We start from the raw sequence: 144,179 nt of genomic DNA on the forward strand, positions 1-144,179 counted from the left end.
TCCACAATGGGGGACGGTCGGGTAGCCTAGTCCTTAAAGCGTTCGCTCGTCACGCCGAAGACCCGGGTTCGATTCCCGACATGGGTACAATGTGTGAAGCCCATTTCTGGTGTCCCACCGCCGTTATATTGCTGAAATATTGCTAAAAGCGGCGTAAAAACATACTCACTCACTCACTCTTCCACAATGGATACATTATGACCCTATTTGGAGCTAATTGACAAGTTAAAAATTGGCATGTATATTCGTTGTTCATGTGTTGGATATCATGTGGGGCGCACGTCAGTTACACGGATGACTGAGGCATTGAATGTTGTAGCCTTGATATAACAACTTCTGAGCAAGAGATGGTGGCGGAGAATTGATGGATGGGTAACCGCGTCGGCAAGCTTGACAAAAGCTTGTTCTGTCTACACATTAGTACGAAGTAGGATGAGATTATGTAACCGTAAACCTCCTCGCGCCTCGTAAACACCTTTGGTTGTATAATCCCCAGGGAGCTGAGAATAAGTGTACACTTATTCATTATTCGGGATGATACATTGAGAGTGATATGACCTCATACTAATGTCAAACTGTAGTACAGTCATGTATCATTTGCTTAAATGTCATCGATCTTTACCTCCAAATGCATCCTACAGTGACAAGATGTAGAGCCAAACATCTGACATATTGCTCGCTTAGGTGTGACATAACATTCATTCTGCAATTGAGTGAGTGAGGGAGTGAGTGGATGGGCGTCTGTATTTTATCCATCAAGATGACAGGCCATCATATTACTACAGACGCGTCCCTATTGACAATAACAAATGAATTATCTCGACCACATGTACCGACTTCTCTCTTTATCAAACTATCAAGACAAAAGCTTCTTCGAAATAAGCCCCTGTCCCCACATTAATACTAGGTAGTATGAGGTTATGTGACTGTAAACCTCCTCGCGCCTCGTAGCCACCTTGGGTCGTATACTCCCCAGGGAGCTGAGAATGAGTACACACTTAATCCTTGTCTGGGATGATAGTATAGCGTTGGGAGCATGCGTCAGTGGGTATAATCTGCGCATTTCACATATCATTATTCATATTATTTCAGAAAATATTATTGTTAAGGTTTCATCGCTATATATGTGCATGCACACGGCCATGGTTACAATGACGATATTTAATCAATACATGTTTGTAATTATTTCCTCAAAAATATCCTTTGTGTAATACGAGAACATTCTAGTTTCTGTTAGGATATTCACAATATACTAATCTGAGATTGATCACGCCTTTCTGTGGAATAACAATATGTATAGTCAATCCGTTCACTTCCTTTCGATACCATAATGACGCATTAGAGTGTGTGACCCAAAATACTTTTCGAACCAGGATCTCCAGTTCTATAATACGGAAAAGGTGTCCACCGTGAGCCTTAGCAAACGCTCATAAAACATCTGAATCCTAAACCAGTATATCAAGTTATGTTCGCTCACAACAACATAAATGTAGTTTGTAAAAGAAAAGCCACTTTTTCAAACTACGCATTACGAACGTCGTGGCGCAGAACAGGTCGATATGTTGAGAAGGGCATCACACTTCAGGTATGTGGTTACATGCATCTTCCTCGTTATGTGTAAGACCCGACGATCCAAAGACACAAGGTGATGTAAATTTCAGCTACATTGTTGTGTACAAGTTGTATCTTACTTCTTGTAAGTAATCTTATATCTTCCTTCAACCGAGGAGAGATCGAATGATTCATCTGTGAATGGAGGCGAGATATACTGTTACAGGAAGTAAACTCTGGATGGATTAAGTTGTGGATTCATCACATCATTGTTACACATTTACATACAAATAAAATATATCTTAATATGATTCACATAATGTTATAACATTGTACTGACCGTTGCAATTGTCCAGAATGCTGTGGGTAGCCTCAGACAGAATTGTTCACAGTATTCCATGCTTTTTATGAGGAGACTACTAATTTGGTTCTGTTTGTTACGACTTGGGATCTGACTGATTTTGTGTCTTCGTGCCCTAAAGGAGAGGATCGTCTCTCGCGCTTTCAACAATTCATATACCTCACCAAAACACAGTAACAGGCCAGTGTGTTGATTGTGCGATAAGATGCCAAGAGGCAGATGACTTTTACAGTTAATAGTAACCGACGCCATGTGTACAATATGTCTACTGTGCATGACGTTAGCCAACCATCACTTCATGTTCAGTATGTGTGAGTGAGTGAGTTTGATTTTACGCCGCTTTTAGCAATATACAACCAATATCACGGCGGGGGGACACTAGAAATGGGTTTCACGCATTATACCCATGTCGGGAATCGGGTCTTCGGCGTGACGAGCGAACGCATTAACCACTACCCGACTACCCGACCGCCCCTCAATATTTGTGCGATAACGATAGATTGAGAGTCATGACCTCATACTTATGTCCAACTGAGGGCAAGCACACTCAGCCATCATTTGCTTATATTAAATGTTATCCATCTTTACCTCCAAATACAGTGCCAGTTGTAGAATCGCCGCCATACAGCTGAATTATTGTTCACTGTGGCGTTAGATAACATTCATTCTTCCTCAAGTGAGTGAGTGAGTGAATGAGGACGTGGGTAGGTGGTGTTTGGGTGTCTGTATCTTAATGAGCAGGACTACATGCCAACAGACGCGCTCCTATTGACAATGACAAATATATGATATCGACCCCATGCATTGCTCTTTTTATCAAACACGTGCATTAATATGAGTTATTAGTATTCCTATCGTTTTTGTTGTGACAGCCATACAAATAGAAAAAAACATCTTAATGGTGGATTTTTCCAATTATCTGTGACACAAAGGAAGTGCACACTTTGTAATGTCTTGAATTTTAAATGAATAATGAAAAGGGAACGCTTTGTTGTGAGACCCATTTGATTCAACTGAATATGTTGGCTTGAAGTCAATAGCAACAAGGTGTTATACAACAAGACGTATTGCTATCATCTTGGGAACCTTCCGGTAACACGCACCAGTAACATTTCAGCTTTGCCGAACACTGCAATAATTATGTACTTCCTGGTTGTTAATGAGATTTTCATACTATATGACGCCTTATATAATTATGAATGACATTAACGTATATACATATATATAACGTCTATATATATACGTTAATGTCATTCATGATTATATAAGGCGTCATATAGTATGAAAATCTCATTATATATATATATATATATATATATATATATATATATATATATATATATATATATATATATATATATATATATACGATAATGTCATACATATATAAGGCGTTAGATAATGTCATTCATATATAAGGCGTCATACAATATGAAAATCTCATTATACATACATACATACATACATACATACATACATACATACATACATACATACATACATACATACATACATACATACATACATACATACATACATACATACATACATACATACATGGCTTCGGGCGAAGTTTGTTATGACTTGGCGATATTATTGCCCATTTGTTTTTTCACGAGACGTTAGCCGACCAATCAGACAGCTGTGTGAAAATATAGTAACATGCTCCTCGGCTATGGGTACGTATAAGAATGTTTGCTTTCATGTCCATGAAACTAGATATTATGCTTCCTTTATGTGTACACACTGCATTTCGCCAGTACGTACAAGCAAGTGTGTTTATATTCACTCCTGGCAAACATACAACGTGGGATACAGTAGGATATCAACTGCTTTACTTGTTCGCCAAAATCACTCGGTAAGAATGACTAATGAGCTAGGACAGGGTGATAATGCTAGCCACTAAATGCTAATGCTGGAGTAAAGAGGTGTGTCTTCTTTATGGTAAAATACATGCCCCCTCTTGTGTGCGAACAGGGCGCGCAGGCGTATGTCTCTGTCAATGACGGTGTAAACAGAGCAGTTAGTGTCACTGTTACCTCACAGTAATTCTGCCTTCTTCCAACCTCGTTTGATTGCGTCAGTGTCCTTTGCAATTTTGTCCACACATGACATGACACTGAGTTGAGTCAATTATCGTATTTGATAATTGGTCGCAATCTCTTCCGGTCAACTTTCCGGCCAACTCAGAAAAACTAGCTTCGGAGAGAAGCTGTCTATTGTTTGGTACGCGAGGGGTCATCTCAACACGGCAACTCGCAAAAAATATCTCGTCGCAGTATTGTCTTTGGCGTGGTATTCAAATATTTTAACGGCGCAGAAATAAAGCTGTTTACAGTACAATGTCGATATGTAAGCTACAAAACGATAGGACAATTTCTGTTTAACCATACTGACTAGGATTATCGATACATGCTCTAATGTAAAGAAGTGTCATGGTTTGAAGAAATGAGGCATCTTATTAAGTGGTATGCGTGAACCCGATTCGTTTGTGTTTTATCAATTAATGAATGAACCTTTTACTGATCAGGTAGTTTATTCTTCATTTGATGCATGTCAATATCTCCCAATTGCGTGGAACGATGCTCATGATATCACTCACTGGATCGTCTGGTTCAGACTCAGCTATTTACAGATCGTGTCATATAGCTAGAATATTGCTGAGTGCGGCGTTAAACAACAAACAAATACAAACATTGAACCAGTAGATGATGTGTTTTATTCTTGGTACTGAGTGAACCAGCGGATGGGGTGTTTTATTCTGGGTAATGAGTGAACCAGTAGCTGAGGTGTTTTATTCTGGGTAATGAGTGAACCAGTAGCTGAGGTGTTATATTCTGGGTAATGAGTGAACCAGTAGCTGAGGTGTTTTATTGTTGGTAATGAGTGAACCAGTAGCTGAGGTGTTATATTCTGGGTAATGAGTGAACCAGTAGCTGAGGTGTTTTATTCTGGGTAATGAGTGAACCAGTAGCTGAGGTGTTTTATTTTGGGTAATGAGTTAACCAGTGGATGAGGTGTTTTATTCTAAGTAATTAGTGAACCAGTGGCTGATGTGTTTTATTCTTGGTAATGAGTGAACCAGTGGCTGATGTGTTTTATTCTGGGTATTGAGTGAACCAGCGGATGAGGTGTTTTTTTCTGGGTAATGAGTGAACCAGCGGATGAGGTGTGTTATTGTGGGTAATGAGTGAGAGCAGTGGCTGAGGTGTTTTATTCTGGATAATGAGTGAACCAGCGGATGAGCTGTTTTATTCTGAGTCATAAGTGAACCAGTAGCTGATTTGTTTTATTCCGGGTATTAAGTGAATCAGTAGCTGAGGTGTTAAATTCTGGGTAATGAGTGAACCAGTGAATGATGTGTTTTATTCTGGGTATTGAGTGAACCAGTGGATGAGGTGATATATTCTGAGCAATGAGTGAACCAGTAGTTGATATGTTTTATTCTGGGTAATGAGTGAACCAGTGGCTGAGGTGTTTTATTCTGAGTAATGAGTGAACCGGTAGTTGATGTGTTTTATTCTGGGTATTGAGTGAACCAGTGGATGAGGTGTTTTATTCTGAGTAATGAGTGAACCAGTAGTTGATGTTTTTATTATGGGTATTGAGCGAACCAGTGGCTGAGGTGTTTTATTCTGGGTAATGAGTGAATCAGTGGCTGAGGTGTTTAATTCTGGGTATTGAGTGAACCAGTAGTTTATGTGTTTTACTCTGGGTAATGAGTGGACCAGTAGCTGAGGTTTATTTATTCTAAGTAATGAGTGAACCAGTAGTTGATGAGTTTTATTCTAAGTAATGAGTGAACCAGTAGTTGATGAGTTTTATTCTTGGTAATGAGTGAACCAGTGGATGAGGTGTTTTATTCTGAGTAATGAGTGAACCAGTAGTTGATGTGTTTTATTATGGGTATTGAGCGAACCAGTGGCTGAGGTGTTTTATTCTGGGTATTGAGTGAATCAGTGGCTGAGGTGTTTTATTCTGGGTATTGAGTGAACCAGCCAATGTGGTGTTTTATTGTTGGTAATGAGTGAACCAGTAGCTGAGGTGTTTTATTCTGATTAATGAGTGAACCAGTACTTGATGTGTTTTATTCTGGGTATTGAGTGAACCAGCGGATGAGGTGATATATTCTGGGTTGTTAGTGAACCAGTGGCTGAGGTAGCTTATTCTGGGCAATCAGTCAACCACTAACTGATGTGTTCTATTCTGTTTATTCTGGATAACGAGTTAACCGATAGATCGGGTGTTTTATTCTTGGAAATGAGGCAACTTGCATACACGACTGGGGCGTCTTGCAGCCTTGTCTGATGTGTTCTCGTCTGGGTAAAAAGTGAACCGTGATATTTTGTTATTATGGGAATGAGAACCATAAGCTCAGGTGTGTTTCATTCTTGTTCCGATGTTTCATTCTGAGTGATGAATGAACTTACATATATAGCCGGGGCTCTTTCACTTGCAAACGGATTGTGACATAGTAGCCACACATTCTTCTACCCGACGTTATACAGTTCGTGAATGTCCTTTCTAATCCTTGACATGCTCTATGAACAGAGCACTCCGCAGGTGGGGGATACATGGGTCAGATATATTTTTAACCGGTGTAGTCACTGCCGTGTGTGCAATATACCCGCTGGATCTACACGCTCCTTATATTCCCCAAGGTAAATGATTGTTAAAAAGCAAATCTAGCCCAAGACCTTGAACTTACAAACAGTTAAGGGGATGTTGGGTGTGCATCGAATAAACTGAACATCCTTTCCAAGGTAATATACGCGAGGTATTCTAAAAATATGCTATTATTGCATCGACGTTCGCGTCAACTAATCCCTAAGAGCTGCAGACCGGAACCCTGAACTTGATGCAGCGACGTCTCCAGTTTGAAGGCTCAATGACTACAAGGAGATATTCAATTGACGTGTGACCCTAAACAGAGTGTGTTACATTTTGCAGATGGCAGACAAGAAGGATATGTTTCAGCTACTACCTGGATTATCTGCTAAAGGTAAATGCATATTGAACTGTGTTATATTAGTAACTATTGTATTGCCCGCTATAAGTAAGTGCATATTGAACAGTTTTATACTAGTTACCATTGTATTGCCCGTTACAAGTAAATGCATATTGAACTGCTCTATACTAGGTACTATTGTATTGCCCGTTATAAGTAAGGGCATATTGAACTGTTTTATACTAGTGACTATTGTATTGACCGTTATAAGTAAGTGCATATTGAACAGTGTTATATAAGTTACTATTGTATTGCCCGTTATAAACAGGTGCATATTGAACAGTGTTATATAAGTTACTATTGTATTGCCCGTTATAAGTGAATGCATCTTGAACAGTGTTATATAAGTTACTATTGTATTGCCCGTTATAAACAGGTGCATATTGAACAGTGTTATATAAGTTACTATTGTATTGCCCGTTATAAGTAAGTGCATCTTGAACAGTGTTATATAAGTTACTATTGTATTGCCCGTTATAAGTGAATGCATCTTGAACAGTGTTATATAAGTTACTATTGTATTGCCCGTTATAAGTGAATGCATATTGAACTGTTATGGGTATCTGTTGGACTCTATATGTTTCTACTGAACTCTTCACCATAGGCATATTATGTGCTGCTCCGAGTGATGCGTGAACTGTCCGCTTGAAGGCTTATTGAACTGTACGTAATATTTTAGGGTCTCTATTTCGTTATATACGTTATATATAGTACTTGGTGATATGTTGTAATCATCGCATTTTCTACTTTATTTGCTTACGTAAGGATGAACTAGCGCTATATCAATTTAAAAGAACAACTGTAAATGTGCAATAAGCACTAACACCATCCTATTCTGTTTTGCAGATATAGACAACCGGACGGTCATCGTCGCACCCGAGTCGTCGGAGACGCTGCCAGACAGAGAGGCGTTGTGGAGGTACTTCGAGAGCCGGGATGAGTCAGGGGGAGGGGCACTCAAGTTCCTGGATGTTCTGTCTGACGACAGCGCCCGGCTGACGTTTGGAGATGCATCTGGTAGGTATAGAGAGCGTAAACGTCCACTTTATTCAGTCGATATTCGTGCACAGTAGTGAGTGAATATGGTTTTACGACGCTTTTAGCAATATTCCAGCAATGTCACGGCGGGGGACACCAGGAATGGGCTTCACGCATTGTACCCATGTCGGGAATCGAACCCGGGTCTTCGGCGTGACGAGCGAACGCTTCAACCACTAGGCTACCCGACCGCCCCCGTGCACAGTAGAATGGATCACCTGATACTTAGTCAGTGAGTGAGTTTGCTCTGATGACGCTTTGCCAATAGTATTTCAGTTATATTACGGCGTGGCGTGGGAGGAAAGCCAAATGAGATTTAAGTTTAGACGTTCACCACTTTGGTGAAACCACGGGCATCCGTGTCCTCCAGATGTTTAGAGAACGGCTGTATTACCATCAGGAACGAAAGCTAAACTTCACCGTTTGAACTAAGTCGTTGAAATGCACTTAGCACTGTTACACATAGGGAAAAGAATTTAAGGATGTCAACTACTTAATCATGAGGGACACAATGTTTTCGGAGTATGTACTTCCTCCTTCATTAGGTGAATGGTGAAAGAGTAAGTATATACTTGTCCCTCATATACTACGTTGTTTAATATCGAACAACCAGTAAATGTATCCTCATTTACACATCGTTATGCGTGAAAACGTACTTAATATATAGAATTTGACGTTTTTCTTCCATAATGCCATTGCGTGGCTTCCTATCATTATGTTAAAAACTGAGATCAATGCGAGCTGAAAATAAAATGAAATGCCTTCATGTACATTTTACATTCGCACCGAAATATGAAAAATGATATATGAAATAATAAATCTTATGATGGGATGTAGGGTTCCTATGTACATTTGGTGTCGTCGGAAATATTCGTGCCAAGCGAAATTAAGTGTGCAACGATCCTCCAAAATTATACATGTTATATAATGGTACACGGATAATAGTAATTACCAAATAAACAGAGTCCACACGAGTATCTTTTGAAATTATATTGTTTCCCTTAAGATGCGTCGAATGTCGAGATCCGAGATCACAAAGTCAGCGGTATTCGCCTCATCGTGTACCCATACTACAGATCACAGCAGCCCGACGTCGACTTATACGACAATAGACTGGCAATGTCTCCCCTCTCAGAAGACACTCCCACAGACTCGCAACAACCAGAAGACACTCGCACAGACTCGCAACAATCAGAAGACACTCCTAAAGACCCGCAAAAACCAGAAGACTCTCCCACAGACTCACAAAAACCAGAAGACGCCCCCACAGACACCCAACAACTTGGAGACACTTCAGAACCGCAACACGAAGAAGAACAACCAATAATAGCGTCCCCGCCTCTCAATAGTGAAGAGCTGAACATATCACGCGGCAAGGTACGCTACCTGGAAACATTTCCCTCACAATCGCTTCAAAATCTGGTCAAGGATTTCGTTGAAGTAGAGTATGCTACTGATGCTTTCATTGTAAAAGGGAGTGGGTTGGACTTTAAGAAGAAGGTGAATAGTCTAAAGATAGCAATTTTGGACATTAAAGAGGATACGTTTGAAATGCACAAACGCCATGTGTATGGGTTCTTGACGTCACCCCGTGGCAGACTGGAATTGAAAAAGATTGAGGACAGGTTCCGGTGTGCTGTAAGTGTCGACCCGAGCGTGTACTCCGATGTCAAAGAAGATGGTGGTGGGTATAATACTTCTGAAATTGTTTACGTTACATTACCCAATTAGTCAGAATGACTTCTTTGACACTGTATTTGTGGGTATCGGAAGTAAAGGTCCAGTTCATGCACCACACAGATATTATAGAATACGTACACTGTACTGTTGTATAAGTTAATCAAGTGAAACTGATGTATTCCTAAAGGCAATAAAAATACAGCTTATAACAAACGACAATTCAGCCTGAACTCAATTCAGTTGGAATTTAATGACTTCAGTTGCAAGTGGTTGTGAGTGATCTGAACTAAAAACAAACCATGTCACCTCAATGACACGAGTCTCACCTTAATGACACGAGTCTCAGCTTAATGACACGAGTCTCAGCTTAATGACACTAGTCTCACCTTAATGACACCAGTCTCACCTTAATGACACCAGTCTCAACTTAATGACAACTCGTACACTGGTGCCGGTCCGCTGATCACCGAGCACAGTGTAAGATATTAAAGCTAACACACTTCCACCTTCCTCCTTTCAGAACCAGCCTCGAGCATTATCGACACTGATCTTAACTTTACCCAAGGAGAAATAGCCCATCAACGGGTAGGCAGTCACTTTGCTGACATTTCAAACATGTCATATGATGTCAGGTCATGTCATTAGATGTATAGGAGATAAATACAGATATATGACACATTAAATATAAGAAAAAAGAATTACAACATAGTCCATTAGATAGATAAAAGATAAATGTAGATATACTCTCAAATGTGCACCTGGAAAGAGGCTAAGCGCCATGTCTTCTTTATTGTCATCCCATACTTCCATGTGACTTTTGGAATCATACAAACATGGCATTGAGCACATTCGTATACATGTCTAAGATATCACCTTTATCTGAGGACAAGTCGGTAACACTTTTTATTCTTCTAGATGGACACAAGTACTGGTTCACGTTGTTTGATTGCAAAGAATACAATTCAAAAGTTTGTGAAATAACCATTGCCAAGGATGAGTTACATGTCATTTGGTAATCGATTTCGGTTTCTGTAATTCAATATGAATGCCTCACTTCGTATTAATACTGGACAAACAGTATCAATAAAGTATACAATTTATTTCAATTTTTTTTAAAACATATAGTAGGCGGTGCTTAACTTATTTCCAGGTAAAAGATTTCGTTGATTTATGTTAACATGAAAGTGATTACACCACATCAATATTTATGTGATTTAGTGAAACATCAAACAAACCACTGTTGATTTGTTGGAATCTGTATATGTCACCAGGCCGATGTGCTGGTCAGCACAGTAGACAGGGACTTGGATCTGTCAGAGGGTTCTGCCAGCATCGCGGCAGCAGGCGGAGACGAGATGCAGGTGGAGTTTAGAAGCAGGTACCCCCAGGGTATCAAATACGGCAAGGTCGCGAAGACCAAGGGAGGGAATCTCAACTGTCAGGAGGTGTTCCACTGTTGTTTGCCAGAATACTCCAGCGACCCCACACTCAAGGTGAGTGAGTGAGTGAGTGCGTGAGTGAGTGGGTGGGTGGGTGGGTGAGTGAGTGAGTGAGTGAGTGAGTGAGTGAGTGAGTGAGTGAGTGATATTTAAGCTCAAGACATGTAAATAATCAAGTCACGGAAAGACCTAACGATGATATTCAGCACAAACCAAAATGACACGCTGTAAACAACTTCACCTTCACCACCACCCACACCCCCACCCCCACCCAACCCCATCCCCATCCCCCACCACCCCAAAAAGGAGGGATGTGAGATCGACTTTTTAAGCGAGTGAATTTGGGATCGAGCCCACAGCGGGAGACACCCTCAAGTGGGTCGTAACGAGCAAACCCTTTAACCACTCCACAGTCACTTTCTTTATAAACTGGCGTCAAGGATTAATGATGTTCGTGAATATACTTCGTCCATGATGTATGTTATTTCTATGGTTTTTTTCTTTGTGTCGATCAGTAACTAGACATTAACAATATACCAATGACTATGCACAAATGTGATCACGTCAATGTAAGTCTAATATTCCTGGTTGATAAAAATATGTGGTCAACAAGCACATTAAGAAGGAAGAAATATTTCAGGTATTACCGAACCAGTACGACAGTGACTAACAACCCCCGTGTCATGAGTGCCTTTCCCAAGCATGAGCTGTTAGCATTCACACACGCTGTGATAATATCAGTGCTATATGACACATATCATTCCGTATAGAACAGGGGCCCTTTCCACAAAGCAGCCTTTGTACTATGACTGCCGTAATTCCATGATAAAGTATGGACGTTAGGGTCGCCCTAGCGCACAGATCGGTTTATGGAACGAGGACCCAACTTCCTGGTCCACATGACCTTACCTATCTACAGCAATGACGTCCTGAAGCGGCTTTAAATAAATTAGTCGACTTTTTTTATTGCCTTTGTAGAGAGTCTAGAGCGTACAATAGAAGCGGCAGACTAAAGGACGAATAACATAGAGGCCTATATTCATACATTCAACAACCTGTGTATAAAATGCTGATAACTATCACTATCACAGTGCAAATATATTCTTGATAATAGCGTGACTGCGGGACTAAATGTTTCACGGACGCTTACGAGTCGACATATGGACGCCAGATTGTGCAATGATATACATACGGCAATTGTCAATCGTGGGTGGGTTATATCATACATGACGGGTAAGGCTGTTGTCGGCACATCATTAAAGTCGCAACAAGGCTAGAGGAGTTATGTCCCTGGAATGGATGACATGAATTAGTGAAGATGCATATGTCATTATTCTGGATGAGTATGGTTTATGCTTTATTCTTGTCATATCATGGCGGAGGACGACAGATCTAGACTTCACATTTTGTATCATATGGGGAAGCGAACACGAGTTTTCGGCGTGACGAGTGAACGCTTTAACCTCCAGACTACCCAACCGCCCTTTATTGCTCCGGGTGTCGTTGTACAAAGCGATCTTAGCGCTCAGGTGATCGTAACTCCCATAACGTAACACAGACTTACGACAGTCGTAGCGCTAAAGTTGTTTTGAACAACGCCACCCTGGTCAGAGCCATGCCCGTGCTCGTGGATTTCACCGATGTGGTAAACGCCTGACACCTGCATCATTGCCTCTCCTCACACTCAAGCTGACACGCCGTGATATAACTGGAATACTGTGCTAAACCAAACTCACTCACGCACTTTATTGCTCTGACAAGTGAACATGTAGATTAGTGGATGCATGCTGATATTATATACTGATGGGAACGAATTAGGGAACGATGAAAGATAGAGAAATAAGCTTCGCTGTCAGTACTTTTTTAACAGCGCGCATACTAATTCAACACATGTAGGAATCAAATGTTGAGTTGTGTTTGTGTGCATTGATTCCAACGCGTATTTGGTAGACAAGTCTGGGAACCCATGTATTATCATTTTACTTTATCTAAAACTAAGTTCCTCCCGTATTCATTTCTATCAGTTTAAATCATTACATTGTTCGCCAAAGCATCAATATGTAAAAGATAACAAATTAATGGTAGAAATTATACTAATAAATGACATATGACACACATCGTAACAATATCGGGAATCGAACCCGGGTAGTAGATTTAACAGGGGAACACTTTAACCACTAGACTACACCCACAATATTAAGATATATCGTAATCTCGTTTTTGTTTGTTACTGGACAGGGTTTGGAGAAAGTTGTATACAAGTGTCTGTACGATGCTTCTGAGAGCGACTACCGCAGTATCGCGCTGCCAGCCCTGGGAACAGAGAAGCTAGGCTATCCCCCGGACAAAGTAGCAAAGAAAATGCTGACCATAATATTCTACTTCATGACCTACACTTCCTCCCTGACTGATATCGCCATCGTTATTGGCCCTGGCAACAGCGAAGTCGTCACGGTAAGGCATAAAAATATGTTTCAATTGCCAAATATGCCGAAAAGTCACTAGGTGTAATAGTTTGTGACTGAATTGTCTGCAACGCCGCTTTGAACAATAAATCAGTTGTATCAGTTTTATAATGGAGGATAACCCAATGTGGTGGGTCATAGACGTTTAACACTGAGAACAACCAGGGCTTCAGGTCGAGGGAATTAATGACAATTGTTCCTTATTTTGACCATTTGTCTGTCAGTGTGATTCCCTTGCTCGTTGGTGTCGCCAATATCGAAAACGTCACTGCTGACTTCATACCAGGTTCTAGGAGATTACTAAGTATTGTTTCAGTTGTCCATGTTTCGCTAAGCAGTGACCAACGTCGAAATGTTTTATGTTTCTTTCAAGATGTGTTAGAATTGGATCATGGCGAAAAGTAAGTGAACTGACTTAACGCCGCTCTAAACATGAATGCGTTTTAAATTTGTATTTCTGATCCCCAGGCATTTAAGCAAGAGAAGATCAAGCAAATTCGTAACTCCAAGCTAAACGCAGGTACTGCAGTATTTTACTTTAAAGTGACTGAGTGATATTAGCAATATTCTCGAAATTAATTTCACGCAATGTACCCAGAACAGATATTCATCGATTCGATGCTAAAATCGTGCTACAATGTACTCATACCTGTCATATACCATTTACCTCGTTAACTCATTGTTTGAAAATGCCCCTAGCTTCTGACGTCAAACAACGTGTGGTGCCAAACAACAAATAAAACCAAATCGGGTACTTAGAATAGGTTTTTTTCCACACACACACACACACACACACACACACACACACACACACACACACACACACACACACACACACACACACACACACACACACACACACAAACAGAGAAATTGGCTTCACACATAGTACCCATGTAGGGAATCGAACCCTGGTCTTCGGCTTTAACCATAAGGCTACCTCTCCGCCAAGGCGTGAAAGTATAACAAAAATGTGCATGATGTGTTGTACACGTCACCTTTTCAGTAATAACTGTACTAAAAAATGTTCCCACTTATATATATTGCTATGTTTTTATTGTGGAATTAGTAGCCGATGTCCCCGCTGGCTCTGTGGCGGATGTTGGGTTCCAGGTGGGGAAGTTCACTATTCACGCCGGACACGGCGACATCAGCAAGGAGAGTGCCGCATGCATAGCCCACTTCACTAACTCAACAACGCCCTTGAACATAGGTGATTCTTCCTGTTTCACATCCAACCAAGTGGAGGAATGAGAAATTTATTATATTCATAATTTTGAAACTTTGAACAATCTGAAAATCCGGTCATAGGTCTTTAATTCATGAAAATGGCGCGTGTGTATAATAAAAGATGATGATATGTTTCAAAGTTGTAACTTCATAAGAAGTAATAGTCGAAAGATCATTTTTAATTGCAGTTCCGTCATAGGATATTTCTTTTGGCAGTATTTGCGTTTATTCTCAAATTAACATGTGTAATCTGACCTTTTGTCCTGTGAATAATTGTCTGTATAGATAGTTATGATTGTTTGGTCTACTAGGATATTACTATAGGTTCACATATCAGTGTAGCTCCTGTGAGTTTTCCACTGGAAGATAAATACTGGAATACAAATTGAAGACGTTCCGCTCGTATCGGTTGAAACCTAAAATGGCTCTGTATTGTACGCGTATGTGCGTGGCAATGTAGCATTATCGGAAGTACTCCCGTTTAGGGTACTCATTTGGAAATCACTTGTATCTAATCCATAACAGAAATTTGAGACATAATGTACTGAATGTATAATTGAAAACTACGAATGAAATGAAAGGCAAACGAGAAGATTTTGCTGACAACTTTATTTTCTGGCGAATTTGCAGGTATACTGTCCAGCCCACTGAGTGTGGCGTGCGGCAAGGACCTGGAGCTACAGTGTCAGCTAGCAGGTGAGGGAGTTTGTGGGTGCGTCCGGGTGTCAATGAGAAGGCGAGGATGGTTGGTAATCAGAAATGCTAACCAGCCCACTGAGTGTGGCGAGTGGCAAGGGCCTGAACTGCAGTGTTGGTGAGTGAATGAGATAGTGGCGTGTGGCAAGGAGCTGATTTCAGCTGGCTTGGTGAGTGAGGTGTCAGCAGGATGAAGTTGGTGAGTGGAAAAGGGGTTGATTAGTCGATGAGAGAGGGCAGTGGGTCAACGAGGGATGCATGAGTGGATGAGGTCATGATGAGCGAGTGGATAAGTAATGCAGTGATTTGAAGACATAAGGCGTGAGACAATAGGTGGGTAAATACTGAGTTGAGAAATTCGTGAGTGAGTGGGTCCTTGGGTGAGTAAGCAATATATGTCCTTGCATATTAGAGGTGTATACCAATAGCTGGTACAGTGAGGGTGTTGTAATTGTGTGTCTCCATCATTGCAGCTGGTCAAATGAGGGAAAAAGGACTTGCTATGACCACGGCGCCAAACATCTCGGCAGACATCATCATACACATTGGTGTTGACCGTTTCAAGGGCAACTGGAAAGACGTCATAAAAGCATGCTTGAAAGTTGCGACTGAAAATAGCGTTACATCGATGGCATTTCCAGAGTTTGGAACAGGTGAGAAAAACTTCAAAGTGATTAATGAAGGGGAGAGTCATTTGCATATTATTATATCTCTGTGTTATGTATGATTCATTGTCTTAAGTTTGTTACAGCACTCCGTTTCTTAAGTGTTTTCGTCGTACAAGCTACATTGCTTGGGAGGGATATGGTTTATTATTTAGCTGTGATGTATTCTAGTCTCATTACACAATACATCAAAACTTGTATGTACATGTTCGTGACAATAATGACAGGTACAGTCTCCCTGAACTCTTATAAATTTAGTTGTACCACATCCACATTCTGCATTCTGTGGCAGAAGTTTTAATGGAGAATGATTAAACAACACCCATTCATAAGTAATTACCGGTGAACAAGCAGCTGAGTGCTTATATTTATGCGCGCATATACACAAATATATCAAAGATGGTGATCACGTCACATATAAAGCATCATCATTTCAGACACTCTGCACATCAAAATATCGACGATAATATTTTGGCTGATTTAAACTATAAATTTAAATGACATCGGTCATCGTCGTTGACATGGGTAATGTTGACACTGTGTTGTGTACATTATTTCAAAGCGAGTGACCATTTGATATGCTTACTTGCATTGAAATCAATAGCACTCATTCTACATTTATTTCATCATCCTGCATTCTGATTGGTCAAATCTACGTCATAACTAAACCATGGTTTTGTTGTTGTCTACATCACCATGAATTTATTCATTTTAAGTACTTCTGTCATAAAAGTTGTTTATATAATCTTTAAAGCCTGGACCATTTCCATATTCATAAGAAATCTGTACGAAGGAGTTGGCGTTATTTTCTTACTGTGTCATATATTCGAATGATATTTTCAGGTATTGGACCTATGTTAGCAGTCTCTAACTTGAAAACACATGATTATACTTCAATAGGATGGAATTATCTTACAATGGCTGTATTTTATAAGAAATCTGTGGCCTACTGTAACTTGATAGCAGACGCATTTCCCTAACGACGGGCCGCTATCTATTGTGTTATTTGACGTCACTGGCGTCACGTTTCCTGTTTGTGATTTCATCCTTTATGTTCTATGGTGTTGCTATTTGTAAACCAATGGCCTCCCTCTGTTCAACTATCCTCCTTCGTCGGGCAGTTAACTGCAGGCCTCGACCTTCTGCAAATGATAGTGCCCTGACAAATAACGCTACCCTTATACAAACACCGAACATTTGGAAACTCATAATGGTCAACTTCTTCTGTTCTTGACAGGTGATGGGAAGCTCCCTCTAGAAAAAATGCCGAAGCTGCTTGTGAAATGCTTGAGGGACATTGAGAAGAAGGACTGTTCTCTCACCGACATCAGTTTTATCAGCAGCGACGCAACTTCACATGCCCTGTTTTGTTCCCACTTGGAGACAATCATTGGTCACAAGGATACTAAAGGTGAATCTGTCTATCCTCGATTATCCGGTGTGTCATGTCTCCATCCTGTTATGACATATCTTGTATCCATTTTCTACCTTGTTTTGAGTCTGGTAGAACTTACACTGTTCTCTCATGGTTGAGTGAGTTGTGTTTAACGCCGCTTTTAATAGTAATCCAGTAAAATCACGGCTTGTCAGCTTAAAGTGAGAAAGGGAAGCCCTGAGTGATGTCATAAGGACCTTCTTTTCTCGCTGATGGCAATATATTTGTTATGATTGTGACCACAGAGCGAATAGTGTGTCGCAATCTGATTTGATAAATAGGGTCCGAACCTGGAAATGTATTTTGAGAATGAATACCTTTCTTTCTTAGAGGACTTATTTTTGAATACACACTGCCATTTCGAAAGTGGTCAAATGTAACTAATGTGATATTTGGGATAACACTTTCTAAGTAAAGTACAGGTTCTCCTAATCTTATGGGTTGAGTCCCATGGGGGTTGTTCATGAGGATAGACCGTAGCGAGGATATTCGTGAACAATCATGCAGTCAAACTCTCTGACGTTTCTCAATGTATATTGTAACGCTGAGACCAAGATTAGAGATTCTAAATGATCAGAAAGAACGACTTTTGTTTGTTTTCGTGCTAGGGAATTCCCAGCGGTTTCCCTGGAATGTGGAAGTAGTCCGTCAGTATTTACGTCATTTCAAGAACACGGTCTGGTGCAAAACGTATGAACGTCAAAATGTGTCGTTCATACACTTATGAATTTCGGGGTCATGTGACCGACCTCTCGACCAATGGAAAAGCCGTATATCGTGTAAACGTCAAATTAAAACAAATATTGCCATGTTACGTCAGCCTGGCTTCTCTCAGTGATCTATCATCTCCACATGCAATGTCGTTGAATAAGCCAAAGGATGTTGAGAGCTTTCAATATGTGTTCGTGAAACGTGTTCCGATAGTACATAAGCACGGTATTTGGTATTACACACTGTGTAATACAGCTGTATGTTTATCAATTGGGTGATCTCTTTACAGGCAAGTAATAAATTTTGATATTTACAACGTCAATAATAGTATGTGTTTTCAGAATTGCGGGTGTCATTGAGTATTTGATACCCCCTTGGGTTTTGAATAAAATAATATCTGGCCACTGACTACTCACAAACCTGAAAACACATTATGTTTAACATTACATTATACTTCATGTGTTGCCTGTCCCTGTAGGCCACTTGCCTGGCGGTGCATCAGGACAGATCTCTGCAACAGACACTCTACCGAGACAAACAGGAGAAGGACAACAGGTATGTTCGAAGTTCGAACCTTGACATGGTTACTGTTTTTCCGTGCCAAAATAGGTCCTCAGGACCCATTGCTCTGCGTAAGATTCAACGTGTATGGGAAATCGGGGGTCTCAAATTTAAAGGGGTATCCAGCTGATAGCATGTCATCGTACCTGATGACATTACACGTTGCTCATGCTACCAACCACCGTTTTACCTGGCGCGGATCTATCATTTACAGCAGGCACACGTGACAGTTTGAATACTGCTGACTGTGGTGTAAAAGAATACTCACTCAATCATGCATTACTTTACAAAATGGCTGTTGAATTACATTATCATAAATATGAAATTGTCGTAAAATAATATTTAGCAACAGTTTAAGAAATATCTTGGTCAATGTTATTTTTTGTTATATTTGTATTGAATTATACATTTTGAGAAGATGTTAAGCTACTGACTGTAACATGCATATATCCACTCTGTCGTCAGTCGGGGAGTATTGAGCAGGTGTTCGTGAAGACCACCAAGGACACAGAGGCCGACATCACAGTGTACTCAGAAAAAGAAGATGTTCTACGTCGGGCGTTTAAAGCTGTAGAAGATCTCTGCGACATTCGCATTGTGACGAGAACGTTTGAAGAAAAGAGACTGAAGCACATGGTAACCTCTCAGGTATGAATTCCGTGATCAGGTACTGTATTCCGTGATCAGGTACGATATTCCGTGATCAGGTACGATATTCCGTGATCAGGTACGATATTCTGTGATCAGGTACTATATTCCGTGATCAGGTACGATATTCTGTGATCAGGTACTATATTCCGTGATCAGGTACGATATTCTGTGATCAGCTGCTGCATTCCGTGATCAGGTACGCTATTCTGTTATCAGATACTGCATTCCGCGATTAGGTACTACATTCCGTCATCAGGTACTGTATTCTGTGATCAGGTACTTCATTCCGTGATCATGATCAGGTGCTGTATTCCGTGATCAGTAACGATATTCTGTGATCGGTACGATAATCCGTGATCTGATACGATATTCTGTGATCAGGGACTGTATTCTGTGATCAGGTACTGTATTCTGTGATCAGGTACTGCATTCCGTGATCAGGTGCTGCATTCCGTGATCAGTTACGATATTCTGTGATCGGTACGATATTCCGTGATCTGATACAATATTCTGTGATCAGAGACTGTATTCTGTGATCAGGTACTGTATTCTGTGATCAGGTACTGTATTCTGTGATCAGGTACGATATTCCATGATCAGATACGATATTCTGTGATCAGGTACGATAATCCGTGATCAGATACGATATTCTGTGATCAGGTACTGTATTCTGTGATCAGATACGATATTCTGTGATCAGGTACTGCATTCCGTGATCAAATACGATATTCTGTGATCAGGTACGATTTTCCGTGATCAGGTACTGCATTCCGTGATCATGTACTGCATTCCGTGATCAGGTACGATATTCTGTGATTAGATACTGCATTCCGTGATCAGGTACGATATTCTGTGATCAGGTACGATATTCTGTGATCAGGTACTGTATATTAGTGATCAGGTACGATATTCTGTGATCAGGTACTGCATTCTGTGATCAGGTACTGCATTCCGTGATCAGATACTGCATTCCGTGATCAGGTACGATATTATGTGATCAGATACTGCATTCCGTGATCAGGTACGATATTCTGTGATCAGGTACGATATTCTTTGATCAGGTACGATATTCTGTGATCAGGTACTGTATTCCGTGATCAGTTTCTGCATTCCGTGATCAGGTACTGTATTATGTGATCAGGTACTGCATTCCGTGATCTCTCACCTGGAGCAGAAGGTAGGTGCAGGAAAGTGTCACATGAGCACAACAATCTTACAGGGGGGGCATGCTCCATGGACTTGTGTTCATTTCCAGTGTTCTTTGTCCAAACGATCAATGAAAGCTTGTTGAACAATGCATCATAAAACGAATCATTTGACAAATAAAGTTTATTTCAATGATGCAAAGTTTCTGGGACTGACAACTTACACGAGTGTAGTCTCCATTTGAAGCTTTTGACACCGCGTATTGGTCAAAGGGATGGATTGAGCAAATTGATAGTCCAATAGTTCAATAGCTGGAATTAGCCAAGTCTTTGGAGGGAATTTAGACTACAGTCTGAGCTTTGATGACCAAGCTTTCAAGCTCGTGAAGATCCGGGGTAGAATAGGTCTTCAGGATAATGAATATAAGACACGATGAAACTAAACTAATACGCATCATCAGAATCCAAGTAAGTGTCATGTACATTGTAAATAGTAATGGTATACCCAATTATGTTAAATAAAGGCATTGGTTGTGATTGTTGGTAGTATGTTTAAACTACAAGATCAACTGCTTTCATCTGACACTACAGATGCAGAGCCTTAAAAGATCACTTGAGAGCATGGCGGTGGACATGACCATCAACTGGGCGACGGGGATGGTTGAACTGGAAGGTGTTGATGACGACGTACATGAGGTGGAGTCAGTGCTGTCCCGGATAACGCTTCAAGCTGATTGATGTAGATTCACGTTTATATTAAGTATCACGTGTCACGCTCAGACATTTAAACAGACCTGTATCGAGTACATATTTCTGTTATGTACTTTCATTTCTGACGGTTAGGGTATCGTATGGTATTCTTAAATAGATCAATGCTCCAAAATATCTAGGGCCAAGATTACCCGCTCATTAATTTCCATCATATGTGTACACATGTGAACAAACATGCCTTAGATGCTCCTCTTGTTACAGCCATTATGAAGAGATGTTAATGATAAATGTATCAGCTTTATTTGTGAACGACAATGTCAATACTATTGTTTGACGATTACATTATTGTTCGTTTAATGGATGTCATGTGTTGAGTGATGGATTTGTATGGATAAATGTATTTGCGCGTGTGTAATGAATATGTATTCCACTGTTGTGTGTCGTGAAACTGGCCTCTAACTGTAAGTAGTCTGAAGTGAAATTCAATGTTCTTTTGAATTGGTATTTTTCTTACTAGACTTAGCCATTTTAATAATATACATAGAGCTCGAGCAACAGCTAGAATTCGTATGAATATACATAGAGCTCGGGGAACAGCTAGAATTCGTATTCATATACATAGAGCTCGAGGAACAGCTAGAATTCGTATTCATATACATAGAGCTCGGGGAACAGCTAGAATTCGTATTCATATACATATAGCTCGGGGAACAGCTAGAATTCGTATTCATATACATAGAGCTCGAGGAACAGCTAGAATTCGTATTCATATACATAGAGCTCGGGGAACAGCTAGAATTCGTATTCATATACATAGAGCTCGGGGAACAGCTAGAATTCGTATTCATATACATAGAGCTCGGGGAACAGCTAGAATTCGTATTCATATACATAGAGCTCGGGGAACAGCTAGAATTCGTATTCATATACATAGAGCTCGGGGAACAACTAGAATTCGTATTCATATACATAGAGCTCGGGGAACAGCTAGAATTCGTATGCACAAGTTGTTCCAGTCATGACTGCAATTTCCTGAAGAATATTTTTTTATGAGAAACCCCCTTAAATGTCACCCAAGTGCGTCAGTTTTAATTACACCACTGACTCTATAGAAACGCAGTGTCAACTGCATGATATTAAACCTTTGTATTAATTTGCTTTTTGCTTTTTATTTCATTCAATTCCTTCTATGACAATCTGTGATTTAGATTTGAGGGCTTTTGAGTAAAAATACCAGAGTATATGTCAGGCAATGGTCTTAGGAGAGAGAAAGTGACAAGTTCCCTAGTACCCTTGACCAGTGAGGATCGTAATGTGTGACCTGGCAGATTGAATGTATACAAGATGTGGATCGTATTTTAGGCCTTCTTCTCCTGGCGTGATGCAGCTTATATTAGGGTTCACTGTGGCATGAAGCAACTTTTGACTCGCTAATCCTAGGTGTACATAAAAGGGTTAAAACTTATATTATACTTTTCACATTCAAACACAGAAATTTGTTTTTAGTATATATTGATTACGTTTAACTTTTTATGGCACTTTCCTGCAATATCTCGGTTGGGGACACCAGAAATAGGCTACACATGGAGAACTCATGTATGGCCCTTTTATATACTAGTCAAGATACGTTAGATTTAGATTACTTTAGCAATATCTTTACAAACGTGGACGAAATTATGAAATCAGTGAAAGAAGTCAATACATGAAATGTATTAATATTCATTTCTCAGACAAAAGAAAGAAACACAATTCAAAAGCAAATTATCAAGATTCTTATTAACGCAAAGGTACAGTTATGACAGAAGGTAAAATATTCGTCAAAATATTTAAAAAAAAAAACGTTTTTCTTTTGCGAATCCTGACAGTTATCTTACAATACTCTTGAAGATCTTAAAATGTATTGTTGTATCAACAGGAAATCTTCCCTTGGTATCGTGTATCAATCGCTGTATGTGTAGTTTTAAACAAGCAAACATATATTTCTGCCTAACAAGGATGTGATTTTACAAGGCCAAAATGTTCTACAACTTTCACGTCATAGCATAGTAAGGTTACAGCGCGAACGTCACAATTCTTTGGACTGATAGATATTTCTCGTTCAACGAATGAAGGCATTTCGTGCAACTGAATATGATTATGAATACATATACAATATAAAATAATCCTTAGGTAGTGAATGCTCACATATATTTTACAGCTACAGAAGTTATCTCGGCCGGGGAAAATATCAGCTGCCTGAAGGCGTATTTTGATATTTATTTACGATATTTCTTTTGTGATTGTCTCAAATGTCAACGGGGTATACATTTTTTGTAGCCAATTCTTGAAAATGATACTGGATAAAAAATCGAAACCCTCGTGTGTTTTGATATGAAATATAAATATCGTTGATTGAAATCTCTTCGGCAAGCCTCGGAGCTTGAATAACTTATTTGACTCAACAGAACAGAAAGGGGGTAAACGTAGCGAAAGGAAAGCTTAATTGATATCGGCAGTAATCGCTAGTCACCTTGGTGAAACCAACGAACATGCTGGTCACAGGAAGACGGAGTTGCCTTAGAGAGAGAAAGAGAGATTGTGTTGTATGTGTCTGTTTACCTGTACGAAGGCCGGACTAATGCCGCTTTTATAGTGCTAGCCCACTTAATACCATGCCGATGAGATAATATGAATAACTCACTCACATACAGTATACAAACACCGAGTCCTCGACCAGGGTCTTATTTTATCACCCTATTGCTGGGGGATATAAATTGGGCGACACCTGATCATGACACGGCTTGCACTATCTAAGACAACATCCACAGACACGTCTGATACGCTGTACATCCACATACACTCCTGATACGCTGTACGCTGCAAACATCATTGCTTGAAATTATAAGGTAGTTATAACCAATAAGCTACAGAAACAGAAATATCATTTTATTTACAAGTAGAAACATATTTCACAATACAACAGGTACGCTTGCACAAATTCTCAGGCAAGCATGACGCAAAAACGGAGCAGTCAGAACCATATTGCAAAGGTGTTTTGTCTATTTGCGGATACAAGTAGTTAATACCTAAACTGTAATATATATTGAACATTAGATACCTTTAGTTTTGTAAAGGTGAACCATGATGGAATCTTGTTACTCCAGATGTATGAAATCAGATGGACAATTACTTTTATGATGTCTATCTTATCCTATGATTAAAAAATCTGGTGGTTTCCATATTGACCCGATTCATTGACAGCTGAAACATGATTCTTCCAGCACAGCTGCCTTGCAGAGTACAAAAAAAAACATCATAGAAAAATATATATAAAATATAGACGTGAGTTTAAAACCACGTGAACAGTCATATATAGAAAGTCTGTGACCGGCAGAGACTCTCAGAGGATGGAAGTCCCCGTATCTATGTTGAGACAAGCGGAATGTCTAATTTGGAATAGTTTGTTTGAAGCACATCGTATTGATAAGTATATTTCCACGAGAGCAGCAACGTCTCTCGACATTTTAGAAGACATGAGTGCATGACGTTCCGTGAACTAAGTGTTGTTTTCTGCCACACCTGAGATAAAAGTAGGATTTTCGGTAGTTTAGGGAACAAATGCGTATTGATAAAGCCCACCCCATCCCCGAAATAGCCCCCAGTTCCTGCCCAGAATAAAAATTGGTCATTCACTAAGAGTCTTGATTAATTACATGTGTATAGATTCTCCCGTACCGCCAAATCCAGCTGGTGAAGTAGTTTGTTCATTTCCGGGAACATTCGTTGCACCTTCATTCATGAATTCACTGTAACTAGGTTGTGGAGCAAATGCGTTCATGTCGTCAAGCTGAAGCCAATTCTCCGAACAGATGGGGGAAGAGGGGTTTGAATAGCTGGGAGGACAGAGGTTCAAATAGCTGGGGGGAAAGGAGTAAACCTGTAAACCTTCATCAGTACTTGCTGTTCCTGTTGAATTACCGCAACGTCTTTTGGATAAACAGGCTATGACGACGATGATGACGGCACCGAGGAGGCATCCCGCGGCAATAAGTGGTGTCTTGTAAGGTTGTGAGGTTTCTGCATTATCTGCAAAAACATTATCAGTCATGAATTAGAAACTACGAACTGCTAAGTACAAACGTGGACGTTTCCCAATCGTTTTGTATTTACATGTATTTTGATTTACCAATTCTTCTGTTTTAAATTTAGCTAAATGTGCTTTATACGCGGACCCAGAAGATCCCATTTTGAAGCATACTAAACTTCAATACATTCTGGAATTTTAAAGTCCGAAACAGCATGCGCGCTTTAGATTCATGTACCCCAATGGTACCAATTTTGTTTTCTGCGTGACAAACGAACGCATTAGCCACAAGGCTAACCCACAGCCCTGAAGGTGTTCTTAAGGTCATATGTATGAGACTTTTCTGGTGACAATCAAACACAAACTAGAAACTGAAACTAAGCATGTCTATCATATCATTACAATTTGTGAGTCAAACGTCAAAGGACAGTAGCTTCAGCAGTCCACGCTGTTCAATAATGGTCGCATTGTAGGACCCAGCTACTGTTGTCATTGCAACATGAGGGGTTTGAGGGGTTCAAACTTGAAAAATGTCTTCAAGTACTTGCATGCATAGAAGCAGACACTTCTCCATCATATCCATAATGCTTCAGAATCAGAAATAATTTCTGCCATTATAAATGCCCAGCCTGATGTCATTACCTTCGGTTTGTAGAAGTATATATCAGCTTCATCATTAAGGGAATTGTCTCATAGCGTAATGGTCCAATGACAAAACGTGTGGACCGAAAAATCAAATGATTTAAAACACGAGAGTCCCACTGATTTTCAATTCGCTACTTAAAATTCACTCTCGTGAAATGATTTGCCGAATAATGACATCATTTCTACTTTATATGCACGGCAAACTTTAACCAGAAATCCCCAAGCTATCTTTATAAGAAGTTATTTGAAGTTCCTAACTGTGTGTGCACTTCAGATTCTCGGCATCATGTACAGTTTGGTTCACTGTATATCCCATTAAGTGCGATATTTCAACAGAGGCGTCCAATGCATCTCGCGATCCTTATAAGATAGTTACAACACCTTTCTTCCTTAATGACCTAACTTTCGGTTTCAGAAAACACATGTCCAATGCAAGTTGACTTTAAAACAGGAAGTCGCATGATTTAGCAAAAAGCAATGTGTACTTCCTGTTTAGTGTCAATTCTAATACATGCCTGATGCAAACCGACTTAAAGGAAGAAAGTTGCATAGCTATTGCTACCTTGATAAGACAGTTTTATCATTATGATTCATTATACTTCGATTAGTTTAACAGAAAGTCCAATGCCTCTTGCTACGCTAATATCGACCTTGGCCCTCAATTTCAACAACCAAACGCTTGATATATCAAGATGAAACCAAGAGAGCCAGCTCTTAATTAAAACAGGCCATACCAAACAAAGGGGTTCAGTACACAGCGGAACAGGACAACCTGACAAATTACAAATCGAGTCCATCGATGAAGGTCACGCAAACCCTTGTTTATCCCCCACCCAATGCAACAGACAATGTGTATATACTAGGTTTCCTTTATGTTACAATGATCTGAATGCACGTCTGACTGTATGACCTCGAAAGTCATATCGACCGTCAATATTAGTTACAATAACGTCAAGACCATTCCCCACTTCTATACAGCTAATAAGCAAATATGATGTCCCAAGGCTGAGTTTAATGGAACAATAAATAAATAATATATCATGCTTCTCATTATGTCACCGTGACCTACTACAGTAAGTAATTCATAAGTATTCAAAACATATAACCACTACATGCAAAAGACACACAGATCTCTGCAGGAAAAGGCACTTCAGTGAAAATGGCAAACCATCACTGTAACGGTTATTTTATTCAGATACGTACAGCGCACATGGCAGTTTCACTTCGCAGTTCCTCTCGAAGACATCCTGTATATGCTTGAGGGAGAAATACAATGTCAGACTATTTCCTTGCAGGTGATCTCAACGCTCGATATGAACGGTCAATATTTAAAAAGATATCCGTTGGCTCTGTGAAAAAGATACACCTAATATCCCTTAGATATCCAAGCACACTGTGGTTTAAAAAATAAAGTGCGACGGCGGTCCAACTCTAACAAAACGTAATACCATGATCCCTATTCGCATGTTTTCTTCATTACGTTTATGCCACAATCATTCCTTACTAAACGTACACGACACATATATATATATATTTAAAAAACTGACCGCCTGCACGTGCTTTAAAAGATATTGTTAGAGTGAATTGTGTTTAGCTCCGTTTAATTTCAGTTATGCTACGGCGTGTCACATGTGAGAAGAAGGTGATCCTCTTTGGTGGAACAAATCGCCATGAGAATGGTGCTAACAAAGTAATCATATGCATAATCATAAACGTGCCGAATATTGGATGCGAGCCCACGATCAGAGTTTCTTGGCACAGTGTAGAAGAATAGAACACGTTGCACAAGTTCGCATCTTCATCAGGTGGATGCTGCTTGTGTTCTCGATGTACCTACTCTGGACGTACAAACTGGAGCACTGCATAACGAATCCAGACCCAACATTGACACTGTCTGTGACGAACTCCACATAGAGAGACCGGCCCGTACTTTTCAAGGAAAACCAACGTGAACTGCACCCCTCCTCTAGACGACGTGCAGTGGAATTGGAGCCTGCAATTGAAATATTTTAACTGATATAAATAAAGTTATAAAGTTCCTACGACTAGCCGTGACATATCGCAACGAGTCCTGCTTTCGATCATGCGTTGAAATGTGGTGCCCAGATTTGCATAAGTAAACAGTCGAAAATTCATGACAAGCACACTCTTGATATGCCTGATTCTTAACTTAATTGTATATAATCTAAATTGAGACATGTGTTTTCATGGGATTTACCCTCTCCAATTCGTTGACAGTGGAGAAGAAAACATGTTCTGTATATTAATTTTCAAATTATATCTCTTCTTTTATATACTTTCAGAAGACACATCAATGCTAAAGGGAGACTTTGGAAGTTAAGAAGAAGTACTTCAATTTGAAACAAAGAGGTACACTTTTATATTAGAAAAATACTAAGAAGCATATTGTGTCAACATCGTTACTCCATCATAATGTATTTAATGGTTATTATATAATTGATGAAACACATGTTTATCCCTCCATAACACATGAACACGTGTCAAAGAAAACCCAAATTTAATATTTCAATATATATGTTATTGTTACTGAAATTAAACTGCAAGTTTGTATTGTAGCTAAAAGCAAGATCGATGGCCTCAAAAGGTCAATGTCCTTTCCCAGTCGTTGGAGGGGAGGCCAGGTATTCATGGCCTAGAACATGGCATTGACACTGATGGTATGGTCAGTTTAATATGTAAAAGATTGATGTAAATTTTCAGCTGCATTACTGTATTTTAATATTCTGTTCATTTCAGTCATTCATGAAACTGGCGATGTAGCTGCCGCTGCACCAGAAGGTAATACATATCATCATATGTCTGAATACTATTAACATGTATCATTATACATAATCACATCTATAACATGTGACATATATCTTATTACTCAGTGGGTTGCCTCCCTTATATAGATCATGTCTTGAACATAATCCCCAAATTTTCAACATGTATTGTAGAACATAGTTTGCTATTCCTGTCATAACATTATTGTCTGAGTTGACACATTGTATACTATCAATGTTATTATTCTCAATTAATAACATTAAAGTATAACATTATTTTGTGACTTTATTGAATGCTTAAATATAAAAATGTCTGAAAATGATACAATAATTGTTTGCATTTTTTCAATGTTAAAAATTGTATCGATCCCCTTATTTACAGGTCTGCAAGGAGAAGAACAACACATTGACGCTCACATTGATCAGCAAGACAACACAGCAGAAGGTACATCAGAAGGATCTGAATAATATCTGTAGAACATATTACTAAAATATGACCTCTGTATGGATTATTAAAATCATAGAAATAAAAAAACATAATAGCAAGATGCTAAAACATTAACTCAAATTATACATTCACTGTCTTCTCATAAGCTGAAAATACTTAGAGACAGGAAATATATTAGAATTATATTTCAGTCACACTAACACTAACACTAACATAATGCTGTCAACAATGCTCTACTCCCAAAGATGAAGCAGTGTACACAAATCATGTTTCTAAAATGTGACAAGTCAGTCTCATTATATTTACAGACAAAAAGACCAGCCGCAAGAGTAAAAAGAACGCAAGCTGAGGCAACATATGAAAATACAGTACAGGATCAAACTCGAACAAAGGAAGCTGAAACTGGAAATTGAATTGATAGAAAAAAATCAAAAGAAATTAGACATTGAAATTCAAATGTTGCAGTGTAAATCCGTCTACTACCAACTAAAAATGAATGCAGAATTTGGTGTTTCTCTTGTCGATTCATATCCAAGTGAAGAATAATTATCATCAAAATTACTAAAGACAGTTATGTAGAAATGCAACTTTTTTGTAAGATATATCTAAATTGATGCTTTTCGCCAAAATAACTTTTTAATTCAAATAGTATTCCTATAAGATGAAGAGATTTTAAAACTAAATAAAAAATTACTAATTGTGTCCATGTCATGACAAAGGTCAAAGGCACGACCCCCAAAATAGCAGGTGTTTGGTTTTGACAACAATATTTTGGTTCTATAATAGTATCATATTAGATATGAAAATACACCAGCTGTATTATGAATGACACCATTTACTGATTTGCTTGGACATGATCTGCTGAATTCGACAGATACAACAGTTTATGATAATTGAAATAAATATTGTTACACAATATCAACTCTATCTGTATTGTTTTATCACTATTCATTACATATGCAGTTGCTCCAACAATCCTGATTTTTTGTTATGTGCTCGTAAGTAAGATCATTTTAAAGCATGTAACTCTAACATTGTGATGATAATTCAGCATTTATGCAAGTATGAATTGCCAATAGATAGACATTAATATAGAACGTGTAGTGATCATGAATTTACTTATAGTTTATGCAATTTGTAGAGACTTAGATGATGAATACCATGCACTTTTCATTTGTCCAGCTGATACTAACATTAGGTCAAGATATTTATCCTTCATAGAGCAGACCCGTGAAGATTCCGGGGTAGAATAGGTCTTCAGCAACCCATGCTTGCCGTAAAAGGTGACTATGCTTGTCGTAAAAGGCGACTAACAGGATCGGGTGGACAGGCTCGCTGACTTTGTTAATGCATGTCATCGACCCCAATTGCGTGGATGGATGCTCATGATGTTAATCTCTGGATTGTCTGGTCCAGACTCGATTATTTACAGACCGCTCGTCATATAGATGGAATATTGGTGAGTGCGGCGTTAAACAACCAACCAACCAATCAACACTTCGAATTTCTAGCGGCAGGTTAAAGAACCTTTTGTCTAAACACAACTGCAGTTCATACCATCGTAGACCCGTATTGCATCCGTACAGGTTGAAACGTCTGTATTGATGTGAAGAATGGTGAAATTAATTTTAATTCTGTCACCGCCATGTCTTGCCTTGAAAAGCCACCTGCAGTGAGGATCACTGGAAGAAAAAGAGCATTTTGCAGTGTTAGAAATATCAGAGAATACAATTAACACACATGTTTATATGACAATCACACTAATTTCAATCCCATGCGCTGTCAATACCAATTTAAATAGAATACACATTTAAAAACCTCTTGTAGTGACCAGAAGATGTAGTACACTCACATGCCAAGGATCATAATCATGAGCATTTCAATGAATTCGTATAGCCACATCCAGCGGTTCCTGACTCTAATTAACAGACCGTACCCCGAGAGTGGTGCTCATGCCTTCAACCATTGGTTTGCCGATTTGATTGTTTATACGCACAAAACTAGGCCGCGACTGACTCAACGCGACAATTGTTGCTGTAAAAGAACATTAGCTCACTCAGGGGAAACAAGGAAATGTACTCACTCGAAATAGCCAGTTGGATATCCAACACTTTGTATGGTGTGTTTGTCTAAAGTCACTGTTACTTGTCTGACGTCGCCAGCACATCCCGTCAGTGCACCTGTAACACATTGTTAAGGTTTTCATTTATATTCAAAGACAAAAGTAATTCAGATCATGATCCAGTCTTATTGATGACAACACACGAGATCCGGTATGATGCTGACAAATCAGAGCGAATTTGTCATTCATACAACAATCTTAGGTTTCTTGCATGACTTAATAAAGTAACTCTGCACAGCGAATGTCAACGTCTTATACGACGGGTCCACGCTCCCTTAATAGTCATGACGGTGTGGCAGTGTCGTCATAACTTACCTGTATGAAGTCTTTCGTAGGTGAGTTTAAATCCCGCTCCTCTTCCTGTCGTCGTTACAAAGTTGATAGACATGGAGTTTCCTATTGTGATGTAGTTGTGTGCTTTGTTTCCACAAATCTCCCACTTCCTTTTTAATTCCGTAGAACCCCCTAAAACAGAGACAGAAGTATGAATCCTCATCATCGCTTACATGAGTGCTGTTCTCCTAATATCATGTTTTGAGACATATATAAAACCAGTTTACACGGAAATGAAAAATTACCCGTGTACCTATCGTGGTCATAGATGCAGAGCAGTTTCAGCACAGACCACCATACATGCATGCACACCTGGAAAATCGTTAGACACCAATTCTTCTATGATATCACACATACCAAACTACTACGTATCTTTATTAAATATCTACAAATGACGTTTACCTCATTTTGGCAAATGTCTAAGATATCTTCTGCTGTTTAGTTTGTATGAAGACACCGTATGATCCTTTAGATGGCCGTTAGGAGTTGGTCGTATCGTTTGATACAAAGAAGTAGAGGAAGAAATAGCCACAAGAATGTTTCTGTATTTTAATACGAGTAAACAAAATCAAACATATTTCATCAGGCTATAAATAGAGTATACATTTTTTAAAAGCCATTGATTTTTTAAATTTTCTAGATGTATATATTGCAAGGTACATGTATCTATATTTAACACAGCTTACCTCAGTCCCCTAAGTCACATTGGGAAGATCCATATTGGAAAAATAGTTTCGTTAGTTCACCTGACCATCAGGTTACACAACGTTATTTGTCTGTCTGGAATACTAAACACTAAATACTAAATACTAAACAAGCGAGTTTAGTATTTTATTTATTACTTGACATTTATAACGTTTTTAGAATTATACTGTTGAGTATGAAAAGGGTGACACCTACACGATCCACGGCATAGTCCAATTGAATTTAACAGAATAATACTTCAAACACGTCAAAAGTTGAAACGTATGAATTTAATACCATACAACGGTCCACCTTTAGAATTCACAAAATTATCGTAGGGCTAAGACTATTGCAACTCACATACTTTAACTTAGACTAACGACTGTCGTTGCGCTACAATACGATCGCCTTGTGGAATGGGCCTTGCACCGCAAAGTTTACAATAACGTCACAATACCCGATGACGTAATTTGTGGAATTTTGTTGCAAGATCCATCGGCGAAACAATGCCATATGACGTCAGCCTAACAACGAGGTTCCTGGGGTCATCGAGTGTGCATAAGCTCTCCTCAGTGATCTATCAACTCCACGCGAAATGTCGTTGAATAAGCCAAGGGATGTAGAGAGCTTTCAATATTTGTTCGTGAAACGTGTTCCGAGAGTACATTAGGAACCAACAAATAGCAATGTGCGTATGAGCAGCTTGTTGTATGGGCTGACTGTTCCGAACGGGTGCAAGTCCCACATGGGTATGTGTGATGTCCAATTTTGGCGTGATATGGATGTAATATTGCTAAACCCGCCGTAATTCAATATTAACTACTTCGCTACTGACGTTGAATACATTAGTTTACCCGCTGACAATATTGAGTGTTTCAATACGCAGAGATGTGAGGTAAATGGAATTGTCACGAACACAACTGAAGGTAATGACAACATAACATATACATATCTTTACCATTCTATCCATGCGGTTTCGTGTCAAATAGTTGTCAGTTACTCTTGATTTCTAATAAAATCGACTAATATGTGGATGGGTGTTATATTTGCTCATGCTATCGACCACATTCATTTGACTGACCCAAATCAGACACAGTGATAGATGGCATATAGTTGACGGTGTAAAACAACACTCACTCACCCATATAACTATCATTTTAATACTTTACCGGGTATTGCTGTGTATTCAATCTCGAAGCCTGCAGAGGGGAGTTGTTCACCGACGACGAGAATGTGTAATAAGCTCCAGTGGCTGAAGTATATTTTGTCAGGACCCCCACACCAAGGTCCTGATTCGAGTGCGTCTAGATACCTTCAGATACCTTCAAATGTTGAGGCGCATATAGTTATCTCTGAATCATTTTAGTGAGTGGCCATGGTTTTACGCCGCGTTCTGCAACATTTGAAGGAAAATCAGGACGCCAGACAACGGCCTCAAACAGTGTACCAATGTGAAGAATCGAACCAGGGCCTTCGGCGTGACGAGGTGGGGTGAGGTGAAATAGTGTTTAACATCGCGTTCAAGATTACTGAACGTATACAGCGACGTGCATGCGTGCGCGTGCGTGCGACGTCTCTGTCTGTGACTAGTCCATACTATTGCCAATTGTATAGTGTTAGCCCACTGAGATACTATGTCGCAGTTTGAATACCCCTCTCAGACACAGTATACTGACTCCGAGCCAACCAGTCCTTGTTTTGTGCCCCTAATGTTGAGCGCCAGGCAGGGGAACAACAAGTACCACCTCAAGTCTTCAAGTCTTTAACACATGCTCATAAGGTCGGTATCGTGCAATCGACTCTGCTGTCTGCATAGATTTCTGTTGGAAATGGAATGGGGTTCGTCGCTTTATTATTAGTGGTACGCGGCCGTTAATCGAATCCCCGACCTTCCGCTCTCCGGTTAGACGCTCTACCACTAGACCACGGTGGCGGTCTCGGCGTAAGAGCGAACTCCTTCACCACTTGGCTTCCCGACAGCCCCCTCTATCATGTGTGTCTACTCCATCTATGTTGAACACTTGTTCTTGTGAGAATGGCTTTTAATTCAGAATACAAACTTTGTTTTAAAAGGGTTTGTGGGTAGCTTAGTGGTTAAAGCGTTCGCTGGTCATGATCACAGCATTGCCCTGGTTCGAGTATTCATGTGGATACCCTGCAGTGATATATACTCACACACTCATGTATTAATTATCGGAATGGGCTACAGTTGGGCAGTGTATACGAAAGGACTCTGGGCGAGGTAGAACAATGCGTTAGCCTGCTTGGAATTCCGAGGACGCTATCTTACTGATTCACCTTATAGAATATATACATGTATATCCACAGTTTCTTGTGCAGCGTACGGTCTTATAGTCGTACCAGGATCCGCTTAGCGTGAGTTCGAATCCCAGAATTTCTCCTTTGGGATCCTTGATTTTGTCGGCACCATTTTTATATATATATACACTGCTGGATGAAGCACGCTCAATGTGAGCGTTAACGTATTGTCTGTGGACATTCTTCTAATACCTACCATATACGTCGAATATGGTGAGTTTGAAGGTACTGCAGTCGATTGTTGAAAAATTTGCCGATTTCACAGTGATGCTCACACGTTCATTGTTCAATCCTGCTATCGACCAAAGACATTTCTGATCCCTGTTGAATCATAGAAGGGAATGTAACATTATCTCGATAGTCTGCCATCTCTAATCACGAGATCACATATCTCTCCTATTGCTTCTAAAAGGCGTAGGAGAGGTCGGGTGGCCTAATGGTTAAACCCGGGTTCGATTCCCGACATGGGTACAATGTGTGAAGCCCATTTCTGGTGTCCCCTGCCGTGATATTGCTGGAATATTGCTAAAAACGTTGTAAAACCATACTCACCCACTCACTCACTTCCAAAAGGCGTCAAATAAGTGACAGGTAGACAAATGCGCCAAATCAATACTTTAGAGCGTGCTCAAAGCTCTACATTTTTGCCCGGTCAATGCATCGTGCCGGTAGTGCACTCAAATTTGAAAAAAAAATTCTCATCTCCCTGGGGAGTATACAACCCAATTTACGACCAGTGCACACAGGACCACATGCCACCCTTAATCTTTAGTTGAAGTCTATATATGGATCAATCGCGATGTCAACAATATATGTGAAATTGAAGTTTAATATTGTCTGATTCAAAGAACTGTACACTCACCTGAATGGTAGTGGGTACTGGGGGGACCTGATATACCGGGGATGATGATATGCAAACATCTCTCCGCTACATATAAGCCCTGAAACATATTTCCATATCCTTCTTCTTATACAGTCTTTGTACTATTGATCTAATAACATCCTCCGTCATCGGCAAAATAACGGGGTGCCGGTAGCTCCACACCCAAGGTCGCCGCAGTTCGATTTCAGAGTTACGTACATTAGCCGTGTATGTAAGCTCTACAACCACGCTCGTTTGTTTCACAACAGTACTAGGTTATGTACAAATTATTGTCTATAACCTAGGTCCGGGGTTGTCCAGTCGCCAAATGCGCTGCAATTCTCTGTGGAGAGTTGCCTCCCTTAGGCGTGCCAGAAAACTATGGTCGTAGGGTCGAATCCCATATTCACCCTGATAACGGTTCAAGGTTTGTCAGCACCATACCGATGTTCCTTGATTTCACCGGCAAGTTTTACCGGCATCACTTCGGATTTACGTCCCATCTCAACGGCAAATCAGCCAAATAACTCACTCACTCACTTCAACCCGGGCCACTATAGGCTTAGCTACCACATAACGCCCACATATTGTAATTAAAGATGAAACGGCACCACGTCAAAACGATACCAAACTTAAACAGCACCAGGCTGAAGAAAACGTTCTATTGTTATTTCTATTTTGAATGACTACAAAGTAAGCAATAAGTATGTTTGTCTCATCTAGAGTCATAGTCAAGTGTGCATTTCTAAATTACCTTAATGTATTTCTATTATATATAATAAAATATCTATACTGCACACCCAAATTGAATATTAACTTATTTAGGTGTCAGGTATATTTTCGACAACACAGCCAACGACACATACATTCTTGAATCTAAACCATCCATTAAATCTTTAGCCTGCTTTTAACTATAACCGATGTCCTAAAATGTGTAAGGAACGGTATGCTCTGAAGTTCTGGGGTGGTAGGGTAGCCTAGTGGTTAAGGCGTTAGCTCGTCATGTCGAACGCCCGGGTTCGATTCCCCACGTGGGTACACTGTGTGAATCCCATTTCTTATGTCCACCCAACACCGTGATATTGCTGGAATATTGCTAACAGAGGCGTTAAACCATACTCACTCACTCATTCTCAAGTTCTGTGGTTAGGTCTTTTCGAAAAAAAGATGAGACATTGCATTAACGTACAATTGTGTATGCCGTAAGTGACGTTGATTCTCCCGAGACCTGCAGCAACCTTTGATGATCTGAACACGATGGTCTCAGTGTTGTGTGAAGCGTAAAACCAGTCTTGAGTCTGTTTGCCACAGTAGGAACCCACATACAGGCCGGCCTCTGAGACAAAGAAACGGTCAAACATCTAGATATCCATAGCATGCAGGTCGTTACTTAACACAAATTACCAACCAATCAAAACAATTCGTTTCAAACAACAGAACATTCATCACTATATCTTTCCTTAACCTCTAACATATAGAGCATCATTCTACATGGCCCAGAATGGAGACGATAGAATGGGACTTTCGTCTTTCATCTTTTGTTTGCTCTTCTGATGTGTAAGTGTTCATGTTTCAAACGTTATAACATAGTGTGATTCCACCAATAATACCTCGAACCTATATACCGTATTCGACGTAATAAGCGCCCACGGCTATATATTTGCTAATATATTGGCAAGTGAACAATCCCAATTAGCCCCCCTTCCGATTTATCAATGTACACAAGACTTATTTATTCGTGTATAATACGCACTCGTGTGTTATATGCACCCTTAATTATGGGCAATTAAATTCTGGAAAAATGTATCTGTCGTAAATAAACAGTTCAGACTGTCAGCATAAACCACGAAATTTATCTTTCAACTCCACCAAGGTAATATTCTGATAAGAGCCCCCTATTTCTAATTTTGAGAGCGCCCTGGGCGCTTATTACGTCGAATAGGGTACATCATTAAAGCATTTATTCGTTCATCTGTCAATCCCGTATTCGTTCATATTTTTATTCCGTCAATGCTTTAACAGCTTACTTCCTGATGTGACCTTAACGGCACTGGTTGCACAATCCTCCTCACTCAGGTTATACGTAGATTTTATTCTCAATCTGACAAGGACCTCTTTCATTGCGGCTGTGATGATGATCCTGTCAATATAAAAACATAAATGCTGAAACATACAAAACATACCAATCCTATAGCTAATAGGCATGAATTCGACCCAGTACCATGTTCTCCAAGGTGAAACCAGTTGAAGGCGAAACCCTCGAGCACGGCCCGACCATATGTAGTGGCGTTAAACCTACAAGTTTATCATTGATACAACTCACATATTACATATTAGGACACAGATTATACCGGTTTACGGATCCGCCCACAAATAAAACCAGAAATGGGGAAAACCCGAATTCCAGTTTAAAGCCCTTTTTAATAAACACCGTTCTTCATAAACACATTTGTGACCCTGGCAAGTAGTTCATTCGCACAAATGCTTTTGAACAGTTGAAAGCTTTACCAGTCCTCCAACCAGTGTGCGGTATTGTTCCCAGTTCAGAGCGTCTCCACGTGTTTGCAAAACTAACAAATGAATAAAGGTCCCCAGGTTATTTTTATTTTCATTTTTAACACGTACCACCGCTATTGAACATGTCCACAAACCAACTAATAAAAAAGGAACTGCCATGATTTCAATCTGCCCCAATACCCACCATGACTCCGTCTGGAAAGGGCTCCCCTCGCCCATGTTTGCATTTATGTTACGTAGAAAATATTCTGTTCGAAAAAATATGATAATTAGGAAATCTGGTTTTGTCATTTTACGTTACAGTTAAACAATACAAGTTCAAACTTCTTACCTGTCAGTGGGAGCCACATACTCATTAGAAATGTATGACTGACTGTTTGGTTTTGCCGTCAGGCGGATAGTATCTCCATGAACTGAAACAAGAGTGTTTTCTTACAATTATCATCTTCATCCAACATTTTGTTGCAGTGGAAGTTGTTTCGCTCAGTAGTGGACAATATTCAACAACATCAGAGCGAACTTTAAAATATGATAAATATATAACGTCAACGCCGGAAAAAAACAGTCTTGATTTTCAGCCGAAACTGATTCAATTTGGCCAAAAGGGCAAAATAGCTGCGAAAATTGGATAAATGGACCACTAAAAATCAGTGATGACACAAGGTGTTCGGGAACAGGTCACGCATGTTCTACAATATCGGTTACACCAGTCGTTCACACAATTTGCATTAAAAAAGTTCAAATATAAGTATTTGTTGCCTGACTCCGCACAGCATAACTCCTACCATGCAACAGCGACCTGTAAACAAACCAGGGGTCAATGCTAATGATCGATGGACCAGAAAATCCAATGATAGTGCATTACTGGTTTCGTTAAAACTCTTGCAAGTGCTTGATGCCGCTGCAAGACGTTTACAAAATGTGTTTGTTTTGTTTTTTGTGTAGTTTTTTTGGTGTTTTTTGTTTTGTTTGGTTTTTTAGGGAGGGGGCAGTGTTATTGAAAATTATAAATTTGGAAACGATCTACATTGCCAAAATGATGTCCATTAATTGATATTTCAACGCTCTTTTTGCAGTATATATGGATTAATAATATGTATTTATTTATTTTTACTTTTATTTTATTTATTAAATATTTTTTTTATTTATCTATTTTATTTTATTTATTTATTTATTTATTTATTTATTTATTTATTTATTTATTTTTTATTTTTTTTTTGGGGGGGGGGGGGGAGGGTAACCAAAGGAAATTAAAGGTGTCTCGTAATACTCAGTTATACTTTCATTGTCAGCTTCCTGAATGAGATACGTATGTGTCATACAGCAATAACACATTTATGAACACAAAGTCTTTTAAGAATCGGCGGGATACAAACCTTTATTATGCCTCCAATGAGAGCAGAACTACTGACCGCAAAATCCAAGATGGTTGATACTGACCTAATATGAGACCGTATACCTTTAGTGACACCCATCTTGGATTTTCCAACACCCACCTCACATATTTCACATGGAAATGCTGGTACCGAAATTCGTTTTTTGACACTGTTTTGTGTTTCACTACCATTAATTGTGCAAGAACATTAATCTGGTTTTTAGATCACGTTCGTGACTTTATTGATAAAGATTATAGGTAAAATTTTCACCAAGGTTTGGCCTCTAAGGTTTGAAGAGTGGTCTCCCTTTGACATCAGTAATGGCTGTTAAACGTTTTGCTGGTAGCACCGATGAGGAAATCTCTGATAAAAGGCAAAATATGCGATATGGATACAAGAGAGTGTAAACTTTTCGACATAATAAATTCTTTATGGTGTCTTTAGTTGCCGTATACGGTGTCATATTAGGTTAGCATAAAATATTTTTCTGCTAACCTAATATGACCGAGTCCACATTATTATGTGAATATTGTACCAATCCTGGTGGTATATGCAAGTGCCTGTGAATCTGATTTGCATATCTAGTTTCAATATATATTTGAATATAAAGCTTGTCTATATTTGACTTATTGCCTAATGATGTGCACTTTATTGAAACGTGTTTAAATTCGAAGCCTGTTGAAACATGTTTAAAATCTAAATACGTTTTAAAATGTTGAAATTATAAACATCTTTAGAGCATAGGGATGTTGTGTTCAGTCGGTGTTTAGGCTGTGAGACGATAGCTCATGTCATGTGTTTCGACCTAAATGCGTTTAGATAGAGCATACCAAATGTGTTTTCCGTTTAGGTGAGTGAGTGAGTTCGGTTTAACGCCGCTTTTAACAATATTCCAGTTATATCACGGCGTGTCAGCTTAATGTGGGAGGAAAGCCCGAAGTGATGCAGGCCTCTGACGTTTACCACTTCGGTGAAACCCACGAGCACGGGTATGGTGCTGACAAACCTAGAAACATAATCGGGGCGAACCGGGATTCGAACCCACAATCACAGGTTTCTGGCGTACCCAAGGGACGCAACTCTGTACAGCGAATCGCGGCGCCTTAGACGACTGGGCCACCCGTGCCCCCTTTCCGTTTAGGACTGAAACATATATGTAATCATGTTTATATCTAAACATGTATTAACTGTGTTTACATCCGATCCTCAACCCATTTTTTACAGTGCATCATTGAACAGTTGCAATCAGGCTATGTGCTCTGTATTCCTACACTGAACTATTTATTGTAAATAATATTATGTCCGGTAACATGTATTGACTTTGTGGATTTTCCTGCTACCAAAACATTACGTCAAACACAAACAAGTAGAGATTACTACAGAGCATCAATAGCTCCCCGCAATATAATGTTATGTGCAGAGGAAGGAAGTGTAAGCTATGGGAGGAGAGAACTTGTGTTAAGTTGGTTGTTGGTTGGTTGGTTTGCTGTTCAACGCCGCACTCAGCAATATTCCACCTATATGACGGCGGTCTGTAAATAATCGAATCTGGACCAGACATTCCAGTGATTGATATAATGGGCATCGATCCACGCAATTGGGATCGATGACATGCATCAACCAAGTCAGCGAGCCTGACCACCCGATCCCGTTAGTCGCCTTTTACGACAAGCATAGTCACCTTTTACGGCAAGCATGGGTTGCTGAAGACCTATTCTACCCCGGAATCTTCACGGGTCTTGTGTTAAGTACAAATTGGTTGTTATTAATGTACTTATCTTTGGAAAGCACAATAAAAGAAACAGTGTCTTTAATTGGTCAGCACAAAGAAAACCCAGGCAAGAAAAATGGGCATGTCAGGCAAAACTTGATATATACCCACTATTAGTACCAATAAAAAAAATCCTATATAGATAACACAACAAATGTCATTCTAAAGCATGCTTTTGCAGCAAATATCAATATTTCTGGTCAAAATGTTGGTTGGGTCAAATAAAGCAAACTTTTAAAATAGTAAACACAAAAAATATAATGAATCCACTCTAAATATACTTCAGTTCAAATGTAAAAATTTAAACAATCATTAATGGATTCCCATTTATCTAGCAGCAAGTTAGGAACATACAGTTTGGTCACGTTATCTATAAATATTGAGAATTATCTTACATATTATAAAAACAAAGGCCATAGGTCACTTTTCTCAAAACTTCGTTTAAGTAATCACAAACTAAACATTGAAAAAATTGTAGATATACAAAAACACCAACCCCATTTGAACAACGTCTCTGTGAAACATGTGATGTCTCAAAAGATGAACAACATTACACATTGTCTTACATAACACAACCAAGAAAGAGAATCACAAATAATCCCCAATCATGATAAAGAATTTGGTACACTCTGTTAAAAGGAGCAGATTCATTAATAAGTTTACCAACAGTTATCCAGAAACAACTTCCAAGATCTGTTAACATATCAACAATTACAAACAAATTCCTTGTACATGTATGTACAACATTACCATAGTTTTGCTCAATTCTGTGTTCCTGTGTTTTTTAATTGTTATTTGTGCATGTATAATGTAGTTTGTGATTGTGTAATATTGCCACTGTTTCTTCATGGAATGTTTCGCAATACATATCTCATCTAAAACATAATAGTTTCTTACAGTTGTTTACGGGGGCATGGTTGGCCCAGTCGCCGAAGGCGCTGCAATTCGCTATACAGAGTTGTGTCCCTTGGGCACGCAAGATTTGTTCGAGAAATGATCAGGTGGGGCCAATTGTGTACATGATGGCGGAGATTGGGTAATGTATAGTGGCAATATGGTCCCGTGCGTGAAGTTTTGGAACTATCAATGATATATAACAATTCAAAAGACGTGGGTGAGTGAGTTGGATTTAACGCCGCTTTTAACATTATTCCAGTTATATCACGGCGTGTCTGCTTCGTGTGGGAGGAAAGCCCGAAGTGATGCAGGTCTTAGAAAGAAGCTGGTTCGATTCCCGGCTCACCCCAATTATGTTTCTGGTTTTGTCAGCACCATACCCGTGCTCGTTGGTTCCACCAAAGTCATAAACGTCCGACACCTGCATCACTTCCAGTGATATATACGGAACATTGTTCTGAGCGGTGTTAACCAAACATTCTCACTCACTCTTCCAGACCGAGCCTGACCACTTGATCAATATAGTCGCCTCTTACGACAAACATCGGTTTCATGGAACCTATTTTGTATCTGGAATCCTCACGGAATGTATGGGATATGTTCCATGGTCTGTCCGCATCACACCGACGCTTCTAGGTTCTGTTTGTTTGTCTGTTTGTTTTTTAACGCCGCACAATATTCAAGCTATATGGTCTGTAAATAATCGAGTCTGGACCAGACAATTATTGACATCATGAGCATCGATCCACGCAACTGAAACCGATGACATGCTTCAACCAAGTCAGCGAGCTTGACCACCCGATCCCATCTTCCCGAGGCAAGAGAGTGAACTGACTTTAAAAGTCCAGTTTCCACCCTTGCCGAACTAGGCTTGAATTCCTTGGCTCGTTCGTAGCGCAACCAGTGGCTAGTACGAGTTATGTCCTTTCTATGCCTTTCCTATTGACCAATCAGATTCAACTTCTCGTATCACTTGCATTTGCTTCAAACAAAACGGTGGCGCCCAGTCAAGACGATCTGATCGATAATCAAGATCTATATTGTGATAAAACGAGTCTTACATTGCGAAGTGCATCAAATCACGTGAGCACCTTGATTAAAAACAGGGAAACATTTATAAAATATCTGTTGACAACGCGTTAGCGGTGCACATGCTTTGCAAATCCTGCAGTCGACCGAAATCTGCATGACATTTTACGAACCGGATTTCGTTTTCGGTGCGCGATTTTGATTGGACTATGCATAGACTCGTTAGTCCAGCCAAAATGTAACTCCTTAATACCAGCCTAGTTCGGCAAGGGTGGAAACTGGACTTCTATAGTCAGTTAACTCACTTGCCTCTGGAAGATGACCCGATCCCGTCAGTCGCCTCGTACGACAAGCATAGTCACCTTTTACGGCAAGCATGGGTTTCTGAATACCTATTCTACCCTGGATCTTCACGGGTTTTACCGAAGTAACGTCAACGACCAGCGTAACGTAACAAATGTTATATTTGGAACAACGCTTTCTAAGATTAGTACAGATTATAATACTTTTTGGGGGTTGATGCTGCCTCGATGGCTGAGTGGGTCAGATCGCTGGCGATTAGGTGCCTCACTCTGACAACGTGGGTTCGAATCCCGGACGGGACTCAACCCCCAAAATACAATAATCTATACTTTACTAAGAAAGTGTTATCTCAAATATAACATTCGTTACATTTGGCCACTTTCTAAACGGCATTGACCAGCGTAAACTTTGGCGTTACAGCGACATTGAGCTGACGCGCCTAGGCCTCATAAAGCTGAAGTACTGAAACCGTTCAACCCAACACCCGCATTATAATATTATTAGTCTTTCTTTGCCGTGTACGGGGTCAAAGGGAGATTACTCTTCAAACCTCAGAGGCCAAACCTTGTCGATAATTTTAACTTTATATAATCTTTATCAAAGTCACGAACGAACGTGATTAAAAAACGTCCTTGCACATCAAAATTAATGATATTATAACACAAAACAGTATCGAATAACGAATTTCTGTACCAGAATTTGCACCCATGAGGTGGGTGTTGGAAAATTCAAAATGGCTGTTACTTACGGTGTACAGGCTCATATGGGGTCAGTAGTTCTGCTCTCCGATTGGTCAATCTCACTTTCAGGCATAATAAAAAACGAAATGCAACACTGTACTTTGGCAGCAAGAACCTATCTGTACAACATAATGGCGTTGTGACAGACACTAAATCAACAGGTATAATATCAACGCATTTTACATTCTTTATGAAAACAACATCAGAGAGGGAAAGAGTTTTTCTCATCGTTTGTTTTTAGATGTAGTTTGAGTGTGAACATTACACATATCTGTATTTAGAAGATGTCATTGGGGTAAGGAAAATATTGTTTGTTTGTTGTTTAGCACTCAGCAATAGTCCATCTATACGACAACAAGGGTGTAAAAATCCTCGTCGATTCTGATTGAAAAAGTAACAAAAATAACTTCACAATCTGCTTATTTAATCGTAAACACAAAAAACACTTTAAACAACGATACGAAAGCAGTGTTTCAGGGCAATGTGACACAAGCGTCTAAAGCTTCCCGCTAGAAGACTGTGGTGTGTGTGTTTGTGGATATATTCATGCAAAAGAAACTGCATGTGTAGCCACTGAAATGACAGAGAACCTCTTTATATATTGTAAGATGCTTTAAATGCAATGTGTAAGCTCAGCAACTTTAAGTATTTTAAGGCTTTGTGGATGGGGGTAGGGGGGGGGGATGTTTGCAGATTATAAATTATTGAAAAGCATTTCGATAGAAAATAGGACATATATATGTTAGATAGAGTACTGTCTATCTAAACCAGACGCTGTAATTCGGATCAGAGCCTTGTAGAATTATATAAAAAAGAGATGGAAACTATGTACAATAATTATTATACAGATAATAGAAGAGATGTAGGCAATATTGTCGTAACGACGTTTACAGATTCCATCATGTGTTCTCTACCTACTGTGCTGTCTCGCCTACACTCACTCACCCAAGACAGTCTAGATAATAATAATAATAATCAGTGCCTGCCATTGCATCCTGTATTCAATATTTGCTGTCCACATCTACGTGAAGTTAATAACTGTACCTTCTGTAATACAATGCAGTGAATGCTTGTTCTCTATATCGTAGGTTATTTTCTACTTAGTTGCGAGAGGTTGGTGAAGCGAATTTACTGTGATTACAGTTCGCAGGTTTAGTGACCAATTGATATATATGAAATATCTTAGGAGCTAACAAATTTGTTCCATCGGTTGTCTATAAACAATTCGCGCCTTGTCCTCTGGGAGTATAACGATTAAATGGGCTAAAATCTGGTCACATATATTTCAACCGAATTACTGGATTAATTATATTATCAACTTCATTCATGTATTTCTAATGATTATTACATTGATTTCCTTCTGTAGGTTGAAAGAAAAACAAGTGTATCAATATACACACAATGAAAATTGCAAAATAAAAATAGTGATTATAAAACGACTGAAAAACTAAAGTAAAGAATACATTAATAAAACAGGGGATCAATAGACAATGAATCACAGACTACTTGTATTTCAAGAAAGCGTCAGCCTGACAAGCGTGGAAATATTCCGATAGGACACTTCAGGATAATTTCCTATCAGTAACTTTCGAAGTGGATGAGACAGAAATTTATATAAAGAAATTATTTACATTTATCAATTGAGTAAAGTTCAAGAAGTTACAAACACGAAGACAGTCAGCATTGATCTGACGGAAATTGGTCAAATCCCATTTGTCATCAGACACCTCAGTTGTTAAACAGTGGAGTAGAGATGACTTTGCTGTGGTAATGGACCAGTTCTAGTAGGCTTTAACGCCGTGATATAACTGAAACATTGTTAAAATATATAATGTTATATACTAGACTATTTTTTTCTAATAACTAATCAAACATTTTCAATCATAGCATATTTGCAGAAAGTTGACTTTGTTCTACCACAAAGAACGAAGGCACAGGTTCACTTTCAAAGTCACCTCATTCATCAACATACATCCAGAACAAGATTTGGTGATTCTAAAAAGTAGCAATATTGACACATGCTTGAATCACAAATTAAGTAAATAATCTCATTGTTTTGGAATCACTTGTGTAACCTTGGTTATTGAACGTTGATATGAAAATACAAGCCGCGAAGGTTGCACGATATTAATTAATAACAAATAATATAGGAAATCAACATTTAATGTCTTGACCAAATACATCTAGCTGATTGTAATTGGTTAGAAATACTCAGAATAAGGCTTCAGAATAAGATAAAAAAATAAAAATAAAACCTGTGTTTCAAGCAAAATGAGTTTTGAACTATACTAAACAAGCCGATGTGTTGTACTAGTTTCTTTAGCTTTCAGTGACATATTATTCCCTCAGATAATATCAGAATACCTATTGTTATGATGTATGGTTAAGTGGAATGATTGCAACGTTCGGTTTCATTAAAACATCAATATGAAAAAAGTCACATCATTCATATAACAAAATGCTGCCGCTGTGCTGAAGGTAAGAGTGAGTGAGTGAGTTGGGTTTAACGCACCTTTTAACAGTATTCCAGTTATAACACGGCGTGTCAGCTTAATGTGGGAGGAAAGCCCATAGTGATGCAGGTCTCAGACGTTTACCACTTCGGTGAAACCAACGAGCACGGGTATAGTAATGACAAACCTAGAAAGAGGGGCAAACCGGGATTCGAACCCACAATCATAGGTTTCTGAAGTGCCCAAGGGACCCAACTCTGCAAAGCGAGTCGCGCCGCCTTAGACGACTGGGCCACCCGTGTCCCCGCTAAAGGTTGGAAAGGATTAAAACCTGAATATTATCTTGAAATCATCATTAACTTGAATACTTACCATAATATCATTGAACATCGTAGAAAAAAGCATTATTTCTATAGCGGAAGGCTGCCGCTGTGCTAAAGGTTAGAAACTATCAATATCATTAAACATACATATAAGAAAAGCACTATTTCATTTGGGAAGGCTACCGCTGATCTAATGGTTAGAAACTATCAATATCATTATACACAGATATTGGAATGCACTATTTCTTTTACGGAAGGCTACCGCTGTGCTTAAGGTATAGATTACTAGACAATTTATGTTTTGGAACGTTTTTGTGCAGAAACTGGAATGAAAGTATATCTCAACATAACTACAATTATGGCATTTAGAAATGGACACCCTCCGCAGAAATTAAAAATGGCTTCTTATTGGAGAAGAAATAGAGTTTGTCAACATGTACATATATCTAGGTATTGTTTTTACCAAACTTGTCATGAAAAAAAGGCTGAAACATGTTTAGTAGCACAAGTGAGAAAAACTTACAATTACAACTTACAGAAACATTTTGGATATAATAGTCATAATTATCGTTTTAATTTTTTTTAATGCTATGATCACATCTACTCTGTGCTATGGATCTGAAATATGGGGAGGTGTTTATTGTAACATCATTGAGGGTGTGCACACGAGATTCTGTGAATCATGTCTGGGTGTTTACAAGTATACTAGTAACAATATGGTCCAGTGAGAATGTGAAAGAGTCTCCATGCAATGTCTTATACATCCAGGGCAGTTAAGTACTGGTGCAGACTGATCCCGTTACCACAGCAGAGACGTCCCTACCAAGCATATAAAATCCTTAAAACTCTTGATGAAAATGGTAAAAAAACACTTGGGCATCTCATATAAGAAATATTTATGAAGATGTGGTTTGGGATTTATTTGGCTATATCATGACATTGACTGCATCTCATCATTTATGGGAAGCTTCAAACAGAGATTCTATGACTGCTTCTTTCAATATTGCCATCACTCACTCGACGATTCATCGGGCTTTAGTTATTTTTTCTGTTTAAATATTTACTAAACTTAAAATATATTTAACAAGTGCCCTTCCCTCTTATCAACGGTAAATATTAACCATGTTTCGGTGTAATAACTTCAGACTTGCTGTTGAATGCGGCCGCCATACAAAGACTCGGTATACCGAACGCTTTTGTTTTAGTCTCTGCAATGCTAGAGGCTATGATGATATTAAGGATGAATTAATTATTGAATATATTGTTGACATGTGACAGCTATGCCCAACCGAGAAGAGAATGTTTCGCTAACCATCTCATAAATCTACCAATAACTGAAACCTTTGCAAGATTGGACAATATCCAATGCCAACCGACAATATCCATACAAAATGAAATGTTTGATTAAATTCCTTTGCCAAGTACTAAGGATTGGAATCAAATCACCTCTCCCTGTAACATAAAGTGTACTTTCCCCCAGCCGTATATTCAGAATGTACATGTAATTATTATTCAATATTTTTGGTATTATGTTTGCAAATAGATTTGATGGGTACAGTGAATAAATTAAAATTAATTTCTGCTTGCACTGAGGTGGAAAACTGACTGATCTTGATTGGTTGATGGCCTGGGTCGTCTGATTTTGTTAGCTTCTTGGAGCTTGCGCTTCCTCCAGTAGTGATTGTTTATACTGGGGCATAGTGTGTTGCCAGGTGATGGAGTCTTCTTAGTCTTCGCAGTATTGCTGTGCATCCCCTTCTGACCTTGAGTTTAAATTCAAGATTCGCCCAGATATAACTATAATAAAAATGTATTATATCTAATGATACATGGATTGATGACATTCAGTCCAAATATATGAAACAAAATTATGGTGAATTAGATATGGCAACAGTCGATATTTTCAGATGGAGGCTATGCAATGACGTGCATCAATCTTCTATGCAGGTTCCAGTCCCAATCGTTGCACTATTTATTGCACTGTGCAGCAAACATCGAAACTCGACGTTCAAATAGCTCACCCAGTTGCCCCGATACGTTGATTCAGGAATCGAAGTGCAAGGTCGAGTTATGTCTCGCGATTTATGGTGACATAATCATTTGTTGATGACGGTTTCCGTTTACACCGGCGGACCCACAAGCCCCTCTGTTGAGTGACAGCCTGTTTGTCATACAGTTCTTTTTAGTAGTGTGCGTGCGTTTGTGCGTGCGTTCGTGCGTGCGTGCTTGCGTGTGTGTTGATTAACCTCATTTTGAATTACACTAGATTTGACCATTGTTCGTTCCAATAATATGATAACGTCACACAAAACGCAAAGCAGAACTGTTTTAATTTTCATAACACTAAATTAATTTGATGATGAAACATTACTTTATGTCAAATGGAAGTAAATGAAAACATTGTCATATCAGGATAGTGCTTTGTGTCTCAGACCATAAGTCTATATTTGAAGTAAGAAGCTGCAAACAACACGTACACCGATTTAACCAAACCAATAAATATATACTTATTGATGCATGTTCACTGCGTTACACAGTTATTACGCCATTCAAAGCACTCAAAAATATGCTCAATTCCATAAGGAGTATATAACCCAACCTGCCTTTTAGGTTCTAGGAGTTTTTGCAATTCGCTGGTGGGTGAACTGAGGTTATTTCAAACACGTATAAAGAGTCAGTGAGCGGCTGGATCAAGGGCCCTAGAAACAAACAGGAGTCTTAAACATGCCATTCAACCAATCTCCAGCTCCGGCGCTCACTAAATTATGGGCCATTAATAATTTCAGAATACTAGTATGTTGAATGGTACGCAAGAGGTCATCATCTACACTCACTTTGGGCTATTGATGATAAATCACATACATGTAACAACAATCTTATTCTTACTTGATGGTTAAAGAGTTCTCTTCATATGAAACATTCAGTTATGAATGTAACCAACGAGCACAGTGCTCGCAGTTACCTCTTGCTTCTGTTGGCAGCATAGTTGAAGACTTGTAGACAGGAAAACTGTACCCTGGTCATACTCAAGGGACCTTCAGTTTGGCACTTTCAGTATCGTATGCAATACACATGTACGTGTCGGAAACCTTAAGATCGTGGTTTCGAATCCCGGTTCGTCCTGATTTATGTTTCTAAGTATGTCAGAAGCACACACGTGCTCGTGGGTTTCACCAAAGGTGTAATGTTTACATCAATTCGGACTTTCAACCCACGTCGTGATAAAAATGAAACAATGTTCAAACATGGGTCGGAAACCCGTTTGCCCTAATTTATATTTCCTTGTCTCTGTGTCAGCACCACATCCGTATTCGTGGGTTGCAGCAAAGTGGTAAACGTATTATATGTGCTTCACTTTGGAATATCTGCCCGCACCAAACCAACACGCCATGATATAAATGAAATACAGTCCAACTCACTCATATAAAGCAGAAACCAAAGCAGACTGAACGTGTCTTCATTTCGTTCTTTCGACCGGCAATATTTATGCATGGTATTCAAGGCACAGAAAATCGTCCTGCAGAGAGGATAACAAATCAACACATTCATGCTAATTAATCAACATGTTATTCATGTTCGTTTCTATTTATTACTCCGCAAACCTAAATTTTGACTGAAAATATGTACGTAAGCATCAAATAGCTTTTTTTTGCGTAAATGATGGAATGTCTGATTATGCAACAGTGAAATTCATCTGTACACATCAATGATACTTGTAACATTTGCATCTCAAAGAGAACAAGATCCTTGTCTACAAGGTCGGATAAGGTAGGTTTTGTGCTCCAACATTCGCTTGTCACACGGAATACCTTGGTTCGACTCAATATATATGAATAAAATATGTGAAGACCTATATTTGTTTCATCCTTCGCAACATGGCTATAACGGTTGTGAAAACATGCTCATTGTTACAAGTACAATCATCACGTTGAAACCATACCATACTCACTGTTACAGGTACAATCAGCACGGGGAAACGATATTCACTGATACAGGTACAATCATTACGGTGAAATTATACTCATTGCTACAGGTACAATCATCACAGTGAAACCATACTCACTGTTACAGGTACAATCATCACGGTGAAACCAATGCCATACTCACTGTTACAGGTACAATCATCCTGGTGAAACCAATGCCATACTCATTGTTACAGGTACAATCATCATGGTGAAACCATACTCATTGTTACAGGTACAATCATCACGGTGAAACCATACTCATTGTAACAAGGATAATCATCACGTTGAAACTATACCATACTCATTGTTACAGGTACAATCATCATGGTGAAACCATACTCACTGTTACAAGTACAATCATCACAGTGAAACCATACTCATTGTAACAAGGATAATCATCACGTTGAAACCATACCATACTCATTGCTACAGGTACAATCATCACGGTGAAACCATACCCACTATTACAGGTACAATCATCACGGTGAAACCATACCCACTATTACAGGTACAATCATCACGGTGAAACCAATGCCAAACTCACTGTTACAGGTACAATCATCACGGTGAAACCATACTTACTATTACAGGTACAGGCATCACGGTGAAACCATACTCATTGTTACAGGTACAATCATCACGGTGAAACCATACTCACTGTTACAGGTACAATCATCACGGTGAAACCATAATCATTGTTACAGGTACAATCATCACGGTGAATCCATACTCACTGTTACAGGTACAATCATCACGGTGAAACCAAACTCACTGTTACAGGTACAATCATCCTGGTGAAACCATACTCATTGTTACAGGTACAATCATCGCGGTGAAACCATACTCTCTGTTACAGGTACAATCATCACGGTGAAACCAAACTCACTGTTACAGGTACAATCATCCTGGTGAAACCATACTCACTGTTACAGGTACAATCATCACGGCGAAACCATACCATACTCATTGTTACAAGTACAATCATCACAGTGAAACCATACTCACTGTAACAAGGATAATCATCACGTTGAAACCATACCATACTCATTGTTACAGGTACAATCATCACGGTAAAACAATTCTCATAGTTACAGGTACAATCATCACGGTGAAACCATACTCACTGTTACAGGTACAATCATCACGGTGAAACCATACTCATTGCTACAGGTACAATCATCACGGTGAAACCATACTCACTGTTACAGGTACAATCATCACGGTGAAACCATACTCATTGCTACAGGTACAATCATCACGGTGAAACCATACTCACTGTTACAGGTACAATCATCACGGTGAAACCACTCTCATTGTTACAGGTAAAATCATCCTGGTGAAACCATACTTATTGTTACAGGTACAATCATCGCGTTGAAACCATACTCATTAGACGTAAGGCAATACCCAGGAAGCACAGTGATATTATACAAGTTCAGCCGTGGGATTTTCATCTGCAGAGGTACAAAGGGGCCTTTCTGGCTCCATCTCAACGTCGACGTCTGCTTGTGGAAAGAAGTGATCCAACATGGCGGCCGTCAAGCAGTCTCCTGTGATGTTTGCGACTGTGCGCAGTCGACCCCTGAGAAGTAAATGATGCTTCGAAATAAGAATTTGTATGTCAGTGGCCATTATTGAAATTGAGACTATGTTTTGGAAGAATTGGTGATGGTTGTTGACGAACTGTTGTGAACATTATGGTTTTCTTTTAAGATATTTCGTACTTTAAAGAAATTCATCCAAAAAGTATAATTCTAACTTCTAGAAACCCTTACTTAATTAAATAAAGCGACAAAACCCTTTTCATATCCAATAGAAATATATTGTACGATTCCGACTGTATCATGAGCATGCGTTTATGAATCACTATCAAATAGTGATGATACCAGGTGGTCGCGAAAAGATCTGTGTGTCCTGCCCCACCGGCGACACCCGTCACAAACACATGCAAAAGCAAGTCAATTATTTACCTATAAAACCACGGGAAACATATGGTACAAGTCAAAATAGGGACTTGCATCGGAAATCATTTTTGTCACCGATGCGTTAAATTTGGAAATGTCCTCCACATGTCAACCATAAACTTTTTGAAAGCTTTACTGATGCCTCGAATGCTGTAACCTAGATCAAACAACTGAGCAAGAGTCCTATGACGCTCTTTGAAATCTTGGAAGAGAGTGCATGCACGATTTTATCTCAATGTTGTGAAATGTAAACACCAAAGGCTGGAGCTGATGGAATATTGCTTGACATAAGGGAAAGTTAACTACTGGAAAGTTAAAGTCATCCCTCTTGTCATGCAGTCTTGTGGGGAGCGTTTTGTCACTCTGAATCTTTATGCATAGATCTAAAAATGAAACTGGCGAGGCGGTCTTACTGGTTTAATTTCTAGTTCAGGTGGGTAAAGCAGTGGAAGGGAATTGGCTATTTGATTGTTATTGAACGATATCAGATCATCGATATGCCTGAAGCTTATGTTAAACTTCTTGGCCAAATTACCTTGTTTTTACTTTGCCAATCCGAGCAGAAATTCCGATCCATGTGTATAAAGAAATATAATCGCAAGAAGGGGTGCATAATAGGTGGCCATGGGGATGCCTTCTTCTTGACTAAATGTTTTTCCTCCACATTTTACGTAGATGTTATCAATGAGGAAGTCCAGCATTTCACATATTTCTTGCCATTACTTCCGATGGCATTTGCTTTCATTATTAACAAATTGTCATGAACCTCTGAATATAGGTACGGAACTATATCAGTGGTCACCACGTTTGGTAACAAAAGCCCCATGAATCAAGGAATTAACCTTTTCCTGGAGTTCGTCACCTTTTGTTTGTTTCCTCGTTAAGGCCTTGTTTATGGATATAGATAATAGAAAGGGTTTTGTCGCTTTCTTTAAGATATTGTTTACATTATAGAAAACCCTTCCTTTTGTGGAACAATTCCTGAGAATTCTATTTCCTTCGTTCACAGAACCACCCACATACTGTTACCTTTTCTGGAATGCTATCCTTATTTTTATTTGGGCCTACTGTTTTGTTGGCCGAATGATTCTAGTAATACATTTTATTGAAATCTATCAATTTGTTAAGCAATTTGAAGGTTTCAACAAAGCAAACAAACTGTAGATAAACTTTATCTTTAAGACACAATGAAATGTATGAAAAAAGAAAAGGGTTGTTTTGACTGACAAACTTCATAGTTACTTCACTTTTCCAAAGTACACACTTTGATTTGTTTATCATTCCTACAGTTAGATGGGTGAGTGAATGAATGAATGAATGAATGAATGAATGAATCGATTTCAAAGTAACACTCCAGGAAAGGCCCCGGGCTATGTGATACTCACAGCAACCAGTCCACCGCTATCAGGATTGAGATGCTCTCAGTTGGCAGACCGACAGATGACAGGATGACAATCAGTGTCACTATAGCAGCATTTGGGATTCCTGCAGCACCCACACTTGTCAAAACTGTACACAGACTGAAACAAGGAGTGTTGATGAGACATTTCTGGAAAACGATTTCAATGTGTAACTTAACTAATCGTATACCTAGTTTTGTTGAGAGGGTGAGCATCTATACAACGACGAATGTACCATATTTATTCAACACCTACTCAATGGCAACACAACTTGTTTTGTTTAATGCTGCACTCCAATACCCGAGACCTGTATATAATCCGAACAGACAAACTAGTGATTAATGGGCAACGATCCAAACCGTCGGGGTGCAATGACATGCAGTCAACCAAATCGCCGAGCCTGACCACCTTTAACGATCATATTGCACATAGGTTGCTTGGGTTCTTTTCTAGTACGGAATCCCCACGGGATAACGGTAAATGTAACCATGATTATATTGAGATATTCCTGAAAATGCATCAGTCAATCTTCAATCTTTTTCAAAGAAGATGTAAAGTGTACATTGGACACTGAAGACTCACTAAATATTTTTGGATCCTTATGAAAAAGAATTTTTTTTTTCAAATTCATTTCGGACAAACATTACACATAAAATGATTTCCATCATTCAAAATAGATACGATCAAACAGCAAGAACCGGACAATTAATCAAAGGTTTATCTTATCTTACTCGACATTGACCAATAATGGCTTGAAATCAACTGAAGTAATATCCATATATTTTAAATGACTGTATGCACTGTGTGTGTAAAAATGATACAGTAATACAAATAATAAAACAATTCCATTTCAAGAACTAAATATGTTTATGTTTCGCTTATTTCCTATTTACCTCAGCAGAATCATCTCAAAGAAATGAAGGGATATTGCGTGCATCTGGGCAATGTAGACAGCCGATACCACATAAAAGATTGCAGTTCCATCCATGTTGATCGTTGCCCCGAGTGGAAGCACGAAGCGAGTGATGGCATTATTAATCTTCAGGTTCTCCTCGCAGCACCGTATAGTTACTGGTAGTGTAGCAGAGCTAAATGTAAAACAACAACATTAGTATAATTTCAGGTATATCGATGATCTGATATCGTTCAATAACCAATTGATAGCCAAATAGCCACTTCCCTTCCATGAAACGTAATTTCTGTTCGGATGGGCAGAATCGAACTGAGGCAATCTGACACCGCTTTTGGCAATAATCCAGCAACATCACCTCGGGGGACACCAGAAATGGTAAAACAAGACGATGAGCATGGGATCTATCTACGTAACTTCTTTGAGAGGCATTAAGAAGTTTGAGTATTAAGGATAACATTTATTGATGAACTATATTTGTGTGAGTATATATATATATATATATATATATATGTATATACTGAACCAAATTAAAAACTTCACAATCCTAAAATTTTAACCAGTTATCATTGTGTGCCCTTATTGTGTATTTAAACAGTAATGGCCACGTATTTTCTTCAGATAACACCCGTTTTTGTGCAGGTGAATCGATCAAAATCATGTGCACAGCACTATAGTGGCAAAAGTATTTTTTCACGTGCAACTGGTCACGTGGCCATAATACCGCACGTGTTTATCGGCATGTTGCAGATGGGAACGTCTGTAGCTGAAGTCGCAAAGACGATGGGTTGTAGTCGACGGAATGTTTACGATTTACAGACGCGTCTACAGCAAACGGGTACCACCGCTGATCGCCCTCGGCCAGGTCGACCACTTGTGACGTCACATGCAGAGGATCGTCAGATTGTCTTACATCAACTCCGTAACCGATTTTTGACGGCTACATCAACCAGAAATGAACTGTTTAGGGGTAGACTGAGTGCGCAAACTGTTCGAAACCGTCTGAGAACTGCTCACCTTCAAGCACGACGGCCATACTGCGGGTCGATTCTGACTCAATTACACAGACGTCAACGTCAATTGTGGGCACAGCGACACTTACGATGGACGCAGAGGAATTGGAATCAAGTCGTCTTCAGTGATGAATCCCGATTTAATCTTCGATTTGCTGATGGTAGGGCGAGAGTGTGGAGGCGCCGTCATGAACGTTACGCCCAGTGTTGTGTATAGGAAGTTGACAGATTTCGAGGCGGAAGTGTCATGGTGTAGGGTGCTTTCTGTGGCAATGCACGTTCCAGGCTTCTTGTCATCCTTGGCAACCTCAACGCTGCTCCTTACCGCGACCAGGTACTGGCACCAGAACTTCTGCCTTTTATGGCAGCAAATGGACCCGGTTTGATCTTCCGACACAATGCCAGACCCCACACAGCAATTTTGACGAGGAACTTCCTTCACAATGCGGGAGTCAACGTCATGGACTGGCCGTCAAGGTCTCCCGACCTCAATCCCATCGAACACGTCTGGGATGCTCTTGGCAGAGGTCTGCGCACTCTCCATAACCAACCATAGAATTTGGAAGATCTTGGCACCATTTTGCAGCAACAATGGCGTCGTCTTCCCAATCATGTGTTCACAAGCATCACAAGGTCCATGCGGAGGCTTTGTGTGGCAGTTGCAAACGCACATGGTGGCCATACACGCTACTGAACTTGTGTACCATCAGATTCTCGTGCTTGGGATTTATGATTTAAACTGTTGATGTTATTACCGAATACCGTAGGTGTTTGGAACAAATTATGGTTACCACCGTTAATTAAAATCCTTCTTTGGACATTAATGATTAAAAATTACCTTCTCTAATACATATGTCCGTTGCATATATATATTATATGGGATTACTTTTAAAAATGTGAAGTTTTTAATTTGACTCAGTATATATATACACACACACACACACACACACACACACACACACACACACACACACAAATATAGTTCATCCATAAATATATATATACACACACATAAGTATAATCCAATTGCAGAAGAGAGTGCTCAATACAAAGCAGAGCATAAATACAGATTTGGATACACTTTCTTTATATCATTTTGCAACTCTGAGTTTTGGTCTGAGGAAAGGGTCAAACTAAAAACCATGTTTCATTATGCAAATTGGAGTTGCAAAACGATATAAAGAAAGTGTATCCAAAAGGAAACCGACAATTTGTTATTCTCGGGATCCACAACACATTTGTTTCAGAACACCCAACATGTGTTTTTGACAAACTATATTTTCCAGTATTTTCTGGAACAGAATATTAAAAAGCAAACGAAATCCTAGCCCCTGCCCAGAATATAAAATGGTCAGTTTCTGTAAACGTTTTATAAAAGACGGAAATAAATAGCTATTAACCTGGAAGCAATGGCAAGAGCCGTCACGACTGCCTCTGGTATTCCTCTGAGGATTCTGAACGGGTTCTTCTTGGTTAAGACAAAATATAAAAGAGGTAAGAGTATCAGCACATGGATGATTGTGCCAGCTATAATAGTGGTTAAATAGACGACAAGTTGCCTGGCCGTGCTAGCCATATCCTCCACTGATAACACCTTCCCTATGATCAGAAACATTATCCCGACTGGTGAATACCTGCAACATATATTCATAGAATTCATAAATTACCATGACATACATGTTCTATTACAATTGCAGTTAACGCAGGAAAAGGGATGTCTCCAGTTTGTCTATCTTCACTCCCACACAAACACATTAAGTTTGTTAAAACTGGTTAATGTAACTAGAACTGGCTTCGGAATAGTTGATAATTGATTATTGCATTTCATAACATAAGTATTTTAATGAAAACGATTCTCTTCAACACTATTATACAACCCCAAAACGTAACCTCTTGCCTCACGAAACTCAAAAATAGATAACTTAATATGGCGTGTCTGGTATATATAAATTAGCTTTAACCCTCTTGGTACCACGGGATCATATATGGCCCCTCACTGTTTACACCACCTTAATGCGACGGAACCATATGGTCTCGTGAAAATGTCCCTTTTCAGCTGTGAATTAAGATGTCAAACACAGAGTGCGCAAAACAATCAAACTTATGACCATCTTTCACAGCAATCAACTCTGCTTTAACTCATATTTAATACAGTGCTACGGATCGCGAAATGTGGTGAGATTGGTAAGGTAGTTACCGCACGAATGACACCGAATTTTGCCTTCTTTCAGTGGCATTTAGAAGTTGGAGTGATGAAGTAAGACGAGTTCTATGAATGAACAACTTCTTTATTACAATTAGCAATGAACAGAGACCAAGGCTATTACATCCCGCCTGCTTACCATCACCTAATTGCTAAATCCCTTTGTCCATCCAATTAATACAGTGGCTTCCATCATCTCCATCTGTCTGCTTGTTTACTCTGTGTTCATTCGTCATCCGCTGGCTTCCAATTAGCTTAATCAGCTCTCTGTGTCCATCAACTAGTCACTGTAACAACTTAGATGTCAATAAGTGTATATATATATATACCTATGTTGTTTAGCCCTAAAATTCCAAGAAAAACTTAAAACAGAAAACAAACCCACAAAAGAACCAAACAATAACAATCTTGAAATAAACCAACCCTACACAATGGAGGAGCTCCTCTACGTAATCCAAAACAGGAAAAAGGGCACAGCCCCAGGATTAGACCTAACTTCTTACCAAATAATTAAAAAACTCCCCCTAAAACTACTCCATGCACTACTCAAACTATACAATCTCATCTACCTAAACGGACAGGTTCCTACTCCCTGGAAACAGGCCCTAGTCATACCAATCCCTAAACCTAATAAACCAGCTAATCAAGCTCTCACTCTAGAAGGAATACTAAACCTACAAAATAAACTAGAACACTTCAAGGCTTTAGGCGTATTCTTAATCAAAACGGAACTAATAAAACGCATCTAAAAACACTATAATCTACCAAATCAAAATTACATAAACAAACAAACATCCACCATACCCAGCGCCCTTAGTTCTCCTCCCCAACCCCATCGGCATCTATTCCAAATCTCAAAATTCCAAAAGTCTATATAAGCAACCCCTAAAGCCCCCTCTTGGGTTGCACACACCACTTTCGGAAACACATTAAAGGGCCTGGCCGGGACCGTGTGCGAAATACGCATCAGTCGGAAAGCGCACGTTAAATCTCCAAAGTAAGTAAGTAAGTAAGTTTAGCCCTATCCATCTATTGCTTGATAAAGGTGTTAGGATCTACGCCGAAACGTTGCACTAATTGTAATAAAGAAGTTGTTCATCCATAGAACTCGTCTTACTTCACCGAATTTTGGTTATGCACTCATGTCACATACACGTAACTATTTTAGTATCAAATAGCCAATTTGTAAAAGAAATCTGATCAGACTGATCAAAGAGGTTTATTTTTCCCCCACTATACAGTTATTGGCGTACGACTACTGATGTTTAATCCGCAACGGAAGTTTTTTGTTCAAGTATTGCAAATTCTTTATCGACTGTGTGTCATGGCGATTGAGCACGGCGCTAGAGGCGAAAGGACAGTGTGGATTGTCGTTCTGTTAACGTTGTTCATGTTTGAGAGAATCCATGATTGTGACCACCCTTAGGTGAATGCAGCCATCACATCTAACCTATTGTTGTGTCTGGAACTTGTTATGACACGTGTCAACCTGATGTTATGACTAGTGTCACACCTGTCACAAGTTGACATTGTTTGTGTAAACACATTTGGGAAGATTTCTACAGCGACCGATGAGTGAATGAGACGAGTTTATCGGTGGACTAACACCGTTAGAATTTGGCGCAGTTTTCTAATTTTGGTTTGGCGACATGTGCTTTTCATATTTGTTTGAAGGCGTGATATTCAAAACAATAATGAGCATACAGTTGAGTAACGGTGAGAAAGTTGTCAAAATGGATCAAAGATTAAACAGTCAGCCTTTTTAATTTTGTAGCCACATATACATTAGAATCTCGAATGGTTGAATTAATAACGCAAACAGTAAAAGTAATTACACAAAATAATTAGATAATTGATTTCTACATGTAAATGACATTTACATACGTTTTTGAGTAATATTTAATTATCCCCCGCCACGATGTGCAACAATGGGGACCAATTGTCTTTTTGAGTTAGGGAAATGAAAATTTACACACTGATCTTACTTATCACGGTCTATATGAGCTTGTAAATTGGTGAGGTAAATTATTTTTTTACAGACACACGTGTGGAATAGTGTAAGGGGCATTTTCGCGACAATCTCGCGATCTCCACCTTTGGAAACGAGCTAAATATGCCCCAAACACGAGAATAAGGCTGTGTTCAATGTTGGTAACGGGTCGGGCTTATAACACAGACAGAGATTTGGGAGGCTCACTCTGATCCCATCGCGAGCATGTTGGTTTGGTTGGTTGGTTGGTTGGCTGGTTTGCTGTTTAACCCCGCACTCAGCAATATTCCAGCTATATGACGGCGGCCTGTAAATAATAGAGTCTGGACCAGACAATCCAGTGATTGATATCATGAGCATCAATCCACGCAATTGGGATCGATGACATGCATGAACCAAGTCAGCGAGCCTGACCACCCGACCCCGTTAGTCGCCTGTTACGACAAGCATAGTCGCCTTTTACGGCAAGCATGAGTTAATGAAGACCAATTCTACCCCGGATCCGCATGTCGTTTCATAAGTGTCAGTTCGAGGCCTTGATTTTTTTGCGGTGTCTGCGCTCTCGCTAAGCTATGTTTCGTTTTCAGCTCAGTCACACGTGTTGTCTAAAGAAGAGTGGCGGATACAATACAATAATCATTCATTTGGATCTTGACTTTAGAAACATATATACACTCTTCAAAAAAATAAATGCACAGGTAGTACATGTATGTAGTTCATTGAACATGACTCTACACAAAAAATCCGGTTTAAAAATTGAATATATGTTCTTGGAAAATGTTGGTTTCCTGATATTCGACAAACGGTGCGTCAAAACGCAGCCATTGTTGATTTGCAATGTCTTAAACGGCATTGGTTTCACACTTGTTCAAAATTGTCATGGCGGAAAACAGTAAAGCAAAATGCACGTGCAAGTTATGGCATTCGTAACTCGACGATCGGAACATCGGATTGTTTGAGCTGTTCAGCCATCTTTTCGCAAACACCCGGTATCATTACTACATGTATTAGATATTGATTAAAAAAACATATGCTCACGAAACAATCGATTCTGCATTATGCAAAGATTTCTATTGGATATGGAAATGGTTTTGTCTCTTTCTCCATTTTATGTCCTTTGAAAATGTCCGATACCAATCACCCCGAAGTTGTGTTTATCACTAATGAAAAAGCACAGACACTGAAATATATATGGACGTAACCGGGATTTCTTCAAGATTGTATTCGTTCGTATTGTAACATAATCTTTGAAAACAGTCATGAACTAACCACGATCACTTTCGTCAATTTTATTTCGACGTCAAAAACACTGACAATTTCAACGGGATTGTTTATCGGTAAATTAAACTCGCGGACAATTCGCAATGAATGTACACATAAATGTTATATTTATATCATCGTTAGGATGTGTACTTTCCAATGATATAAATTATTGGAGATTCTAGATTTCAAACAAGGGCTCTTGCTAGACTTTACTTGACACATTTCGAGTGCTTCAATATTACAGTTAATGTAAAATAAATAACAAACTTAGAATACCGACACTTCGATGGCTAGGTAGTGCATACACATTTGGGACTTGCTGAATTTAGATACTTTTGGAGAAACAATCAACTCCAGTTGAATGTTATACAATGTGGCAATGTGTGTAGAAATAGGAACGTTGAGGTGAAATTGGGTTTAACGTCGCGAACGGATCGAACCCTGGACCTTCCGCTCTCCGGGCGGACGCTCTACCACTAGACCACGGAGGCGGTAACTGTAAGACTTTCGATACAATGTATACGTTTTTGAAACCGCGACGTCATCACATTGTTGCACTGAGCTGTATACAAAACCTTTTAATATTTTTTTAGGTGAACAATTGACTTGTCTTTGCATGTGTTTGTGACGGTGCCACCGGTGGGGAAGGATACCCTCTCCTTTTCGCGAACACCTGGCATCATCACTATTTGATAGTGATTCATAAACACATTATTTATTTAGTCGGAATCGTACAATCGACTCTGCTTTTGGCCGATATTGCTTATGAATATGGAAAGGGTTTTGTCTATTTTATTTAACAACTGTTTGATTATTGACTGCAGATAAAGAAGGAATTTCACATAAAAAAACAGTGACAGCAATGTGTTTGTAGCTACCATATGTTCTCGCCCATTGAATTAAAGATATTGCCTAGATATTTACTTGCGCATCTTTTAAATACGACTCTGAATAACACATCGTTACGACACTCACCACATTACTATCCATACCATTTGGATAGTTATATCATTCAGAGTTACGAAGAACTGCAACACGATCTTTCCCTTTTCTCCATGTCGACCAAGGATAACTCCAAAAATCACGAAGAAGCATAATATACCTGTTGGCAAGGTAGTAGGTATTATAAATATCCATCAAAGGTGAAAGAATCAAGAGAATCATAAAAAGTGTGTACGATAGGACTTCTCTCTACTGTCTAAGTACTCGGAAAGAAATGTGTTAAAAGTGCTTTTATAAAAGTCATCTGATGAACTCTATGACCTATATCGAGAACATCGTCGCACCAGACGTTTGAAAGCAGAGCGTACAGAAGATGCATGTTAATTTCAAACTCACGAGCTGGAACAATTTAGTGATAAGTTGGTGTCAAGTGAGAGAGAGATATTAAACGAAGATATAATACACTGGATAACCGATGATGGTGTTTACGCAAAGTCGCCGCATTGTGCAGTCTTGGTTCATATATTTCCAAATCCAGATAAACAAATACAGCTGATCCAAACACGACGATACGATACAAAATGCTTCTCTCAAACTAAAATCTATCGGTACAAGAATTGGCAGAATAGACTTGGACGTGTGCGACAGGTCTGGACTTTGGGGAGAGAGCACTGGACTGTGGGAAGAGAGTACTGGACTTTGGGAAGAGAGTAGTCCAGCCATATTGATATTTGGTACAGAAGTTCACCCATTCCATTTGAAATAACGCAATTTTCTTGAGATATGTTCAGGGCAACCTGTCACAGAAACGAGAAATTAACAAATTATTTTTGGTAGTACTTAATTATCATGTTTCATGAGAATATTCTTCTCTCGCTCATGATCATGAAATTACTTTTGAAAAAGTGAAATTGCATCATTCAGTTATAAGGATTCTATACGCAGTCTTCTGAAAATAAGAGGGAGGAAATCACAACTTACTTTTTTACTACTGGCTAACACATTACCTAAAACATGCTTACAATTGCACTGAGTATTATCTTACCTAACGTGTTCATTCCTGGCCTGTAGACAGACGTTGGTGTCCATCGTCCATCTGTGTTTGGATCTGTATCATTAGTGCTGGATCTGTTTTCATTTTTATGTTCACTTTGGATAACAGTGCTCCTGTCCACTGGTTTGTCCATCTTCACATACACGGTACCACTCGTTTCAAACGTTGCTTGTACTATGTTTTCGGGGAAGATATTCCTTGAAAAGAAAAATACCTTATCACTGTTTGTAACTGTCCACTCAAGGTTAAGTGTTAGACCCCTAGCATTTTGTCTTGTGAATGGTTTACCTTATAAACACAGGATTGTGTAAACCAGATGTGTGCTGTCCATTGTACAGCACTGTCATTCGATATCAATGACGTCGTCATATGGCTGGATATTTCTGAGTTCAAAGTGAAACAAATAAATGTTTCTCAGCAATCGTTGGGCATTAAAGAAACATACATATTTGCTTCTTGTAAACACATATATACAATAAGCGTTGGATATATCATTAAAGAGGAACAATCCTCCACAGACTGGTGCCAAGTTGCAATCCAGGTCAAAGTGTTTTAATCAGTGAGTCAGTGAGTAACTTGGTTTCAGTTATATCACATTGTGACATGTTCATTTGGGAGCAAATGGGGAAAATGTTTCTCAAACCCCGCGAACACAGGTATTGTGCTGAAAGATCAAGCAGCTTAGGGCCAACGTTTTGTTTTGTTTGTTTGTTGTTTAACGCCGCACTCAGCAATTTTCCAGCTATATGACGACGGTCTGTTAAATAATCGAGTCTGGACAAGACAATCCAGTGACCTATTCTACCCGGGAATCTTCACGGGTCTTACGGCCAGAAAGGGATTGTACGCAACTCTTCACAACAATTGCGGAGCCAGGGTACAGTATGCCTCACGTACCTGTGTAATAAGTGCCGTGTACGAAACTGATACATTCTCTATATAATAAGAGCAATGCCAACTGATACACGTTAAAAAGCAAAGTTGGTATTACATAATTTAAATCGAACATGATTCCACACAAGACTGACAAGCAATCAAGCATGTATTATCGTAACAACAGCTGAATCAACATTAATGTACTGTTTACTGTCTATGAAGGTAAGAATGCTTAGCCTACTAAAATGTCCGCCGTCATATAGCTGGAATATTGCTGAGTGCGGCGTAAAACAACAAACCAGCCAACCAACCTTCTAAAATGTACGCGGAACATACATCCTGGTAACCTGGTCAATCAGCCAAAACCGATCTCCTGGCAATGACTGTACAGGACCGAACCGCCGACCTTTCGCGTTTACTTCAGGATAAGATACGCCAATAGTAATTATGATCCGTACGTTCTATTGAGTTCCGGGATTTAATTCAGATGATTCAGAGTATAATGAAAATGTCAAGTTGGACCCGCCAACCTCTAAATGTAAACATTAAAATATCCACCATGTTCACACAGTGTTTGTGAATTCTACAAGATTCGTCAGCCCCACACATCAGTATTCTTCTGACGTCAACACTTCAAAGACACAAACTATTACATGCAGTAAACATAATATGCGATTTACCATTTATATGATTCTAGATACCCACAACAATAGGCCTCGGATTTCGTCCAATATGCAGTATATTAAAAAAAGTAATGAAAACTTACAACACTGAATTTAGTGAACAAGAGTCATCAGAAGATGGAAAGTTGCTCAGGCCCCCACAATAGTAAACGACTGAACTTTAGTCCCTGGTTAATACATGTACTAAGTTTGGATGAAAAATCTTTCACGGTTTTCAAGTTATGCTCCGGAAACGAATTACGGACAAACGGACGGACGGGCGGACAGACAGACCAGATGATGAATGTACCCCACGCTTTATATGCCGGGTGGGACAAAAACACCAGTATCGCCCTTCCTGTACTGATACTGGTCGTTGTGTGTGATGGAAGGGCACCTATGAAGTCCCCTCCTTTCATCTTCACATGGCTTAGAAACTATTAGAAAATGCGTGATAATATTTCTTACTGAATTAGAATTTGAGCTTCTAATGTTAGAAAAATAGTTATCACATCGCTTTAGTTTCCCAACGTAAACAAGAAATGTAATTTGTTAGAAGAGATCTATTTAAAACTGAACACTCATAATATGGTATTTACAAGCAGTATACGTAGTACTAGTGTATATTCATGCCTTCATATTCATTATCAATATATTCAAGATCGTGTTTTGAATCAGAAGATAAATAGTTACGTTTGTTACTTTTGCCGAATGTTATTGTCATTCAACGACTGAAAATTCATTTGAAACCTTACCTCCCTTAGAATTGACTCGTTTTCACTGACAAAGTGGTCATTGCGGACAGGCACTTTAAGCCGAAATGTTATTGCCATTCAACGACTGCAAATTCGTTTGAAACCTTACCTCCCTTAGAATTGACTCGTTTTCACTGACAAAGTGGTCATTGCGGACAGGCACTTTAAGCCGAAATGTTATTGCCATTCAACGACTGCAAATTCATTTGAAACCTTACCTCCCTTAGAATTGACTCGTTTTCACTGACAAAGTGGTCATTGCGGACAGAAACTTTAAGCCTAGGAATATTGCCGAAGATGTTGTTGACAGTTACAACAGAATTAGTCATTTCAAATATTCCCATGACAGAAGTTTCCGATTGCCTGACATTGTAATTAGTGAATGCTGACTTCAGTGGAATATGACTTGAGACTTTGATCATTTTTGTGACCAGTTATTTTGCAAATCTCCCGATTTTCTACCACAGATAAAAGAGTGACTGCAATGGCGTGTAGACAGTGATTTGTGTACACAGTTGTCAACTTTGCCTCTTTGCAAATGACTTTCATGAGACCGCTGAATGCACTTTTCCCCATCGAACGAGAGGTTTAAGTCGTTGAAACAATTTTGGGGAACCTTTGGAACGTTAAGTCCATAGGTATAAATATGATATTGAAGTTTATGAATTGTAAGATGTTTTCAAAAATATATTTAGTGGTAATGGTGCAACAAATGATACTTACTTTGCTTATCTGATCAGGAAAAACGTGATAATGACATAACGACTAAAAATCTGTATTCGCCACTTACAAGAGGAAATTCAAATGCTATCTACGATTTGAATAACAGTCCCGATGTGGCAGGATTAAATAACTAACCTTAAAATTCAAACAAGAGATATTCTGTCCTGGGATGAAATCACTCAACAGTGACCTTATCCTGGAACTGACACGCTCTACAGTGAAATTATCCAAAAATCAAATAACTCCCCTCACAGGATCAAAACACTCCCTTCAGCATACAATCCCTTCCCCAGGATCAAACGACTTCCCATGAAAGAATGCAAAATTCACATTTTTATATGGAAACTCACAACGGGTACAAAATCCACAGTAATTATCAACTGGGGTGTTACCTTTGTATCGTGGGTTTATGTGGTGTGGTGTGGTGTGGGTGGTGTGGTGTGGGTGGTGTGCGTGGTATGCGTGGTATTCACATGTTGGCGAATAATGCTTTCCTCATATGAAATACATTGTTTATATTTTGCAATCCCATTAAGGGAACGAAAACTATGAGTCACAGAGTTGTAATGAATTATGTATGTATATAATTGCAGTACATCAAAGTAATATTCTTTATAATAATATAATGACAGTAAAGGGCTATGTGGCAGCAATATTGACGACGCAATGTCAAATTGTAATTACGGCACATATATTTAATTATCTTGTCACTTTTATCTTGTTCACACAACCGTATCATATCGTTTATATATGATGCTTTTATTATCGGTAATATGATTATACAATTTATATTTAATATGTAATTCAATATTCGTTAAGTTAATGTACATATATAATCAATATGACTGTCATAAACGGTTAATTGGCCATGCATGTAGGTAACTTCATTTCTACATGATAGTACAATAGGAATAAATTGAAGCGTGTGAAGAGAGAGAGAGAGGGACAGAGAGCGACAGAGAGATAGAGAGACAGATGGGGGCAGGGAGAGGTTGGGGATCGTTGTGTCTAAGTAGACATAAAGCATAAAACACTTTTGGCGCCCATTTGAGGAATAAACATAAAGGGGATATCATGTATACGAGTCAGTCTATATATGGGGTTGCTTTCACATGCAGATTATCAAGGTAAAAAGAAAGATGTTGATGAGTATCTTACATAGTTTAAACACTTTCGCTGATTTTCATATACTTAATACTTAATTCTTTTTAATATAGCAGAGGTCTGGGTTCAATGCAGAGCTATTGAATTGGTCCATCTAAATGTAACGCTGTACATCGAGCATTATGTAATATGGAGAGTGTGGACGTGGGCCACTTTACACACAATGTATTTCAATATGTTAGAATTCTTTAGTGATTGTTCAAGATTCTTAAAATGCCCATTGATAGATTACCAAAATAATGCTCTATAATATACATTTATGAAATTTGTAATTGGGTATGTGATGAAAAACGTTATTAAATGAATGCGGATATGGATATATTTGGCATAATCAAGGTGTACCCAGAAATTCAGAAATTCAGAAAGCTTATTATCTGTACTTATGGCTTACAAAAATGGTCATCGCACGTTTTAAGGTCACAAAATTGTAATTATTACAAGCTTATTGAAATACATAATTAACAATATTTGTTTGATGTTGAATAGGCTTGGCACAATTTAAGTGCAGCTCTCAAAGACATATGGTTGAAGTAGGCCCACATGGAAACATAGCTACAGACTTGAGAATTAGTGAGTAATGTGATTTAAATTTGATTGAAAATTGAATTGTACTATGGGGCTGTGACCTTTCAGTGTGGAATGAAAACCTATCCTATCCTATCCTATCCTATCCTATCCTATCCTATCCTATCCTATCCTATCCTATCCTATCCTATCCTATCCTATCCTATCCTATCCTATCCTATCCTATCGTGTCTTTAAGGCGTTTGCTTCTGACCTTTTCCGATGGGTAGAGCTTCTAAGTCATGTGACTTTTACAACCACTTTGTGAATGTGGTGGCTAGTCTCATGTTTAGTTGAGTCATTGTGCAGTCGCTGCCTGGAGCTCGGTTTTGAGCATGCGTCTCTATGATGTGGAGTTGCGCTTTGTGTGGCCTTTGTTATTATTATTATCAGTAGCAGTAACAGTAGAAGCAGAGTGCAAACCTTGCTAAGTCCAGGAACACATCTCTGGTAGATTGCGATGGAGTAGCGTCTAAGGACTTGACTGTGATGGCGCCACTGTTGATAACATGACCTGGTCTGATTGAGATGACGAGGATGACGCCGACAACAGTGGCAACAATGGTGGTGAAGATGTAGTAACCGATAGCGATCATGCCGATCCTACCTGCAGATTTTCCGTTAAGATTTGCCAGACCTGTCACAAGTAATCGTCAAAACGTGATATGTCTTCAGTTGTATGATCATCTGGACATTGCGGTTCTAAGGATCAGTAAATCATAGTCACAAATGGCTGTTTTGATACAATGATTACAGAGGGTCTGTTTTTTTCACTCTTTACATTTACAGTGTTCATATTTTTCATGTTTTTAACAGTTCAAGTCTCTATACCCCATCTATGAACAGCATCACTATCGCAATGATCAAAGCTAAAGAGAAGTGAATTCAGAATAACAAAAAGGTCGTGCCAATTCAAAAACAATCATGGCCCATTATTTTCTACCCTTTCCTCGAACAACTGGTGTCACCACTGTTTTTCAGTGATCAATTTATATTAAAAAAATCGCCTGTTTGTCTTTTAATCCCTAATGATCAGGAATTGACAATTGAGACGTATTATTCTGTTTTATTTACGTTTTATATCTACTCTCTGAAAACATATCTATGAGAATGTCAGCATTATCGGTTCATTATCGGTTTATTACCAGTAACAAGGCTTGTCACCATCAGGGGCAGAATGAGCATCTTCAACAATCTTAAAAATATCTCCCCTGGAAACGTGATGAGGAAAACCACATCAGAAGAGGGGTTCAGAGGACGACATAGTGTTCCTATTGTAATTCCCAAAGTCACTGAAGTGAGGTTTGCTATCAGCAATATGTTCTTAAGGAGACATGCCCGTGCCTGAAACATAAGAAATTGATAGGGTCAGCATGCTTAGCCATAATTAAAAAGCATTTAGGCCTTTATTTATTACTTGGTAATTACGAATCCGCGAACCAACCAAATCCAAATGGGTGATCGACAAGTCTGTTTTCCTTTCTTACTCCTACGCCGAGTCTGCTAAAAAATTCCAGTAATGCCAGGAAAGTTGAATGCTAAAAAGAGATTATCATTACATATATTTTCCACTTTATTTCCTCCCAACGTTAATCTTTTGATCACAGAATTATTACTTTTTTAATTAGTATTGGTATTTATAAATCGACCCCTTACCTTATGATTCTAGGAAATACAATTCGTAAACCAAGCAATTTAAAAACCAGACCTTAGTTACTTCCAGCACGATCCGACCGACTCCGTGGTCTAGTGATAGAGCGTCCGCCCGGAGAGCGGAAGGTCCAGGGTTAGATCCCCGGCCGCGTCATACCAAAAGACGTTAAAAGATGGTACTTTTTGTTACCCTGTCTGGCGCTCGGCATCAAGGGATTAAAACAAGGACTGGTCGGCTCGGAGTCAGTATACTGTGTCTGAGTGGAGTATTCATGTAAAACTGCGGCATGGTATCTCAGTGGACTAGCACTATAAATCGGCATCACCCCGGACTAGTACAAGCAGCCTAACACACACACGTGCATGCACGTCGCTGTATAAGTGCAATAATTTTTGACGCGACGTTAAAAAACATTTTACCTCACCTAACCTCCAACACGATCCTCTCAGGGATATTACATGCTGTCTTATGATCATCTTACACTGCGCGTAAGGACGGGAGGCATCTCTAAATTATTTCAGTGAAGAAAACTCGTAAACAAACCTTTGACATCACTGTATGCGTATCTGTGTTGATCAGCGCCGTCTTACCTACAATCATTAATAGCATTTAGTTTAAATAACTACAATAAATGGTAGCCTAATATTTGACAGATAATATTTTACCTAAATAATATCGGGGCTGTGGGGTAGCCTAGTGGTTTAAGTGTTCGCTCGTCACGCCGAAGACCCGGGTTCGATTCCCGACATGGGTACAATGTGTGAAGCCCATTTCTGGTGTCCCCTGCCGTGATATTGCTGGAATATTGCTAAAAGCGGCGTAAAACCATACTCACTCACTCACTTGATAATATCAATTATCTTGTAAATATCATGATATGGAAATGGTTTCATCCAAAATAAGTATCTTGGAGAATCGTATATATCTCTGCCAACTTACGTCTCTACATACTGAGTATATTGCTTTGAAAGCAACAATACGGCTGCATGCCCATTGCACAGTTGATGTATACAATCAACAAATGGAGATTAGTTGTTTCAAACCAATCGACGATGTATGACGGGCCCTGATCGTGAAATGTATGGTTTATAGTGATTATGTAGATGAAGGCTAGCACAGTCGCCATTTACGGCAACCATATGTTGATCTTCACATGTCTAAGGTTATGAAATGCATGAAGGAATTACCAATAACCAGACCGAATCATCTCGATTCATATTGAATGTGAACTAAATATAACATGAATCAATGCGTTGAAGAGGTTGGGAAATTCATCTTGTGTATGAAATATTCTTAGATGTAAATTAACATTTCCCAATTTTCAAATTTAACTGATTACTCTTAAGTGAGAGTCGAACCTGGTCAGGCGAACCTGATCACGCACAATTGAACACTGATAGTCATTTGGATTTACAGATGAATATATCAAGTCTGGACACATGAAAAGGTTTCAACCCAACTGACCTGATTACTCAGAAATATCACTGATAGTCGCTGGTGTCTACAGATCAATATGTCAAACCTGAACATGTGAAAACGGTTTTAGTCCAACAACAGAAATATCACTGATAGTCACTGGTGTCTACAGATGAATATGTCAAACCTGAACATGTGAAAACGGTTTTAGTCCAGCAACAGAAATATCACTGATAGTCACTGGTGTCTACAGATGAATATGTCAAACCTGAACATGTGGAAAAGGTTTTAGTCCAGCAACAGAAATATCACTGATAGTCGCTGGAGTCTACAGATCAATATGTCAAACCTGAACATGTGAAAACGGTTTTAGTCCAGCAACAGAAATATCACTGATAGTCACTGGTGTCTACAGATGAATATGTCAAACCTGAACATGTGAAAACGGTTTTAGTCCAGCAACAGAAATATCACTGATAGTCACTGGTGTCTACAGATGAATATGTCAAACCTGAACATGTGAAAACGGTTTCAGTCCAACAACAGAAATATCACTGATAGTCACTTGTGTCTACAGATGAATATGTCAAACCTGAACATGTGAAAACGGTTTTAGTCCAGCAACAGAAATATCACTGATAGTCGCTAGTGTCTACAGATGAATATGTCAAACCTGAACATGTGAAAACAGTTTTAGTCCAGCAACAGAAATATCACTGATAGTCACTGGTGTCTACAGATGAATATGTCAAACCTGAACATGTGAAAACGGTTTTAGTCCAACAACAGAAATATCACTGATACTCTCTGGTGTCTACAGATCAATATGTCAAACCTGAACATGTGAAAACGGTTTAGTCCAACAACTCTGATCTCTCACAAATAAATGCTGATGGTCACAGGTGTCTACAGATGAATATCTCAAGTCTGGTCAGATGAAAAGGTTTAAATGCAACTAACCTGATCACGTACAACTGAACGCTGGAGGTTACTGATCTCTACAGATAGACACACCGAGATTAGTCAGCAAGACTGTTTTAATTACACTCGCCCTATCCCGCACAGTTAAAAGCTGAGTGGCACTAGTAATTACAGACCAATCAGACAAGGTGGAAATAATGACAATACTATGTCACGTGTCAGATTGGAGCGACAGGGATACATCCATCATAATTTGTTTACTAGGCTACAAGCTATGACTTGCGTGAATGTTGCAACCAGCTTTTTGTTTAATTGCACACGCGTGTTCAAGCACATTGTGCATGTACTCTGACAGCGTGTTAGTAATTAGTGCTTGTACAAATGTTAATATTACATCACATCAAAATTAGTTTCTAAAACTAGAATTAGTATCGATTATTTACAGACCGCTGCCATGTAGATGGAATATTGCTAAGTGTGGCGTTAAACAACAAACAAACATGTCATTATATTGCATTACATAACGTGAATACAACTGTTTTTATATTTCATTTCTTAAACAATCGATTGTTATATTAATAGGATAATCTAGCTTTATCTTAATCATTAAAATAAAGTACATGATAAAATAATGATATTAACTATTTTTAAACATAATGTTTTTGTGCTATGCCAAGTATGTTATATGATAATAGATATGCATGTGAGAACCCTATACATAATTGTTGTTCACAAAATGTCACCAAGAATTTTACAAATATGATTATACGCTTCCTGACTTGAAAGAACCACACACACGAGTGAGTGAGTTGACTTCAACGCAGCTTTAAACAGCAATTGAGATACATCAAAGTTGGTCTGATTAATGATGGATGAAAGTCCAAAGTGGCAGATTGTACTAGGCGTGCAAGATACATACATATTAGTACAAGTAACAGACTTTCCATATTCACGAGGCAACATGCCACACGTGGTTTGATATACTTCCAACTAGGTTAACAAGTATAACATAATAATTACCCACATACAAATCCCTTAAAGACTAAAAAGATAGATTTAGTTAGATATTTTCCCAAAAACAATGTTATATAAAAAGGCCCTTTTCAACAAACATTGACTTGAGACAATTCCACAAAGTTAGTTCCGATTATTCGCAACTCGGGCGCCGTGTGATACAAGCATCGCTTGGTTTAAATCTAATTTATAAAAAGCTTGAAGGGTAAAAAAATTGAATTTGAGTAGGCCATTTTTTTATATTTTTAATACAAGAAAAACCATAACTAAGAAGGAATTATTATTGTTGTTTTTTTTTTAGTACAATTGTAGATCAAATTAATGTCTTGATTAAGTGAAAGTGCGCGTCAGAACGTTAAAAGATGGTATCTGTTGTTACCCCGCCTACTGCTCGGCATAAAGGGGCTAACACAAGGATCGGAAGCGGTATACTGTGTCTAGGTCGGGTATACGCGTTATAACTGCGACCCGGTATCTCAGTAGGCTAGCACCATAAAATCGGCATTAGTCCGGACACACACACACACACACACTCTCTCTCCGGACTTTTGGGTGATTCTCGTAGGTTCTCTAATAATTTGTGAAAGACCATGCACCATTTGAAAATATTCACGTATGGTATATTTAATAAAGCATTCCTATAGTACATTCACATGCAATTACAGTGTTCATATCCATATGAAATGCGTTTCCAAGTGACTGATCAATGTTCTCAAAACGCTTCACTCCTCTCTGCATGACAGTACCGATTAATTATTAATCACGAGTTTTGCATTTAACATATACCAATATCGCCTCTAGCCCAACGACAACAAGCCGGTTCATATATTTGACATACATATTATCGGTAACGTATATAGCTACTCCACCCCTCGAGTTGTCCTGTCTTTGCTAAATGGCTGTCATGTATATCTGTGTGTAACCATGTTTCAGATATGCAAATCACATCATAATATCTGAGCTCAGTTTCAAGAACATCTTATTTGTTTTAATACCACGAGCGTTTACATGTATAACCTTTAAATCTGCAATTATTAAGGGTCCGGTGTTTACGAATCAGAGTAGAGAGATTTAAAAAATATGGGAAGATTTTACATTTTGATTGATGTTAAGTTTTGAGATAAACTTCAAAGGAACTACTGCTTGCCTGTATTGTGCAAAATCAACTGCCATCGAATAAACTGAGTTTTTGACCAAGGAAAGCAGTGGGATCCAACAAAATCAGGCTGACAAGTATCATAAAATACATAATAATGCCAGCTCAGCATACGAACATAATGAAGTCAACTAGCAATTCGTTTTGTTTAAGTGAACTGTAATTTATTTGGTAAAAAAAACCATCCAAGTAAACAACAAAATTAAACATGAGATTATTACCATTATCTCAGACAAGAAAGTAAATCTGAAAGAACAGGGAAACAGATTCATACAGAACCCCTGTCTGTGGGTAACTTCAGTAATTTGTTTATACCATAGTGCTGTACAAGACTCGAGAACACTAATCAATAATGTACCTCAGTCATGTTTCTTTATCAGCTATATGACCGTTATACAACACTGCGAGATGCATGAACGTCCCATTTTCCCCGTAAAGAGATTACGTAAAATGGAAAGGTACCACATGTCAAATGTGGACGCTAATATGTGGATACTCATATGTGAATACACGTCTAAGGATATCCGGCAATTACCACATCTTAGGCATGATCTTAATGTTATTGTTGTCAACGGAGGAGAAACATAACTAAATGTGTTACCACAGTACTGACACCTTTTACACCCGTGAAGATCCGGTTTAGAATAGGTCTTCAGCAACCCATGCTTGCCGTAAAAGGCGACCATGCTTGTCGTAAGAGGAGACTAAAGGATCGGTTGATCAGGTTTGCTGATTGAATCATGGCGCCGTATCACAATTGCGTAGTCCGATTCTCATCATATCAATAACAGGATTGTCTGGTCCCGAATCGATATTTCTATATTTCAGCTATATGACGTCGGTCTGTAAATAATCAAGTCTGTACCAGATAACCTAGAGATTGATATCACGAGCATCGATCTACGCAATTGGGATACGATGATGACATGCATCAAACAAGTCAGTGAGTCTGACCACCAGCTCCCGTTAGTTACGACAAGCACGACAAGCTTGAGTTGATAAAAAGCCATTCCCGGATCTTTACGAGCCGACAATACAATGCAACTAACATGTTCACTTTAGGGACCAGTTTAGTCGAATTAGATTTAATTGAGCCGTCAATAGATATGATGTTATGTTGGAATTCCTCAGTATATTCCTCTTCCCCAGATGTTTTAACCCTTGCCGAACTGAGCTGGAATTGCTGGGCTCGATGGTCAATAGCTCTTCATTCAGGATCAATAAGAACTGACTGAATTAATGTCGTACACTGCACGAAAAAGAAATACACGTTTCTGATAGGGTGGAAAAACAAGTGAGAGGCACGGCGCAATTTTGTACAATGGCGGCAGCCTATATTGAGTGTGTAAAGTGGGCATGACGCCGCTTTGAACACCATGTTAGTTTTATCACATCTATATGACTTATTTGAGAGGCATTAAGAAATTGGAGTCTGTTCTGTTTGTTGTTTAATGCCGCACTCAGTAATATTCCAGCTATATGACGGCGGTCTGTAAATAATCAAGTCAGCAATGACAAACATAAGTTGCTGAAGATCAATTCAAGAGTATTTATCAAAATTTCTTCCTCATATGGTCAAGTGATCTGCCAGATAGCTATTTCTGCTTTCAGTACAGATTTCTTATGGTTATAGAAATCTTTCTTGAAAACTGTATTTATTCAGATGGGAATTGAAAATGAATTTAAACAGGCATGTACATATTCACATAAAACACATAGACACATGACCCTAAATCGCACTTCTAGAAGCTTATTGTCGGTTTCTACGTGTACTGTCGATTGTGCTTTATTGTTTACCATTCTATTGTAAAATATGTTCTAATATAGGTAAGTATTTTTACAAATCACTGTTAAAAAGTATAGAGCATTCAAAAACGTTGGTATAACTTATGTTTCAACACCTACCATTATCAACTTCTCACAGTTTCTCGTTCGTCAGGGACAGTGACCTTATTCTGAACCTAATAACACAATCATATATTACGATTATGTTACTTGTCTGGTGTTGAAAGTAGAACATATACCAAACCTGACTGCGTAATCTACTGTGTCTGAATAGATTGCAACAAGAATGGACGCTATAAGGAATTTACATCGTCAACATTTGTTTGACTGTTAGATGGGTCAAATAAATCCATGTTTCCCAAATTTGCATACATAAGGAACGTCTTTATAATAAGGAAATTTATTAAACGCCTAAATATTCAGATTTGACTGAAAAATGTGTCCATCTTTGTTAATATGTTAACGAATTCCAAATATTTGTTTATGTTTAATATCATCACCAAGTACAGTTCTGTATTGTTTGGCTTCTTTTCTAAGCATAATTAATATATTGTGATGTGTTTAAGCTCTTTTGATCGTCTTAATCATTTGTAGTCAGTCGGTTAAATAAATGGACAGATTATTCATTTAATTTGTAAAATGACTGATATATTTAGATATTTTATAAATTGCCGGAGTGAATCATATTTTACACATTGACTGTAACATATACCCGCTTACAAAAGAAAATACTTGTGAAAACAACGTCTATCGCGCATCGAAGAACTTCCCAACCGAACGGAAAGGAACAAAAATGATTCTGTTCAAAGCCGCAACGAATGAATGAAAACAAAATGCAAATATCATTATTACAACCTACCAAAGTTATAATGTATCCGTGAATATAAACATATATCCATCCAGCTGTACAAAAATACTTATTCCAAGTCAAATGTCTCTGTGAGAATCAAATACTTTAATAATAATTTTGAAACAATATTTAGAATACATATGAAATATATTAAAATATTTATATTTATCGTTCCGGGATATTATAACGCGTGTTCGTTTCTTAAATGATCACTTAGTTTGTTTCAATTGTTTCACATAGCTGAATCAAGTCAGCTGAGAAAGCCCACGTGATAACTATTTTCATAATGTCCACGGTTCTTATAAAAATCCATTGAGTTAGATAACAATGAACAACCAGTCAGTGTATTATCGGTTACCCTTTGAACAAAGTATGTTGTTTTTACATCTGCACTTCACGCCATGATATGAGTGTATTCCCTAGGTTTAGTAAACCTACCTTCACATGTAAACACTCACTTTTGACATATCCACTGTGGAAGATAACAGTAATTAATCAATCAACGTATTTCCTGTTGATACTTTGATGGCTGGGTATGATCCGTTGATTTACAAAAAATTAAAGCAACTGATCATACATCTCATGCTGGGCTGCCACGTGCATATCACATAACTCACATTCCACCTCACTTCAAACCTGGATTTAGATTGAATAATTACCCCAGGTACAAGAAAGACCAAATTGGAACCTTTATCGGGTGATCTGAGTGGTGCTACAACTAAGTATACATGTTATAAATTCATTAACTGAGCAGCAAGTGAATTACGACAAATACAAGAGTGTAGGATTATACCAGAAAATGGGGAGTAGTAATTGTATCATCCACGCAATCCGAAATCCGCAAATGCTTTCACTAAGGGATACTTTTTATTATTATAAACTGTAACCATCAGGGGTATTTCCAAATAACGACATCAGATGAGCATTCGCCGTTATTTGTCTGTTTGTTTAGGCTGAAGAAATTAATCCCCTTTGTCGAAATCTTCATAGATCACGGGTAACCAATCAGTTTTCAAAAATGCGTAAGTTTATTTAGCTGTCGACTGGTAGCCCTGTCTCTTGTCACGCTCGGTTGCGTTAGAGAGCAAATTGACTCACGACAGCTAGTAAGCACAAGCGGAAATCCAAAGGTCGTATTACCTGAAGAATCAACCTTCATTTGAGTTAATGGGCAGTTAATGGAAAACCTCGGGCTTCTGCAAATGATAATGCCCTGAAAAATAGCGTTTCCCTTATATTAGTATCCACGTATCCTATTTTTATCATTTTTGTTAAATGTTGTAATTTTGTACATAATAAAAATTGTAGATAATTGTATGTCATGTTTTTCTAAGAATAAATGAGTTTGAGTTTCAGTCTGACAGCCGAGAAGAAGACAGAGATTAGTGCCCCTTTTTGAATAGTTTACAATCATTTGTTTTAGGGTTAGCTGTGTTGGCTTAAACGTATTTTTATTTCAAAAGAAATCTGGATCGGTAAACAAGCAAAACTTGCTTATGTAAATACCTCTCCAGGTAACAACTTAACAACAGCTGGTTATATGTAAGGGAGTGCCGAACCTCAAACATACCAAATGCACAAATGAAACACACGAAGCCAATACACCGAAGCAAGTGGTGTCTGTGAAATAAGGTAATGCAGTTTCCCTTTACTACATGCATAAAATTAAGCTACTCAAACCTTTTGCTTTTGACAATGATGTCGTGAACTGATTTAAGAATAGTCATGTTTGTAGAATTGCCTAACTACTGCCATGTAATATCATTTTTAGACCATACCCATGTGTGTAGAAATACACAGTGTTTCTGATATTATCCTATTTTTGACAGGTATAGAAAAGTGAATTGTATCTTCAAGGTGATATCCATAAGTGCAGTCTGGTATGTCGAAAAGAACTTATCAGCGTTAACGCCATTGTTATCGAATGTGCACGTGAGGCGACAGTGGACACTTTGTTGGCATGATATATGACCATATTATAAGTCGAAGTTATCAATAATTATATCAGAAAGACTAATTAAGGATTTAAATTCTTTTAATGAGTGAGCATTAGTTACTTTATCAGGTAGAGTATTCCACAGGTTGATCGTATCTGGAATAAATGATTTGGTATAGGTCTGGGTTCTACATTTGTTTGTTTGTATGTTAGATCTATTTCTAAGGTTGTAATGCTATTGTCAAGAGAATCACTCGGAGTGCGATCGTTGAGATATACATTTTCAATTTGTAAATTGTAGATCATTTTGAATCCGTGTCTTCGTTCTTTTAAAGATTAAAAAGTTGTTTCGTTATAAATTTTACCATGACTGGTTCCACGGACTGCCCAACAAACAGTTCTACATGTGTCCAGATGTAATATTTCGAGTAACAATAACTGTTCGTTTGTAATTGTCCCAAATATGGCAGCAGTAGTCGAAGTTATGATGTTAGATGTTTTTGTTCTTGTAAAAGTTAATAAGAGGAAGTTTGGTGGGGGACTAGGGGTATCTTTTCAAAGGGTAGTTATTCTGACATTAACCACTATTTGTTGGAGGATATTAGAAATGAACATAGACTGTCATGTTGTCTGGCTGCAGATAGGATTTGTTATGTAAACAATCACTGGGTGTGACCATGTGGAGAGGTTCTCATTAGGGGGTTGTGATTTTCACAATTGCCCAAATGATCCTGATGAGTATTGGTGCTAGGTGATCACAAAGGTAATATTATATTATTGGAGGAAATTAGTTGTGAATAATTAATACCATGTATATAGGACCTCCTGGCTTATTAGCTCTTTCCTTCTTTGTGGGTAATTCTGAATAAAAGAAGTCACTCAACCAGTTCATGTATTCTATGTAAACGAAGATAAGACTTGGTTAGAATCCGTATTTATCTCTGACAACTTCCAAATGGTGACATTTTAGTGAACTTGGCAAGTGGCCATGAATTTTAATATTCATATTATTATAATCTGTCAAATTATACATGAAATTGTGTTTTCAATCATAAATATTCAAAGGGACTACTCCCTACACCCATCAATATCTGAATGAATGGAGATTTATTTATTGTATGAATTACATATAGATCTCACTAAGTATATGTGTTACATTTCGTGTGTATGAAAGATGGGATTAAGGGAAATATTTTCATAACAGTTTCTCATAACTGGTTGAGTAAATCGGAAATAGCTGAACCTGTAGAAAGAATCAAATCCGTGACGGATGTGACAGATCTCACAGGGTAACATTCAACAGGCTCATTACTTCATTAACGTCTTTCTTAACAGTCCAGAAGAACAGCCGTAATTTGAAGTGAATTACATTGGAAAATGAGAGAAGGCATTAATAGTCAATGTATTAAAGAAATATGTGCTCAGTACAACAGTTTATTTTAGTACTTGTCAAGATGAATCAATCCCAAACCTTTTTCGTACTCTGGTATGACATATGTTATGTCAAAGTGGAAAAAAACCGTACACCAAAGGATTTTCCACGGACTCGTAATATTTACTTTTTGTTCATATACACGTGTTCAGATTATTTAGAATCTAATTAACCTAATTTTAAACCCGTATGTCTTGGTGTTACACAGCCAGTGTCCCAAACTCTCGTGTATCTACTTTAATGTTTCGCCCTCGCGATCTAACGTTCTAACATTTCAGGGCATAGCCATCCTCTTACATACAGCAGATTCGCTCTAGACATATTGTCTTTCAGTTCAGATGGTACGTCTAATACACACAAATAGGACCGTTTAGCCTATATAAGGAATGTAGCAGTCAGTGGATCTTCCAGTCAGCTGACTTATTGTTGGTAAAATCCGTTTTCTTTTAGCAAATAGGAGGATAGTTAGTAACAAAAGATATACGATATATAACGAATGTCTTTTCATAACTATCACAAAATGGTTCGACACAGAGACCGCATCAGCAATGCAGTGGACTTGACACAGTTATTTGCGCAACGATTATATAACTCCTACAGACAGGGTGGGGTGGTTGTTCAAAGCAAAACGGACGACCCCGTCTGTTGTCTAATAAATGCTGTGCGGCGCCTTTGATCTTGCCTCCAACCATACACCTAATAGTAGTAAACGACTACCAGGATGGCCTGGAAATAAACAGAATTCTGTCTTGTTGACAAGGAACCAAATCATCTGTCAAGCATTTTTGTTATCTATGTGTTCCCAGTGTATCCACAATTAACTAGAATGCTTCATATCTACAAATGTATATACAAAACAGATATTTGCCCACAGCAAATATTCATTTGCTTAATTGAATCAGTGTGGTTTATCAACACATGTACAATGCTTTCTTACGCTTGGTGAGGCAGACTGAAATTGAACATTAGGGTAACGTCAGCAGGGATAAAAGAGGTGATACCAAAGAACTTTATTTGCTGTTCTGGTCATACATAAATATATGTAAGTTACACGGGGAGCAGGCTAGATTATTTACAGCTTACAGCAATATAGTGTAAATATTATTTTCAATAAAAGAAAACGTTGCTAGATCTATAACACACTTTTTGTACTATTAAACAAACTGTGGACTTTTAAGACATTTTCGCTTATTGTAATAACATCTAGGTAACAAATCATGCCTATCTCTGAAATCCACAAGCATAGTTGCTGTCAAACCTAAAAAAACATATTCAGGGAGGTTAGTTTTGACTTGCCAAGCACCTTAAGGTGAGTTTATTCTTGAACTGTTAAAAGCGATTGTCCCTTCAATACTAGTAAATAGCTGGAAGCTGTCTCTCGGACTGTTATGAGTTATGATGTATTTTATGATATCACTGGGGAATGTTCAAATTAGTAACTGTCATTTAATCCAACGTTCTAACCGTCAACTGTCTCAACAGGACCATAGGTTTGGTTATATATCTCCTCCCTGTCTCTATGTCTTAAGTTGTTAATCGGTAACTGCGGTCCAAATGTATCAACTTATTCATCCATTGTTGCAAACTTGACTGATTTAAAAATATCTAATTGATAATGAACTACTCAGTCAGTCAAGCACCTGTATCAGAAATGTAAAACCAGCCATGTTTCATGTAGTCCCAAAATCTGGTAATTATTTCTTCGCAATATCACTGAAAAAATGCTGATGTAACGTGACATATAAACTTACTCACAGACAATATATTTTTCGTGAGAGTGAAGCACAATTGTATTAAAGTTTTATTAACAATTTCATAAACTATAATAATATTAATATTAAAACTCATCATTACTTGCCAAGTTTATGGAAATGTCACCAGTTGGGAAATGTCACAGATAAACAAGGATTCGAACTAAGTTTGATCGTCTTTGACACAGAGGTTTATCCCCACTTTGCCAGCAAACTGCAGAAGATTAACAGTGAGTGAGCATCGTTACTATGTTTATACAAGAAAAGATGTCACGCCAAAAACGCTCACAGTAGTTAGTGAGTAAACTCAACGGAGGATTTTACAAGTAACGAGTAATGAGTGAGATAATATATATATATATATTCTTTGAACGCCAAAAACAACTTCATTGTAAATAGACAAATGCACATGTGACTGGCGTAGCCTTGTGGTGGCCGTAGCCGTGTATTACATGTGGCACAATACTGTATGTATGTGGAGACTTCAATAGCAGGGTCTCAGACCCGAATGATTTTATAGAGGGCGTGGACATGCTACCCGAAAGGCAGGTCGTAGATTATGTGACTAACGCCAATGGGCGGAGACTGATTGATTTTCTGATAGATGCAAATTTCTGTATACTGAATAGAAGAAATACAGCATCAAATGACTTTACCTACACATCTACGAGGGGCGCCTCTGTAGTTGACTATTGCATAATACCACATGAATCTCTATGTGATTTTAGCTGTTTTCAGGTACTTAGACCTTCAGCGTTAATAGAGGGCGCTGGTGTTGAACAGGTAAATACAGACTTACTTAGTAAGCTTGATCACTCGCTGTTACAGTGGTGAGAGTCTTGTGAGACTATTAATATTGGCTCACAGGTAGCAGATAACCAGTCAGACACGGTTTATGCTACACGCTTTATTATATCTGATGTACCTTCTGACTTTTTAACATCTGATAAATGTATAACACACTTGAATGACATCATATTGCAGCTCGAGATGTCGACCCAGTCTCAGAATGACCTAGATCTAGGTGCGGAGACTCTCACAGACTTAGTTCAGAGAGAGATGCATGAAAAGTTAAAACTACGTTCTCATGTGGTTTTTGGTGGTAAGAGCAATACAAAGCGTCGTGTGAAAAAGCCATGGTGGAATGATGATCTGCGTGGGTTGTGGAATGACATGTGCGAGGCAGAGAGAAAGTGGTGTAAATGTAAACGCCCTGGTAATGAGAGAATGTTTCTGAAACATATTTTAAATTTGTTAAAAAGCGAAAACATTTTGACAAAACAGTGCAAATTGCTAAACGAATGTATGCGTCAGGGGAAAGAAAACGGCTGGATGAAATGTGTGAGGATAATGATAGAGAGTTCTGGAAGAAGATTGGTAAGATTGGGATAGGTGGGGAGAGACGAAGACAGATCCCCATGAGAGTGGTTTTAGAGGATGGAAATGTGTCTGAGAAATGGAGTGATGTACTAGATAAGTGGAAGAATGATTATTGTAATCTGCTAAATGGTGACGTCAGGATGCAGAATGTTAAGTGTGACAGTGAGACTGGTGAAACACAAATATTGTTCGACGCTAAAATTACTCTTTTTGAAGTAACCAGAGCGGTTGATAGAAGCCACTGTGGCAAGGCTCCTGGTGTTGACGGTATTCCGATGGAATGTCTTAAATCACAAAATGTTATTTCGGCGATGCACAATTTCTTTAATATATGTTTTAGCACAGGGCAAATCCCTGCATTGTGGTTAAAGGGCATAATTAACCCTACACCAAAGCGTTCTACTTTAGATCCTGCGGATCCTTTATCATATAGAGATTTGACCCTCACCAATTCTATGTACAAATTATATTGTAATATTTTAAATAACCGTCTGCAATCTTGGGCTGAAAGCACAGGAGCTCTAAATGATGCAAAAAATGGGTTCCGGAAAAGTAGATCAACTACGGATCATATTCACTCTGTTTGTTCTTTTATTGAAACTAGAAAATGTATTTAAAAAGACACTTTTTCTGCTTTTATTGACTTTCATAAAGCGTATGATAGCATTAACAAAGGTGTGCTGTGGGAGAAATTATGTAACATTGGCGTGAAAGGGAAAATGTTTCTAGAACTTCAATCTTTATATGATAATGTGAAATGCAGTGTACGTATAAATGGTATGCTTACACCCTGGTTTAATGTTAATCGTGGTTTAAAACAAGGATGTTTACTTTCGCCAATTCTGTTTAACTTTTTTATTACTGATTTGCTTGACAAGCTAAATGAAACTGGTATTGGTATTTGTGTTGATGATATTACTATTGCAGCCTTAGCATATGCTGATGATCTTATTTTACTTGCAGAATCGGCAGATGATTTGAATCGTCTATTACATATTATGAATACATGTTGTGTTGATAATAGTATCCTTATTAATAATGACAAGTCCAAGATTGTACACTTTAGAAATGTAAGCGTTCCAAGAACAACAGCTTTTTTAAATATTGGTAACTCTCATTTAGACATTGTTGATTGTTATAATTATTTAGGCCTACTGGCCTCACGGCACATCTTGACTACAATGCTAAGGCAAAAGCAGCAGCTAAATCGGCTAACAGAGCATGAGGTCTTCTTATATGTAAATATAAGGCAATTAGAGGTATGCAATCCACTATTTATTCCAAATTGTATGATACGATGGTTTGGCCAGTCTATAGTTATGGGGCATCTATCTGGGGTCATCGTGACATTTCTTCTGTAAATGCCGTTAACCATCGTGCTTTGAGATTTTTCTTAGGGTTGGGTAAATACGCTCCAAATGTTGCTGTTAATGGAGATATGGGATTGATTCCTCCGATAGTTAGACAGTGGATGTGTATTGTTAGACAGTATTGTCGTTTTATTAAGATGTCCCTTAGATTAAATAAGTATGTTTTTATGTGGTCTGAACGTTATGCTGGTGGACGTGTGAAAAACTGGAATTTCCGTTTGAGGGCAAAGCTGAACGAATGGGGTCTGAATATTTCTGAGAATGTTAGCGTGAAAAGTGTAGTTGTGCGTGTGCAAGATATATGCATGGGAAAGTATGTGTCTGATTGGAATGAACGGTTATGCAAGCCTGGCGGAAGAAAGGGTGGTAACAAATTACGTACGTATAGAATGTTTAAAGATGGATATGGATGTGAAAGTTATGTAAGTATGTATATGCCTCGTTCTTACCGCTCTGCCTTCTCCAAATTTAGATCAGATACTGCTCCTCTGAAGTTGGAAACAGGCAGATATACGAATATGAATGTGAATGAAAGAGTGTGTTTTCATTGTAAGGAAAGTATTGAAGATGAATGTCATGTATTACTTGATTGCCTTGTGTACGATGATTTGCGTGAAAGTTTATACGAAAAGGTGAGTTTTAGCTATCCCAATTTTCTAGAGTTATGCAATACTGATAAACTTATTGTACTTTTTAAATATTATGTATATTTTACAGCCAAAACCTGCTTTTTAATTCTCCAACGAAGAAAAAATATTTTATATGGCTAGTTACGGGTAATATATTTTCATACCTCTTTTACACCAATATGTTTATGCTGTACATACCGTGATATATTTTAAGTCTCGTAACCCTTAACGGGTGGCTCACTTTTATGTCCTTTTATATGTATTTATGTAAATATTTCTGTGAGGTGAGACTCAAATAAACAATCTGTCTGTCTGTCTGTCTGTCTGTCTGTCTGTCTGTCTGTCTGTCTGTATTAAGGTTTTCAGTACCGATTTAAACACAGACGAGGTTCCCGCATACACAGGAAATACTGTATGCTGCATGTCCAGCCTCCATCAACACCTCTAGTGATCTTTTCGCGATCCCGAGCCTTGCGCATAACCATTGTCATGACTTGGTTGAGTGACTTCCTCCAATCAACGTGAAAGGATTACCCACAGAGAAAGAAAGGTTTAAAGTCACCCATAAATCTTATCCTAAGGTATTACTCCAACATCTAAATGCCTCTCAAAGAAGGATTAAAATCCTAAAGATATCCTATCTACGTGGTATAGGTACTCACAACCTCTAATAATAAACTGTTACGTTTGGTATCCCCAGCAATACTCACTATGGTCATTGGGCAAATGTAAAAATCCCAAACCCTAACGAGATTCTGTCTACATGGTCACACCCGGTGGTTGTGAAGATCTCAAATTCTATCAACAGTCAGACAACATGGCTGTTCATATTCATAATTAGTATAAAAGTGTCCCACACAAAACTTTCTTTTAGTAATTCTTTCTAAATACAAAACAGAAAGTGGGGATTGGGGAAATGGGACATATTCCTACGTGAAATAATAAGACATTAGTAGTGGTGACGGCTATATCATAATTGTACTGTCTAAAGCATAAATTTGGCGAACGAAAAACGATATATTTGCAATCAAGTGGAATGACTCATGAGGGCAAAATGAATATGTTCGCAATCCACAAACAATCATTTTATTAATGGCGAACATTTACCAACCCGCGACAATCGTGTCAACACGGGGGGTCCCCTAGAAATAAACTCGCATCTAAATTCACTACTGTTCTACCGTCGGCTAGCCACAATGGCTAGACTGGACCCTCGTGGAATGGTTCATGCCATAAAAGTCTAGCAACCGAACACTAATTAAGACGGGCCGACCTTGTATTTATGGTCTGGTGATCACAGCTCAATGACCGCTCATTAACTCAAATTTCACATCTCACTGTTTTGTTTTATCTCACTATTCATTTGATAAATTTGTCAACTTCAGCTGGAACCCGGCCTCGTGCAACGAGTGACCCACGCTATCTCAACGGGTTGCACACGCGCTGCACACCCGTTGCACACCCGTGTCCAACGGATGCTCAACCAGTGTGCAACCCGTTGAGCACCCGTATCACATCCGTGTTACACGCGTTCTCAACGCGTGTTGGGGAAATGAACTTCTAGGCAGTAGTGTAGGTACATGTAGCTAGGAAGCATAGGCAAATCATATTTGCCTGGTTTATCTTTTTTACGAAATGCCGATTGGGTGTCATTTCTTCAATACTTTGACTGTGAATACTGTGCGTTATCATATTTTTAAAACCTTCATTTCTTATTACAAAGATTGAAGACCGACACGTGAAATTTTTCATTAAACATTCACCCATAGTGAGAATTGTTTCAGGCTGCCTTTAGCAATATTCAAGTGATATCACGTCGGAGGACACCAAAATTAGGATTCACACGTTGTACCCACCTTGTGGGGAGTCGAACGCGGGTCTCCGGCTTGAAGAGCTAACGCTTTAACCACAATGCTACCTTTGTGTTGACCCCCAGGAACCAGGGTGCCGTCAGGATACGATTACACGCTATCAATAAATTCATCGAGTCTGACCACCCCATCAAATTGATTCCACGAGGTAGGTATACTCTAGTCTATGTAACTCCTACGCAGATATCTGATTTTATGTTGTAAGGATTACACACTTCGGATGTCATCACATGTTTCTAAGCATATCAGATGTTTACTGGAATGAGGTGTATGTATACACATCAGGTGTCTACTAGAATAGCGTGTGTATACCCAGCATGTTTTTATTTTTTGTTCACATTTACCAGAATGATGTGGGTGTATACATATCACAAATTTACAATAAATGGGCGTACATATGTCACATCTAGGAGAATGATTTGGGTGTATTTTTATGGCATATTTACAAGAATGATGTGGGTGTATATATATCTCATTTGTACAAGAATGGTGTTGGTTTATATATCACTCACAAGAATTATATAGGTGCAAATATATCACATATTTACAAATAATGTGGTGCTTATAGATCGCACATTTACAAAATAATGTTGGTGTATATATATCACATACTGACAAGAATTATGTCGGTGCATTTATCACATACTTACAAATAATGTTGGTGTATATTTACTACATACTTACAAGAATATAATGGGTGTATACATGTCACATATTTACAAGAGGTGAGGTGAGGTGAAATGGGGTTTAACGTCGCGTCAAAGATTATTGCGCTTATATAGCGACGTGCATGTACGTGTGTGTGTTTGTGTGGCTGCTTGTACTAGTCCGGACTGATGCCGATTTATGGTGCTAGTTCACTGAGATACCATGCCGAAGTTTAACATGAATACCCCACTCAGACACAGTATACTGACTCCGAGCCGACCAGTCCTTGTTTTAGCCCCTTAATGCCGAGCGCCAGACAGGGTAACAACAAGTACCATCTTTTAACGTCTTTTGGTATGACGCGGCCGGGGATATTTACAAGAAGTGGAAAGGGTAGTAGATGGGGTAATTGTACATTTTCTGTTTTCAGTTGCAGGAGGAAGGATTGACGTGTACATGAACAAGTTATAATAAACATAGTGGATACTGTTTTAACTGCAGAAAGCGATTATCATGACGGTCTGTAAATATTCAAGTCTGGACTAGACTAACTAGTGTTTGACACTAAATCTGGTCTTACAATTCCTAAAAAGATGGCATGAACAGTAATACACAATTCTTGAATGCGTGTTGTGATATGAATTTACTAGATATTGTATATATTGTATCTTGCATTTCCCCAGATACATCAGGCGCAGTGGGCATGCGCATCGAGATTGTCATAGACCCCATTGGGAAGTCGTGGCAGAAGGTCGTATGCAGCTTCTTCTTCGTAATATCTAAACACCTGCAAACTGAATTAATACGTTACGTATATTCAAACAGAAAACACACATGCCATGGCTATGTCATGGATTTACGTTGCTGTCAGGATTACTGAAGACATGAAGGTGATTGTCATTATATGTCCAATGTGAATAGATGTTTACACTCAAATTGACGCACTTGAGAGCTAAACTGAAGAGTTTACTTCACGCTTGAATCTTAAGGGAAAATGAAAAAGGAGGTTACTTCATGGAACTTTAACAGTCTGTGATAACAGCTGTACTTTTCCTATACGTTGTGTTTTTAACTGTATCGTTTGCAGTTTCGTTTCCTAATAATACAACTAGAAAATGACTATAAGTTCGTTTATTTACGAAGTCATTTACTTACGTGCTCCATTTCATGCCTCGAGTGTTGTACACGTAGTAGCTATTGGCACCCATGGTGTCCGTCAGACGCACATAAAGAGAGAACGTTTTGGGGTTGTAGCCGTCGAGAACCAAAAACTCGCCCTGTGACTGGTTGACACTTGGGTAGAACTGGACAACACAAGATGAAGAATATATTGATATTCATGTGTTACTTGAGATACGCATAAGCATACTACACATTTACTCACACACATCCACATATCATATATGTATATTTTATACTTGGTTCCTAATCAGAACTAACTTATCAGCTTTCGCCATTAAGTAAGGGTAAGAATTTATGGATGAACAACCTCTTTATTACAAGTTGTTCATCCATAAATCTTACCTTTACGTAGTACTCCAACTTCTAAATGCCTATCAAAGAAGCTTTCGCCATGTTTGCAGTTTTCCTCACCCTGTCATATTCTCTGGTTGACTTTGTTGTTATGTCTTCCAAGGTTACTACAAACCTCACAAAACACAAACCTATATCTAGGAGTCGCCAACTTTTTTATTTACCCTCGTAAAACTGAAATACTTTCAAATCAGCGTTAAACCCAACTCATGATCAATAACTCTTTTAAGAGTAATTACATGTTAAACTTATATATTATGAGTCAGCTGCGCTTACACTCCAAGACCGGCCATTGTTGTCAGACTGTCCACACTTAAAAACTCCAGTGGTCTGCTGGAAACACCCATACGCCAAGGCTCCTGCTTTCACAAAGCTGCACTGAGGACCTAGGGGATTCGACTTGTAATGGTCCGTGATAAACCGTTGCACTCCCCTGAACTTTGGCACTGTCTTGGGATCCTCTCCCGTGTACTCGAACATCCCCCAACTTCCGTACTTGGAGGGTGTACTTGTGTAGGAGAAGTAATTAAATATACCTCCTGATAAATGAAATTTAAAGAGTCAGATCCAAGTGTATTGTAGAAAGGGTTTTCTTGTTTCAGCGATATCATATTAAAATACTAATAATGTATTCACAGCTTGTCCGTATCTTTGCATCCAATGTATACGTTTACATCCAATGTATAGTATGATTCTTGTAATTATGGATGCATAGAACTCTTACAATGCACCTCTAAAATATATAATTGCCATATGTGTTACCAGGTGATTTATTGGTCGGATCCTGTGTAACGAGTTTGAACCATGTGTCCATGATGTCAATGATGGGTTGTTCCATGTGGCTGTCCTTGTTGAAGGCAATGGCCTTGTCGGTCACTGCCTGCGTGTGCTGACCGAAGTGAGCTATGGCACCACTCTCCATCACTCCCGGTCCTCCCTCGTACATTACCAGCTGCAGGCCGTGACTCTGACAACAGATGCACCAGTCAGTGGACATGGTGTATAACTGGCATAATACAGGCATAATGCAAAAGTCACTGAATCAAGTATGGGAGGGGTGATACTGGCACACTGGGCCAGATAACATATTTATATGTAGGGATGTAGTTCTTATATTGGCGTCCATTATTTTCCTCTCAGTATTAAACTTGTGCAAAACATCTGTTGTGGAAATGTTCTATTGCTTATTCGAACAAATCTGCCATGTTTGGAATACCTTTATATATTGTGTTAGTCAGTATGAGGTAGTAATGTGTTTGCTTGCATGTGATTATATGGTTCACCTTGGACATGTTTAAGTAGTAATGGAGATAATCTTCCATGTCTGGGACATCTTTCTTGCACAGATCCTGAATCTGAGACATAGACATGGACACGATCTCCTTTGCCTGAAACATAATACAACACGGCTACAAATCTGTCAGTCATCAAGGGCATTGGGTAGACTGAACGACAAGCACCCCAAAGAATTCACCAAACCATGGATTGCTTTGATCCACCTCAAATGGAAGCTAGGCAGATGATCGCATAATACAAGACGTGGAATAGAAAGTCTAATTAATTGTTTCTCCGTCTAATTGTCTTTATATTAACGGCTATCAAATACGCCCTGTTGAGATAAACTGCTTCATTCAGGGTAAAAGGATTATTGCAGTATCTGATGATGTCAATACTGCTATTAGTGTTTTAGTTGTATTGAAAGTGTACCTTTATGTTTATAATACACAGTTCCATGGCACAATATGCGAGTTCGAGTAGCTGTCACGTTTATTTTTCAACTGCTTTATCAAACTTGGCACCTACGTGTTTGTCGGCAGCCTGATCGCAGTTGAAGTAGCCCGTGAGACCAAGGGCCTTGAACTTCTTTATCTTATCTCCCAGTGCCGCCACCGCCTGTCTGTAATAGCCCTTGTACCCTGTCTGCCATGCAAAAATAGGGTACAGCTTGTCCTTGGCAGATCCGTACACCTGAAATTACATCACACTTATATACCTGGAAACAATTAGGCAACGCTTCACTTATTTTCATGTATCATTTGAAATATCTATAGACATAATTGACATTGGGCATATTTTGATCTGAGGATCCACTGATACCTGCAACACTGTGTTGGTAATTTCACGTTGTTAACAAAGCAAATTAACCACATTAGGTTTTCGTGTTCATATCCAAATGTTGTTGCACGTAAATGAGATATATCATGTGTGATAAAACTAGGCCCAGGCCCACACTTACCAAATTTCTGAACGTCAAAGTATTGAGAGAAAAATTACTTCCTGCATTGTTGTAGAATGTTTTCTGCGGCCAGCCAGAACTTTATTTACAACGGACACTACCGCATGGGAATGACATATTCGACCGATTTTTGCACACCTGTTGTTAATTATAGTTATTAAAATACATAACAAGTTTCGCTGCGAATACGAATATACCATTAGAACTCTTTGTGTTTCTTATGTGTTTGTTGTTACGTCACAGGTAGAAACACCCCAGCTATATCACAGCGGCCGGTAAATAGGTTTGAGCCAGACAAACCGGTGGTTGATATTATGAGCAAAGTCCCACGTCATCAGGGCAAGGTGACACCCAAACAATCAAGTCACTGGCGATCTCTAACCCAGGTCCTCGCGAGGGTTATAAATAAGGTAAGGACTCATAAGACCTACCTGATTCCAGATGTCAACTATCTCAGCTGATCTTCTGCCATAATAAAACTGTCCTGCCTTCCACTGCTGAGAGTCAAGATTCAGCTTGAGACCCTGCTCGCGTGAGTATTTAGTCTGTCGGAATATACCGTTCCATACCTCGTTGGAGTATTCCAGGTACACCTACAAACATCCACACCATCACACTGTCAGTAAAATTAGTCTAGTAATTCAGAAGTTTTGGCATTCGAAATGCATCAATCACATTAGAAGACTTCATATGATTGTATCAATGTTAGGTTACATGTTAAATTGCCTGATTCCTGTGTCATTCAATGTATACATTAATGTACTACATTAAATGGCTTCCAGAAATCCATGAATGTTATTAAGTTCATATTTTATATGCATGTATCAACTCATTCTTAAATAGTTCAAACATATTTTGGATTGTCGTCGTGGTTTCGACCCTATTGTTGCATGTCAATACCAAAACTGAAAATCCAGTTCTGAACACCTTGATACGAGTAAATGACATGGGTCACCTTCAGGTCAGGCCTCAGTGTCTGCTTCACCAGCTGAGCAAAGTTTTTGACGTAGTCATCAGTTGCAGCATGAGGAATGTTGAACCAAGGATTGGCTCCCAGTGTATTGGCTAACTGTATCATGTACTCGATGGCCCCGCCACGTGACCCCTCTTGGGTGTAAGAATCAGGGGTATTACGGTCAGCCCATGTTGTTGGCTCTGGCTGCAGATGATATCACATAGAAGTTTGTTAAAAGAATAGAAAGGTGTTTCGGTTCCTAATATGCCAGTGTTCAGTCATTCGTGTGAGTGTGTATGGCTTCACACCGCTTTTAGCAATATTCCAGGAATATCACGCTAGGGGACACCAGAAATGGGCTTCACAATACCAATGTGAGGCATCGAACCCGGGCCCCTGGCGTGAGGAGCTAACATTATAACCACTAGTCTACCCCAACCGCCCTCAGCGGAGCGCAAACTAAAGCCTAGATATGTTGGGGTTTCTAAAATGTTATTTTAGGTTGGTGTTGAGGCGATGTAATGCCAATGTTAACAGTATTCTTGCCAGCAGCAAATCATATCCAGTATGCAATGACCAGACATGTGTCATGATCTTTCCCTCAGAAGGCACGTCTAGGACATGATCGGGAGACCTTACGCCGACGTCAAGGGCCACCTTTTGTGTTAACTTGGCCGGGCGTGGCACGACTCCCTCATGTTGTCATTGGGAGATTGACTCGAGCCATGCGGCTAAGTATAAACGAAAGTTTGACTAATCGTGGGAATGGGGGTGACAGATTATGGATCAAGTCATCTTAAACGTTCATGTCCATGTTTCTTTTCCCTTACAATACACCGCCAACACGTTCTGTCGATCATCATGTCACACACATTCCTTCCTTTTTTATCCACCCATTACCATCACTCGATACCAACAGATATTTCTGTTATCATCTGGTATGTTCGAGTAATCCCTACTGTTTTGGGGAGTATATTAATCTAATCAGAATGTACGAAACGGAAACATCTCGTAGTCACCATGCCACAGCTGGCGAAAACGACCCTTGTATGTCTGTGATCACTTGAGTGTATCCTTACACCCAAACAGAACATTGATGTATTCATCGCCCATCCTGATTAGGCTATAATATTGAATGGAAGTCACCTTATGACCGTTGGTAGACAAGAAGTCCATGAAACGGAGTTCGGAGTATCGTTTGAGATTTTCTAAGAAGGCTGGGTGAAATGGGAACCGATCGTACACATTCTCGTAGCCTGGGATAAGAACTCGGATGTTCCTTAATGGATTCTTCGGATTCGTCTTATGGATCGTCAGGGTGAAGCCCCCTGAACCAATCTTTGGCATTCTAACAACCATGCGACCTTGAATAAAGAACAGTTCAAGAAACGTATTTAGGTTCTGAAACATGTAATTCACTCAAGGGTTATTTTTAACGTAGTTACGAATTCTTTAACTTCAATAAAATAAGATGAAGTATATCTCACAGCTGTGTATAATGTAAAGATACTTGAATTGCATATGCTGTTTATCACGTTTTGTTAAATCATCCAGTGCTACCTTTTCCATCATAAAGCACGTGTTCTTCAGTAAGTCCAAAGTCTATAATCCCCTCGCCATCATAGAGTGCAGTAAAATTCCCCATCTCTTCATGTGGTCCAAAATCTCTGAACATTAACTGCAGAAGTTTCTGTCCAGCTGGAAACAATTAAATTGATATGAAATTGGAGAAACTGACATGAGATAAGTTAGCAAATTATGTAAGTATCAATTACGTAGTCATATGATAATTACATACTTTGAAGTTTACACTGTTTCTTTCATGCTGATTGGCTGAACTTTTGCCGGAACTACTTTCCTGGGTTTCCCCGAATTCTCGATCGGTGTTTACAATCAACTCGTTTTTCTATTTTCTTTTTCAAGCCCTACATTTATCAGCAATGTAATTAATTAAGTATTTTTGCCTGGTCGTGTAACATGTCATCTGACTTATAAATAAATAAATTTCTGGTGTTTGATTGCGTCTAGCTACAAAATGGATTGTCCTTACGGTGATTTGGATATGGAGTAGTTATCTTTCAACACTAATAACGCAGGTAAAGAAAAATAATTCTGTAAAATTACAGAGGTGAACGAAATTGATTAATTGAGCGATATTGACCTTGATGCCTTGTTTTCGGAAATGACGGGAATCTAGCAACAATGAAAGCAATGTCGTACCCTGCTGTCACAGAGCCAACGCGACTGCTCCTGATCAATCGCAAACTAAAACCCGATTCACTATCGTATCGGGAAAAAATCTAAGATTTTGAGAAGCCATAAAACATAAAAAGGTAAGGAAAGAAACTTAAATTAAAACAGAAAAAAAACCTTGCCTACCTGTATTACCGATTGGTCATCGGAGACGAGAAAATATCCGTAGACGGATTTATAAATCTACTATTCCGGTTTCTGAGTTGGCCGACCTTCTCCGTGCATTCTAGGCCGAGAAGCGGCGGCACATGAGGAGTGACGGGGCACAGAATTGAAGCTGGCATCGGGTCATACAGTTGGTCCATCTTAGGTGACAAGAAACACCAGCTAAGCAAAGTATTACAGCACACGCGACAAATCCCAAACTCCAAATATAACACACCCTGACGTTGAAAATTAACACAAAAACACACAAGTTTCAGAGCACTCTGTTCAATCCCCACCAGTCCATTCCGCATCGTCCGAATTGGTTTGCGATTATCCAAACACAAGCAACACATTCATAAATCGGTGATATTCCCAATTTGCTAGTGCCATGAGAGGGTTCACACGTTGGGGTGTTTTCCATAACTGCTTCATAAACGTCATTTTCAACAACAGTATGTATAAATTTCATCCTCCCGTTCGACTCGAAATGCACCTCTTTACAAACTTATGTGACGTTATATATAATCCGCGCTTGAAGGTTGACCTCGCCTCGGCGCATGGAGGTCATGTTTATATTTTTGTTCACCTTTCTGTAACCTATTTTCAAAATTTGATTTATCCAAAATATTGTTTGTAAATTTTTTCAGAGAATGAAATTATGTTGACATATTTCCAGATTATGTTGTATATATTCAAAGAACTATTTTTCTTTGCGTAACTGAGTATGAGTGGGGAAACGTATGTGACCGAGAGCCGACAAATATCGACGAAATAACATTGTTGCAATGTTCTTCGGCGAAAGCAGAGGACTTCAAATTTAAGCAAACATTGTTACGATATCATTTGGCGAGACCAGTAAACTACAAAGTATGAAATTATAAGAATTGAACGTCAGTTTGGATGGGTTCATTGAAGTGTGAACGATTTAAAGCGCTGGTTAAACTTTCGTGTGAACCTCTTCGCAAGCTCGGAGGTTCACACAGTTTAACCAGCACTTTAAATCGTTCAATCGTTCACACTTCAATGAACCCATCCAAACTGACGTTCAATTCTTAAATGAACATATAGTTATACGTCAACCTTTTTCCATGTGATTTAAACGCGTGGACTAGTGTTATCACAACGTTCACTCAAGCCTGCATGTGCAAGACACAACCTGTTCAACGTACGTTCGAGACTAGCTGGGTAGCCATCTGCCCTCAAGTGTAGCGTGTCCTGTTCATGAGTGTTCCAATCATGTCGTCCATCTCTCTCCGTGACCCACTGCTGGGACAGCTTGTGGACGTCCACGAACTTCACCTCAGAGGAGTAGTAGCTGATTCCACCCAAGTTCATGCCTACCGCCACATCCTTGTTCATCATTCTGGAGGACAAACGACGGAAACAAAGAAATATCAACCACCAACGTTCAAATTTACTGCTTCATTTTTGCACGGGAATCGTTTTTGCACGTCATTATGAACAAGAGATACATGTACGCATTAACGACCAACGTCCATGTCCAACAGTGCATGCTTGTTCGTAAGTCTGGCCCACAAACGACAGTAATTGTATAAACAATAGGCACTTTGCAGGCATCAACGTACATGTTACGACATGTTCATCAAGTAGGTTAGTATGTCAAACATACCCTGAAACAAATCTATCAAATATAGTCCATGTAAGTAAGTAAGTAATATAGATGGCAAATCTAGATTACTACAGTTTGAACATGAAGAAAATCTCTGGACTGTTTTTCATTATATGTTTTCAAAGGTAATTTGCCCCCCAAAATTTACCGTTGTGTCCTGACTTCCTGTTGTCTCTCATATGTTCTTTCATCACGAAAAGTAACACGTTAATTTCATTATGTGCTGTTGTGTACTTACTTATGTTCATGTTCTATACCAGGTATGTATAGTATGACTTTTGTCGGTTTTACTGCTGGTCAGATACAAACTTACATGCTAGAATCATACTTTGAGCAGTCAACTCCCTTGTATCCTTCCCAGCACACACACTGACCATTACGACAGGCGCCATATTTGCATTTCAGGGTACATCCACACTCCCCAGGGCCGATACAAGACTCGCCTTCAGTAGAGAAATGGTTTAGAAATTGTAACATCTTGATAATATTAATGTTTTTGTGTAATGTTCGAGAGGTGGAACCTTCGTTATTGTTTTGTTATTTTCGTGTGCAAACGATTAAAGTTTCAGTGCTATCGAAATGGTTTCGTTTGAATGTGTAACCTGGAATAGGTCTGGGTTTTAATTGTTTCTACTTGTTGTATAAACACGTAAGGCTTTTTAATATACTAACCCGTTTCTACTCGAAGTAATGTGCTTACACTCTACAGATGAATCCTCGCTAAACAGAACATTCAGTATTCGATTCGGTAATAATCAAAACGACAGCTGAGATAAAGCGGCCTTAATAGTATCCGCCATGTTATATTTGTGTCTTCTTTCGATTAACCAGACATTTGTGTTAACCATGAATTATTCAAAGAATTAAGGGTTACGAAAGTGTACATACATGTATACTTCCCATAAGAGTACTTTTAAATGATGTCTTACTGGTGGCCTAAGTTATGTTGTAATTACATCACAGTCACGCAAGTTAGACATACTGACTGATACGTTAACATCAAATTCAAAACAAGCAGTTAATTTAATGCTGTATCACAATAAAACATTTCAGATCAAGGAATATTTCACTGTAATCAAGAAAACGATTTTACTGAAGTTTGTATCATGAGTAAAGTGTCAAGAAGATCTGTTTCAGAATTCCAATTAGAATTCCCACACCACACATAGACATGACTGTGTATCACTAAATATACCAAATTTAAACATACCATTCATACATTGGCAGTCCCACACACATTTATGTTGAGTCGGGTTCCATTTCCATCCGTCGGCACAAAGGCAAGTTTGGTCTGTCAGTCATATATTAATGAACCGTTTCAACTGAAGTTGTTTAAATTATTATATTATTCTGTGTTATAGAGGACGAGACACTTAATCTGAAAACGTGTTGCAATCAACTTCGAACGAGGGTTGGCGATGTTAATAATTTGCACATGCGCCAAAGGAATTCAACTTTAAAGTCACGTCGGAAATATTTCAGCCATACGGTGACTTGATCAAAATATACATTTTTACATATGTCGTGAAAGGACACTACAATCACCAGTAATTATGTTTCACAGATTTACTTAAAACTAGATATATATCCAAATTATCAGATTTACCGTTTCGATAAACGCAAGGCATTTGCTATACTTCGGCATGAAAACAAAAGCAATCGACATCGAATAATGAAGCCAAACGCAACATACTTTTGAGCGTTTGTAATATACAAACTAAGTGTGATTTAAAACATTTCTGTACAATTTTAAAACGAATATATAGGGCGACATCAAACCAATTCTTCACTTGAAAATATCCAGCTTTCCGATTTTTGTGATAATATTTGAAATTGATATAAATGTTACGTGTGTACCACTGGCACAGCGTCCATAGCCTTGGCATCCACAATCACCACTGCAGTCGTTGCCGTAGAATCCCTGAAAACACTGGCAGTTGTTGTTGATGCACCGTCCGTTCCAGTTACACTCGTTGTTACAGACAGCGGCGGCAACACTAGACATATAGAAGAATCCGTAATACGACATTTATAAAATCGTTATATTATTGACTGGCCGTTGTTGTTCATTTTGTTGGTCACCGATCACCGATGTCTATGCTGGCCATCGCTACCCAAGCTATTTATTATCCACTGGTCTTGGTAGGTCATGATAGCATTCGTGGTGGTTAATTATAAAGCGTTTGCTCGTCACGCCAAAGACCCGGATTCGATTCCCGACATGGGTACAATGTTATGAAGCACATTTCTGGTGTCCTCCGCCGTGATATTGCTGGAATATTGCTAAAAGCGGCGTAAAACCTTACTCACTCACTCATGACAGTTTTCACCTGTCATTGTAGCTTAGATGTCATATACTGACCACCACAGCTCAAGCTATATATTATTCACTGGTCTTGGTAGCTCATGATAGTATTCACCTGTCATTGTAGCTCAGATATCAGATACTGGCCACCACAGCTCAAGCTATCTATTTTTCACTGGTCATGGTAGCTCATGATAGTATTGACCTGTCGTTGTAGCTTAGACATCAGATACCGGCCACCACTGCTCAAGCTATTTATTTTCCACTGGTCTTGGTAGCTCATGATAGTATTCACCTATCATTGTAGCTTAGATATCAGATACTGGCTACCACTGCTCAAGCTATTTATTTTCCACTGGTCTTGGTAGCTCATGACAGTATTCACCTATCATTGTAGCTTAAATATCAGATACTTGCCACCACTGCTCAAGCTATTTATTTTCCACTAGTCTTGGTAGCTCATGATAGTATTCACCTATCATTGTAGCTTAGATATCAGATACTGGCCACCACTGCTCAAGCTATTTATTTTCCACTGGTCTTGGTAGCTCATGACAGTATTCACCTATCATTGTAGCTTAGATATCAGATACTGGCCACCACTGCTCAAGCTATTTATTTTCCACTGGTCTTGGTAGCTCATGACAGTATTCACCTATCATTGTAGCTTAGATATCAGATACTGACCACCACTGCTCAAGCTATTTATTTTCCACTGGTCATCGCTGCCCATGATATTATTGACTGGTTTGTCGTTTTACAGTCTGGTGTGATCGAAATGCTGTGGCGCAAAAACATCTAATCTCATTACAACTGACGCATCTTCACCCTTGCTTGGGAAAAGCTGATATCACGGTTATATCATGTAGTTCTGCGTAAACGCTGATTTCAAAGTACGAATTGATCACAGTTTTGTACATGATAACTCAATGACATTTCCAGACTCATATCTTTGTATGTGTAGTGTACAGTTCTCTGTTCAGTCCGATGTCTGTAGAGGTGAACTATTATGGCAGGAAATGGTATTAAACCTTATTGTTTGGGGTTGTCTCTGAAACAACCAATTCAGTCACGGAAATCATTTAAAGCAAGTGAAAAGAGGTATGTTGTAAATAAATAATATAAAGTAACCTTGTACGGGCATCAACAAACATCTTCGAAGTGTAAAACTTTCCGTCGGGGGTTGGGGGGGTGGGGTGGTGGGGGGGTGGGGTGGGGTGGGGGGGGGGGGAGTAGTTAGGTTCACTTGCTAGTAACACCATTCTTTAGCACATGATGTCATTACACAATGTAGAATCTGTATGTTTATTATACTGGATGGGAAATACATGTAGATTTGGATTGGTTGGTTGGTTGGTTGGTTGGTTGTTTTACGCCGCACCAAGCAATATTACAGCTATATGACGGCGGTCTATAAATAATCGAGTCTGGACCAGACAATCCAGTGATTGATACCATGAGCATCGATCAACCCAATTGGGATCGATGACATGCTTCTACCAAGTCAGCGAGCCTGACCACGCGATCCCGTTAATCGCCTCTTACGGCAGATTTGGAGTATACAATGGTTAACATTCAGACTTCACATATGTTGATCGGAACATTTATGTCAGTAATGTGAAGGAGTCAGCTGGCCTTGTTTTGGATTAAAGACATGACAACAAGATAAGACATGTTTATTACGATCTAATTTAAACAGTTTGTTTGGGATCGGTTCTGGACTAGTTTTTGACTTTGTCTTATTGGCCTATATATTTCGCCAATATTTTGATGTGAAATGACGTTTGAAATTTGGTAACTAATTATACCATATTTCACAAGTAAAACAGGACATATTAAGTTAAAACATAATATCACGTCTATCTGCCTCGCAATTGACGAGGTACGTTTGCATTTCACTTAACAGCAAGAAAAAGGTATAAGAACAGTACATTGTATGTATGCACAAATATTTATCAATTAAAAGAGGCATCAATATCTTCGTCCTGCCGAGAAGTACAATAGTTGCATCTTACTGTGTACAGAACCATTGTAATATGTCGACATCCGCTCTATCATCGCCGTGCTGTTCGTCCGTTAAAATAAGTCAGGAAGAGGCTGATCGTGGGTTTGAATCCCAGATTAACTCTTTATGATTACCTGTATGTCAGCAGTTTTCGGTTTGACCACTTAGTCACCGTGACTTCGCATCCAAATTCAAGCTGATCGTCCACGATACAAATGACTGATTACTCACTGTACATAACAATCGACATAACAATGCATGACATTTGGAGGAACAGGCAATAATTTATGCAACCATATACGTACGTTGCCGTCACTGCAAATGTTGTTATGATTAAAATCCCATGCATTTTGGCTGCATCCTAGAAGATAATGAGCGAGAAGTCAGTTTCGTCTTAAATATATTACAGATATAGGTCAACTAAATCTGGCCTACCTAAATTTAACACAGGCCAACACAAATGTCGTTATAGCGTATGTGAGCACATCAGATGTTTATAAGAGTGACGCGTGTACTGTATGTGTATTGGTGTTTACTAGAATGAGGTTAATGTACATGTATGCCTACCAGCTGTTGTCTGGAATGATAATGTATGTATACGAATTATATATGATATAGTTTGAGAGTTTAAGGAAATTGCATTCACTGGAAACTAGCGTTTTATACATATAAGTATCAGTAGATGTATGTTCAGAAATCCTGCACTATCAAAGAACTTGATATAATTGACATATCAAAAAGTGCCACAATTAAGGTCAGTACGTGAACTGAGGAAGAAAAAACATGCATCAGTACTTTTGATTTGATTTTAAAACCCGAAAACATGTCTATTCCTCTTTTGTACTGGATTCCAAAGCTCCATAAACATACGTACAAAGAGAGATATATTGCTTGGTCCTGCAAATGGACCACTGAATCCTTGTCTCAAAGATTAACCATAATCCTTATACAATCAAGGAATGACTTTGTGAGTACATATTTAGACTACGCCTGGCCTTGTTCCGGATTAGAGACATGACAATGCCTTATGATAAGATCAACCTTTCAAGAAGAGGTTTGAATAGTTTGTAACATTGTTTGGGATAGGGACATGTACTAAAACAGGATTCTGACCTTGTTATGAGCGCCGTTATATCTCTTCGTGTGTATGGTGTTAAAAAATAGGTTAATTCGTATGGTAATAATAATAATAATAATAATAATAATAAAATATAGCTACAAGCAGCAATAGCGGGATCCAAGTAACGAACTCCATGTAAACTTTGCAATAGTTTCTGTCAAAAACCTTACAAGACGTGATCTTTAATTGAAAATTTCGGTGAAAAAAATTATCAAAATGAAAATCCAATATGGCCGCATATAAAAAAGATATCCAAAAACGTCTGTACGTTTAAATGAATCAAATTCATGAATCCAGACATGTGACAAAGACAGACCAGGCTCGAACACCTTTAAAAGGTAACTTTAACACTTGCAGAGCAGTACGGACTTTGCAGTTGCTTGAGGTACATCAACATCACTCTGTTTTTCCACTCTGTGCCGAGCCTTCCCTGTCTTGTTTACAAAGTATATTTGGAATGATTGGCTGATAATTAGTAAATAGATGTGATGTGTCTTGTTAATTCGTGTATATGTAGGCCGATACATGAATGCTTATGGGGACAGTTCTGAGTAACCACCGATAGACTAATCACTCCTTGACCAGGCTAGTTGTCGAATCATGGCTTACAGTGACCAGTGACACGGGACGGTAATACGTTTAGGTAACTGTTGTATGGTGCCTTTGAGGCCAAAACGCAGTTACGACAATATCATGTGACATTGACTTGATGAGGTTTTTAGTAGCCATCACTGAGTGTCAAGGTTTTTTAAATTGTCATTGGTAAGGTAGTATTTTTGTGTTCGGAACCAACCCCCTACGTTGGCATGACACGTGTGTAAGCTAGCAATCATGAAGATATAGTAATAGGTTGGCTGAAATGGGTGGTCATGACGGTAAAATGTCTTATTATGGCAGCTGGAGGCATGAGACGTTCTGTTTCAAGGTTGTACAGTAACTTCATTACACATTGAACGCTGAAATGAAGTTCATGTATTTTTGTTATTGGTATTCCTAGGTGCATTGGACTGTTTTATATCTATCTTTGGTATTAGCTTTCCCAATTCGGTGGTATTGTCGTAAAACGGTAAGGGCACATAACTGTCTCATTAAGGTAGGTAGCAGCATGGGACTTTAAACTGTATAGTCCCATTACATATGACATTATTGTCCCTTACCGGAAGGGATATTATTCAACCGGAAATAGGTATGACTTATTATCAAGGTAACAAGAGGAATATGACTCTGGTCTAAAATTGTACCGCATTGGTCATGCGCTTTCCTGACCAGAAACGATGTCATTAGACTTGCAGTGATTTAAGAAGAGCGGAAATGCCCATTGGTTCCTTATTAGTTTACCAAGAGGCAAGGTTCAATAATGTAGTAAGAAGTTGTAGCAGGCATCTTTTTCAACAAAGAGAAAATAATCGAAGGTATTGAAATGGAACTACTGGGAGGAATGTAAAACATATGGAGCCCTTCTTGTTTATATGAGCACATTGGAAGTCTTTTACATCCACATGGTAAAAGCTAAAGCAACAGATTAGTTTTTCAATAGTTAATCACGTTTTTTTCAACATCATCTGTTATGTTGTATGAGATCCCCAATAATTCAAAGTAGGTGGCATTTGGGCACACCTGTGGTTGACATGTTTTTCAACTTCTACTCGAAAGCTAGACATAATACTTTTATGTACGTACAGATGAAATAGGGTTCATTAAACAAATTCCATCAAATTTGATGCTTTATTGACGAACAAAAAAATAATGTAACCGAATCACATAATCAATGTGCATGGTACATGAATGTACAGACATATATATTGCGTATAATATGGTTAGCGATGACATGAGGTTGTTCACATATTTGTGCTTTCAACAATTTCCATAGCATTTACATGTCCATGAGGCATATTTGACCACGTCCATAAGAACAATAGTCACAACAAACCCTACGAGAATACATATACCCACCATACCAATACTGACGGCAGAGGGTCGGTAGTCAGGTATTGATATTTTGGATCGGCGATAGGACGACAATATATTTTTTTCCAGAAGAAGGTGCTTCAACAAGGTCATCATGTCCAGCGTATACAGGCCTCTTACTTTGATGCAGACTTTATGACACATACCTGTGGACATATGATAAGTTAGCTTAACACGATGTGAAGATGAAGGAAAAGACAAGGTAACAAAACCCCTTTCTTGGCCCACTCAATCTGCATAGTTTAAGTAAAGAGAGTGAGTGAGTTTGGTTTTACGCCGCTTTTAGCAATATTCCAGCAATATCACGGCTGGGGACACCAGAAACGGGCTTCACACATTGTACCCATGTCAGGATTCGAACCCGGGTCTTCGGCGTGACGAGCAAACGCTTTAACCACTAGGCTACCCGACCGCCCCTTACGTAAAGAGAAACTCGTTCCGAATATTTATGTGGAAGTTGGCATACGCGTTCATATGAATGAATACCAGACTTTGTTATGTTCACAACTTCCATTTTTGAGACAACACCAAGTATACAGATACAGTTAAAATCTGTAAAACAGGATAGATGTTTTGTTGTGTTTCTGTCTAATATTTGAATGTGAACAAGAGGTTGAGTCCAGAACAGACATAGAACGGGGAATTCAAGAGATTCAGATTCGGCACGTTTTCGGCACGTTTTATTCATTTCTTCGCTCGGTTAATTTCTATTCTTGATCATCTGCATCATGCAAACTTTCAAACCTTCAATCTCATCACACCCCTTTATTTTTAAAAAGATATCCGATACGGTCAAAACGTTAAATAACAAAATTAAAATTAATGCCCAAATTGCCCATAAGTAAACAATACCAATATTATGTCAAGCACGTATGTACAGACGATGATTATCTGCGAATATTTAACATTCAGGTCACAGTGAAGTCGGTAAGTGTTTCTACCTGTGACATGACAATGATGCAATGGTGACAAAACGAGCTCAATGACATCGACGTTGTCAGCACCAGGTGTTGTTATTGATCGTGACGTTGTCGGCGTGGTCACTGTTGTAGCATTGGTAGTGGTAGCAGCAATAGCAGTGGTAGTAGTTGGTGTAGTAGAAGCACCTGCAGCAACGACGGCAGTGACAACATCAGTGGTGGTTGTAAAGCCAGCAGTGGTGGTTGCGCCAGCAGTGGTGGTAGCGTTAGCGGTGGTAGTAGCGTTAGCAGTGGTAGTAGCAGCAGAAATGGTGGTAGTAGCAGCAGAAATGGTGGTAGCGCCAGCAGTGGTGGTAGCGCTTGCAGTGGTTGAAGCGTCAGAAGTGGTGATAGCGCTTTCAGTGGTAGTAGCAGCAGAAATGATAGTAGTAGCAACATTGGTAGTAACCCCAGCTGTGGTAGTAACCACAGTGACAGTAGCAGCAGCAGTTAAGAAAGTGGTAGTTGTTGTGGGAGCAATTGTTGTTGGAGCAGTTGGGGAAGTAACAGCAGTCGTCACAGAAACAGTAATTGCCGCAGACGTAGTGGGAAACGTACTTGCCGTAGCAGTTGAAGTAGAAGCACTAGATGAGACGACAGTAGTAGTGTCGCTTGAGAGTAAAGATGTTTCGGTTGTAGATGCTACGGAAGGGGGCGGTACCGGTGTTGTTGTCGATGATGACGTAGTAGTGTCAGCATCACAAGCGTCGATTGCAAATTCGTCTATATTTTCAGCTGCAGGAGGATGGGTGGAGTTGAAGTAACCTGAACGCATTGAAATTGGATTTCAAACACCAACATAGTAAACATATAATTGAGTGAGGGTGTGAATATCGTTTCATACCGCAGTTAGCATATTCCAGCTGTCACAACATCCTGTAAATATTCGAGTCCTGCGCTATTGATCACAGGCTGATTGCACGAGTAGCTAGCCTCGTTCTGGAACGAAGACATATAAAGACATTTGGATACTTGGACTGTTGACACATTCTCCACCGGATTCATCAAGGGGAAAACGTATTTTTGAATTGCTTACGTTTTCTATCTTGAACGGTAACAGATCACACATTGCTGACTTAGTCTGGTCATTCTGTAATTTAACCTCAAGAAAATTGCAACAGAATATTTTACGAATGTTTCCTTTTAATTGAATGTGTTTGAGTTTGTATTAAAAATTCTACCAAAATCAACCTTCGGGAAAATGGTTAATTCACGCATCAAAAAAGATAAAAACCAACGAGGAGAATATGGTATCTACGGGTCGCCGTACATCAAGAAGAGCTGGCAAAGGGAGATAATTCGTAGTGATCCTGCTAGTGCCTTGGAAAATCTTCAGAAAAAAACAACTATAACGGAGCCGTATTATTTCATGGTAAGTTAACAAATACATATTTATTTAAAAATGTAATTAATAATGATGAAAATAATAGCAGTTGGCTTCCAATATACTTCTAACATGCCAATCAAGCATAAATTGTGTAGCGTCGTCTGCTATGTAACTACGGCCGCACCAGCAGAGAACATGTGTGTTAAACACGACTGATAACCATATTCCTGTCTTTTATAAATTCATCCAACATTGTTACAGTTATTAGAAACATAATTATGTGAAAAATTATATCGAAAAGTGGACCCTCCTTGATAAAATAAAAAATGTATGGAAGCCCATGAGTGACATGATGTATAATCATTTGCGTAATGCGTACGTAATTTGCAATTCATTAAATTCATTACGTTTTACAACCAATCTTGACAATATTGATATCGGAACAAGTTACCTATTTCTAAAACACCCGATATTGACATTTCTCGTCTTGAGTGCATTTGTTTTACTGTTTAAAGTCACAAAATTAACTCTTTTAACCGGCTTGTAACTTTTTTTTGTCTGGGAAATTGGTGGAAATATATAAGAATTTAAACAACTTAATTCTCTTTTGGCACGATGCTGTAAGACATTTTTCTACTTTCAGAATTACGGCTACCATTCTGGAACGGCATGATCTCAGACAACAGCGCCAGTTTGTAGCAGGAGTAGACCAAATACTGTCCCCAAAGATTGTTTGGAATACAGCGAGGCACTTGTGTGTTTATTCGCCGAAGGCCCGGGTTTGATTCCCCACATGGGTGCAATGCGTGAAGCCCATTTCTGGTGTCCCTCGGGGCAATCTCATTAAAATCAAATCTTTGTACTCGCTACCGCCAAACAAAGATCTGAGGACATCCCATTAGGGGTCGCGTCAGAACGACCTTTCATCCGACCAATCAGAGCGTCGCTTACCAGATTATGAAAGTGACAGTCGGAACGTGTTTTCTAATCATGCAACCACGAAATATCTAACACGGGGTATTCCGAAAGACAGTTACGGGTTTTATGATTATATCCATACAATCTAGGCCATCTATAAGCCATTCCAGAGTGTTCTTCTTATCAATTTTACTTTTTTTAATCGAGGATACGTCAAAATATGTTTCGAAACGTAGTCGCCAGTTTGAAACTAGTGTCGTAAAGCTCGAGAAAGCTGCCTTCTGATTGACTAATGTCGATTTCTTGTCAGTCATTTCATTCGTCGGTCAAAATTCGAGAAAGGTCGTTCTGACGTGACCCGTAATGGAATGTCCTCAGATCTTTGTTAAGCGGTAGCGAGAACTAAGATCTGATTTTAATGAGATTGCTCTCGGGGGCACGGGTGGCCCAATCGTCTAAGGCGCCGCGATTCGCTGCCCAGAGTTGCGTCCCTTGGGCACCCCAGAAACCTATGATTGTGGGTTCGAATCTCGGTTCGCCCCGATTACGTTTCTAGGTTTGTCAGCACCATACCCGTGCTCGTGGGTTTCACCGAAGAGGTAAACGTCTAAGACCTGTATCACTTCGGGCTTTCCTTCCACATTAAGCTGACACACCGTGATATAACTGGAATATTGCTAAAAGCGGCGTAAAACCATACTCACTCACTCACTTGAGCGTTTGCCATATTGCTCTGCTATGCAATAGTCTATGATTATCTTGTACTTATACTAAAATTGAATAGATTCGCTCACTAAAACAAATGAATATATAGTCAGTATAGTCTGTGTTCACTCAGCGTATCAGCGACAGTAATAGATAACCGGCTGACGTGAGTTTCGCCGGGGCCCCTTTCACCAGAACAGACTATAGTCGGCCAACTACCCATGCGTTACCAAGTTCCAGTTCTTTATGATATTAACATATTTATTTCCATAAAGTGGAGGGATTGGCAAACAAGCAAATTTTACTTATCTGAATGCCTCTCCCAAACATGTTACACATACAAATTACAATGTATTAAAGTGATATGAGAAATAGCATACATGATATAATTGACATTAAAGATGATTATTGTTCTGTAAGTGTTTTATTACTGGATTATCTTTCGAAACTACAGCCATGTTATATTATTTACATCTAGCGCAACAACATCACAGTATCATTTATACTTGCTGTAAAAGGCGACTGTGCTTGTCGTTAAAGGCGACTACTAACGGGATCGGGTGGTCAGACTCGCTGACTTGGTTGATGCATGTCATCGATCCCAATTGCGCTGATCGCTGCTCATGGTATCAATCACTGGATTGTCTGGTCCAGACTCGATTATTTACTGGCCGCCGTCATATAGCTGCAATATCGCTGAGTGCTGCATTAGACAACAGACAAACAAACAAATAGTACGCCCCCGCCACACACACACACACACACACACACACACACACACACACTAACACCCCTACTTCGCCTAAAGATTAGGGAATTTATACTGATTTACAAATGAAGCTTCTTCAAATTGCTATTACCGTATATCAAGAGTATATTATCAAGGACATATTTACAGACGATGTAGACCATGTATGTATATTTTAAATCGTACTGTCAGTGAGTGTTTCTACCTGTGACATGGCAGGCTCCCTGCAATGCTACCAGAACGATATTACATCTACTTTCTTCATACCCGATGTTGTAGGAAGAGGTTAGCGCTCTCCTCAAGGGTGTAATGGACTTTCAACGCTCGACCGTTAGACGAGAACGTTGAATTCCTTATCACCGTGGATGATGTACCAGCCGACTTGCCGGGTCGTCACGTAAATAACAGCTTGCCGGAACAATGGACAAAACGCACTCTAGTGGTATCACTGAATGGAGTGAGTGATGTTCAACGCTTCTGTCAGCAATATTCCAGCGATATCGCCGAGTCTGGGTCAACAAAACCAGTATTTGGTATAATAAGCTACGTTCAACGCTGTCGGGGATATATCACTGAGCCCAACCACCAATTTTGTCGCATCCTATGACAAATAAAGAATGTGCTTGGAAATAGTCTAACCCGTTGCCCCGCGCTGTAATATCACTCAACTTTTAATCAATTTGTTAACATGGTATACGGAATATAATAAATATGTGTTGTAAGTGAACAGACAACTATTAAACAGAAAGATATGAAAGTTCAGGTTTTTCATCGCTGCCTGTTACTGATCGACTCTGGACCAGGCAAACCAGTGACTGAGGATGCAACGAGGCATGCTATTGGGGTAAGATGACATGCAAGCAGAGTTACAGCCTGACCACCCGATCCATATTGTAGCATTGAGGTGGCCTCAGTTTTCGTTTATCATGACACAATTACCACCGTATTAAATCGTACCTCTATGACATCGTTTCAGTGAAACTGTTGTTCGATAAGGTGATGTGACAGGAGGCGGCCCTGGAGGGGATTGTAGATAGATGTGGCATGTACCACTAGAATACTTGAAAGCGACACAAGTATTGTCCTCCCCATCTCGCAGCCGGCAATCCCGCTTGCATTTTGACTGCGTGAAATTGGTCGTGATTTTGATGTATTTAGAGACATCTGCATCACGTTTCTTAAACCAGCATTTCACTGCAAAAGTAAATGAGAAGATTGCATGTATTGTATTGAAATGCCAGTGCCTACTATTTGAAGAAGAGTCCAAAAAATATTGAAGTAACAATTTTCATGAAACATAATAATTGCAAAACAAATGTTGACACCAAGGGTGGACAAGACAAACCAGTGTCTGGGCGCATTAGAACGATCAACAAAATCGGGTCAATTGATACTCTGTCCCCGACCCAGTTACTGTCCATCGTCAACCTTTGTTGAGCACGAGCGCGGCCCCCGGCCCAGTTACTGTCCATCGTCAACCTTTGCTGAGCACGAGCGCGGCCCCCGACCCAGTTACTGTCCACCGTCAACATTTGCTGAGCAAGAGCGCGGCCCCGACCCAATTACTGTCGATCTGGAGCGCAGGCGCCAATCTACCTGCCGTCAACATTGCCATGGACGAGCGCGGACACCAACCAATTAATACACACCGTCAAGCTTGCCGAGCACGAGCACAACCACCAACGTACCTTGGATCTACCATCAACCTTGCCGAGCACGAGCACGGACACAAATCATCTTACCATCCACTGTCAACCTTGTCGAGCGAATATCAACCTTCCTACTACCCTACAAAGTACGAGCGCGGACACGGCACTACCCACTATCACCGTCAACCTTGCAAAGCACGGTCGCCGTCACCAACCTACCTACTATCCACTGTCAGCCTCGCCGAGCACGAGCGCGGCCACAAAGGTACCTAGTATTCACCGTCAACCTCACTTAGCACGAGCGCAGACACCAATCTACCTTCTATCTACCGTCAACATTGCCAAGCACGATCGCGGCCACCAACTCATGAATACGCATCGTCAACCTTGCCGAGTACGAGCGCAGCTACCAACGTGCCGAGTATTCACCGTCAAGCTTATCAAGCTCGAGTGCGGCCATCAAACCACGTACTATCCATCAACCTTACCCATCAGTGCCGTCAACCTTGCTCAGAGCGAGGGCGGGCATGAACCAACCTACAATCTACCGTCTACCTTAATCGCCAACCCACCTTCTACTTAGGGCCACGAACATCCACCATATGTACCCACATACATTTTTTGAAAAAAAAGAAGTTTTCAAAACAGTTATTCTGTAGTTTTCTATCACACATACCGTTTTGCTGACATACTGTTTGATACTGTACGCTGCATGAACTAGTCCTGAACGTCCCGGATGTTGACAGCCTCACACAGTGATCGGTATCCTTGTCATCTGGCTCTGACGAAGACCACGGTCTGAAGGAACCGAGCGCCGTGCAGTCCTGCCACTGGTACTTTACCTCATCGTGGTCTCTTTGTTTCATGTCATACAGACCCATCCACATGTCATAGTTTCTGCAATAATATATATACAATCGGTCAGTAAATAAAAATGTTAAGAACCATTCCCACATTTTATACATTCCCAACTTCGAGGTATCGGTTGGAAATATCTACCCGTGATATTGACCTCATTTTTATAAATTTCTAAGTTGGCATCGATACTTCATGGGTAGTTGGGGTTCATGGGTTTGTTGTTTAACACCACACTCCGCAACATTCCAACTATTTTACGGCGGTCTGTAAACAATAGCGGCTGGACAAGATAATCCAATGATTGACGCATTGAGCATATATCTACACAATTAGGGTATGATGACATGCATCATCCAAGCTAGCGGGTATATCACTATGTAAAAAATCAAATGTGTTTCGTCAGAAAATAAATACAGGATACGATCTAAGGAAACTTGCTATTTTAAATGGAAATATCTAATACTTTTTTTTAGGTGTATTTTAATCATTGACTTCTGAAAAGTTGAAAGGCTTTCCAAATCGCACGTGCACACGTGCTGGCGAAACGTCATTTGCATTTAAAACACAACTAACGAATGTTGACATAAATCAATGTACGGTTATGACTTCTGACTTACACCTGTACCTGGAAGCAATAGAGTGTACAAAATATACTTACAATTTTCCATTTTTCATCCATCTTTGAACCAATTTCAAGAATTCAACACTATCTCTTCCCGATTCAATTTTCAACATGCTGAACCCGGAACTGCTGCAAGCATCTTGAACTTCATTCCACGATCGAATTCCGGGATACAGGGTGTATATATGGCCATGAGAAGCAACCCACAGTACGTCCCCTGGTACAACATAGTACACTATGTAACTGAATGTTTACCATACATATTAACCACACAAAGCGAGACATATTAAATGTTACCGGGGTTATCTATTACCTTTGTAACGTAGCTGTAATATACACAAAAAGTCAGATTAACGAATCATACTCTATTGAATCATAGTATGCACATAAATACAAATGTACTGGTGTTTAAATGCCAATGAGCTCAATATGGACCACATGGGTTTTCCGCTGATTGGGTTTAAACTGAAATTTGAAACAAACTGAACAAAATTAATTTCAAATTGTACCAGCAATTCTGTTTTCCGTCCACAAATACATTTTCCTTGTTATTTCCATTCCCCAGATGTACATGTACAATAGTTTACCCAAATACGCAATATAACGTCATCATGCCATCTGATCTATCTGGACATCTGGCTTGTTGACTATTTAATCTGTAAAGTTGAGTACGTTTCATCATCATAATTATTGTTAATCTTCAGTTATCGATGCATTTAAATGATAACGGATACTTTTGTCATGTTTTATCGTAAACAATAATGCCACATATCACAATAGTTGCTAATGTATAATTATTATTCAAATTGAAATGTTATTGTCTTGTAATGAACAGTACATACTAACTTTTTGATTGGCAGTCTAGAAGATGGTGAGTAAATACGAAAACATACAACTTTATGGATAACAACTTCCGATTTATTGCATTTTGGAACCTTTCTATCCAGATTATTGCACCGCTATCAAGCTGCAGTACATACACTGTAAATAGTGAACACATATTATGGTCAGTAACTCAGCAAATATATGACTTCGTTGAAAGATTTAAAATGTAAAATGTCACTGTACGGCTCTGTACTTCTCGCTGACCATAACAGCTTCACGACACGTTGTATTATTCGAGTGAGTGAGTGAGTGAGTTGGGTTTAACGCCACTTTCAACAGTATTCCAGTTATATCACGGCGTGTCAGCTTAATGTGGGAGGGAAGTCCGAGGTTATGTATGTTTCAGACGTTTGCCACTTCGGTGAAACCCACGAGCACGGGTATGGTGCTGACAAACCTAGAAACATAAACGGGGCGAACCGGGATTCGAACCCACAATCATAGGTTTTTGGCGTGCCTAAGGGACGCAACTCTGCACAGCGAATCGCTGCGCCTTGGACGACTGGGCCACCCGTGCCCCCTGTATTATTCGAAATTGAACGCCCTACATGTACTTCTTCACTACCGATAATTATACAGTGTTGACAGTAAAGAAATGTTTGCTGATGGATAACGCAAAAATTGTATGTTTATATTGATAAAAACTTAATGCAGTTATATTATGCATTTATTCGTGTTTACCGTACAGTCGTTGAAGTTTATCATGCAGTTTCTCATGTGTATCGTGCACTGGCTTTTGGGAGAACAAAAACGTGGAACAGAGAAGTACATGTAGGAACGTACAATGCACATTATGGGTAAGTAGTAAACGACTTTGGAAAAGTGTATCTTTGTCATGTTGACCCAATTGCTTTCAAACAATATTTGAATGCTAGTTATTGGAGATAATTTAAATAAGATAACATGTGGGCCTATAAAACTGTACCTTCATATGCGAAAAACGCCATCAATACAAAACAGATCCTTGAAAACATCTTCCTGAAACAGAATTGCAAATAACATAAAGAAACACCATTATTGTATATACATTTCACAATAATTGTCACAATTATTGTCGTAACGGGTCTAAATGTAATGCAGTAGGGGCCAGGCATCTGGGGGCGCCTACTACGTTGAGCAAAGTAGCGTCCTTTAGACGTGTCTGGATCATTGTTGGAATCCCTGTTTCAACCAAATGTTCCCTGGATGTACTGCATGAAACAGAATTCTACCATGACATTGAAGAATGTTTGATTCTGATTGGTTAAAAGATGTTTCTTTTTGAAACGGAAGCCTCTTTTAAACATCTTAAGCCTTTTCACACAAAACACATGCGTATGAATAAATCAATAGCCTATGGTTGTCGTAGAGGTGACTAACGGGATCGAGTGGTCAGGCTCGATAACTTGGTTGATGCATGTCATCGATCCCAATTGTGTGGATCGATGCTCATGATATTAATCACTGGATTGTCTGGTTCAGACTCGACTATTTACAGACCGCCGTCATATAGGTGGACTATTGCTGAGTGTGGCGTTAAACAACAACCCAACCCAACTAACACCAATAGCCTACATATTGATTCATATAAAATGGCTGTCGATAACTGTATACCATACTGATATTTCCTCTTTTAGACGCTCGGTCTCAAATATAAGCCAGGTCTCTAATACAGGCTGGGTCTGGTGAAATTAATAGAGGTCCAAGTTTCTAACAAAGGAAGTATGGTAAGCTTGATTTAGAATGTTCTTAGCTACGATTTTGAAGTTCTATGCCTTCTTGTGATCGATATTTATTGCCATCACCGTCAACCACAAACGTTAGGATTTGGCAGGAGGGGATTTGAAAGTCCATCGGAAAACACTCCTCCCTTCAAAAGGCCACTCACAAATGTCCCCACATCACTGAAGTCACAGCACGGACCCTTGATCATAACAGCTTGATGAAATTCATTTCAGGACACGCACAATTAAACAAAACATACCGAACCACTGCCAGGGCCACATTGTCCTTGATATCTTACAACCCTCGTGTCAAAATGCGGGTTGTGTGCAGCCTGAAAATGGCTGTTCAGTCATACTCTCTGCAGTTCCGTTGCCAATGACATTGGCTCATCTGCGGGCTCATTCCCATTAAATCTACAGGTTAATGTTGAACCACATCATAGTTCGGTGTTTTTTGGCTTCGCGCAACTTGTCAGAGGCACGGAGAATGTAAACAACAATATTGGCAGCCAATTGTGGGTTATCGTGATGTAGGTAAAGGCCTAATTCAAATTCGGGGTAGAGAGGCATTTATTTTGAACTTAATATTATTTACTGGGGGTACTTGCTAACTAACTAACAAGACGTACACATGTAAAATATATAGTAGAATGTATTTCATAAAGTTCGTTTGAGAAATATTCTTTTGACATTTCTTCTACCTGTCATCCCTACAGTGGGAAATGGCTTATTCCATTTCCAAGAAATTACTTCTTTTGTCAACTTCTTTTGTATAAACTATGTGTTTGGAACACTGATTCTGAACTAGTCAAGACTATTGGGTTTTTTAATGTTGAGCTTTAGTAATAGTTGTTACATATGTAACTACCTGTGACCTCTTTTCGGAATGTTCTAAGATAGTAGAGCTTTGTCCAGTAGAAACTGGACTTTTATAGTCAGCCAACTCCCTTGCCTCGGGAAGACGGACCTTTGTATTCTGTATAGTTACGCGTTGCAAGAGAGCACCGTTTTCAAAACTACTGTGTGCTAAAGCGCTCAGTTTTAAATTGAAAATATGAGGTCTCTTCTTTCAGTGGCACTACATCAAATTTCTAAACACAGTGGGTGTATCTCCTAATTGTTCTGATCCTTCTTTCACAGAAAAGAACTGTATAACTTGACGGAAGAAGTATTCTGTTACTGACATTAATGCCACTGGCCACCGCAGCACTGCCTGTGATTCATGATTCACAGACAAACAAAAGATTCATGCTTATGAATTAGCCAATTCTGTTAAGGTGCGGGTCACACTTTGTTACAGTCTGTTTGTAATGATAGCCGACCATCTTGGACTCTACTCTGCCCCGAACCCCGAGGGAAGTGTCCAACAGAATACAATTCTGTACAATAGTCAAAGAGAATGAATCCCACAGAAAAATAATTGCAGCAGGTATACATACTTACCTTTGTTTCTCGAGCTTCGTCTGCACAACTCTACCGTCACGATTACAACTGAGGAATTTCGAGAAACTGCAGCACCAGTTGATGTTTTTTTATCAATATTTGACATCATGATTCTAAATTAAAGGCTGCCACTCTGTAGGCTGTCATATAATGCAACAGTCAATGACTTCAGCTATACTTTTGTTACCTTCAACACAATCTAACAACACCTCAAACATGTAGCCCAACCAAGTCCAGCAGTAATGAATGCCGATACAATACAACTCTTTGTGAATCATATGGTATCCCTCAGTAATCAGTGGTTTCATAGCCAGCATCAATATTATCATGCATAGCCGCTGATTAATGAGTCCTCGTGGTGGGTAAATGAAAATTCTGGAAATAACTTCGTTCCTCATATCAAATTACGTCTAAGGACTATTAATTGAGTTCGAGGCAACAATTCGAAACATCGGGGTTACAATAATGATAAATATATGGAGCATTTGCCGGGTTGAGTTCGACATATCCTTAATTTGACACATCCGAGGTCGAAACAAGGGGGTTCGAGTGTATAGTTCATTTCGTCATTATCATTATTTGTTTTCGGTTATCAATAGACCAATACTTTTGGCTTGGGTTATATATAAGTATCTAGCTGCATTTTTCTTAATATTCACGTATTAAAAACAAAGAAAAAACGAAGAAAGAATTTGTTGTCTTGATGTTAATAGTCTGAAGCTGATTGTGATGCAAATGCAACACAGTTCCCTTTGGGTGACTAACAATATATAAAACTGTTGATTACCCCATGGTTCAAGAGAAGCGAATGATAGAAATTATACGAAGCACACGTATAATAAACCATATAAGCATTCTATGTGTTTCCCATGTAGAACCAAGTTACATTGTTGGAACCGTTTAATGGACTTTTAGAACAGATTTCTTATGAATTTGCCGCTTTTATTTACCTGCAGATTTGACGCTACTCGGTGGAATTCGGAAGCGCGAGCAGGGGATAAGTGAATGAGTGAGTGAGTTAATTTGGTTTAACGCCTCTTTTAACATTATTCCAGCTATATCACGGCGTGTCACCTTAATGTGGGAGGAAAGCCCGAAGTGATGCAGGTCTCAGACGTTTACCACTTCGGTGAAACCCACGAGCACGGGTATGGTGCTGACAAACCTAAAAAACATAATCGGGGCGATTGGAACCCACAGGTTTCTGGCATGTCAAAGGGACGCAACTCTGCACGGCGAAACGTGGCCACCTTTGACGACTGGGCCACCAGTAGGGGGATGAGATGAAGTCCATTCTTCATAGGTTGCATATTCTAATCAAAGAAGCAATAGCAGCGCCTTTAAACAAAGTATGTCACTGTATATTGGTTGGTTGGTTGTTTAACGCTGCTGAATATATTAGATGTATGCCAGCGGCCTGTAAATAATCGACTCCGGGCAAGACAATCCTGTGATTAAAATCATGAGCATCGATCAACGAAATTGGGATGCGATGACAAGCGTCAACAAAGTCAGCGAGCCTGGCCATCCGATCCCGTTAGTCGCCTCTTACGGCAAGCATAGTCGCCTTTACGACAAGCATGGGTTGCTGAAGAAGTTGCTATTGTAATCTTCCCGTGTCGTCACTGTATGTACCACAGCTTTGTTTCCCATCAGTGCACTTACTTCCCTGTCTGACATACATTGACAAAATGTAGCACAGCAACCTTGTAACAAAACGTCATGAATATTGAGCAAATCCATGCAGTCAAAATTGTTATTATGACATCACAACGATGATTGTGACGCTTTATATATGACGTTACAGTCACTTATTTCAAGGTCCTTGTTGTCTTCAAAATGGTAATACACTATGTTAGTATTTCTATCGAGACATTTGTTTTGTACATGTCACGACTCTGTATTTAATACCCCATTTTAAATGTTGTTATCATTTCTTTAAAGTGCATACAGACCTTGATTCTTGACAAAATGGGGATGCGGTCCTCATATCAGATGTTTCAATCAGAGGTAATTAAGGTAATTTGAAACTTATGATTGGCCATTCAGAAGAGCCATAAGAATAGTCACATTCAGTATTTCTATTCATATTTAGATTTGATTCCTGTGATCACTCATTCACTCAACTGACTCGGTGAAACTGAAACTATCCTCTAAGAAAAGAGGTAGATTAGTTAAAGATAAACGAAATGTGTTACTTAATCACTCATTGTATAACATTGATGTTCATTCAGAGTGAGTGAGTAAGAATTGGTTTACTCCGCTTTTAGAAATATTCCAGCCATATCACTGTGGGGACACCAGAAATGGACTTCACACACTGTATCCATGTAGGGATTCGAACCCGGGCCTTCGGCGTGACGAGTGAACGCTTTAACCACGAGGCTACCACACTGTGCCAAGGCCCCACAGCCCCAAAATTTAGCTATTATGTTTATATCAGAAACGAAGCCTGTTTGAAATAAATGTCCCATCAATAAACATAGACAGAATGTGTGCAGCAATTTTTTTTTCACATCCCCTTCCGCCACATCACAGCCATTTAAAGGCGAGTTTTAGATAGCCGAGTCTGGCTCAGACAGGCCACTGGTTCATTTACACCATGAAAAAGTATATGAATTTACAGTCAGGGTGCCATGAAAAAGTATATGAATTTTACAGTCAGGGTGCCATGAAAAAGTATATGAATTTACAGTCAGTGTGCCATGAAAAAGTATATGAATTTACAGTCAGGGTACCATGAAAAAGTATATCAATTTACAGTCAGGTGCCATGAAAAAGTATATCAATTTACAGTCAGGGTGCCATGAAAAAGTATAACAATTTACAGTAAGGGTGCTATGAAAAAGTATAACAATTTACAGTCAGTGTGCCATGAAAAAGGATAACAATTTACAGTCAGGGTGTTATATTTGCGATCTGTATTTTAATCGGGTACTGCGACAAGTATGCGTCTTTTCTCCTCGAAACTATCTACGATATATCGAGTTATCAGCATTTCGAGACAGTACTTATAAGATTGCTGGAAGGTACATGAGTGTCGGCTTTTTATGGGAAAACTCTCTTAAAGATCTCTGCATCGAGTTTATGTGCAGTATGTTGTAAAGACCATCAACCCTGCAGTGTTGGTTGGATGAAGTTGGCTGGCCTAAAAAGTGAAAAAGAAGGAGCAGGCACATTTCCCACTCGAAACCGTCAATGAGTATTTGTTGGTGTTGTTTAACGCCGCACTCAGCAATATTACATCTATATGGCCTGCAAATAATCGAGTATAGACTAGACAATCCAGTGATTAAAATCATGCGCATCGTTCCACGCAATTGTGATACAATGACATGCATTGATCCGCGTGATCCCGTTAGTCGTGTCTTACGACAAGCAAAGTCGCCTTTTGCGGCAAGCATGGTTTACTGAAGTTATTGTGCATCAAAATGTAAATATAAAATGTAGATTATACAACGAAAGTAATGAGACTGTCCAACACATTGTCAGTGGATGCACAGCTGTGGCACAAACATGGTATCTTATGCGACATTGATGGTGTGGCTCGAACCTTTTATTGGCGTCGTCGACATGCTTACGGTTTTAGTTTAGAGGACCATCCATGGCACGACACAGAACATGCATAGGGCGTTTTGGAAATTGATAATTATAGAATTCTTTGGAATAGGCCCGTTCCTTAGGTTTGGTACCTCCCAATCTGTTAACTGGCATTGGAAGAGTACCCGAGTTTGCCAACAGGAACACAACCCTCTTGACAATCTGCGTATAAGTGAATGAGGAGTCTTCAGATTCTCCGAAAAGTTCTTGGTGGGTTGTACGAGGCAGCGCTTCCTGGTAGCCGGACTACGTGTAGAGGGGGCAAGGGCCCTGAGCTGATGAGGGGCCTAACAAGCTGACTATGTCAGGCTCATTCATTTGCTGCATTTATTGTTTTTATTTTAATCTGTAAAATATAATAATGGCAATGATGATACGATTTTAATTTGTTTACAAGTGTATTTGTGTGTCTCTTGATCCTTTTTATTTCATAATATTGTATGGTATTTGTTATATATTAATGTACGAATTTACATCGTCCTGGCAGATTTTTTTATTTTCGTGATAATATAATAAATCATATAAAATGCGACACCATTTTCTAAATATTTATATTTTATCAATACTATTAGTTGAAGCATGTTATCGATCCCAGTTTCGTGGATCGATGCTCATGATATTAATCACTGTATTGTCTGGTACAGACTCGATTATTTACAGACCGCCGTCGTAAAGTTGGAATATTGCTGAGTGCGGCGTAAAACAACAAACCAACCGACCAACTATAAATGTTCTATTAAACAATGCGTGAATGCATAACATAAAATAACCCCAAACACGCTAACTTCTTCTTAGGCAATCTTGCGCATTATATATAGTGGAGCATTATTTTTGCACATATTGACGGACGTGATTGAGTATAGAAAACACACATTACAATAACCAGGACAACCTGCGGTTAAAGGGAAAACATGGGACAAACGTGCACATAGTGTATTCCTCTTGATATTCTAAGCACAGCTAGTTAAAGTTGATATATGTATGAGATCACTTCTATCCAGCCTTAGTCATGGGTATACGTTCGTAGAACAAAAACCATCTTGACAGTTACCACATATTCAAAGGGATCATCACTTTGCTGGTTGATATCCCTAGCGTTGGAATAATTATGCTTACATAAACACCGTAGTATTGACAGTTCAATACATCGATATATCTCAAGGGCAATCTACGCCAGTCGTCCTTAGGTCTGCGAGTGGGGGATTGTCTTGAGAGGAATGTCTTCGATCAAGACACATGTACTTAGTATAAGTGTACACAATATTCTTCCATAACAGTGTAGCTATGTAACAGATAGAAAACGAGTGAGAGTACTTTATCGGATTATAGAGGTATAGAGTTGTGAGAACATAAACGATGAGGCAGTGAAGTATTGTCACACCTCCATCTGCCAAATACTCGAGTTCCAAATAAGAAGTAATATCCGTGTATATTGAGAACAGATTTCACAAACGGCACTTTTCACCTTCAATTCAAACATACGGCCAGGCTACTGCATAAATCTCCAGCTATTTGCAGCTCGATCGGTATTGTTGTATAAAATGTATTGACTGAATTACATTTACAATATAATTGAACTAAACGGGACCCTAATTCATGTGTTTTTTTCTATTGCCAGTGAAAGATATAGTTTTGAAATTTCCCACGTGAGGTTGATGACAAGCTTGGCAATAGACATTACATTAAAGAGCTGTTAGTTTAATATTTCCTCAGCTGTTTGTTGGTATTCTGGGTGAGAAAAACGTGTTCCTCCCGCATCACTACTGTTTTGATATATTTGAACAGCAGTCTTATATGGTTACAAACTAAGATATATGCATGAGTATATGTTTTCATTTAGTTTGTGTGTCATTTAAATGAGTGACGGGTTGATTGCAATTTCTTAAATGCTTGTTCACAATGATGAATAAGGGTCGGATGTCCTTATATTTAGCGGGCTTTAAAAATTATCAGTGAGCGTGTCAGATTTTGGTTTGGTTTGGTTTGGTTTGTTGTTTAACGCCGCACTCAGCAATATTCCAGCTATATGACGACGGTCTGTAAATAATCGAGTCTGGACCAGACAATCCAGTGATTATTATCATGAGCATCGATCCGCTCAATTGGGATCGATGACATGCATCAACCAAGACAGCGAGCCTGACCACCCGATCCCGTAAGTCGCCTTTTATGACAAGCATAGTCACCTTTTATGGCAAGTATGGGTTGCTGAAGATCTATTCTACCCCAAGAAGTAAAAATAGAAATAACCTCACAAACAAACAAAATATTTAACATACCTTGGTTTCGTAGAGGCTTCATTTCCAAATTTTGAACTACATGTATGTAGTGCCTCGCTGCCTTTAACTTCAGTGTAACATCTCAGAGTTGTTTTACATTAATACATTTAATTATGGTTTGCTAAATTTCATGAACAGTATATCTTAATATCTTTAACCCTGGGCCCTCCGATATCAATCACGATATTTTCATGACTTTCAAACAATTTGCAGATTTAACAGCCCGATGGTTGAATATGGTGTACTATTTTAGGTCAATATGACCTAACGTTATTTCTATTTTGCAAGTTTGTTTGTTGTTTAACGGCGCACTCAGCAATATTCCAGTTATATTACGGCAGTTTGTGAATAATCGAGTCTGGACCAGATAATCCAATTGTTCATCTCAAGAGTTTTGATCCCCACATTTGGGATAAGTCCCTGAGCCTTACAGCCCAAGCCATTTAGGCGCCTCTCACGACAATCATAGATTGCTGGGTACCTATATTGAAATAATTCTTACAAGGAATCCCCACTAAGTTGTAGTATGAGTTTATTTGTTTGTTGTTTAACGCCGCGCTCAGCAGTATCACAGCTATATGACGGCGGTCTGTAAATAATCGAGGCATTGGCATCATGAGCATCGATCCACGCAATTGGGATCGATGACGTGCATCAACCAAGTAAGCGAGTCTGACCACCCGATCTCGTTAGTCGCCTCTTACGACAAGCATATATAGTCGCCTTTTACGGGTCTTCATGGGTCTGTAGTATGAGGACAACATGTACACACCCTACAAACTTTCTACACATCCTACAGGCATACACTTACTAATATATAATGTTATACTTAAAATGTTTGTTTGCTTCATGTTGTTTAACGCCGCACTCAGCAATATTCCAGCTATATGACGGCGTCTGTAAATAATCGAGCCTGGACCAGAAAATCCAGTGGTTGACATCATGAGCATTGATCCACACAATTGGGATACGATGACGTGCATCAACCAAGTCAGCGAGCCTGACCACCCGATCCCGTTAGTCGCCTCTTACGACAAGCATAATCGCATTTTACGGCATGCATGGGTTCCTGAAGAACTATTCTACCCCGGATCTTCATGGTTCGTTACACTTAAATAGTATACTGTAATTCATCTTAACTCAACTCAACTGTAACTCAACTTAACTTCGTCGCTGTACTCACTCGCTCGCATACGTATTTTTTTCGAAAAAATAATAACATTTTGTATTTTAACGAATGACTTTATTTCGAATGTCTTAGAGAAGACGATGTCCTAGCCAAAGCTAGTTATGTTTTGCTTTTTCATGTCAACCGTTTAATTCATGCCGAACAAAACAAGATTTGGATCACTAATATTTGGGGTGATATGTTTAGGAAATTGAGTGCTTAGTCTTCACTACCAATCCCCAAAAATATTTATGATCTCCAACTTTTGTTGTACAGTATATTAAAGTATGAGTGAAACGAGTTAATTAAGGCGTGTTAGGACAAGATCCTGAAATGTTCCTTAACGTGCCTTTGTTTGTATGCTACTATTGTCTTCACATCCTCGCGGTCGATACATTCATGAGAACGTCATCCAAGAGAATAAGACAGTGTGCTGTTAGGGTCCGCTTAATGCAGGACAAATTACACACGCTTCTATAAGTGTATCGAACTGTATCGACAGTGGGAAATAAACAACAGGAAGAAGGTCATTAAACATAATTACGGTCGAGTAGGTATGTTCACACACAATGTACCTCAATGGTGTATGTGTATTGCTGTTGTTTAAACTATAAATATGATTGAAAATTTAAGTGCATGCTTAACAGTTCTTGCCCATGTTGTTACCACTAAGGCGTCACTTAAATATCGCCCTCTTTAACTGGAATAAGCCTACACAAAACCTGTAGAAGTCCGTGGAGGCAACAGCAAGAACAACACTGATGATAACAGTGCTTCCAATGGTCCCGATGCTGATGGCCGAAGGTCGATCATCTGCAACTGATGTCTTGCTTCGACGGTAGGACGATAGTAACTTCTTCTTCAGATGAAGGAGTTTCTGTTCTTCTTTCCAATCAAACAAAGTTTCTCGCTTTCGGCAAATACATACTGCCCCACGCACTGTCAAAGAAAGAAAATCGTTCATCGCAAGACTAACGTTTAAAGTCTCAAAACAAATTTGTTTGTTTAACGCCGCAATATGACGGTATATTCCAGCAATATGACGGTATATTCCAGCTATATGACGGCGGTCTGTAAAATAATCCAGTCTGGACCAGACAATCCTGTGATTGACATCATGAGCATAGACCAACGCAATTGGGATCGATGACATGTATCAACCAAGTCAGCGAGCCTGACCACCCGATCCCGTTAGTCGCCCTGTACGACAAGCATAGTCGCCTTTTACGGCAAGTATGGGTTGCTGAAGACCTATTCTACCCCGGAATCTTCACGGGTCTCACAATAAGTAAATACATACCGTCATGTGTACTATTAAGGAAAGCAAACTATGTTCCTGTGAGAGAGCATTCATTTATGTATTTCCTTACCTGAACTATTACAGATTTGCAAGCCATTAACGAGTCCCAGGGTTGTGTTTGTGGTTAAAACAGTTGTACTGCTGTCATGATTGGTAGGTTCCGTTATCGTTGGAGTATTGACAGACGGTATAACAGCAGTTGTAGTAGGATCAGCTGTAGTAGAAGCAGCAGCAGCAGCAGTAGTAGTAGTAGCAGTAGCAGCAGTTGCAGTAGTAGGAGTAGCGGAAATAGCTGTAGGCGGAGTTGTAACAGCAGCAGAAAAGGTGTCAGCAGACGTTGTAACAATGCCAATTCCAGTACTAGCAGTTGCAGCCGTAGTACTGTTTGTAAGTGCAACCGTAGGACCAGAGGCAGATGTTGTGGTAGCCAAGTATGTAGTATCAGTTGAAGCAGCAGCAGTTGTAGTACTAGTTGAAGCAGTAGTAGTAGTAGTAGTAGTAGCTGTAGTAGTTGCAGCAGCTGTAGTAGCAGTAGCAGCAACTGTCGTAGCAGTAGCAGTAGCTGTTGTAATACTTGGAAATGTAGTAGCTGTTGAAGCAGCAACTGTAGTGGTGTTGGTGTCAGTTGTGACAGCCGCGTTGCTTGTATTGATAGAATACGCGGTGGTGGTAGTAGAGGAGGCACTAGGTGTCACAGTGCTCGTAGTTGTAGATGCGTTACACCTGCCATTGGCCTTTGTAACATTGTTAGCAACAATATTTTGAGTTGCTGGGTTGTAAATGCCTGTAGAGAAATATAGCTCATTGAATATACTTCAGTATGGAATAGCAATAGTAGTCCTCTCCTTTTTCCTATTAGTTTCAAATGGGGACTAGACTCAGGCGAAATACCCGTCGTTACGAGCTATCAACTCAACTGTCACGTAGCAATAAATGATAATGATTGATTAAATAAAACAATATTTCGGACAATATTTCAGTTTCACATGACACTAATTACAGTCTTAGGTCTTAAAGTGATCCTGTTCGTGGAGCATAGGCGGCTTAATGACTTCCTTAGTTTCACTTTCCCAGAACGTGAAACGAAAAATTATCATTGTTAGCTGATAGAATATTACACAGGGTGTAAGCACTGTTCATGCCAAACCGGAAGTTGGTAGGTAACTACCATTTTCTCACTAGACAGAGAAAAATGTGATTTCACCCGAGCACATAAAACATGTTTTAGGGAAGTTTTTAACCCTTTTAAATAATATTTTGAACTAAGTTGAACTTCTAACATGCACCGAAGGGCTTCCGCACCATTATCGTTGTAGTATTTATATACGACACTAAATAAAAAGTTCAATATTTTTTAGCGTTCCTTTTGATGTCATCTGGTACGAAAGCGACGAATTAAAAACTAGATTCACTTCAGTTTGAAAACGACATCATTAATTCATACGAGCGTACTTTAAGTCAATTGTAGCTTGATTGTTGTGTTCTATCAAAATCACTTCCACGATAGTTTACGTATAGCCTTTGATTAAATGCGCTGCAGGACAAGAGTTAGTTAGTGATTACAGGGACAGCTGAATAATGGGAGTGACGTTTCTACATTCGTCTACATAACTGCATATGAAAAACCCGTCAAATATCGATCTTCGTGGACAGTGATAATAATACGGTGAAACTCGGAAAAATATGTATAGCACTCTTTACAATACGTTACAGTGATAATAACAAAATTATTTCCGTTGTTAAATATAACGAAAAAGTAAAATTAATGCGTACAAATGTGCTTTGCAAGCGTAATGGCTTAATCAAATTGGGACATGGGTGACCCAATTATAAAAGGTGCCGCAATTCGCTGTACAGATTTGAGTCCCTTGAACACGACAGAAATATGATTGTGCATAGCTGCGTCCCAATGATTGTTGGTTGGAATCCCGGTTCGCTCAGATTATGTTTCTAGATCTGTCATCAACATATTCATACTAGTGGGTTTCACCAAAGTGGTAAACGTCTGCATCACTTCATGCTTTCCTACCACAATGAGCTGACACGCCTTGATATAACTTGAATACTGTTCAAAGCGGCGTTAAAAACCCAACTCACTCATTCACTCTCAACGAAATGTGAATTCCCTAAAACATCGAAAAATCAGATAAATTCAAAGATGACATGCAAGACAAGTATATATTTTTTTTGCAAAGACAAGGCGTAAAACATTGCACACAAAACCAAAAAACACCCATCTGTTTTCAAAAACGTTCAGATTCGAATTTAGAAGATACTGTAATCTTCTGAAATTACTTCCACTATGATATTATTTCAAACGTATACCTTTTCTTACGTATAAAGTATCTCTTTATGTACCCTTTTGTATCCGATGTTACCTAATTTTGAGCCGTGGTCGCCGGTCGCCGATCTCCAAGAATATCAATGTTTGTATTACATTTATGATACCATACCAAGACCCAATACCAGATATTGATTCAGCCAGTTTGTGCTGTACGTTACCTGTGAAGCATCTCTTGATGTGGACAGTGGAAGATGCTGACGCTGATGTCGCCGGTTGTTCTTCTCCTATATACAGGGTGCTCCTCATGGCCATCCTGCAGAGACTGAGACTGGGTGTGTAGTCACACGCGGCACACTCCGTGTCCCCAGAGTCCGTAGTCCGACACAGTCGTTGACAGGAGGCCACGTCCTGACTCGATACGTTGACGTGCGTTTCCGTGATCAGTCGATCCTCCAGCGTCTCGAACGGGCACTCACCTGGAGATTGAAATCCAAAGTATATTACTGGCATTCAGTGACAGAGGAAAAATAGAAATAGAGTGAATGTTCTCTAACTCTGCAGTATATATATTCTAGCTACGATTCTGCTGATCGATTCTGGAGCAGGTAAACCAGCTATTTATAGCATGTGCAAGGATACAAACCGTCAGGGTGCAATGACACACTTTCAACCAAGTATATATTGTGACTACCAGATGCTCATCTGTCGGTCCTAAATGAGATGTCGGCCCAAGGACAGAAACGTTGTAAGAAACAATACATTAAAGGAATGTTTGTTTGTTTGTTTGCTGCTTAGCGCCGCAATAGTCCAGCTATATGACGGCGGCTTGTAAAAAAAATCGAGTCTGGATCAGACAATCCAGTGATTGACCACATGAACATCGATCCACGCATTTGGGATACGATAACATGCATCAACCAAGTCAACGAGCCTGACCACCCGATCCCTTTAGTCGCCTCTTACGACAAGCAAAGTCGCCTTTGCAAGACCTATTCTAGCCAGGATGTAATGCATGCATTTTATCTGTTCAGTGCGGAATGCTGTTTAGATCCATACTACTAATCCCACATTCATATGCATGTGCATGTATCACCTTAATCAAGCAACATTAATTAGACCAAACAGAGGAAGAAATGAAACTGGCCTAGAGAGTGTGGATTGTATATAATCTAAGAAAAGTATGATTTCCCCAATGAATGGTCGGTCCTTTAAGAAAATCAGTTGGGTTCAACGCCGTTTTGAACAGTATTCCAGTTACATCAAGGCGTGTCTGCATATTGTGAGGGGAAACCCGGAAGTGATGTTGGTCCCAGACGTTTACCAATTTGGTGAAACCCTTTAGTACGGGCATGGTGATGACAGACCTTGAAGCATAATTGGGGGGAACCGGGATTCAAACCCATAATCATTGGGACGCAGCTCTGCAAAATCATTGCGGCGCCTTAGACGAATGGGCCACCAGAGTTTTTGTGGAAGGAGATATAAACAATAGCGGCCCTGATATAACATCACGATGTCTTTCCTGAGTATCAATTGGCACACCCGATCACACTATCAACTAATTTGTCTATTCCTGGTCCATTCACTGTTACAGAGCGTCATAATATGATTGTAATATTACGTGTCGGGAACCCACCATGAAACAAATTGTAAAATGGCAATAGCCTGGCCCGAGTATCCAACAAAACAGATTCCACCGGGCGTAAAAGCTGAAAAAACGGTGAATATATTAATATCAGGTGTTCGCGAAAAGGGTCCCGTCCTACCGGTGGCATCCGCCATTCACACAATTTGCATAAAACATATATGTTTGTTGCTTGACGCTGGTAAGTATAGTATGGAAAAGTAAAAGTTCAGTAATAATCATCATTATACAAAAAATACCTTCTTCCTTCTGACACACAACGCAGGACTTAATATTGCACTTGGTTGTACGGATTTGGAAGTCATCTCTGTCTAGTCGTACACAGAAGTCGACATCTTGGTAATTAGGTTCGTTGTTATACCACAGAGTCGAGCTGCCAAGTGGGCTACAGTCTCCCTGCCAGCGATACTGAACCACGGACGCGTCGTCTTGTTCTCTGTCGTAAATTCCCGTCCACAAGTCGCCGGTCCTGTGTATGTAGAAGACCAGGGAGTCAGACCTTTGTTATTATACTTGCCGTAAAAGGCGACTATGCTTGTCGTAAAAGGCGACTAACGGGATTGGTCGGTCAGGCTCGCTGACTTGGTTGATGCATGTCATCGATCCCAATTGCGTGGATCGATGCTCATGATATTAATCACTGGATTGTCTGGACCATACTCAATTATTAACAGACCGCCGTCATATAGCTGTAATATTGCTGAGGGCTGCGTTAAACAACAAACCAACCAACCAACATGTGTGATGCTTCCTGTCGTATTGAACAGAAGAACTATTTCCCCTGGTCAGAATGTCAGACCTTTGATATCAGTATATGTGTGATGTTTTCTGTTGTATTTTCAAGTGATTGAAATCATGAGCATCTATCCGCGCAATTGGGATCGATGACATGTATCAACCGTGTCAGCGAGCCTGACCACCCGATCCCGTTAGTCGCCCTTTACGACAAGCATAGTCGCCTTTTACGGCAAGCATGGGTTGCTGAAGATCTATTCTACCCCGGATCTTCACGGAATTGTTGGAACTCTACCGTTGCCTGACAACTAAGCAATGTGTCGAGTAAATCCATACTTGCCGTAAAAGGCGACTATGCTTGTCGTAAGAGGTGACTGACGGAATCGGGTGGTCAGGCTCGCTGACTTGGTTAATGCATGTCATCGTATTTGCGTCTTCAGCAGCCCATGCTTGCCGCAAAAGGCGACTATGCTAGTCGTAAAAGGCGACTAACGGGTTTGGGTGGTCAGCCTCGCTGACTTGGTTCATGCATGTCATGATTGTCTGGTCCAGACTCGATTATTTACAGACCGCCGTCATATAGTTGTTATATACTACCAACAAAAAACAAACAAAAGTTTTCCAAACATTGCACGAGATTACATCTGAGCACTCATTGAACTGAAGACTCACTGGTTACCCTCTCGCTTGAACATAGTGACTGCATGTACATGCTGCATTTATTTACGGGTGAGGAATTCATTGAGTACAAACCCGAGAAGTAGCGACGATGTATTGTTTCATGCTGTAACACGACTACCTGCCTAAACCTGTAATAATCAGTCATAATCATCATTTAAGAAAATTCGATCAGTGTTTCTTTTTAAATTGTTGGTCGGTTGGGTTGTTGTTTAACGCCGCACTCAGCAGTAATACAGCTATATGACGGCGGTCTGTAAATAATCGAGTCTGGACCAGACAATTCTCTACCCGGATCTTCACGGGTTGTTTCTTTTTGAAAAAGATATGAACTTTCATGTTTGAACGTAACCGATATCTAACTCAGGGCCAACGAATTATTTGGAGTGATGGAACGTTGAAAATAATACATTTTATGTTTATTGAGAATTTTCGCTAAATCATATTCCTCTTAGAGATACAGTAAACTACATTTATAACGAACACGCTTATAACGAACTATATAGCACAACATTTAGGAAAAATATACCATAGGATAGATTCGGAAATGTGACTGACTCGTGAAAAGAAAAATGTCACCACAAAATGGAAAACTACACGATCGCGAGATGTAAGGGTATCCTAGGTATTGATATGTGTAAAGGAACAACTTACAGATATCCATCTGTTTCCCATTTTTCGGCGATTATCTGAAAAACAGTCACCTCTTCCGGATTCTTGACGGTCAGCATATTTTGTCCAAATTGATCACAGACATCTTGAGCTTCATTCCAGGTGTATTTCTGCTTGAACAATGTGAATGTTCGGACACGTCTGGTGTTGGACACCATGCCAACTGAAACACAAATGTCATTAAACGCCTAGATTATTAAATAGTACGTGTGGAGATGGTTTAGTGATTTGTTTGTTTGTTGTTTACGCGCACTCAGCAATATTACAACTTTATGACGGCGGTCTTTTGATAATCGAGTCTGGACCAGACAATCCAGTGATTGACATCATGAGCATCGATCCACGGGCCGTGTGAGTTAGTGAATGTTGTTTAACGCCTCAGATGACAAAATCTCAGTGGCGTAAAAAAATTACGATTCTGGACCAGACAAACCAGTGATTGAAATCGAGTTTTAGATAAACGAGATATAACCCTTCTCATATTCATAAGACATTTGTGCTAAAAGCAGAATGGATAGTTGGATTCCGACTGTACCATGCGCCGGTGTTTATAAATCACTATCACATAGGGGTGATACCAGGTGTTCACGATTAGGTGAACGTATCCTTTCACACCGTTGGTTGTTGGTTTGTTGTTTAACGCCGCACTCAGCAATATTCCAGCTATAAGACGGCGGTATGTTAATAATCGAGTCTGGACCAGACAATCCAGTGATTAATATCATGAGCATCGATCCACGCAGTTGGGATCGATGACATGCATGAACCAAGTCAGTGAGCCTGACCACCCGATCCCGTTAGTCGCCTTTCACGACAAGCATAGTCACCTTCTCTTACAACAAGCATGGGGTGCTGAAGACCTATTCTACCCCGAATCTTCACGGGTCCCTTTCACACCGTTGGCACACGTCACAAACACACGCAAAGGCAAGTCTAACATAAAACGTTTTGAAAATTTGCTTCGGCCTTGAATGTTGTAACATTGATCATACAACTTTTAAGCATGAGCCGTATGACACTCTCGGCAAAGCGATTGTACCGAAAAAAATGTAAGATGAAGACAACAGCTGCTGGAATATTGCTCGACATAACAGGAAAGCTGAAGCCATACCTCTTGTCATACTGTCAGGAGGATAGCTTTTTCTCACTTTGAATTTCTATGCGTAGATGTCGCTTTTGTTTAGAAGTTGAAGAGTGACAAAGCAAACACAATTTATGGGTAACAACTTCTTATGACCTCGTTTCGTTGTAGATCTTTAAAGCGTTTTTTACTTGACAACGATCTAAGGATACAGAAACGTCGCTATAATAATATATTAATGAAGTTGTTATTCATACACTGTGTCTACTTATATAACAATCACATACATGTATGAGTGTTCGCATGACAGAGTAAATTATCATTTTACTGATGGTCTGTGTGTCATAAGTCCTCCGATAATATATAAGATGTACTCTTTATAGACATTAATTTCTTAAAGACGTTTTAAGAATATTACTTGAAAACGACGTTAAATCCCATTTACCTCATCTCACCTTTACCAATTACAATATTTTATTGGGATTTTATTGAGATACAACAGACTGTGGTAATGGTTTGGCCCTTGGAAACATGAGCTGTACATGTATCTCTGAGCAATAAGAACTAGTAGAATTGTTTTAACTCATACGTAATGTCCCAGAATGTTGTGTTCGTAATGTCCCAGTATTTTGTTATGTGTGAAGACCTGTGAAGATCCGGGGTAGAATAGCTCTTCAGCAACCAATGCTTGCCGTAAAAGCCGACTATGCTTGTCGTAAGAGGCGATTAAAGGGATCGGGAGGTCAGGCTCGCTGACTTGGTTGATGCATGTCATTGATCCCAATTGTGTGGATCGATGCTCATGAAGTCAGTCACTGGATTATCTGGTCCAGACTCGATTATTTACAGACCGCCGTCAAATAGCTGTAATATTGCTGAGTGCGGCGTTAAACAACAAACAAACATACGTTATGTGTGAAGTAATCGCTGTGAAATATTTTGATATTGATACTGAGTGGAATACGCATGTTAAACTGCGGCATATATCTCATTGGGCTAGCGGTATAAAACCGGTAAAAACTCGGACTATTAAAAGCAGCCACACACGCGTGCATGCACGTCGCTTCATATAATAAACATTTCTTGAACCCAATTTCGCTGTTCCTCACCTTTTCGTGTCAGCTTTGTTTTATCCAACGGCAATGTTTTAGTTTTGTTATGACACTTGACAACACCTTTATAAAGCAATCATCCCCCGTTCTTGTTTGAGAGTTGCCTCTAAATCTGTGATACATTTTCTGTTTTCAGGTGAGAGTCCTGCATTGCACTCACTATTGGTGTTTTACAACGTATGGCTCGCTAAATACAATGTGTATCCCTCTTACAGGAAATTGGCTGTACGAAGACATTTACACGTGACAACCTCTTTATATCTGATAATACCAATCGAAGCAATGGTTTTTCATAAGGGTTATGGACCCGTGAAGATCCGGGGTAGAATAGGTGTTCAGCAACCCATGCTTGTCGTAAAAGGCGACTATGCTTGTCGTAAAAGGCGACTAACGGGATCGGGTGGTCAGGCTGATCACTGGATTGTCTGGTCCAGACTCGATTATTTACAGACCGCCGTCATAAAGCTGGAATATTGCTTAGTGTTGGCGTGAAACAATTAAAAAAATCATCAGAGACTAGTTATGGCACTCTGTGTGTTATTAAACTGTATTTTATTTGAATATATGCTCAATGAAAATAATTATATTTCAGTGAATGTCTCAGGTTAACAAAACAAGTTTTAGTGGCTCATTAGTTATTCTTCTTTTTCTCCGGGAACTGAACTGGTCGTTTACAGTGAATTATGGAGATTGCAATGTGTGTCTAGTCAACATCAAATGCATTTCAAACCGATCTCAATCCGACCATGATTTATGCTACCCCAAGGCCATGTTGAGTTTGGACATCATAAGAAGTGAGTTGGAAAACAAAGAGTTTCTATTCACATTGAGCAAATACTAGTAACACTCTGGGATACACCTTTGTCTCAGCTGTTTATATTCCTTACATATTAAAAGGGAATTCAACCCGTCTTCAAAGCTGCGACAAAATACACAGATTTTAAGCATTAAACAAAGGACAACCTCCTGCCAATATTGAGATTTTAAAGGCCAAGACGAAATCTTGCCAACTTTTGGGGATTGCTTTAAGTTAGAGGTAGCAATAAAACACAAAATCATAGTTCCTTTACACAGATCCGTTACATGTGTATATAAGCATCTATCCAAGTCGGCTTCTAACATCCCGGTTAAGTGTAATTTCTGGTCCGTTGATATTTCCTCATTTTGGTCTTCATTTTGGTAAGTATAATTTTATTAGAAATTTTCAATACAACCCAATGTTGCATGCAGAGACCCATGGTTTGTAGTCTACGATTCACAACACATATGCGTTGCAACAATGTCATTTCCGATGTGTCTGTATGCCTTATACAATGGTTGGTTGGTAGGTTGGTTGTTTTACGCCGCACTCAGCAATATTCCAGCTATATGACGGCGGTCTGTAAAGAAATCGAGTCTGGACCAGACCATCCAGTGACTGACATCATGAGCATCGATCCACGTAAATGGGATACGAAGACATGCATCAACCAAGTCAGCGAGCCTGGCCACCCGATCCCGTTAGTCGCCTTTAACGACAAGCATAGTCGCCTTTTACGGCAAGCATGGGTTGCTGAAGAGCTACTCCGGATCTTCACGGGATCTTCCTTATACAATGGAGTGTGCCATACGGTGTGTCGTGGACGGTCTTGTAAGAATTATCAAGTTATTAACCCACCAGACAGTAGAAGTCCTTAATCGTCCATTTATAAATCGATGAACACTTTATCTCTTATACAGCTACGAAACACTTCATAAATTCTATAGCTACCACACACTGCGTTTCCAAACCGTTGAAACAACAGTACACATCATATTTGCTTATATTTATTTTTAAACATTATTGAACACTAGGCTTGTCGTAAGAGGCGACTAACGGGATCGGGTGGTCAGGCTCGCTGACTTGGTTGATGCTTGTCATCGATCCATATTGCGTGGATCGATGCTCATGATGTTAATCACTGGATTGTCGGGTCCGGACTCGATTATTTACAGACAGCCGCCATATAGCTGGAATATTACTTTAGTGGCTTAGGGCTTTACATAATTTTATCCTTGCAAGAAAAGGAGCACTGTCTAAACAAATGCGACACGACAAGTTTTAAACAACTTTGCCATCAAATGAGTTCAGCCTCGATTATTTACAGACCGCCGTCATATACATGTAGCCGGGGCATTGCTGGGTGTGGTGTTGAACGACATACAAACAAAACAAGTACAATTCAGAGTGACCAGGTGTTCGCAGAAACGTTTAAAGCATGTTTTACCCCTACGGTAGCATATTTTGAGGCCGGGTCACTTATCTTCATAGACTGCATTAGAACCTATTTTCAGAAAGTAATTTTCACTCTATTACTTAATGTACGATGTCAACTTTTTAAAAGGAGATATTTTTAGATACTATGTTTCACGGTGGGCATTTCTTTCCGACGCAATCAAACGGTCGCGAATGCCCAATGTGTCCACCTGACCAAAACTGATCAATGCCGGTGCGATTTATCTGAAATATTTTTGACTGGCGTAACACAAAACTCACTTTGAAGAAAACAAACGAAGAAACATGGGTTTTTGTTTATCATGGTAGAAATACAGAAAAACAAACAAACCATTTTATTCAACACAATATATCAACATATAAATGAATCACCTAAAGGCCATTCCACAAACGGAAATTTTGCTCAAATGTGGTGAAATGGCTATGAACTCGGTGATGCATAAAACCGGGTTCTAGTAACGAAATGTCACCACAACTACATATATTACGTCACTATCCAGGCATTAACTGCACTATTAACGCAAGACGTTAGCCGCGAAGCGATTCATATATGCGGCTACATAGTACAATATTTTTCTATCACGACAGGTTATAAGGTGTATAAGATTTTTAATCTTGCGTATGTTCAGCTGCAAGGTGATTAACTGTAGCACTATAGAGATACATTAATTAGGAGATAAACATACTGTGTTTTCAATGCAGAGCTAGGTCACCTGTAGATTTAAAATTTGGTACCGAACGCGCAGCGTGATGTTTCAAATATTGAATTTAGCGCGGTTAAATCTACAGGTAACCTTGCTCTACATTGAAAACACTGTATGTTTATCTCCATTCTACCACGACTAAATAAAACGCGAACTCTTTGGTGTTAGCAGTTATACTGAGTGAAGCGGCATGGGTTGAGTCCAGTGTTCTGAGTGGGTTATCGATTTCGAATTACGGAATCACCGAACAAAATATGGCGCTGTATATACTCAAGCAGTTTGATTACACCGTAATACTTCACTCGAACATATGACAGGCATTGAAAGCACATAAGCACGGCAACTTGGTAAGCTAGCATGAGGTGGGCATCCCTATAGAAAACAAAGCGAATTTTGTAATGCTTTCGCTCTACACCGCACGTCATCATTATTTCGTCATATCGCTCATTGTGACGCAAAAGATATGACGTCATAGTCGTATAGAGAAAAGCGTCAATATTCAAAGCCCTCTGTTGTCTCCAAAACGTAAATACATTCCCTTTATAGATTACGATCGTGTTTTCTGCACGAAATGTATTGCCACACATCCTTTGAATATTGTAGTGGCCGCATAATTATTTAAATATGCCTACCGACAATGACTGAAAAAAGTATTATTCTATGAATATTAGCTTCCGCGGTGATGCGGTCGTCAAACCAGCTGTTTCAATCAGAGGGAGTTTATTGTGACTTAATAGCCTCTGATTGACCAATTAGAATCGAGGAAATGATTGGCCTACTACATCTATTTTATTCATTACATGTAGGTCAGAGAGTGCAACTACTTGATGAGGGACAAAACGGAAGTCCAATTGTACCTTATAATGTCATTGTTTATGTTGTTTAACCTTTTCTCTTTTGAATACATGACACTTTTTAATGGACAGCAACTTCGTGTATCTTTTGTCCGACGTTTCAGAGCTACTTCTTACTCTTTCATCAGGACCTGAAGGAGGAGCAAGAAGTAGCTCTTAGGCGTCGTACAAATAATACAAGAAGTCGCTATCAATAAAAAGTGTCATGTATTCATGTTCTCCCAACTTCTAAATGCATATCAAAGACCTTTCTGTTTTCACAAAAAGGTACTTAAGAAATGATTTTCACATTGTGGTGGTTTACTGGAGAATGAACGCTTTGAACCGTGCATGCTCCGGCGTTTACACAAGATTTTAACTAACACTATTCAAAGCGTTCATACTCCAGGAAAACACCACAATGGTTTATTCGTTATAGAAATTCATTTCTTAAAAATTCGGGTTTTGAAGTTTAAGGGATGCTAATTTTACTGTGACATTTACTGTGATTTCCGTTACCAGTTATATAAGGGATCATGTTACCCGTTACATTGGGGATCATGTTACCCGTTATATAAGGGATCATGTTACCCGTTATATTAGGGATCATGTTACCCGTTACATAAGGGGTCATGTTACCCGTTATATTAGGGGTCATGTTACCCGTTACATTAGGGATCATGTTACCCGTTACATAAGGGATCATGTTACCCGTTACATTAGGGATAATGTTACCCGTTACATTAGGGATCATGTTACCCGTTACATTAGGGATAATGTTACCCGTTACATTAGGGATCATGTTACCCGTTACATTAGGGATCATGTTACCCGTTATGCTAGGGATCATGTGACCCGTTACATTAGGGATCATGTTACCCGTTACATTAGGGATCATATTACCCGTTATATTAGGGATCATGTGACCCGTTACAAAAGGGATCGTGTTACCCGTTACATTAGGGATAATATTACCCGTTACATAAGGGACCATGTTACCCGTTACATTAGGGATCATGTTACCCGTTATATTAGGGATCATGTTACCCGTTATATTAGGGATCATGTTACCCGATACATAAGGGATCATGTTACCCGTTACATAAGGGATCATGTTACCCGTTACATTAGGGATCATGTTACCCGATACATAAGAGATCATGTTACCCGTTACATTAGGGATCATGTTACCCGTTACATTAGGGATCATGTTACCCGTTACATAATGGATCATGTTACCCGTTACATAATGGATCATGTTACCCGTTACATTAGGGATCATGTTACCCGTTACATTAGGGATCATGTTACCCATCATCTTAGGGATCATGTTACCCGTTACATAAGGGATCATGTTACCCGTTACATTATGGATCATGTTACCCGTTATGATAAGGATCATGTTACCTGTTATATTAGGGATCATGTTACCCAATATATTAGGGATCATGTTACCCGATACATTAGGGATCATGTTACCCGTTATATGAGGGATCATGTTACCTGTTACATTAGGGATCATAAATGTGCCATACATAAATGTGCCATGTAAGTAGTCAGAAACATTCTGAATATCTGCGTATTGTTATTTGTTTTCATGTTGTTTATTGCCACCGAAAGAAATAGTCTGAAATGTCGATAAAATGTTGTCGTCGTGCGAGATTTTGCGTCAATCATGCCGTCACAAAGGACGGAAACTTTGACAATGTCTTTTGAATTTACCAAATCATGGTAATGTATCTATTTGTCTAATTCCCTAATTCCTGCTACGATACTCTTCCCATGCTTATTCTAAAACTATAGAGCCACTGTATTGCTCAAAATGGGAGGAAATGCCACACAATATATTATCTAAGTTTTGCTTTGTTTACATTTCAAACAAGTGCAGTTTTCCGAGAACAGCGTTCGTTTTCACACCTAATATATTTCGCTTGAGGTCATCTAGACAATTTGTATTGGTGACAAAGACCATTCATCATTTGATTCTAAAATGTTTGAGTAATTCAGGGATCTATGTATCGCAGCTGAGTTTGAAAAATGTGATTAATAGGCGTCTCATAACCGGCATACGTGAACGTGATTTTGTAAACATTGACCACTATGGAGGACAGTTACTTCAGTGTTCTTGTTTGCGTATTTTCCAAAACATTCTAAACGATTGTAAGGATGTCGTCGACGCTTCACAATGATCATTGGTGATTTGATTTAAAAAAACACATATAACTGATATCTGGATATGCTATTTTTGAAATTGAATTCTCCAAGTAATCATCCAATATTTTGATTTCAAAACATACACTAAATAACGCTGTGAATGGTGATTTAGAAATGTGTCACACATGGTGAGATTTACGATGTTCCTAATTTTCAGAGGTCAATTTCAGTAATTTTCCTTTGCCTAAAATGAGATTGGATGATATCACAGAAAGTAAAACTCCCACGGAATTGAAAACCTTGAAGGGTATTGGTGTGCGTCATGTATTTTGAATTGTATTCGACTTCAAAGTGAGGGTTGAAGCGGAGGGTCATGTTTGTCCCTGTGGCATCCTGAAGGTAATGCGAATATGTAAATAAATGTTAAATAAAATCTTGAGTGAAAACCAAACGTTAACTTATTGTCCGACATTGCCCATCCTCACGATCGTGGTACACAGGGGATCGGAAGGACTAGAGAATTGTTCCACTTGGGGATTCAACATGAAAGGTAGTCAAAAAGAAGCAATAGTCATGGGATCTTTGAAAAGGCCTTTGCCTTTGTATATAGGCAATTCATGCTAAATGTTTTTGAACTTTGAGGCAAGTATACAGAAATGGATATCCTTATTTTTTAATGATATGGAATCTAGTATTCCGGTAAACGGATTTGCTAGCTCCTTTTGTCATGTTACTGTCGGCAGGGAATCCTGTGTCACCATACATATTTATCATTTGTGCTGAAATTACTGGTACGAAAAAAAACAATTGAAGGAATTAACATGGTAATGTTGAGCACGCGCTGGCCCAATTTGGTACCACACCAACACCAGATGGCTCAGAAAAAATGCTCATATGCAGCTATGAGTATCCTTAAATTCTTTGAAATGTTTTCTGGACTTAGGGTCAACACAGAAAAAAACGAAAATGATATGGATAGCGTAAAGAAGGTCACGATAAAATCTGTGTACTGAATGGCACTTCGACTGGTCACAGACAATATTTAAATTATTAGGAATAGATTTTGATTTAGATTAAGAAAAAATAGTAGAACTTAATTATCGAGAAAAACTTGAAATAAGTAGAAAAGGAAATGACTTTATGGCCCATAAGAACTTTGACACCAATGGAACAGAATGTAATCCTGCTAAATCATACCAAGTCCACCAGATGAAACATTTCAGAAACTTCAGAAATGATGATTTAAATTTGTTTGGAGGGGAAAACCTGATAAGGTGAAAAGAAATACTCTGTCATATCGTTCTGAATGTAGAGGTATAAGTGTACATGTAGTAAAATATGCTTTTGCACCACAAAAACACCAATGGGTCAGGAGGCTATTCAATAAAAATTCAAAGTGGCTTAAACATGCATCATTATATATTCCAAATACACAGAGTGAATATTTCTCAGATTCAGTCTACTTTACAAAGTATATGGCTCTATATATCACAAATTTATTTTGGAAGTATGTCTTAATAGTTTAAACATACACAAATGTTACAGAACGATTACTGATTTGTCAGAGCTAATGTGCCAGTCTTTATGGTATAACATTAATATTATGATAGCAGATAAACCAATATTGTATACTGAGTGGTGTAAGAAATGTTTCAAGTTCATCAATTACATTCTAAATAAAAATGGAGAAATATGTATGGCATTAAAAAATATTTTCTAGCATTTCATGGTACTATTCAAAAAGCAGTTTTGAAATGCATAAAAAATAACTGTAAAATATCAAGGCAGAATGATGGAGTGCCCATTTACACTTTTCAATATACGATTGCTTAATAATAATCAAAAAGGAAATACATTTTTCTTCCAAACTATGCTGGACCCGAGTGTTTCTAAAACAGGTTGCCCAGAAAAGTGTGGAAAGTGTCTTTCACAAATAGAATGAAAATGCAGATCAAGAAACTATTGACATAATGGCTTACAAAACTGCACTGAAAACCGTTAATGAGTTATGCTTACCATTCTACATTATACTTATTCTGTTCAGTTATGTCTGAAACAATTGTACATCTACTAAGTGAATGTGTTCATGTTGCCAACATCTGGAAAGACATGACCGATTGGGTTGGTAATTTTTCAAAGGGAACAATACTGTTTTCAAATGAAAACACTAAATTTGGATTCAAAGGCACAAATAATAATCCCATTATCACTAAAAAAGCAATTTGCCCAGAGAAATTCTAAAATATTATGAAACAAAGTATTTTGCCTTTGCAAACTTTAGGCAGGCACATGTCTTGCCTTTTGATCATCGTTGCATACAGTATGTACAAATACTATTCGAAACGACACAACATTGAAGAGAATGTTGAAAATATCTTCCTATCAAAAGGTGGATATGTGACATCTTTATGTACAGTAAACCTAAAATATGTCATCATGTTATCGATGTAGATACATCTGTAACATTTTACACATGTTGTTAACCACAAATTAAGTGTGCGAGTTGGGTTTTTAACGCCGCTTTTAACAGTATTCCAGTTATATCACGGCGTGTCAGTTTAATGTGGGAGGAATGTCCGAAGTGATGCACGTCTGAGACATTTACCACTTCGGTGAAACCCACGAGCACGGGTATGGTGCTGATAAACCTAGAAACATAAACAGGGCGAACCGGGATTCGAACCCACAATCATAGGTTTTTGGCGTGCTCAAGAGACGCAACTCTTCACAGCGAATCGCGGCGCCTTAGACGACTGGGCCACCCGTGCCTCCTGAAAAAGTTATGAACCTGAAAGCTGCTAGTGACATCAAATTTTATATGCACTTGTATTATTTTTATGAGTGTACAGTGTTTAAACTGACTTGTTGAAATTATCTGGTGTATTAAAATGTAACCAAAATACATGAATCTGCTGAGTATGAATATACGTATGCATATATAACCTGTCGACATGAGAAGGGAAAATACTATCACAAAAATTGATAGTGGCAGACGCTCTGGCTAGCCATTCTTACCTTGTACAATGAAGGTCATTATCCATACCAGGTAGAAACTGGCTATCTTCATTTTAAAAGTGACCTGTAAATTATAAATGGAAGGCACATAAGAGCACAGGATAACTGATCTGAGAATTGATGATGCCAATGATATGCTCTTAAAAGCATTTAAGATTGTAATTCCCGTCGAAATTTCTCATTCATTGTTACTCGTCTTGCAAACATTCATACAATATATAAATATACAACTTTGGTCCAGACAGGCGTAGAAGCGGGAGACCACGGGTGACTACGCTCATTGAAGAACGGACCATTCATCCCCCCAAAAGGCTAATTACAGCGATGGTAACGGCAGCGACGGCACTTGGTCACAGGGTAAGTCGATTAGCAGCGTATAGGAGATTAAGTGAGTGAGTTAGGATTTAACGTCACATCGGCAATATTTCAGCCATATCGTGACGATATAGGAGGACGTGGTATCAGAGCACGTCGATCCAAACGCGGAGTGATTTTAACACGTCAACACCGACGTAACAGGCTGACATGGGCCAGGCGAGTTCGACGTTGGCAAGTGCGAGACTTGGGTCGCCTCATGTTCTCAGATGAGAGTAAATATTGCTTTTACAGAAATGTTGGTCGGCAGCGAGTATACAGACGAGTAGGTGATCGTTTAGCGCCAAATTGTGTTACACAAGTTCAACCATTTGGAGACGGTAGCGTCATGGTCTATGGATGTATCCGTGATGTGAAAACGAGGCTCGTTATTATTCTTCGAAACCTGAATGACCAGAGATATCGTGATTACGTTTGGAGATCGTTGTGCACCCATTCATTCAGCAACAGCCACGTGGCACTGTCTTCAACAAAACAACTCGAGACCACATGCGGCAAGGCTCACGCAGAACTTTCTGAACGAAGCGAACGTTCACGTTTTACCCTGGCCGACATTTTCTCCTGATATGAACCCCATCGAACATATATGGGATCACCTTGACCGACAGATAAGAAGACCAGCGGCACTCGTCAACTTTCAAGAACTGGAACAATGTCTCCTTGAGGAATTACCCCCAACGTCATCCGACGTTTGACGTTGTCAGAACTTCGTCGTGTCCAGGCAATGTACAAGATGGACGTAGTCGGCATTAAGTTGGTTTAGAATGTGCTTTAGAGTCATCTTGAACAAGTGTTGTGACAGTGATATTGTGAAACTTGTAATTTTTTACACCAATGTGCCTTTGTGTCTCAGTCAGTCGTAAAGATTTTGTTTGGATAATCCCACATAAATCGGTTTTGCACATCATGTTAAGTACAACTCTTATGAAATATATGCATACTGACTTTCTACATGCTTTTGTTTTTCTTTCATAGTGTTTCAGACTCTTGGTATACTATCTTTTGGACCTTAGTTAATATTGCTCCTGTGATTAAGGGAGTATTAAGTAACATTCAAGACGAATATTATGTTGTGCAAGAATTGAGGTCAGTAAATATTCATTCACTACGTATCTACAACACGTCATTTCACATTTTATTGGCAACACATACACGTAAGTTTATTTCATATGCTGTAGCACAACTTGTTATCGTGAACCTGGAAATAATTTTCCTTGGAAGAGCTAATGTAGGCTACTCTCAGTTCAAAGTGACAATTCAAAAGTACCGGCAGTGGCGATCAAACTGACAAAACCTTAAAGAAGTCCCCGACCCAACTAAAATTACAAGTAATCTGGCTAATCACGTAGTTTCCTTAACGAGATTCGACTGTTGACCATCTCCATGTATAATGGACCGGCGTCCTTTCATTGAATACAATATAAGTGGGTAAACTTTAGTTTTGTTATTATTTGTTTAATTTTATTAATCAGTTAATATCGCCCTCATTGAAGAGTGGTAATGAAATAATTGAACCTATTTTCAACAAGATACTCACTCGTACTTGCAACGATGTCGTACTCGCCAGTAACCGTTACAGTATGATTCCTATTCGCTGACACCATCGTTCTGAAACATTCTCTCTGCGGCGTTGAATCTTTAAGCAGCTGCAATCAATACATTATATATTAGTGTTTACAGAAATGAACTCCTGTTTGAACAGCCACGACGGTCGATACCTGTTTCCTTCTTGTTCGTCGTGACAAAACATTTTCACAATGGAGCTTCTGAGAGTTAGAAGATTATTAAGCAGTTTAGAATCAATAGCTGAAAACGGAGACATGACATTAACGTTAATCAGATACACAAGCACGATGTATTTGAGACATAGCACCTTGATGAACGACGTTAGTTTTTAGAGGGTAGTGAGTTGTTCCCCGTAGTAGATATACACAATGGCCGAACGATCGCACCCAAAAGTAGGATAGATGTGACGATCGGTATTAGGAGAAAAGGTACACATAATCGACGTGAACTTGAGAATATCCGGGGAATATCAAACCACT

General features: G+C 39.1%; 5 protein-coding genes and 1 long non-coding RNA gene across 11 annotated transcripts; 2 read left to right on the forward strand and 4 right to left on the reverse strand.

Moving 5' to 3' along the window:
• The first annotated feature begins 1,197 nt into the window (after positions 1–1,197).
• LOC139452698 (protein mono-ADP-ribosyltransferase PARP14-like) lies at positions 1,198–29,672 on the forward strand. 6 transcript variants are annotated; one of them, XR_011652381.1, is made up of 19 exons: positions 3,648–3,770; positions 6,863–6,914; positions 7,767–7,937; positions 8,965–9,642; positions 10,159–10,223; positions 10,910–11,131; positions 13,316–13,531; positions 14,011–14,062; positions 14,612–14,755; positions 15,403–15,468; positions 15,942–16,121; positions 17,371–17,544; positions 18,758–18,834; positions 19,306–19,488; positions 21,228–21,375; positions 28,359–28,425; positions 28,813–28,854; positions 29,221–29,283; positions 29,595–29,672. XR_011652381.1 is itself a non-coding variant. In XM_071234249.1 (16 exons), the coding sequence occupies exons 1-15, from the start codon at positions 3,648–3,650 to the stop codon at positions 21,372–21,374; spliced, it is 2,550 nt and encodes an 849-aa protein (XP_071090350.1). In that variant the 3' UTR covers position 21,375; positions 27,666–27,739. The 6 variants fall into 6 exon arrangements, 5 of the variants coding, with proteins under 5 accessions (XP_071090351.1, XP_071090352.1, XP_071090353.1 ...); XM_071234249.1 differs by lacking the exons at positions 28,359–28,425; positions 28,813–28,854; positions 29,221–29,283; positions 29,595–29,672 and adding an exon at positions 27,666–27,739; XM_071234250.1 differs by lacking the exons at positions 3,648–3,770; positions 28,359–28,425; positions 28,813–28,854; positions 29,221–29,283; positions 29,595–29,672 and adding an exon at positions 1,198–1,585 and having other exon boundaries at positions 21,228–22,473.
• Positions 25,036–39,598, reverse strand: LOC139451913 (cubilin-like). The gene is made up of 12 exons (XM_071233199.1): positions 39,583–39,598; positions 38,455–38,536; positions 37,634–37,746; positions 36,796–36,942; positions 35,607–35,685; positions 34,941–35,065; positions 33,595–33,729; positions 31,724–31,873; positions 31,370–31,466; positions 30,844–30,968; positions 27,893–28,048; positions 25,036–25,403 (listed from the first exon to the last, which is right to left on the reverse strand). Exons 1-12 carry the CDS (start codon positions 39,596–39,598, stop codon positions 25,036–25,038), a joined length of 1,593 nt encoding a protein of 530 aa, XP_071089300.1.
• Positions 39,599–52,380: 12,782 nt separating this feature from the next.
• LOC139453187 (excitatory amino acid transporter-like) lies at positions 52,381–70,711 on the reverse strand. Its single transcript, XM_071234820.1, has 9 exons — positions 70,661–70,711; positions 69,609–69,807; positions 68,887–69,100; positions 63,711–63,916; positions 62,699–62,825; positions 57,668–57,901; positions 55,238–55,432; positions 54,330–54,464; positions 52,381–52,562 (listed from the first exon to the last, which is right to left on the reverse strand). Exons 1-9 carry the CDS (start codon positions 70,667–70,669, stop codon positions 52,406–52,408), a joined length of 1,476 nt encoding a protein of 491 aa, XP_071090921.1. The 5' UTR covers positions 70,670–70,711; the 3' UTR covers positions 52,381–52,405.
• Positions 70,712–88,900: 18,189 nt separating this feature from the next.
• LOC139452466 (uncharacterized) lies at positions 88,901–101,733 on the reverse strand. The gene is made up of 15 exons (XM_071233958.1): positions 101,646–101,733; positions 98,888–99,027; positions 98,241–98,321; positions 97,344–97,473; positions 96,570–96,763; positions 94,561–94,698; positions 94,147–94,364; positions 93,001–93,204; positions 92,477–92,638; positions 91,613–91,777; positions 91,093–91,197; positions 90,572–90,776; positions 90,086–90,348; positions 89,432–89,580; positions 88,901–89,070 (listed from the first exon to the last, which is right to left on the reverse strand). The coding sequence occupies exons 1-15, from the start codon at positions 101,687–101,689 to the stop codon at positions 88,965–88,967; spliced, it is 2,304 nt and encodes a 767-aa protein (XP_071090059.1). The 5' UTR covers positions 101,690–101,733; the 3' UTR covers positions 88,901–88,964.
• Positions 101,734–105,410: 3,677 nt separating this feature from the next.
• LOC139451914 (calphotin-like) lies at positions 105,411–106,151 on the forward strand. The gene has a single exon (XM_071233200.1). The coding sequence runs from the start codon at positions 105,411–105,413 to the stop codon at positions 106,149–106,151; it is 741 nt and encodes a 246-aa protein (XP_071089301.1).
• A 21,159-nt stretch (positions 106,152–127,310) lies between these two features.
• On the reverse strand, positions 127,311–130,671 carry LOC139452431 (uncharacterized). Its single transcript, XR_011652371.1, has 3 exons — positions 130,589–130,671; positions 128,761–128,990; positions 127,311–127,352 (listed from the first exon to the last, which is right to left on the reverse strand). It is a non-coding gene; the product is annotated as an uncharacterized lncRNA (long non-coding RNA).
• Between the last annotated feature and the right edge of the window lie 13,508 nt (positions 130,672–144,179).

The sequence above is a fragment of the Haliotis cracherodii genome, unplaced genomic scaffold (assembly GCF_022045235.1).
Source record: "Haliotis cracherodii isolate W230 unplaced genomic scaffold, xgHalCrac1.p SCAF_9, whole genome shotgun sequence".
Lineage (NCBI taxonomy): Eukaryota > Metazoa > Mollusca > Gastropoda > Lepetellida > Haliotidae > Haliotis > Haliotis cracherodii.

Bases quoted from the DNA above. Each gene is read 5' to 3' on its own strand.
- LOC139451914 (XM_071233200.1), top strand. From the start codon at position 105,411: ATGACATCGACGTTGTCAGCACCAGGTGTTGTTATTGATCGTGACGTT.
- LOC139452698 (XM_071234249.1), top strand. From the start codon at position 3,648: ATGTGTACACACTGCATTTCGCCAGTACGTACAAGCAAGTGTGTTTAT. The intron at 7,938-8,964 runs GTAGGTATAGAG...GTTTCCCTTAAG, and splicing joins GACGTTTGGAGATGCATCTG to ATGCGTCGAATGTCGAGATC. The intron at 17,545-18,757 runs GTGAATCTGTCT...CTGTCCCTGTAG, and splicing joins TGGTCACAAGGATACTAAAG to GCCACTTGCCTGGCGGTGCA.
- LOC139453187 (XM_071234820.1), bottom strand. The intron at 63,917-68,886 runs GTTTGCACTCTG...TTTCTTTTCAAG, and splicing joins GTGTTCCTGGACTTAGCAAG to GAATATCTTCCCCGAAAACA. The intron at 54,465-55,237 runs GTAAATAGGAAA...TCCTTGTTTCAG, and splicing joins TTTGAGATGATTCTGCTGAG to TCTGTGTACAGTTTTGACAA.
- LOC139452466 (XM_071233958.1), bottom strand. From the start codon at position 101,689: ATGCATGGGATTTTAATCATAACAACATTTGCAGTGACGGCAAC. The intron at 98,322-98,887 runs GTACACACGTAA...TATGACTGACAG, and splicing joins CTATGGACGCTGTGCCAGTG to ACCAAACTTGCCTTTGTGCC. The intron at 91,778-92,476 runs GTAGGTCTTATG...ATGTAATTTCAG, and splicing joins TAGTTGACATCTGGAATCAG to GTGTACGGATCTGCCAAGGA.
- LOC139451913 (XM_071233199.1), bottom strand. The intron at 33,730-34,940 runs GTAGGTATTAGA...GAAGGTATCTAG, and splicing joins CACCATATTCGACGTATATG to ACGCACTCGAATCAGGACCT. The intron at 28,049-30,843 runs GTATGAACTGCA...TTTCAATTGCAG, and splicing joins TGCAATACGGGTCTACGATG to GCTCCAATTCCACTGCACGT.